Consider the following 125,637-nt stretch of genomic DNA (forward strand, 5'->3'; position numbering starts at 1 on the left):
TTCTTACAATTTGTAACACCATTGTCCTCCGAATGCTTGGAAAAAAACTATGCAAAGTAAAAAAAAAGTGATGTCATATCTCGTAAAAGTGGATTACTTACGCCTTGATCACACAGACAGCGCCATTGCGTTCTGGTACACCAGAAGTACATTTATTTCCAATGGAATGCTTGGTTTGTGTTGAAGCATTGCGTTGCAGAGGCAGTTGCAGTGCGTTCTGTGTTAAGGTTCCTAAAAGAAAATCAATAAAAAAAGATAAAAAGTCACCCATTCACCCGAAATGAGAAGCAGCCACTGCTGTCGGATGTCGTCATTCTTCTGAAAATAGTGTAACGTTAAATTTACAATATGGCATCCAGTCACAACATGCTGGTAAGAAGCTCACTAGCTAACAGTAACAGTCACACCACAAATGAAAGGTTACCAGTATCTTTGGTAGGACTTTCTGCTTGAGCTAGTTACTAGTAGCTAGCTTAAGATTTGCAAACAAAGCCAAAGCAAGGCGTAGGCACACATGCGATGCGGAATACATTGAAATAAATACACATGATAAGACGCTACCATTGGTGTATAACATTTCCGGCTTTATGTGACGTTGCATAAGGCCGCAAGTAAATCCTTGGTAATGCCTGCCTCCTGAACCCAAGTGTTTAACACAGAGGAGGCGACCAGTAACTTTATGATCACAATCAATTTAGCAGCTACAGTCATTTTCATTATTGAGTCACCCTACTTTGAACTGGTTTCGTCTAAATATCATCCAATTTCATGAAAAACATGATTTTCACTGTTCTGGACCTTTAAGCGTGTATGTGTGTGTGCACGTGTGTACCTGCGTTTGCATGTGTGTGTGTGTGTGTGTGTGTGTGCGTGCCTGCATTGGTGCCTCCCTAGGCAGAGGGGTTGGCTCCCACAATGTTAACAATATAGGTCAGGGATTTCTGAGATTATTGATGCATGTGTGTGTGTGTGTGTGTGTGTGTGTGTGTGAGAGAGAGAGATGTTTAGTATTCCATTGATGTATGGCGCCTATCTAGTAAACATTATGTTATGAGGGTGATTGACCCCAGACAGTGCAGTGCACATGTCAGTGAGATGGAGAGCCTGTGAACTGACAGTATGTCTCAAAATATCTCCCAACAGAAATAGAGGGAGGTTGTATCCAAAAAGCCAACCTATTCCCTTTATAGTGCACTACTTTTGACCAGAGCCCGTAGTGCCCTGGTCAAAACTAGTGCACTAAATAGTGAACAGGGTGCCGATTAGGATGTAGCCTGAGTGTGTCATGTGTCAACCAGGGTAATGTTGATTATGGTATTAGTTATCTTATTTATATTCTTCAGACAGACGCCATAGGTGAATCAACGTGTGGCAGGCTGGTTCATTTCCTAGTTCAGCCTCAGTAATCAACTGTTAGCTGCAGTCAGTGATCAGGATACAGGCTAGGGCTCTACTCTACCCTCACAGTCACAGAGAAAGGGTAGGACTCTACTCTACCCTCACAGTCACAGAGAAAGGGTAGGGCTCTACTCTACCCTCACAGTCACAGAGAAAGGGTAGGGCTCTACTCTACCCTCACAGTCACAGAGAAAGGGTAGGACTCTACTCTACCCTCACAGTCACAGAGAAAGGGTAGGGCTCTACTCTACCCTCACAGTCACAGAGAAAGGGTAGGACTCTACTTTACCCTCACAGTCACAGAGAAAGGGTAGGACTACTTTACCCTCACAGTCACAGAGAAAGGGAAGGACTCTACTCTATACTCACAATCACAGAGAAAGGGAAGAACTCTACCCTCACAGTCACAGAAAAAGGGTAGAGCTCTACTCAACTCTCTGTCACAGAGAAAGGATAGAGCTCTACTCTACTCTCACAGTCACAGAGAAAGGGTAGAGCTCTACTCTACTCTCACAGTCACAGAGAAAGGGTAGAGCTCTACTCTTACAGTCACAGATAAAGGGAAGGACTCTACCCTCACACTCACAGAAAAAGGGTAGAGCTCTACTCTTACAGTCACAGAGAAAGGGAAGGACTCTACCCTCACACTCACAGAAAAAAGGTAGAGCTCTACTCAACTCTCTCAGTCACAGAGAAAGGGTAGAGCTCTACTCTACTCTCACAGTCACAGAGAAAGGGTAGAGCTCTACTCTTACAGTCACAGAGAAAGGGAAGGACTCTACCCTCACAGTCACAGAAAAGGGTTGAGCTCTACTCTACTCTCACAGTCACAGAGAAAAGGTAGAGCTTTACTCTTACAGTCACAGAGAAAGGGAAGGACTCTACCCTCACAGTCACAGAAAAAGGGTAGAGCTCTACTCTCACAGTCACAGAGAAAGGGTAGAGCTCTACTCAACTCTCTCAGTCACAGAGAAAGGGTAGGCCGTTATCCATATTTTCATACCTTCATACCGTCCCTGTACCATACTGGGGGATACGGTATTAGCGGCAGTGCACACATAAGGCGGCATTTCTTTCAACAACAACAAAAAACAGAATGACTTGACACACAAAACTAATGAAAGCAGCAGGGATCTTTATCCAGGAGGGGATTGATTGTCTCTACAATAATGGGTGATTGTATTTTCTAGTGTATTCATGTCCTCTGCCCGTTTTCCAATTCAATGTGCCTGTTTTATAGACTCTAGTTTTCCTGTCTTACAATCATCTCTCATCTCCCTCTCATCTCCACTCCCCTTAGTAAAGGTTAAAGAACAGGATGGGATGGACCTCTCTATATTACACCCAGGACTGTGCACACAGGAGCTCTTTTATGGTTTTACCATCATTGACATAACCTTATTAAAAGCACACAGTTCAACCTTGATGAATCTCATTTTACTAGTACTTACATTTACAACACAGCCAGGCAGCTGTATATTGTTTTGCCCTTCACTGCTGATAGCATACAGTATGCATAGGCTTCAGTATTTTGGAAAGGTTTCAACAACAAATCATTACTCCAGTCATGACATTTGAAATCAGCTATGTAACTAAGTAGAAATACAGTTTAGAACAAATTGCTATTTACAATGACGGTCTACCCTGGACCAATTGTGCACCGCCCTATGGGACTTCCAATCACAGCCGGATGTGACACATCATGGATTTGAACCAGGTACTGCACTGAGATGCAGTGTCTTAGACCACTGCGCCACTATAGCCAGTCATGTAGTTGAGGTTGTTGTTGGGTGGATCGACTCGTGTTGCGTTCCAAACCTATGATGAACCACAAATGTTGCACGTTACTGGCCATTAGTTACATCATCATGGCTGTGACAAAGCAGTGCTGCACTTTGATGGCTTTGAAACCTTGAGTGTGGTGACAGTAAGGCCACATCGTGTACAGTGTTTGTGGTTTTGTTATACTATACAATAACCAAACCCTTTGGTGGACCTCCAGAGAACCCTATCAAAAGGGTTTCCAAGGCAACCCCAGAACCTGCACCAATTAGAACTCACAAAGGCTCTCCCCAACACTAAACTGCCTGGAGATTAGAGAGGGAAGAAGATCAACCGAAAGAACACAGCATTAAACAAACAGAAAAATGGACTGACTGTGTGTGTGTGTGATGTGTGTTTGGGGAGTAGATTTGATTAAACATGTCCCGAAGGCTTTGTTCCGCTCACTGTGTGACACACGCACGCACACACACACACACTACCTTATCAGGGTTCATGCTCTGTTATTACCAGAGAGCTCTTACAACGCCACAGGGAAAACCAATAGCAAATAGTTTAGAGTAGCTGATATGTGTGAACTCTGTTTAGAGTATTGATGGGACACTGCTGTGGCTGGTCTGCTCTTTGGGCATACATGTACTGAGGCAGGCAGCAGGCAACTTTGTTGAAATAGCTGATTTCATGGGTCCCCTGTTTCTGTATGTGTGTGTCTGTGTACGTGCTTGCACGTGTATGTGGAAGGGTGTGGATGTAAGAGTTTGTGTATTTTTTTGGTGTCGCTGATTTCAATGCTGTCCCCCCCCCCTTCTTTGTGCAGTCTCATTTGGCTGTGTGGAGTGTGCGTGCGTGCGTGCCTGGGGGGGGGGGGTGAGTGTCTGTGCACTGACCTGTGACTAAGGTGAAGGTACTAAAGACCTCAACCAGTGTCACACTATTGGCTTTAACCCTTCCTTTCATTTCTCCTCTCCTCGAGGTCATCACCCAACCAGGGAAGAGCTTAGGCGTATCCCTCACCATGGCAACAACATCTTCCCACGCATCCTGCATTCTGACACACACTCTCCTCTTGTGTGTCTCTCTCTATCTCACTCTCTCGCTCTTCTCTCTCTCTCTCACTCATACTCGCTCTCTCTTGCTCTCTCTCTTCTCTCTCACACTCTCTCTCTCTCTCTCTCTCTCTCTCACTCACTCACGCACTCAGTCAATCTCCCCTGTCCTCTCATGCTCTGCCATTCTATCCGCTGATGTTGGACCAGCCACTGGCTAAGACATGTTCTCTACAGCATGCAAGGGATCCGTGGGCGAGTCAAGGTAAGCTTTCACATGAACCTTGAGGAGGACAGTAGTATAGAAGTCGTGTCATGTACACTATATTCCTGTTTTGTTTTCTCTGACTGCTGTGACAAGAAGACAGTGGTAGGTGGCATGAGTGCGTATGAGAGACCGTGTTAAACTGTTGCTGTGTGTTCGTCAGTGTGAGAGCACCGCCAGCTGCTGAGAGAGAGAGAGAGAGAGAGAACGTGCGTCTGCTTAGCTGCCAGTCATATCAAAGGCGCTGGCTGTGCAGAAGTATTTACTTCTGTGTGTCAAGGCATTTTGCAGGTGTTAACATTATGCAGATGTGTGTGTATGTTCATCTGTGTGTATGATTGTGCGTGTGATTCCATGCACACGATTGTGTGTGTGCCTTGATGAGCACACTCCCTCAAAAGCTTCCATTGACACAGAGGGAATAAAGTGTTCTTAGCTTTTGAAAGCCAGCCCATATAAATAAAGTGCCTGATTGATGGTTCAATTCACACAGATTCATCTCTGGAAATGGAAATGAACAGCATTAGCCACGTTCTGGTACATCAAGTGCAGATTAAGCGTCCTCTGTCTAATATATACACCCAGTCATTCATCTAAAGAGAGAACGTGTGTGAGTGTGTCACGTGCATGTGTGTGTGCCACTCTGCGTGTGTGTGTGTCACTGTGCGTGTGTGTCACTGTGCATGTGTGTCACTGTGCGTGTGTGTGTGTGTCACTCTGCGTGTGTGTGTGTCACTGTGCGTGTGTGTCACTGTGCATGTGTGTCACTGTGCATGTGTGTCACTGTGCGTGTGTGTCACTGTGCGTGTGTGTCACTGTGCGTGTGTGTCACTGTGCGTGTGTGTCACGTGCGTGTGTGTCACGTGCGTGTGTGTCACGTGCGTGTGTGTGTCACTGTGCGTGTGTGTGTCACTCTGCGTGTGTGTCACTCTGCGTGTGTGTCACTGTGCGTGTGTGTGTGTCACTGTGCGTGTGTGTCACTGTGCGTCTGTGTCACTGTGTCACTGTGTCACTGTGCGTGTGTGTCACTGCGTGTGTGTCACGTGTGTGTGTGTGTGTCACTGCGTGTGTCACTGTGCGTGCGCGTGTGTCACTGTATATGTGTTTGTGTGTCACTGTGCGTATGTGTCTGTCACTGTGCGTGTGTCTGTCACTGTGCGTGTGTGTCTGTCACTGTGCGTGTGTGTCTGTCACTGTGCGTGTGTGTATCACTCTGCATGTCTGTGTGTGTGTGTGTGTGTGTGTGTGTGTGGGTCACTGTGTGTGTGATACTGTAGATGCAAATCTCCCATTGTAATGTGCTGCAACGTCTTGGTTTCTTTCTCGCCACCCTCTTGGTGACAGCTGGAAATAGACCAAAAATGGGATCTTCTCAGGTGTACTGCTGCCTCTCAGATCTCTGCCAGCCCGCCAGCCAGGCTCCAGCTATGGGAGGTGATACGTAGATCAGTGGAGGCTGGTGGAAGGAGCTATAGGAGGACAGGCTCATTGTAATGGAATACATGGAAAGGAGTCTAACGTGTTATCCATATGTTTTTGATGTGTTTGATATCATTCCATTTATTCCATTCCAGCCATTACAATGAGCTTGTCCTCCGATCGCTCATCCCACCAGCCTCCACTGGCATAGATAAGGAATATGCTCCACAGATGAATTTAGTGTTGGCTGTTCCTAAGCAGGCATCATGTTTCTATAAATGACAGCAGATGAGACGTTGATACTTGATGTAGGCCTGTACAGAGCCTGGTCCCAGGTCTGTTTGTGCTGCCTTGCCACCTCCTATGGTCTTTCAGTTGACAAGGTAGCACAAACAGATCTGGGACAAGGCTATATATAAAGCCCCTCTCCCCCTTTCATTTGTACAGTGCATTTGGAAAGTATTCAGACCCCTTTACATTTCCCACATTTTGTTATGTTACAGCCTTAATCAGAAATTGATAATATAAAAAAATGTCTCTCATCAATCTACACACAATACTCCATAATGACAAAGCAAATAAATAAAAAAAACACATTTACATAAGTATTCAGACCCTTTACTCAGTACTTTGTTGAAGCACCTTTGGCGGAGATTATAGCCTTGAGTCTTCTTGGGTATGACGCTACAAGCTTGGTACACCTGTATTTGGGGAATTTCTCCCATTCTTCTCTGCAGATCCTCTCAAGCTCTGTCAGGGAGGATGGGGAGCGTTCCTGCACAGCTATTTTCAGGTTTCTCCATAGATGTTCGATCGGGTTCAAGTCCGGGCTCTGGTTGGGCCACTCAAGGACATTCAGAGACTTGTCCAGAAGCCACTCCTGCATTATCTTGGCTGTGTGCTTAGAGTCGTTGTCCTGTTGGAAGGTGAACCTTCACCCCAGTCTGAGGTCCTTAGCGCTCTGGAGCAGGTTTTCATCAAGGATCTCTCTGTACTTTACTCCGTTCATCTTTCCGTCAATCCTAGTCTCCCAGTCCCTGCCGCTGAAATACATCCCCACATCATGATCCTGCCACCACCATGCTTCACTGTAGGGATGGTGCCAAGTTTCCTCCAAATGTGACGCTTGGCATTCAGGCCAAAGAGTTCAATCTTGGTTTCATCAGACTTGAGAATCTTGTTTCTCTACGGACAATTCCTTGGACCTCTTGGCTTGGTTTTTGCGCTGACATGCACTGTCAAATGTGGGCCCTTATATAGACAGGTGTGTGCCTTTCCAAATCATGTCCAATCTATTGAATTTACCACAGGTGGACTCCAAGTTGTTAAAACATCTCAAGGATGATCAATGGAAACAGGATGCACCTGAGCACAATTTCGATTGTCATAACAAAGTTTTTTTTTATACATTTGCAAACATTTCTAAAAACCTGTTTTCACTTTGTCATTATGGGTTATTGCGTGTAGATTGATGAGGATTTTATTTTATTGAATCAATTTTAGAATAAGGCTGTAACGTAACGAAATGTGGAAAAAGTGAAGAGGTCTGAATACTTTCCCAATGCACTGTACCTGGATGTCTAAAGGTCAATTTGGAGTGCACTCGTTCTCTTCTATGTGTGATCCTCTCTTCTTTTCATTAATTCCATCTGTCATCCTCATCTCTTTCTCTCTCTCATCATTCTCTCTCTCTCCCTCTCTCTCACTTCCTCTCTCTCTAACCCCTCTTCATCTGCTAGCTCCATTTTCCACCTCACCGCCCTGCTTGTCATTCCCTCCCCTAATTGATTGGCCTCCATTCAATCTCAGGATCTCTCATTTCCTTTTTCCCTCGTTCAAGTCTCTCTCTGACTCTCCCTCTGTCGCTCTGTCTCTCTTTCGCTGTATCTCTCTCCTTTCACCTCTCCCTGTCCTTTATCGTAGTTTCACCCTGAATGGCTCCTTATTTTCTACTCTTCTCCCTCCTTCACATTCCATCCCCTGCTCCCCCCCTCTCTTGCTCCCTCACTTTCACTCCTGGGGGATAAGCGCAAATTTTGATAAGCTGTCAGATGAGTCACAGGGCAGTTGTCTCTCCAAATCTCAAGTTCATCGTTCACATAATATGTGGCTATCCAGCACATAGTGTGTGCGTGCTGTGTGTGTGTGTGTGTGTGTGTGTGTTTGGGGCGGGGGGGGGGGGGGGGGGGGGGCACTGCGTTCCCACCCAGCATGCTATAATGACGAAAAACAGCAAAACTGCTTGTTGAATGGATTAAAGGTACGTTTTTTTCTCCTCTCATCAGTGCGTTCTGTCAGGAAGACTGAATTCCAGATGAGCATGGCAGAAGGCTCAGTAGAAAGTGACGTGGTGGTGGTGTGTGGTTGGTACAGAGGCAGTTTGTGTGGGCGTATGGTTGGGCCTTATGAAAGATCAGCGGAGAAAATCACTGGGCTCTATGCGCATACGGGTAACGAGAGGATCAACACGGGTAACGAGAGGATCAACACGGGTAACGAGAGGATCAACACGGGTAACGAGAGGATCAACACGGGTAATGAGAGGATCAACACGGGTAATGAGAGGATCAACACGGGTAACGAGAGGATCAACACGGGTAACGAGAGGATCAACACGGGTAACGAGAGGATCAACACGGGTAACGAGAGGATCAACACGGGTAACGAGAGGATCAACACGGGTAACGAGAGGATCAACACGGGTAACGAGAGGATCAACACGGGTAACGAGAGGATCAACACGGGTAACGAGAGGATCAACACGGGTAACGAGAGGATCAACACGGGTCACGAGAGGATCAACACGGGTAACGAGAGGATCAACACGGGTAACGAGAGGATCAACACGGGTAACGAGAGGATCAACACGGGTAACGAGAGGATCAACACGGGTAACGAGAGGATCAACACGGGTAACGAGAGGATCAACACGGGTAACGAGAGGATCAACACGGGTAACGAGAGGATCAACACGGGTAACGAGAGGATCAACACGGGTAACGAGAGGATCAACACGGGTAACGAGAGGATCAACACGGGTCACGAGAGGATCAACACGGGTCACGAGAGGATCAACACGGGTAACGAGAGGATCAACACGGGTAACGAGAGGATCAACACGGGTAACGAGAGGATCAACACGGGTAACGAGAGGATCAACACGGGTAACGAGAGGATCAACACGGGTAACGAGAGGATCAACACGGGTAACGAGAGGATCAACACGGGTCACGAGAGGATCAACACGGGTCACGAGAGGATCAACACGGGTCACGAGAGGATCAACACGGGTCACGAGAGGATCAACACATGAACGGAGGGAAAAGGGGAGTGGAAAGAGTAAGGGTGAAATGGGAAGTAAGGTCGGCGTGAGGGAGAAAAGAGGAGAGTTGTCAGACAACATTCTTAGGAAAAATAGGTGCTACCTTGAACCAAAAAGGTTCCATGTAAGACCATATACCCTCCACAAAGAAGTCTTTACGAACCCTTTTTTGTAAGGGTTCAGTATTGGGTTGGAGGGGATGGAGGGCGATATAAGATAAAGAGATGTAGATTAGCATGAAATAAAGGAAAAAGAGCGATGAGAATGAAAGGGTGAGGATGGTGAAAAGGGGGATGAGGTGGCAGGAAAGAAAAGAGGTGGGATGGGGGTCCAGTATGGGGGGTCCAGTATTGAGGGTCCGGTATTTGGGGTCCGGTATTGGGGGGACCAGTATGGGGGGGTGGTCCAGTATTGGGGGAGGGAGTGTGTGTGTGAGAGGAGTGTGTGAAAGAGGAGTGTGTGTGTGAGAGAGAGATCGGGGAGGGAGGAGGATAACAGAGATAAAGAGGGAGGGAGGGATGGTGTGTGTCTGTGTGTGAGAGAGAGAAACAAGAGCGAAGGGAGGGAGTGAGAGAGAGAAAAGGCAAGGCCATCAATCTGCCAGACATCAACACAACACCCTATTCAGCACTGCAAGACCGTAGTCCATTTAGCTCCAAGCTTATTGGCATAACCATACATACTGCCTCCAGTATATATTCAGGTGTAACGTCATTATGAACATGTTAAAGTTGGTTTCATTAAAGTCCAACTGTGTATTTAACGGTTTGGCCCATGTGTGTCAATGAGGGTTTCACTGCTCTCTCATGTAACATACTGTATCTGCCTGATTTAAAGTCTAATCTCCCGCACTCCTCCGTCTGTCCCCCTCTCCCTCTCTTCCTCCCTTCCCCCACTTCCTTTCTACTTTAGGATTCACTTTGAGTGCATTGCAACAGTGCCTCCTGGCCCTTGCCCAAATCTCTTCTTCTGTCTCTCTCTCTCTCTATCTATTGGTTTTCTCTCTGTTTCTCTCTCTCCCTCAGCCCCCCCCCCCCCTTGACTCTTAAATCTCTAGTGGCAGGAGGTGGGGTAAAACTCTGGTTGAGAGACTGATAGAAAGAGCCTTGATAAAGCTGCTTACCTAAGCTAGACAAAAAGACACCATGACAATAGACAGTCCGAAACATCGGTACTGAGCATTGTCACTGTCACTCACTCCTACAGAGCAGGCAGGCATCAGGCTGAGTGTCTGGTGGTGTTGACATTACAACGTCGGGTGTCGGGGAATTCTGACATTGGCTATTTGGCATTGTGAAGCTTATTTGTGATGTTGTTTCTGGTCAGAAACATAATGAGACACAAGAATGGAGTGGGAAAAGCACTTTCATATTGCCTTGAACAATGTATCCCGTCTTGCACGTGCTGCCATGTGCATAGAAATACGATTCTATTAGACCACGTGTCACATGTCTTTATATTCTTTAGTAATGTGCGAGGACACACACCACTGGGGAGATATTACAAACTCAAATGTTAATCCATTACTGCAACTAATTGATTCAGGACTTCAAGGTATTTCTGGCACTTTGTACCCTCTGTGGGATGATTACATGGACGTGGTGTAACGTACTCGCTTTATACTGTGTGTGTTCCTGTAAAGTACACGCCGGGACTCAGAAAGCGCGTGCAGAAGGTGAGTTTTAATACTGAACAGATACAAAAGAACAAACATGAGCCGCGTACTGAACTTGCCGCGTACTGAACTCTACAAACCAATAGCACCTAAGGATTCATGACAACAGACGGCTAAATAAAGGGGAAGTAACCAGGGATGTGATGAAGTCCAGGTGTGCCTAATGAAGGGTTGCCAGGACTGGTGGTTAGTATAGAGGGGGAGGGGGCATAGACGTGACAGTTCCAAATGGCACCCTGTTCTCTTCATAGTCCACTAATTCTGACCAGCACAATAAAGGGAATAGGATGCCAGTTAGGACAAGAGGAACTGAATGACAGTGGCTGAGTCCCGTTCTTTCACATCAAAGAAGGTATTTCTACCTAGGAAAAAGAAAGCACCAAATACTTCTTCATTTCCATTGGGACAGAAGGCCACATTGAGCACAAAATCTACAGTTAGAAAACGTACATTTGGGATAAAACATTGGGTCAGTTTGGTGAACGGGCTGATGGTGTTGCTGGTTACACTGTAACCTCCAGGGTGTTTCTGATCATATATCTGAAGCATGTGTGTCAAGGAACTGAAAAGGCCATTCTTCTGTAAATATGCTGAAGTGTGTGGGGCTGCTGTACTGTAAAAGTAGCTTGTGATAAGGAGCTGCTTCCTGCCAGTATTGTAAGTACATTGTGCCTGTGTTGAAGTGTACACACTAGTATGTGTCATCAGGTCAGAGCTTGCCTGGTCTCCTGCATGTGAAGGTTTACTGGGGTGGGATTCAATGCAAGGCATGTTATACTGTACAACCGATAATGCGCCTTAAGCAACGTTCCATCAGCTGCGGATATGGCATTCATGGTAAACACTGCATAATATGTTGGCTCAAGCGGAAATGACATTACGGATGGAAAGTGGGCCTCGGGTTGTACAACTGACACACAACACATTTGATGAGTTTATCTGCCTCGTTTATGTTTGACACAGCTCATGGCCATCCACTAGACAATAACAATCTACTTGAGCATTGTATTGGGTTTCAATGAGAGCTGTTCCATGATGGAGATGGTGATTCATGTCATAATGTGAATAGGCACTGGGCACCCAATCCGGCTCATCTAAAACACAGAAAGACAGACAGACAGAGTCCTGTTTCACTGGGAGCGCTGCAGATTGGAGTTCAAGTGATGTTCATCTCATTTAATTGATCTTCCTCTGACACCGCCTGGTATAGAGGTCCTGGATGGCAGGGAGCTCAGCCCCAGTGATGTACTGGGCTGTACGCACTACCCCTTTAGGACCTTGTGGTTGGATGCCAAGCAGTTGCCATACCAAGCGGTGAAGCAGCCAGTCAAGATGCTCTCAATGGTGCAGCTGTAGAACTTTATGAGGAGCTGAGGGCCCATGCCAAATCTTTTCAGCCTCCTAAGGGGTTAGAAATAGTTAGAAATACTTAATAGGTTCATGCTCAATAGACAATAAAACATGTTTTGTGTTTAAACAGTTTAAACTTTCAAATCAAGTTGTTTGAACTTGCTGTGACAAAGTTGTACCAATTTAAAAAGTTAATTTGCATCCTAACATTTTAAAAAACTTCTAATTTAGTTTTGAGGTAGTACCACATACATATTTAAAGTAATACAGATTTTTCATTGACTTTGAGTTAAACAAAAAATTACTTTGGGTTTACAGTGATACCAGATACTAGACAGTGTGGATAAGGCTACTGGCTGCAGTGTTTCTTGTGTTGAATATTGGGAAAAAAACTTTATTTCAACACAAAGAAAACAAGTAATAATCATAGTTGTTTATTTTAGTCCTAAGAATGTGGCAGAGCTGGAGCAGGAAGGACCCTCCTTTTGTTCACAGTCACATTGGAGCTGTGTTCCAAATGGCAACCTATTCCCTATATACAGTAGTGCAATATATAGAGAGTAGGGTGCCATTTTTTACGCATCCTGGCTGTCTCACGGGTCCTGGTTCATTCAGAGCGGCAACTTTGCAGCTCCTACAGTATGTACTGTATGTAGATGGTTTTATATATATATATATATATATATATATATACAGTGCATTCGGACCCTTGATTTTTCCACATTTTGTTACGTTACAGCCTTATTATAAAATGTATTACATCGTTTTTTCCCCTCATCAATCTACACACAATACCCCATAATGAAAAAGAAAAAACAGGATTTTATAAATGTTTGCTAATTTATAATTAACATTTACATAAGTATTCAGACCCTTTACTCAGTACTCAGCACCTTTGGCAGCAATTACAGCCCCGAGTCTTCTTGGGTATGACGCTACAAGCTGGGCACACCTGTATTTGGGGAATTTCTCCCATTCTTCTCTGCAGATCCTCTCAAGCTCTGTCAGGTTGGATGGGGAGCGTCGCTCACAGCTATTTTCAGGTCTCTCCAGAGATGTTCGATCGGGTTTAAGTCCAGGCTCTGGCTGGGCCACTCAAGGACATTCAGAGACTTGTCCCGAAGCCACTCCTGCATTGTCTTGGCTGTGTGCTTAGCGCTGTTGTCCTGTTGGAAGTTGAACCTTCACCCCAGTCTGAGGTCCTTAGCGCTCTAGAGCAGGTTTTCATCAAGGATCTCTCTGTACTTTGCTCCGTTCATCTTTCCCTCGATCCTGACTAGTCTCCCAGTCCCTGCCACTGAAAAACATCCCCACAGCATAATGCTGCCACCACCATGCTTCACCGTAGGGATGGTGCCAGGTTTCCTCCAGACGTGACGCTTGGTATTCAGGCCAAAGAGTTCTACCTTGTCTTCATCAGACCAGAGAATCTTGTTTCTCATGTTCTGAGAGTCCTTTAGGGTCTGAATACATTCAGAAGGTACTGTATAACAGCACATGAGGCTTTTTCCTGGCAGGAGTGGCTTCCTTTCAAAATGCAAATTCGACAAGTACATCCATTATTCAGATAGGTCTAAAGCAATGAATAAACAGTACATTTGAATGTATGGTACATGTACTGTACGCTACCTATTCACGGTGTGTATCGTTGTATGTGACTGTATTGGCAAGGACCACATTGATAGAAATACATAATGTAGTTCCCTGAAGAAGACAGCTCTGGTAAGTCCATAACAGAGGAAGTGACACCGGCTGTGGCAACACTTCCTTCCTTCTTGTGGGCAGGTTGGGTGGCTCCGAGAGGAGGGAATAAGAGAGAGAGAGAGAGAGAGAGCAGATGAGAAAGTCTTACCCTTCGTCTGGCCCCTCCCAGGCTCTCTCCTCCCCTCTGTGTGGAGCTGAGTTGTGTGCTGAGAAGCTGAAGTGCCAAACTGTGTGCAGCGGCAGGACAGGTGAGGGAGGAGGGAACAGCGCAGGACTGCCTACACTTCTTCAAAGACCGAGAGAGTGAAAGAGAGAGGAGTGAGACAAAAGACAGTGAGAGTGACAATCCCAGTGCCCCTGTCAGAATGCTGAGAAGGAAGAGGAGTGTATCCTTTGGAGGATTCGGCTGGTACGTTACCTTAACTCTCGTAGGGCTGGTGGCTGGCGGTGTGTGTGTGAACGTGGGTGTGTGAATTCAGCAGGCTGCCGCTGTTCATACTAGAGCTGAATGTGTTTTGAAAGGAAGGATGGGTGGAGGGCTTTGTCTGTTCCACTGTGTGTGTGTGTGTGTGTGTGTGTGTGTGTGTGTGCAACACTTCTGCAGCAGTTTGACTGGCTGCTGTTCTGTCTCTGTGCTGTCTCTACCAGGGGGAATGATCACAGACAGTTGTCAATGAGTTGCTTTGTGTTATTGTCCTCTCATCTGTAGAACTCTGTATGTGTTCCTCTCGTGGCGTTTTCTCTCTCTCGATATTTACGTCTGGAATGCAGAAAATGTGATCGCTTTTTGTCTAATGACACCTCTGTGTATGTAGAATTACTGTTAGGAATGGCTGAAAGATACGTTTGTGTGTTCAGTCCAGACAGTGACTTTGACTCCTCCACCTCCATGGTTACTAAAGGGGAAATCTGGAATTCAAACAACTACAAAGCAGACACCCTGCCGCTTTTTTTGGTAAACAGCTGGGGAATGGGACCATCCGCGAGATCCAAATGATCAAATGTTTTTAAGCTAAACAGTTTTGGTTTATAATTATATTGTTTGTAAAACAAACTCATATTTTGGGGAAGACAGTTGAACTAAGCTCATGAGGCATTTCTAAGTAATATTCATTTAAAAGTAAATACCAGATTGCCACTTTTAAGTGAATCTCTTACACTAGTTGTGTCAACTCATGAATGCATGTATGATCTCAGTTTGCAAGGCCTACATGAGATTTTCATGTGTGAGAGTTAGTTTTTCCTCTGGATATTTCTCTGTGAGAACTGAAAAGGCAATCGCCTCAGAAGAGAGAAACGCTGACAACGTGTGGTGAATGGAGCTTGGCTTCACGCCTTCACACACTTCACTTCAGGTACACACGAACTCGAACGCACACACACACACGCATGCATTTTGTGTGTTACTGTTGCTGTGAAGCAGTGTTTCTTCCCAACACCGGTACTCCGGTTCACCCAACACCGGTACTCCGGTTCACCCAACACCGGTACTCCGGTTCACCCAACAGAACACATTTTTATTGTACCTCTGGATAAGCACACCTGATTCAGCTAATCATCAAGCCCCCAATGAGTTGAATGAGGTGCTTATCCAGGGCTACAAAGGAAATGTGTTCTGTTGGGTGAGCCGGAGGACCAGGGTTGGGAAACCGCTGTAGAGACCATGAGACAGTGTAGAAAGACAGCTGGTGAACTACCCTCTCTCAGCTCACCTCAATGTTTACTGCATTGATGCTGTCAACCCACCATGTAGTCAATCATTTAATACACTCAAACCACTTCCTCACGCTGAAACTGGCTGGCTGCTGCCAAGCAGGCACAGTGTTGACTACAGTAAACCCAGCAGAGGTTCAAAGGTGCTGAAATGAATTACTGCATCCACTCTCAAGTAATGGCTGTTCGGATTTTTGCTAAGCTACAGCTTTCTACTGTTGCTCTAGAGCTGGGAACACAGGAATCTGTGGCCTGCCAGGTCTATGCCAGTCTGCTGTTGTGGTGTCATTTCTGAAGATCAGGCTGGACATTCGAGAGAGACTGAGGGAGGGAGGGAGGTGTCAGTACCATCAGATGGTGAAGGATAGAGAGAAAGTAATGAGGGAGGAGGAGAAGAAGAGGTAGCATAAGGAGAGTTAGTGGAGGAGAGACAAATATCATAGGCATTAATCATCCATGCCATCTGTGGTGCTGAGACACAATGTTGTTTTTGATGGAGGAGTACCTCCTCTCCACTGCATCTCTGTGTATTTATAGTAAGACACACGCCCACACACACACACACACACACACACACACACACACACACACACACACACACACACACACACACACACACACGCCCACACATACTCACTCACTCACACACACACACACACGCCCACACTCACACACACACACACACACACACACACACACCATATGGAGAGATGTAGTCACAGGGTGTGTGCAGGCTTCTTATCAGACAATGTTCTTGAGTTGGTGTATGTATTAGCTTTGTGTTCAGGGCAGGGCCACTTCCCCTCACTATACATCCAGAGATACAGCCCAATAAAGCCTGCATCATTGTCCCTCAGCCTCATGGTACACAGCCAGTGAATAAAGAATAGAATGACCACACTGTGATGCCTCTTACTGGGGGTTTATGGTTGTTGTTGACCAGTGATGATGATGATCACAGAGGCCATTCATAGAAGCATCCAGAAAGATTGTGATGATATTCAAAGCACTGGACAACATTCAACTCATATTTGTTCATGTCTGAGATGACAAGGAAGCTGGAATAGACATCAAATGGCATCCGATTACCTACAGAGTGCATGTAGGGAATAGGGTACCATTTGGGATGCATAGATACTACTAGGCTAAGTGACATAGGGCTTGTAGTTAGGGAGCATAGGTGTACTGTACTAGGAGTCTTGACAGTTTCAGGTCAGTTGTCATGAAGGTCATTCATGGTTGTGAGAGGTGTCCACTCATGTCTATGATGGCATTATGCAGGGTTCACCACACACAGACAAAACACAATGCCCACCAACATCACTACCAAATATATATGTTTTATCTTATTTGTTTTTACAATGTAAAACCAAAGTGATTTTCAGCCTTTAGAATGATCAAAGTAACAGGCAGTGGTTTTAAATCGTTAACCATCATTAAAATCAGTCAATCGTTTGTTTTTTCGGTGTTTCCTTATAGAACATTTTGAAACTCCTATTTTCTTTGTCGATTTCTATTTTAATCAGCGGAGTCTGGGACTGAAGTGAACAGAGTACGATAACAACTGCTCTTTAAAAGGTCCAACAACTAGAGCCAGCCATAGTCATTGTGTGAGCAGTAGGGGGTGAATGGCTGTTTTTAAAGCTTTCTAAAATAGATGTAAATGTTGTGGATGGTTTATGTATGTCTGTTATTGGAATCCGCTCAGAGTTCATTCTTGTTGACTGGCCCGTAAATGTGTTCGCGTTTGAACTCCATGCATCTAAAATGCATATTTTTACAACACTAGTTATTTAATCTATTACATTGGAAGGAAGCCTGTTAGCGCCACATAATTAAGTGATAACATATACAACATCATATTTTGTTTCATGACCTGTAACCTCCCTCTCTCTCCCCCCTCTCCCCTAACCCCCCTCTCTCTTTCTCTCTTTCTTTCTTTTTCTTTTTTCTCTCTCTTTCTCCCTCTCTAGGATTGACAAGTCCACAATCGCAGCTCTGAAAGGCCGGTAAGTGTTCCATTGACACTGAGCTTAGAGGAGCCGAAGGCCCCGTGGCCCTCTGTGATTTCATCTCCACTGATCTATACACTATTTATTTATCCACAGTCATGTACTGTATCTATTCTACCTTCCCTTTATGCTACTGTTTCCCCCTTCGCTGACTGCCCTGTGGGAGTTGATAAACTGTGATGCAGAGGCTGTCGCAGAACATCTGCATTCACAGAGAGCGTTAAAAGGAGGGGGAGAGCGAGAAAAGCAGAGGGGGAGAAAGAGAAGAAGGTCCCGTGTGGCTTAGTTGGTAGAGCATGGCGCTTGCAATGCCAGGGTTATGGGTTTGATTCCCACGGGGGAACAGTATGAAAAAAGTATGAACATTTATGAACTCACTGGATAAGAGCATCTGTTAAATGATGTAAATGTAAGAAGAGAGAGAGAGAGAGAGAGAGCTTGGGCACCAATAGCACATGCTTGCCTAAAAATGCGTGGGTTGGTGGAGAAATGCTGGCACACTCCAAGTATGATTAGTGACAGCCATGCTTTCCCAGCATTAGAGTTCAGGACTGTGTGAAGCTCCTCTCTTAGTCCTTCCAACCTCCTCCATGGTTGGCTCCACATATTGGAATAAGGGCTTGACCCAACAGAGCTGAGGGAAAGGGTTAGGAAGCGATTTCAGACTTGCTGACTGACTTCCCCATTTACCTAGCCGTCTCTCCCGTTATGATGAGCATAGCAGGCAGCCAGGCACACACAGACTGAGCCACTGTGTGTGTATGTGTCTACCTGAGTGGAGGAGGACTGGTTTGGGGAGTCTTGCTAATAGGGCATGGGTGGCCCATTCAATCCGGACTGCAGGAGGTTTGAGTAAAAAAATGTGTGTGTGTATATATATATATATATATATGTGTGTATATATATATATATATATATATATATATATATACACACATATATATATACATATGTATACACACATATATATATATACATATGTATACACACATACACATTTTTTTATATATATATATGTATATGTGTATATATATATGTATATATATGTGTATGTATATATATATATATATATATATATACACACACACACATTTTTTTATATGTATATGTGTATATATATATGTATATATATGTGTATGTGTATATATATATATATATATATATATATATACACACACATTTTTTTATATATATATGTATATGTGTATATATATGTATATATATGTGTGTATATATATATATATATATATATATATATATACACACACACAATTTTTTTTGTATATATATATATATCTATATGTGTATATATATATCTATATGTATATATATATATGTATATATATGTGTATATATATGTGTATGTATATATATGTATATATATATGTATATGTATATATATGTGTATGTGTGTATATATATATATATATATATATATATATATATATATATATATATATGTATATATATATAAACTCAGCAAAAAAAGAATCGTCCTCTCACTGTCAACTGCGTATATTTTCAGCAAACTTAACATATCTAAATATTTGTATGAATACAACAAGATTCAACAACTGAGACAAACTGAACAAGTTCCACAGACATGTGACTAACAGAAATTGAGTAATGTGTCCCTGAACACAGGGGGGGTCAAAATCAAGAGTAACAGTCAGTATCTGGTGTGGCCACCAGCTGCATTAAGTACTGCAGTGCATCTCCTCCTCATGGACTGCACCAGATTTGCTGGTTCTTGCTGTGAGATATTACCCCACCAAGGCACCTGCAAGTTCCTGGACATTTCTGGGGGGAATGGCCCAAGCCCTCACCCTTCGATCCAACAGGTCCCAGACGTGCTCAATGGGATTGAGATCCGGGCTCTTCGCTGGCCATGGCAGAACACTGACATTCCTGTCTTGCAGGAAATCACGCACAGAACGAGCAGTATGGCTGGTGGCATTGTCATGCTGGAGGGTCATGTCAGGATGAGCCTGCAGGAAGGGTACCACATGAGGGAGGAGGATGTCTTCCCTGTAATGCACAGCGTTGAGATTACCTGCAATGACAACAAGCTCAGTCCGATGATGCTGTGACACCACCCCAGACCATGACTGACCCTCCACCTCCAAATCGATTCCCCTCCAGAGTACAGGCCTCAGTGTAACGTTCATTCCTTCAACGATAAACGCGAATCCGACCATCATCCCTGGTGAGACAAAACCGCGACTCGTCAATGAAGGGCACGTTTTGCCAGTCCTGTCTGGTCCAGCGACGGTGGGTTTGTGCCCATAGGCGACGTTGTTGCCGGTGATTTCTGGTGAGGACCTGCCTTACAACAGGCCTACAAGCCCTCAGTCCAGCCTCTCTCAGCCTATTGAGGACAGTCTGAGCACTGATGGAGGGATTGTGCGTTCCTGGTGTAACTCGGGCAGTTGTTGTTGACATCCTGTACCTGTCCCGTAGGTGTGATGTTCGGATGTACCGATCCTGTGCAGGTGTTGATATACGTGGTCTGCCACTGCGAGGACGATCAGCTGTCTGTCCTGTCTTCCTGTAGCGCTGTCTTAGGCGTCTCACAGTACGGACATTGCAATTTATTGCCCTGGCCACATCTGCAGTCCTCGTGCCTCCTTGCAGCCTGCCTAAGGCACATTCACACAGATGAGCAGGGACCCTGGGTATCTTTCTTTTGGTGTTTTTCAGAGTCAGTAGAAAGGCCTCTTTAGTGTCCTAAGTTTTCATAACTGTGACCTTAATTGCCTACCATCTGTAAGCTGTTAGTGTCTTATCGACTGTAACACAGGTGCATGTTCATTAATTGTCCATGGTTCATTGAACATGCACGGGAAACAGTGTTTAAACCCTTTACAATGAAGATCTGTGAAGTTATTTGGATTTTTATTAATTATCTTTGAAAGACAGGGTCCTGAAAAAGGGACGTTTCTTTTTTTGCTGAGGTTATATACAGTGTATCTTGTATTTTATGAAATTGTATATTCAGGGCTCCCTTGTAAAAGACACGCTGGTCTCAATGGTGACTTATTAAAGAAAGGTCAATAATGTACTGTATATTCCTTTTTTGTGTGGGAATGATTATTATGGGTTAAAAAAACACTCGAGGTCACTTCAACATCTGAAACTAGATAGAAAGGACCTAACAGTATATTTATATAAATTATAATGGACCTATATATTTATATTAATTGTAATGGACCTATATGTTTATATAAATTATAATGGACCTATATATTTATATTACTTATAATGGACCTATATATTTATATTACTTATAATGGACCTATATATTTATATAAATTATAATGGACCTATATATTTATGGAAATTATAATGGACCTATTTATTTATAGAAATTGTAATGGACCTATATATTTATAGAAATTGTAATGGACCTATATATTTTCAAATAACTGCCCTCTTTCTGGACCGCAATTCATTTTGACAGACAAATCGGTTCCAGAATATCTGTGAATTTGGAAATCCCTATGTGGCCATCGAGCCAAAAAGTTTGCCCACCCCTGTAATAGAGGTTGCCGTAGCAATCAGAGGAGGATTTTGCGGTAGAGATGTGCTAGAGATGTGTTAGTCTGGGTTAGTCTCCTGTTGGACAAGAACATGTATTCTGATTCTGCCTCACAACCCTCATAGCTATTCATAGCCACCCATGGGATGACCGAGTTCACTGCCATGCACAAATAAACACTCTCATCAATTATTTGTTTCTCTCTTCTTCTCTTTCTCTTCCTTATCCTCTCATTTATACATCTACCCTTTCCACTGTCTCTGTCACCTTGATGTTGAGTAGCAACAGGAGGTGGAGTTAAAAAGGAGTGTACCCTGCTCTGTGATCCATTAGAGACCTCCAAATCAAGGGCTACCTTCCAAATGGAACCCTATTTCCCTACATAGTGCACTACTTTTGACCAGAGGGCTGTGGTAGTGCACTATAAGTAGTGCACTGTGTAGGGAATAGGGCACAATTTGGGACGCGACCAAGGTGTATTTTAACATGCCGCCCCACGCAGGATATGCTAAATAAGGTTGGCCTGTTGCCTATCTGTTTAGTCTGTGGTGGTCCGAGTGTATTATGCTGTTTGGAGTGGGCCTGAATATGAATGAGGTAGTCGTGACTGTGGCCCATGCTCCTGCTGTAACAGTACTGACTAGTGCTGGCCAACTGGCTGGCTGGGTTGTTGGGCTGCTGGGTTGCGAGTCTGTGTGTGTCTGTCTGTCGAAGGCCCCTCCAAGCGAGGTCATGTTGGTGAGAGAACAGGGGGCCGTGGTGGAGGGAGTGGGAGGGAGAGGGGGAACTTCAAAGCAGCTGGCTGCAGGTGTCTGTTGTTCACAGGCTGCTGTAGTGCTGTACCTCTCCCCCTCTCTCCCCCTCTCTCACAGCCCTCATTAGAGCCCTGTGTATGTGTGTTTTTGTGTGGAATTATTATTTTTTTTGTGCGCTTGCCCATTTCTCTGAAATCATTAAACAAATTCTGGACAGTCAAAGCCTATTTGTTAGTGTGTGTGTGTGTGTGTGTGTGTGTGTGTGTGTGTGTGTGTGTGTGTGTGTGTGTGTTGGCTTACTTGCATGTCAGAGCAGGTCAGTGTGGATTTGCTGATGGACCAAGTGGGCGATGCTCCTGGGGATATGAGAGGCTGGCAACAACTCCCTCCCCCCTCTCTCCCTCCTTTCGCTCACCCTCGCTCCCCTGCCACTACAAAGTGAGCTCTCTGCATTCAATTTGCACCAAAAGCACACCACCTCATTAATAACGCCATAGTCAGGACTGAGTGTGTGTGTGTTTATGGGGGGATAGGGAGGACAGAGGGTTGAGAGGAGGAGTGAAGGTCGGGTAACGCACCGAGCAAAGATGCCTCGCAAAATGTGGTGAGTCCTCTCTCCTTTCTCTGTCTGTAAATGTGGTGAGTCCTCTCTCTCCTTTCTCTGTCTGTAAATGTGGTGAGTCCTCTCTCCTTTCTCTGTCTGTAAATGTGGTGAGTCCCTCTCCTTCTCTGCCTGTAAATGTGGTGAGTCCTCTCTCTCCTTTCTCTGCCTGTAAATGTGGTGAGTCCTCTCTCTCCTTTCTCTGCCTGTAAATGTGGTGAGTCCTCTCTCTCCTTTCTCTGCCTGTAAATGTGGTGAGTCCTCTCTCCTTTCTCTGTCTGTAAATGTGGTGAGTCCTCTCCTTTCTCTGCCTGTAAATGTGGTGAGTCCTCTCTCTCCTTTCTCTGCCTGTAAATGTGGTGAGTCCTCTCTCTCCTTTCTCTGCCTGTAAATGTGGTGAGTCCTCTCTCTCCTTTCTCTGCCTGTAAATGTGGTGAGTCCTCTCTCCTTTCTCTGTCTGTAAATGTGGTGAGTCCTCTCTCTCCTTTCTCTGCCTGTAAATGTGGTGAGTCCTCTCTCTCCTTTCTCTGTCTGTAAATGTGGTGAGTCCTCTCTCCTTTCTCTGCCTGTAAATGTGGTGAGTCCTCTCTCTCCTTTCTCTGCCTGTAAATGTGGTGAGTCCTCTCTCCTTTCTCTGCCTGTAAATGTGGTGAGTCCTCTCTCTGTCTGTAAATGTGGTGAGTCCTCTCTCCTTTCTCTGTCTGTAAATGTGGTGAGTCCTCTCTCTCCTTTCTCTGTCTGTAAATGTGGTGAGTCCTCTCTCCTTTCTCTGCCTGTAAATGTGGTGAGTCCTCTCTCTCCTTTCTCTGTCTGTAAATGTGGTGAGTCCTCTCTCCTTTCTCTGCCTGTAAATGTGGTGAGTCCTCTCTCCTTTCTCTGCCTGTAAATGTGGTGAGTCCTCTCTCCTTTCTCTGTCTGTAAATGTGGTGAGTCCTCTCCTTTCTCTGCCTGTAAATGTGGTGAGTCCTCTCTCTCCTTTCTCTGCCTGTAAATGTGGTGAGTCCTCTCTCTCCTTTTTCTGCCTGAAAATGTGGTGAGTCCTCTCTCTCCTTTCTCTGCCTGTAAATGTGGTGAGTCCTCTCTCCTTTCTCTGCCTGAAAATGTGGTGAGTCCTCTCTCCTTTCTCTGCCTGTAAATGTGGTGAGTCCTCTCTCTCCTTTCTCTGCCTATAAAATGTGGTGAGTCCTCTCTCTCCTTTCTCTGTCTGTAAATGTGGTGAGTCCTCTCTCTCTCCTTTCTCTGCCTGTAAATGTGGGGAGTCCTCTCTCTCTCCTTTCTCTGCCTGTAAATGTGGTGAGTCCTCTCTCTCTCCTTTCTTTGTCTGTAAATGTGGTGAGTCCTCTCTCTCTCCTTTCTCTGCCTGTAAATGTGGTGAGTCCTCTCTCTCTCCTTTCTCTGCCTGTAAATGTGGTGAGTCCTCTCTCCTTTCTCTGTCTGTAAATGTGGTGAGTCCTCTCTCCTTTCTCTGTCTGTAAATGTGGTGAGTCCTCTCTCCTTTCTCTGCCTGTAAATGTGGTGAGTCCTCTCTCTCCTTTCTCTGCCTGTAAATGTGGTGAGTCCTCTCTCTCCTTTCTCTGCCTGTAAATGTGGTGAGTCCTCTCTCTCTCCTTTCTCTGTCTGTAAATGTGGTGAGTCCTCTCTCTCTCCTTTCTCTGTCTGTAAATGTGGTGAGTCCTCTCTCTCCTTTCTCTGCCTGTAAATGTGGTGAGTCCTCTCTCCTTTCTCTGTCTGTAAATGTGGTGAGTCCTCTCTCTCCTTTCTCTGCCTGTAAATGTGGTGAGTCCTCTCTCTCCTTTCTCTGCCTGTAAATGTGGTGAGTCCTCTCTCTCTCCTTTCTCTGTCTGTAAATGTGGTGAGTCCTCTCTCTCTCCTTTCTCTGTCTGTAAATGTGGTGAGTCCTCTCTCTCCTTTCTCTGCCTGTAAATGTGGTGAGTCCTCTCTCTCCTTTCTCTGCCTGTAAATGTGGTGAGTCCTCTCTCTCCTTTCTCTGCCTGTAAATGTGGTGAGTCCTCTCTCTCTCCTTTCTCTGCCTGTAAATGTGGTGAGTCCTCTCTCTCCTTTCTCTGCCTGTAAATGTGGTGAGTCCTCTCTCTCTCCTTTCTCTGCCTGTAAATGTGGTGAGTCCTCTCTCTCTCCTTTCTCTGCCTGTAAATGTGGTGAGTCCTCTCTCTCTCCTTTCTCTGCCTGTAAATGTGGTGAGTCCTCTCTCTCTCCTTTCTTTGTCTGCGTTTTCCTTTTCTTTTGTCTGTTCGTGTCTTTTTTTCTGGGGACGGTGTTTGACCTGAGTCGTTTTTTCTTGTGGAACACGGAGAAAAGGCCTGTAGTACGTACCACTCCCCAGTCCTTATATAAACGTGCTTCTCTGGTTATCTGAGCACATGTCTGTCTGTCGACAGGTGAAAGTTCCCAGTGGCTTTTTCTTGTCTCCAGGTGTCATTAAAGAGCATTTTTATAATCATTAGTTTTTTGTCAATAGTTTTCATAGGTTCATGTTTTTTTATGTGGTAACAGTTGTCTGTTCTCTTTTCTCACGTGTCTGGTTCTCACGTTTCTCAGAAAGTCATTTTGGGTTGAAATGTTTACACTATAGTTACGGTATTGAGACTAACAAGGACTTCCATGTCTGATGTGTGGACATAAGCTGCGTCTCAATGGCACCATATTCCCTTTATAGTGCACTACTTATAGTGCACTACCAGAGCCCTCTGGTCAAAAGTAGTGCATTATATACGGAATAGGGTGCCATTTGGGATGCGTCACACTGTCGGAGCAGGAAGGTGGTGGACAGACACACTGTCATGGTAGATGAGTGTTGTTGTGCTCTTCTTCTTTGTCTCTGTCTCTGCCCCACCCTTCCCCTGACCCCCCCTTTCCATCTCCCCGTCTCTCTCCATCTCCTCTCACCCCTCCATCTCCCCTCCCTTTTTCTCCACCTCTGTCCCCTTTCTCTCCTGTCTCTCTCTCTCCTCCCCCCTCTATCCCCCTTTCCATCTCCCCGTCTCTCTCCATCTCCTCTCCCCCTCCATTTCTCCCTTTCACCCTCCCTCGCCCCTCCCTTTTTCTCCACCTCTGTCCCCTCTCTCTCCCGTCTCTCTCTCTCTCCTCCCCCTCTCTCTCCCCTCTGTCCCCCTCGCCATCTCCCTGTCTCTCTCCATCTCTCTCCTCTCCATCTCCCTCTCTCACCCTCTCACTCCCTCTTCCCCTCCCTTTCTCCCCACCTCTCTCTCTCTCTCTCTCTCTCTCTGTGACTGACTGTGCAGATGTGGATCCTATAGGGAGATGTGATGTGTGCCTCTGCATGTGAGCTAGTTTTCTTGGAGCAGGGGTAACATGTCTGGCTCTGGGCCTTTGGATGCCTGGTTCACAATTCACCATGTTACCTTCACTTCATTACCCATTTTATTATCTGAGAGGAGATGTTTTTTGCTAATTAACCCATTTGCGCTGGTAGAAATGTTAACCATCTTTAAGAATCAGAGACAGATTATAAAAAATGACTCACACAATGGAACCGACACCGTGCTCCTCCAACAGCCAACAACGCAGCAACAGTGGATCTATTATCTATCTGAGAGGAAGTCATGTATGTTTCATCACTTTTTGCCCAGGTGGAAATGTTAACTGTCTACAAGCTTCAGTGGAAGCTATTTTTGGAGCGTGGCATTTACGCTCTGCTGTTTTTTTTTGGAAAGCCTTAATTTTCAGGAGGGCTGGGTAAACGAGCGTAGGTCTACCTGTGCTTGTTTAGTCTCCTCTCGTGCAAGGGAGGGTCTCCTTATTCCTGTAAACGTCTTTTGGCTGTGTTGTACGGTATGTTGTGAAAGTAACTCGCCGTCCTATTTAAGGAAGTGTTATTACGGGTCATGCGGAGGCTGAGTGAGAAATAGGTTGAGAACTGATTCTGAGAGTTGATGGGTTTTTCGTGAAGGAAGTGATTGTACCACACCCATCCTTTATAGGAAGTGATAGTGCCGCGCCCGTCCTTTAACCTCAGGATGGACGTTCTCTCGCTCCTCCACCCCGCTTCCCACAGCAAGACTGAGAACACGCTGAACGCAAGGCCTTTCTGCTCAGATAGCTAATGTTACAGCACGCACTGCAGAAACCTACGGTGTGTAATCACGTTGGCTCCCGTCTGTGAACTACTGTTCTGATGTCAAATGTAAGACTGTTGTTTATTAAGGGCTAAGTCCCGTTTTGAGATCAGTATCAGTGCAGTAATACAGTATCAGTGCAGTAATGCGTTGATGTAAACAGAAGGTTTGCACATTAGATAGGGTTATATCTCAAGTTAGGCTACTGCTGTTATATCTCAAGTTAGGCTACTGCTCTGTCTACAGCTGTTTCACCCCTTGCTGCTGTTTCCCTCGGCTTCCTTCAAGAGGGTGTTACTATACAAGCCGTAACCAGTCCAATGCTATTTTAATTGAACTGAACACATGTTTTCACATGAATTCTCTGTTAACCAAGCTCACCCTCTGAATCGCATTTGCCTTTTAGCCCTCTTTTCGTTTAGTGACCTACAGTATTAGTCTGACGCTGCCCTCAACGTGTCATATATGTTTTGCCCACTGGGGAGAACCAGAGGAGAGTGAGTCAATGTATTTCCAGTCTTGTATTGAGGAGAAACAACGCATTTCCCCCTGTTCTTTCTCTTCTCACCACTAGAGGGAGGTGTGTCCTTGGTTCTCAACTCCTGGGCATTATTCTTTATTTATGTATTTTATTGAACCTTTATTTAACTTGGCAAGTCAGTTAAGAACAAATTCCTATTTACAATGGGGGCCTTCCAAAAGGCCTCCTGCGGGGACGGGGGCTGAAATTAAAAATGAAAAATTAAATACAAATATAGGACAAAACATACATCACGACAGGAGAGACACCACAACACTACATAAAGAGAGACCTAAGATAACAACATAGCATGGCAGCAACACATGACAACACAACATAACAACATATATGTATATACTGTACTCTATACCATCTACTGCATCTTGCCATCTTGATGTAATGTATCACTAGCCACTTTAAACAATGCCACTTTTATATGTTTACATATCCTACATTACTCATCTCATATGTATATACTGTACTCTATACCATCTACTGCATCTTGCCTAAGCCGTTCTATACCATCACTCATTCATATATTTTTTTAGGTACATATTCTTATTCATTCCTTTACACTTGTGTGTATAAGGTAATTGTTGTGAAATTGTTAGGTTAGATTACTCGTTGGTTATTACTGCATTGTCGGAACTAGAAGCACAAGCATTTTGCTACACTCGCATTAACATCTGCTAACCATGTGTATGTGACAATAACATTTGATTTGATTTGACATGGTAGCAACACAACATGGCAGCAGCCCAACATGGTAGCAGCACAAAACAGGGTACAAACATTATTGGGCACAGACAACAGCAGAAATGGCAAGAAGGTAGAGACAACAATACATCACGCAAAGCAGCCACAACTGTGTCAGTAAGACTGTCCATGATGGAGTCTTTGAAGCGATTGACATAAAACTGAGATAAAACTGTCCAGTTTGAGTGTTTTTTGCAGCTTGTTCCAGTCGCTAGCTGCAGCAAACTGAAAAGAGGAGCGACCCAGGGATGGGTGTGCTTTGGGGACCTTTAACAGAATGTGTCTGGCAGAATGGGTGTTGTATGTGGAGGATGAGGGCTGCAGTAGGTATCTCAGAGAGGGGGGAGTGAGGCCTAAGAGGGTTTTATAAATAAGCATCAACCAGTGGGTCTTGCGGGTATACAGAGATGACCAGTTTACAGAGGAGTATAGAGTGCAGTGATGTGTCCTATAAGGAGCATTGGTGGAAAATCTGATGGCCGACTGGTAAAGAACATCTAGCCACTCGAGAGCACCCTTACCTGCCGATCTATAAATTATGACTCCGTAATCTAGCATGGGTAGGAAGGTAATCTGAATCAGGGTTAGTTTGGCAGCTGGAGTGAAAGAGGAGCGATTACGATAGAGGAAACCAAGTCTAGATTTAACCTTAGCCTGCAGCTTTGATATGTGCTGAGAGAAGGACAGTGCACTTTCTAGCCATACTCCCAAGTACTTGTATGAGGTGACTACCTCAAGCTCTAAACCCTCAGAGGTAGTAATCACACCTGTGGGAAGAGGGGCCTTCTTCTTTCCAAATCACATAACCTTGTTCTAAACACTTCTAAAACAAAGGTTAAGGGTAGAGAAAGCTTGTTGGACAATAAGAAAGCTTGGTTGTAGAGCGTTTAACACAAAATCCGGGGAGGGGCCAGCTGAGTATAAGACTGTATTATCTGCATAAAGGCGCTGCATGGTCAATCCGACGTCTTCATTGGTCATGCAGCATTTACGATGATTCAGCCACTGCAGAAGTCCGGTGCATTCATACTTTTTGTGCTTTGCCGATGCGCTGCAGAGCTGTTGTGAAAGAAGTGAGTTTGTGTTTATACAGGATCTCCCGCCCTCACCTACCATCAAGCAATTATGTCAATGCGGAGCTATGTGGAGAGGCGCGGTACAGAGCTCAATTTGTCCTCTGCATGCTTCCGGAGGCTCCGCAATTGGGTCACACCATCCATACAGAGTCTCCGACGCATTTTCGGATCAAGCATAAATTGTCTCTGAGGCCTATACCTGTTATACCAGGCAGCAGTGTTGGTTGGTGCTGATTTGTTTGTGGAACAGGAAGTGCTTGATCGCGCCTACGGTACATGTAATCAATTCCAAATATCTGAGATTTATCCAAGGTGTTAAGAAATGTTGTCCTCACAACCACGGAATTGAACAAAGACGTTTTCCATTTGGTCAAAAGTTCAGTTTGTTTCCGTGAAGTTTAGCCTGCGTGACACATAGCAAAGATGACTGAAAAAGGATACACCATCCTCGATCTTCTAATTGCTCTGTGCGAAAGATCCTTTCTCTTGGTGATCCTCTCCGATGCTCTGACTGACTTCGTTTTGAGACGTAATAATATCTCTGGAGCAACGCGTCTTAAACCAAGGGGGGGGGGGGGGGGCTGAGCCTGTTGCCACGGTAACAGGACAGACTAAAAACCCTTATCGTCACAGGTTCATCACCTGAGGGATCTTCCTCTGCCCCCCATAACCATGGAGATGGGATCTGGGGTTCCATGGCGACTACAGAACGTTGTAATCTGTGTTCCGGAGAGCATTAGTTACCATGGGGAGAGGTTGCTGAAGGGTCATGGACGGAGCAGCAGATTGTGCTACAGGGAGTTTTCTAATGTGCTTACGTAATCTGTTTGACGTTTAAAAGTATTGACCCCTTTTGAGGTAACAACAGGATAACCTATTCACTATGTCTGTCTGTGTATGCCATCCGTTCACTCAGTGACGGATTGGTCTCGTACTGGAGCTGAAGAGAGAAGAGTGGCTAGGCTGATTTGTATATTACTATATCTGTTGTAAGGCACAGGGTTTGTATTTGCCGGATCTTCTAGGTAGAGAGCTGCAGTCTCTGATGACATGAACATCTCCCTGAAGGTTAGGCTCACTGCCTGGTGGTAGAATCACAAGCATACAACACACTCACTCACTCACTCCCACACACACACACACACACACACACACACACACACACACACACACACACACACACACACACCGGATCACCTGTTACGGTGAACTCCGTCTCCTCAGCCTAAAACCTTCAGTGGGCCAGCTGCCTCTTTTGAACAAATATTTACTCCTTCACTTCCCCACTTGCTGGGTGCTGACGCTCTGATAAGGGCACCAGCTGGCCCCTTGGTTTTAATGGGGCTTTTAAAGGGCCCATAAAGTGGCCCCTGGCCCATTGAGAGCCAGCCTCTCCTCTGTGTCCAATGGCTGAGACGTCAGGGTAAATACACACATGCATGGGCTAAATGGAAGATGAAACACCACCCTACTCACACACACACACACACACACACACACACACACACACACACACACACACACACACACACACACACACACACACACAAATAGGTGGTGTGGGTGGGAGAAAGAGAGGGAGAGATGAGACGTAGGGAGGAGTGTTTTTCTTTTCTCTTTTCCCCCTCTCTTTCATGTGTCCTCTTCATTGTGTACATTAGAGATCACAGCGGAGGCTCTTGAGCCGGGCGACATACCAGACAAGCACATCAAAACGCTTCATACAGGACAGTTGACACATGTATTTCACCATGTGTTATAAGTTCTGTATTATAGCTTTGTGAAGATGGCAAGAAATCAGGGAATAGTTATACCAAATGGCTAAATAAACAATGCTCTTTTATTAGTTGAAAGCATATACAGCTGTACTGTGGGCCTAGATATTTTGATATCCTGTTAGATTCAATCTCCTATAAAACAGAAATCAGACCCTTCGCTTTTGATTTCGATACTGAGTATCTGTTGTCTGTCTGTCTGTGCACTGTATCCTCCTCACAGTGTTTTTAAATGGCTCGTTCCTTTCAACAAAGTCAGTCACTGTTGCTGTTGGAAACGAGCATCGAGGAAGCGGGGAGCTGTGTGGTAACAAATGCACGTCCAAGCAGCATGTTAAGCCTCAACCAGAGATAAAAGAGAGAAGAGCTCAGAGAACGAGAGATAGTGAGGCCACGATAACAGCAAAGAGACAAAGTTACTTCACAGTGATTGAGCGTCCAGACAAAAAGAGGAAAGAAAGCCTTCCTTCTCTCAGCCCTACGGCTGCCCTTTCTTCTGCTCCCCTTGAGACGGGCTTTAGCATCTGAAAAGGAGTGAAAAGACTTAAAGAGAGATGGAGACACAGGGGAAGAGACGTGGTGATGGAGTACCTTTTACAGAATAGGACAGATGGGGACAAAGAAGATAGATAGTGAGAGCATGAGAGAGAGAGAGAGAATGATGAGAGATAGAGACAGACAGAGAGACAGACAGAGACAGACAGAGAGAGAGAGAGGCTCTTGTATGTTGGGGATGGGAAGTGCTCGGCTGTGCTGGGCTGTGCTGGGCTGTGCTGGGCTGGGCTGGCATCGGCTGAGCTCACACAGCTGTGACACTGAGACATATAGAGAGCTGTGAAGTCTGACTGGGCCTTGGCCCCGTGCCAGGAGACCCACATGATCAACAGATCTTCTATCAAGTGTATGTCTGGTGATGTGTAGATATCATGTTGAATGTCCTTTTATTGTCAGTGTGTATCATGTATGAAGACAGTAGTTTAGAACTGAATACATGGTACAGTATGTGCACGTAAGACAAACACTTGCACAAATACACAGCAATTTTTCTTTCTCTCAATACCTTTATCTCTTATTTTTATCACACATACACACACAGCAATATCTTTCTCTCAATACCTTTATCTCTCTCTCTCTCTCTCTCTCTCTCTCTCTCTCTCTCTCTCTCTCTCACACACACACACACACACACACACACACACACTCCCGCAGAATTCACACTGACTCCAAGAGAGATGGGACACACAGCTCTGTTTCTTATCTGAATTCATAAATTACTTGTCGAAAATCTATTAAAACGGTGCCCATTCCATTTTGTGCATCAGAGACGGCGGAGAAAGTCTGCCTAGCTAAGCTCCAAAAAAGTCACTCTAAAAGGAGGAATAATTTCTCCCCCATATTAATATCCACACCTGGGGATGTTTCCCCCTTACTGTTGTCACTGCTGTTCTTACTCTGCTGTAACAGTGGATGTTTAGATTTGTTGACACACTGCTATGGATGGAACACTAGGGGTTTGGTTTTGTATACTGTTGTATAGAGCTTTTCAGTAGGGTTTCAGAAGCGAGGTAGGCTAATAGCAGTGGTGTGGGAAATCAAATAGTCGTGTTGACTGTGTGTTTTGTCCCCCCTCTGTACATTTTGTCCCTCTCTCTATCTCGTTCCTCTCTCTCTCGTTCCTCTCTCTCTTTCGTTCCTCTCTCTCTCATTCCTCTCTCTCTCTCTCTCTCTCTCTCTCTCTCTCTCTCTCGTTCCTCTCTTTCTCTCTGTCCCTCGCCCCCTTGCTCTCTTCCTCCCTTCCTCCCGCTCTCCTCCTTCTCTCCTCCTTCTCTCCTCCCATCCTAGTGTCTGGCTCCCAGAACCAGGGTGAGTGAACGGTTAACCCCCGCTGTCAGCTCTGGCTCGGCCATCCCTCTCAGCAAATAGAATGAGAACCAGGAAATTGATTTATGACACAAATGTAATAAATGACATTTTGGCCCAGAGGGAGGAAGAAAGAGAAGGGGAGACAGACTGACTGGGCTCACTGTCGCAGAACAAAACAGCTCTTAAGCTATTCAATTCAGACATCGAGGAAAGGAAGAAGAGGTGTGTGTGTGTGTGTGTGCGTCACAGGAGGCTGCTGAGAGGAGGACGGCTCATAATAACGGTCAACATGGATGAAATAGAATGGCGTCAAACACATAGAAACCACGTGTTTGATGTATTTGATACCATACCAATCATTCCGCTCCAGCCATTATATCACTGGCTCGTCCTCCCCAATGAACGTGACAGCAGCCTCCTGCATTTGTATTTGTGTGTGTGTGTGTGTGTGTGTTTGGAGGTAGAAGCTGACTCCTCTTCCCTGTAGAGGAGTGAGAGCATCAGTTAGAAAGCCTCAGAGCTAGACAGCAGCAAGGCAAGCGATGGGGATGAGCTAAATACATTCTGATTAGATGACATGGCAACCACTGCGCCTCATAGAAACGGTGTTTGTTATTCCTCATAGATTTGTATTGTAGTGGCTTCACTGACATTTTCAACCAGTCTGTAGTATCTATATGTTTCAAGCAGACCACCATAGTCAATGTGCTTAAGAACGCCAAGGCAACCAGTCTAAATGCACTCACATCTGTAGCATGAAATGCTGGACATGGCTCACATCAACACCGTACGGCCCAGTACATCACTGGGGCCCAGCTCCCTGCCATCCAGGACCTCTATACCAGACGGTGTCAGAGGAAGGCCTTAAAAATGATCAAAGACTCCAGCCACCCAAGTCACAGAATGTTCTCGCTGCTACCACACAGCAAGCGTTACCGATGCACCAAGTCTGGAACCAACAGGACCCTGAACAGATTCTACCCCCAAGCCATAAGACTGCTAAATATTGTAGTTAACCAAATAGCTACCTGGACTATCTGCATTGACCCTCTTCGCACTAACCATTTTGACTCATAACATACGCTGCTGCTAGTGTTTATTATCTATCCTGTTGTCTAGTCACTTTATCCCTGCCTATATGTACATATCTACCTCAATTACCTCTTACCACTGCGCATCGACTCGGTACTGGTACCCTGGGTATACAGCCAAGCTATCATTGTTTATTTATTCCAAGTTATTCTTTTTTCTATATTTTTCTCTCTGCACTGTTGGGAAAGGCCCGTAACTAAGCATTTCACCTGTTGTTTAGGAAGCATGTGACGAATATCATTTGATTCGATTTTGTTTGCTTGTGTAGATTAATCAACTGGTGCCTTGGAAGGTTGTATGAAGGGGATTGGTGAACCTTTGCCTCATATTCCTGTGCAGAAATTGAGACCTTGTGAGGTCACAGATCCATGCTTTGGCCCTGATGACACAGAGGCTGCTCTCTAAGGACGACCCGTTTCCCCATAAAGTAGTCTGGTCCAAAGTAGTCCACTACTATGTCTGGGAATAGGGCATCATTTGAGATTTGTGTCTCCACAGGTTTCCGTCCCATTGCCTGGCTACAGAGGGCACCGATTGACCCATGATGGATGGGGTGTCAGACAGGCAGTGCTGTTAGCACTCCGCAGCAGAGCAGGGGTCCTAATGGTTGTCTGGGTTGAGGTGAGGCGATTAGGTGAGGCACTGTGAGAGTGATGAAGTGGTTCCAGCCAGCCAGCAAACGGCCCTTTACGATTCAGAGCAGAACTGAAAGAGGGAGATATCGGCGAGTGGGGAAGGTGCGAACGGAGAGGGAGAGAGAAAGAGAGAATGGAGAGAGAACAGAGATTGCTCTTATATCCCTTGGCTTGGGCCCAGGAGGATGTCGTGTGTGTGTGTGTGTGTGTGTGTGTGTGTGTGTGTGTGTGTGTGTGTGTGTGTGTGTGTGTGTGTGTGTGTGTGTGTGTGTGTGTGTGTGTGTGTGTGTGTGTGTGTGTGGCCTCTGTCCCGGGCATTGTAGCTCTAGAAAATATCCTGAGGGCACCCCCTGGCTTAGCAGAGCCAGTGTTACTCACAGCAGGCAGCTGTTCAGAGCCCCAGGTGACACTGGGGCAAGAACACAGTCCTCCCATCTAGTAAATCACCTTCAAATAATTACAACATTCTGAGTTTGTGGCACTCATATACACTGGAAAGGCATTGGGTGATGGGGAAACAAGTCACCTTATCCTTCCCTGGGACTGAAACTGACTCTTGCTCCCCCAATGGAAAGTTCCAGAGCTACTACATCTAGGACTTATTTGTCAAGCCTAAACTTTCTCCTCTCCTCCCTCTCACCTCCCTTGCCATCTGTCGCTTCTTGACAAACACATGGTGTCTTGTTTGGCGGACTCAGCAGCCCCTGGCTCTCTGGGCCTCTTCCCTCTCTATGAGGAACGATCGCGGGAGGGAGGGGGCAGGGAGAAATAAACAGAAAAAGATGCCGAGTGAGAGATGGAAAGATGGAGGCAGAGCGAGAGATAGAAAGAGAGATGGGGAGGGATGGATGGAAAGATGGAGGCAGAGAGATGGGAAAAGAGATGGAGAGAGTCACATGGATGGAGAGAGAGAGGGAGAGGGGGGGGGAGGAAGAGGAGGAGAGAGGGCTGAAGTCATAGTAATGACACATGGTCACAGGGCAGGTCGTTACCACAGTGTGTCCCACTCACTAAAGCGGAATTAATGAGCAGCTCAGCTTGAGGACAAAATCTCTAGGAATTGGATTGTCGAGACTCTATATGTCTTGAGTCACTGTATTTTATAATGTGTGTTTCAATTGATGTTCCATTTGACACAACAATATGCCCTTATACCCTTACATACTAGATTTAATGTTATTACAGTCATAACATCATGTTATTACATTTGCATGTAGTATTGTTGATATGATTTGAAGATATACTGTATCTGTGTGATAAAGCAACAATGCCCAAGGAGGTGTGGTAAATGGCCAATATACCACGGCTAAGGTCATATATCACGAACCCCTGAGGTGACTTGTTGCTATTATAAACTGGTTACCAACGTAATTAAAACAATAAATAGTCTTTTTTTTGTCATACCCATGGTACACGGTCTGATATACCATGGCTTTCAGCCAATCAGCATTCAGGGCATTCAGCATTCGAACCACCCAGTTTATAATGCTTCTTATAATATTGCATGCACCCTGTTGCATTCCCTTTCATGTTAACTTAGTGTTTACATTATGAGATACTATATGACAGTGGGCCACACAGCCTAGGTCTATTTCTACAGTGCATTCGGAAGTGTTCAGACCCCTTGACTTTTTCCACATTTTGTTATGTTACAGCCTTATTCTAAAATTGATTAAATACATTTTTTTCCTCATCAATCTACACACAATGCCCCATAATGACAAAGCAAAAAACAGAAATACCTTATTTACATAAGTATTCAGACCTTTGTTATGAGACTTTGGGGCGGCAGGTAGCCTAGTGGTTGGGCCAGTAACCGAAAGGTTGCTGGATCGAATCCCCAAGCTGACAAGGAAAAAATCTGTCGTTCTGCCTCTGAACAAGGCACTGTTCCCCGGTAGGCTGTCATAGTCAATATGAATGTGTTCTTAACTGACTTGCCTAGTTAAATGAAGGTTAAATTAAAAAATAAAACAAATTGAGCTCAGGTGCATCCTGTTTTCATTGATCATCCTTGAGATATTTCTACAACTTGATTGGAGTCCACCTGTGGTAAATTGGACATGATTTGAAAAGGCACACACCTGTCTATATAAGGTCCCACAGTTGACAGTGCATGTCAGAGTAAAAGCCAAGCCGTGAGGTTGAAGGTATTGTCCGTAGAGCTCCGAGACAGGATTGTGTCGAGGGACAGATCTGGGGAAGGGTACCAAAAAATGTCTGCAGCACTGAAGGTCGCCAAGAACACAGTGGCCTCCATCATTCTTAAATGGAAGAAGTTTGGAACCACCAAGACTCTTTCTAGAGCTGGCCACCCGGCCAAACTGAGCAATCAGGGGAGAAGGGAGGTGACCAAGAACCCGATGGTCACTCTGACAGAGCTCCAGAGTTCCTCTGCGGAGATAGGAGAACCTTCCAGAAGGACAACCATCTCTGCAGCACTCCACCAATCAGGCCTTTATAGTAGAGAGGCCAGACGGAAACCACTCCTCAGTAAAAGGCACATGACAGCACGCTTGGAGTTTGCCAAAAGGCACCTAAAGGACTCTCAGAGAAACAAGATTTTCTGGTCTGATGAAACCAAGATTGAACTATTTGGCCTGAATGCCAAGCGTCACCTCTGGAGGAAACCTGGCACCATCCCTACGTTGAAGCATGGTGGTAGCAGCATCATGATGTGTTTTTCAGCGTCAGGGACTGGGAGACTAGGATTGACGGAAAGATGAACAGAGTGAAGTACAGAGTGATCCTTGATGAAAACTTGCTCCAGAGCGCTCAGGACCTCAGACTGGGGCAAAGGTTCACCTTCCAACAGGACAACACAAGAGTGGCTTCAGGACAAGTCTGTGAATGTTCTTGAGTGGCCCAGCCAGAGCCCGGACTTGAACCCGATCGAACATCTCTGGAGAGACCTGAAAATAGCTGTGCAGTGAAGCTCCCCATCCAACCTGACAGCGCTTGAGAGGATCTACATACCCAAGAAGACTCGAGGCTGTAATCGCTGCCAAAGGTGCTTCAACAAAGTACTGAGTAAAGGGTCTGAATACTTACGTAAATGTAATATTTCCTTTTTAAAATTTTAATACATTTGCAAAAATGTCTAAAAACAGTTGTTGATTGTCATTATGGGGCATTGTCTGAATACTTTCTGATTGCACTGTATACCCTACATGAAGCGGACATGGTGACACAGTGTGCTTCACACACACACACACACACACACACACACACACACACACACACTAACATTCACACTTCCACACACACCCAAGTGTGATGAAGATAAAAGCTGGCACACCTATCCACAAGTGTGTTAGCCCCAGGGAGGGTTTAAGGTCTGTCGTTGTCCACTTGCCTCTTGAAAAGAGGCTACTTCATCAGACAGGCTGTCAAGAGAAAATGTAGAGAAAACCTTTGAAATAAGAGAGGAACATTTTACAACAAAGACTAGGCAGTTCCTGAAACAGACACATACTGTATGTAATGTCTATGATGTTCTTCCATCCTCTTGCATGTCAATGATATGTTATGTCATAAATGAATGTGTTTCTGTGTATACAGTCTGTATCGAGTCTGTATCTCTGAATTCTTAGCGCTTGTTAGTCACCGTGGCTCATGGCTCTCTCTCTCTACCTTCCATATTGCTTCTCTTAGCTTATCATACACGATTGATTTGGCTATTTTTCAGTAACACAAAGGCTAGCATTGATGTTTGGCTCAATAACATCGTGGCTGGAATGCACTTTTGACCAATCAGATTACGTGGTTGTAACTATACTGTAACCGTTTCATAATACAGTATATTGACTCCCCAGGTTGTGATGTATTGACTATTTACAGGATGTAATTTATCATGCTGTGGTGTGATGTATACATGTAAGTCTTATGTAAGAGCTCTGTCAACCCTAGATAGAGTGTCACAACCATACAACTGCTTTCACACATTAGGAGAGGAGCGGGCAGGGTGGGGCACTAGGCTAGGGCTAACTTCTCAATAAGCTAGCTCGCCACATCTCAGTGAGCAAGCTAGCCACATCTCAATGAGCTAACTAGCCACATCTCAATGAGCTAGCCAGCCACATCTCAATGAGCCAGCTAGCCACATCTCAATGAGCTAGTTGGCCACATCTCAATGACCTAGCTAGCCACATCTCAATGAGCTAGCTAGCCACATCTCAATGAGCTAGTTGGCCATATCTCAATGAGCAAGCTAGCCACATCTCGATGAGCTAGCTAGCCACATCTCAATGAGCTAGTTGGCCATATCTCAATGAGCAAGCTAGCCACATCTCAATGAGCTAGCTATCCACATCTCAATGAGCTAGTTGGCCATATCTCAATGAGCAAGCTAGCCACATCTCGATGAGCTAGCTAGCCACATCTCAATGAGCTAGTTGGCCATATCTCAATGAGCAAGCTAGCCACATCTCAATGAGCTAGCTAGCCACATCTCAATGAGCTAGTTTGCCATATCTCAATGAGCAAGCTAGCCACATCTCAATGAGCTATCTATCCACATCTCAATGAGCTAACTAGCCACATCTCAATGAGCTAGCCAGCCACATCTCAATGAACCAGCTAGCCACATCTCAATGAGCTAGTTGGCCACATCTCAATGACCTAGCTAGCCACATCTCAATGAGCTAGCTAGCCACATCTCAATGAGCTAGTTGGCCATATCTCAATGAGCAAGCTAGCCACATCTCGATGAGCTAGCTAGCCACATCTCAATGAGCTAGTTGGCCACATCTCAATGAGCAAGCTAGCCACATCTCAATGAGCTAGCTATCCACATCTCAATGAGCTAGTTGGCCATATCTCAATGAGCAAGCTAGCCACATCTCGATGAGCTAGCTAGCCACATCTCAATGAGCTAGTTGGCCATATCTCAATGAGCAAGCTAACCACATCTCAATGAGCTAGCTAGCCACATCTCAATGAGCTAGCTAGCCACATCTCAATGAGCTAGTTTGCCATATCTCAATGAGCAAGCTAGCCACATCTCAATGAGCTAGCTATCCACATCTCAATGAGCTAGCTAGCCACATCTCAATGAGCTAGTTGGCCATATCTCAATGAGCAAGCTAGCCACATCTCAATGAGCTAGCTATCCACATCTCAATGAGCTAGTTGGCCATATCTCAATGAGCAAGCTAGCCACATCTCAATGAGCTAGCTAGCCACATCTCAATGAGCTAGTTGATCACATCTCGATGAGAGCTGTAAAGATCCTGGCACCAGTGCTGATAGGGCTGGAGTGAAAACAGAACTCCTTGAATGGGCTGGGCTCCAGAGCCACATGTTTGACCTGTGCGGTCCGCCGCTATTTTGGGCCTGTTAGTTTAGTTTGGCACCGACCGTTGGTCATTAAATCCTACAGTCCCATGGCCGCAGTCACCTTGTTCGAGAGGGTGTGTGTGTGTGTGTGTGTGTTTGTGTGTGTGTGTGTGTGTGTGTGTGTGTGTGTGTGTGTGTGTGTTTGTGTGTGTGTGTGTGAGAGAGAGAGGGAGTGTCTTTTTTTATCATTTGGTTTGCTCCCGTTCTTGAGAGGCTGCGGCTGTCTCGTGAGGAGTTGTCACACTAGAAGTGTGAGATGAAGAGAGAGAGGGGGGAGCGAGGAATGGAGGTGGGGCGAGGAGAGCGGGAAAGTGCTGAGTTAAGTGTGTAAGCGAACTACTCGTTTGTAGTCTACAGAGACGGTTGCTCCTCTGCACCAGCTGTGAAGGTCATCTCTCCCCTATGCCAAGTTATTGGTGTGGAATCAGTGGTGTGGGTACGCGTGTGTGTTACTACGCTGGGTGGCGTGGACAATGAGATGGCGTAGTGATAGTGGCATCTCTTTGTTTTATGAGACACAGTTGGTGGTAAATTAAGCATTTCACTGTTAGTTCGAGTACAATTTGATTTGATTTGCCGTTTGATTTGCCGTTTGTGTGACTATGACGTGGCGTAGTGAGGTGGTAGGATGGCTGGAGTGGCTGGTTGGCATTGCAGTCTCGCCCTGCTGTTTGTGTGTGACATCAGCAAAATGTGCCAGGGTGGCAGTGGTATATTTTGCTGTGTGTGTGTGTGTGTGTGTGTGTGTGTGTGTGAGTGCACCCTTGGGATGAGTGCTTAGTATGCGTGTGTGTCAGTCTCTATGTGTGTGTATCAGACAGGAACGGTGGCTGTCACAGTCGCTTCTGGTTGTGTGTCAGTCTGGGATACAGGCGTCACATTTCCCACCTGCTGACGTACAAGCACACAAGCACCGAGTGATCCAACACGATGGAGGAGGCACATGAAATGATCTACCCCACAGGAGAGCAGCATTTGTGGGGGAGAGGAGGAGAGGACTCAGGGTGGGACTGGGAGAGGAGGAGGCATCATGTGAGGAGGGAATGGGAGGGCTGAGGTCTGTGAAGTCTGTGTATTCATGTGCTTACAGAAGCCCCTGTGGAACCTGGCTCTCCAGTCGGGTGGGAGGAGTGGGAGCTTGTTTGTCTCTCTCTCTCTGTCACCCCAAAGCCTCACTGACACACACACATCTGCACGCGGACACACATGCATGCACACACACACACGCCCGCACACACACACACACACACACACACACGCACACACACACACGCACGCACACACACGCACACACACAGGGGAGGTTTGGAGAATCCTCAGCTGGAATACAGATCCCTGATAAGCTCTACAGACAGATGAGTCTCTAACATGTAATAAAGCATATGAAAGTCAATAAACATGGATAGTTAATTAGGTATTATTGGGTACAATCTAGAACAGTACCTTGACATGACTCATATACTGTTATGACTATGTGCTACTCAACCACACATCTCAACAATCTTCTCATAATCACTAAAAAGTGGTCATTAACTTAATTGAGCAGCAACAACAAAACAGCAAAATGATTTCCCTCATCTCCTCCGGTCTCCTAAGTCTCACTGGGGTTGCCAAGGGGACAGGTGTCGGTAGGCAAATTAGGGCTTGGCGCAGCGTTACCATGACATAGACAGAACACTGGAGATGCTATGCAGATGGATCTAGTACCTCTACCTTTATTGTTGTTACCTTTGTTGTCTTTTTGGGGGCTGATTTGACTGATTTGCTGTCTAAAATGACTTTCTGTGGAAAGAGAGTTGACGTTTTTCTATTGGGTTCACACTTGAAAGCCCCTCAATAAACATGGATAGTTAATTAGGTATTAGGTATTATTGAGGCTTAACCAGGGTGAATACCTGATGAGGCCCTGATTTCCAAGGGAGATTGTAGAGGCAGGGCAAACATCAGAGCTATTATAAATCAATGATTAATTAATAATATGAATAAGTCATTTTGCGTGGAGGTGGTCCTGGGAATCGAACCCACTCCCATGGTGTTGCAAACTCCATTCTCTAACAGAAGATCACTTGTATTTAAAATATATATATATATATAATTGTAGGGATCCAAAAGTTGTTATATTCATTAACAATACAGGATATCATCACTTGTTATAAGAGCTATTCCACCTATAGTAACAAACATCCATTCTCTCTAACAGAATACATACGGCATACCAAGCCCATAGACAGGCATTATCATTCCATACCGTCCCACACACTATTATCCATTTACTGTATCACATCGGTGGGCTCTCATGCTGTGTTGAACACATACAGTTGAAGTCAGATGTTTACATACATCTTAGCCAAATACATTTAAACTCGGTTTTTCATAATTCCTGACATTTAATCCTAGTAAAAATTCCCTGTCTTAGGTCAGTTAGGATCACCACTTTATTTTAAGAATGTGAAATGTCAGAATAATAGTAGAGAGAATGATTTATTTCAGCTTTTATTTCATTCATCACATTCCCAGTGGGTCAGAAGTTTACATACACTCAATTAGTATTTGGTAGCATTGCCTTTAAATTGTTTAACTTGGGTCACACATTTCGGGTAGCCTTCCACAAGCTTCCCACAATAAGTTGAGTGAATTTTGTCCCATTCCTCCTGACAGAGCTGGTGTAACTGAGTCAGGTTTGTAGGCCTCCTTTCTCGCACACGCTTTTTCAGTTCTGCCCATAAATGTTCTATGGGATTGAGGTCAGGGCTTTGTGATGGCCACTCCAATACCTTGACTTTGTTGTCCTTAAGCCATTTTCCACAACTTTGGAAGTATGCTTGGGGTCATTGTCCTTTTGGAAGACCCATTTGCGACCAAGCTTTAACTTCCTGACTGATGTCTTGAGATGTTGCTTCAATATATCCACATAATTTTTCTTTCTCATGATGCCGTCTATTTTGTGAAGTGCAATAGTCCCTCCTGCAGCAAAGCACCCCCACAACATGATGCTGCCACCCCCGTGCTTCACGGTTGGGATGGTGTTCTTCGGCTTGCAAGCCTCCCCCTTTTTCCTCCAAGCATAACAATGGTCATTATGGCCAAACAGTTCAATTTTTGTTTCATCAGACCAGAGGACATTTCTCCAAAAAGTACGGTCTTTGTCCCCATGTGCAGTTGCAAACCGTAGTCTGGCTTTTTTATGGTGGTTTTTGAGCAGTGGTGTCAAGCACTGCTCAAGCAAAGAGGCACTGAGTTTGAAGGTAGGCCTTGAAATACATCCACAGGTACACCTCCAATTGACTCAAATGATGTCAATTAGCCTATAAGAAGCTTCTAAAGCATGACATCATTTTCTGGAATTTTCCAAGCTGTTTAAAGGCACAGTCAACTTAGTGTATGTACATTTCTGACCCACTGGAATTGTGATACAGTGAATTATAAGTGAAATAATCTCTCTGTAAACAATTGTTGTAAAAATGACTTGTGTCATGCACAAAGTAGATGTCCTAACCGACTTGCCAAAACTAGAGTTTGTTAACAAGAAATTTGTGGAGTGGTTGAAAAACGAGTTTTAATGACTCCAACCTAAGTGTATGTAAACTTCTGACCGCAACTGTACATGTGTCTATGGACCCTCCACTGTTGAGCCTGTGAAGACACCTGCAGCTTCACAGACAGTCAGACAGACACAGAGAGCCTTTCCAGTAGGGCCTATGAGAGTGCAGGGCGAGAGTGGACACTGTACTGTACTGTACTGTACTGTACTGTACTGTACTGTACAGGAGAGATGGCAGACAATAGGAGGAGAGGGAGAGAGGGAGGAGAGTTGGTGAGAAACACCACCATTCATGCAAGTAATTGAGCTGTCAAAAAGAAAGCAGATGGAAGGCAAACAGGTGGCCAAAGGAGGAGAGGGAAGGACAGACAGAGATGGAGGGAGGGAGAACAGAAAATAATGTCTCGCTGGCTGCAGTGGGTTCTGGGTAAGAAGGATGGTGACTTGTGTTTGCCAAGCTTTGGGGCGGAGCTAGAGAGATAGAGGGAAGAAAGAGGAAGAGAGATGGAGGGAGGGAGAGAAATTGATGGAGGGAAAGAGGGTTGCATGGAAGAAAGAGAGAGAGATGGAGAGAGTGAAAGAGGTGGAGGGAGAGGAAAGTTGAGGGAGATGAGGAGAGAGAAATGGAGATAGACAGAGATCGAGGGAGAGATGGAGAGAGAGTTACGAGCGTTTGGTTTGTCATTTCTCTAAGCCTATCTTCTATTTGTTCTGTGCAGTTATGCTTCAATTCCAATGTTCTTGGCAACCGCAGAAGGCTTCTGATATGCTGTTTAAATTGAGATTTCACAAAGAGAGAGAGAGAGAGAGAGTGTGAAAAAACAGAGGTGAAATCGAACAAGGTCACAGAGGAGATTAGATAGGAAACAAGGACGACAAAATGACAAGCCATTAGCCATACGTTATATACAATATGGCAAATAGCACATATAGCAGTAATCTCAAAAAGCACAGCAGTAACCTCAAATAGCAGTAATCTCAAATAGCACATAGCAGTAATCTCAAATAGCAGTAATCTCAAATAGCACATAGCAGTAATCTCAAATAGCAGTAATCTCAAATAGCACATAGCAGTAATCTCAAAAAGCACAGCAGTAACGTCAAATAGCAGTAATCTCAAATAGCACATAGCAGTAATCTCAAATAGCAGTAATCTCAAATAGCACATAGCAGTAATCTCAAATAGCAGTAATCTCAAATAGCACATATAGCAGTAATCTCAAAAAGCACAGCAGTAACCTCAAATAGCAGTAATCTCAAATAGCACATAGCAGTAATCTCAAATAGCAGTAATCTCAAATAGCAGTAATCTCAAATGGCACATAGCAGTAACCTCATATAGCAGTAATCTCAAATGGCACATAGCAGTAATCTCATATAGCAGTAATCTCAAATAGAACATTGCAGTAATCTCAAATAGCACATAGCAGTAATCTCAAATAGCAGTAATCTCAAATGGCACATAGCAGTAATCTCATATAGCAGTAATCTCAAATAGAACATTGCAGTAATCTCAAATAGCACATAGCAGTAATCACACCTAGCAGTAATCTCAAATAGGACATAGCAGTAATCTCAAATAGCACATAGCAGTAATGTGCAAGCGAATGCAGTCAAGACTGTAAAAGCACACAGAGTGTGAGGGAGGAGGAGGAGAAAGGGGCAGCCTATCAGGCGGAGGTGGGCAGGGATAGAGAGCCGGGAAGGAGGGAGCGAGTGAGGGAGAGGGAGAGGGCATGAGAAAGAAAGAGGTAGACAGAGATGCAGAAATACAGTCCGTCTGCCTGTGCCGGTGAGGTTGTGTGTGGCAGTGCTGCTGTACAGTGTGGTCCGTTAGGACCACCAACCCATCAGGGACTACAGCACAACACAGTCTGGATCCAGAACCACAACCAGACACCATGTCAGGCTCCACTCCTGAGCCCGCTCCTCCAAGGGTCCACTCTAAAAAGGCTGGGATCCGGGCTGCGGTGATTCTAATCGGACTCCTGCAAAAGTCGCGACGAGCGAAGGAGAGAGAGAGGGAGAAGGAGAGAGAGAGGGAGAAGGAGAGAGAGCGGTGGGTGAACTTTATCTGCTGTTTGGTCTCCTGGCTGGTCTGGCTGGCTGCCTGCCTGTCTCAGAGGCTCACACTCTGCACTGCGGTGTTAAGTCAAGCTTTCAGAGCAACTTTTATTGCCTGACTATAAGTGCTGTTTGTATACACAGGTCGATGCTTGTCTGTGCCTTGTGTTTGTCTGTGTCCTTGTCTTTTGTGTGTGTGTGTGTGTGTGTGTGTGTGTGTGTGTGTGTGTGTGTGTGTGTGTGTGTGTGTGTGTTCTTGACACCACTGGTGTCTGTATGTGCATATCTGGGTCAGTAAAATGAACGGAGAGCGAGAGCGAAGTTAAAGGTTAGGAGGTGTCATTTGAGAGCTTGCAAAAGAGAGGCAGAGAGAGGAGCAAGAGAGAGTCCCTCTTCAACCTATTGTACCCTCAGCTATAGCTGGAGCCTCTCCACTCAGGATCGAACATACTGTGTTGTTTAATGCTACAGTATATGTCTCTATGTAGGTATGGCTTCCATTCGCCCTCTCTCTCTCTGTGCTGTCTCGAGAACACAATGGAATGGTTGCTGAAGAGTCAAACTGGTCTGAGAGTTTGAAAGGAAGGGATAGGCTGTCCTCACTGTCAACAGACCAAACAGACCAAAGCAGATGAGTGTTAGTGACTCAAAGGGAGAGGTCTCAGTGATGTCAGTTTAATGTGTGTGTGTGTGTGTGTGTGTGTGTGTGTGTGTGTGTGTGTGTGTGTGTGTGTGTGTGTGTGTGTGTGTGTGTGTGTGTGTGTGTGTGTGTGTGTGTGTGTGTGTGTGTGTGTGTGTGCACGTGTGTGTGTGTGTGTGCGTGTCTATATATTACAAGTAACTTATTGTATGTTGTTAACAATGGGACTGCCAATGATGCAAATGTCAGGTGACGACAGTAAATAGTAGTTCAGAGAGAGAGACTGACGAGTACGGGTACGTTCTGTTGTTTTTGCCCGTCAATCACGGCTTTCCTTTGGAAAGCAGAAATAGCATGGCTGTGAGAGGAGGTTTATTTTACAACACCAAGGCAATCTGATAGTGCGGACACAGTGAGAGAAGGCAACAGGGGAAACGGTGCCCTGAGGTTCTTTATGTTAAAACCTGTGCTGCTGTACAAAAAGACATCACTAACACAAAAACGTACTGTGCAGTTACGGCACAACAGACATCACTAATAATGTAAACACTCACAATAACACACACTAGACCTAGATGGTAGTGATGGGGATTTATTGGTTGTGTGAGTTAGTTTGATGCTGAGTTTCTGCATGTGGTCAGACGTACACACATAGGCTATGAGAAGGAGCAGTGGTGGTGGGTCGTAGATTGTGTCCACGGGGGCTGTCCTCCTCATTGGACGAGCACAGCTGGCCCGAAGACTCTTTAAAATCACTTCATGATGGATTTACAATGTATGCTGTGCCCCATTCATTTGAACAGTGTGGTGCTCCCAGGTAGTGTGTGTGTGTGTGTGTGTGTGTGTGTGTGTGTGTGTGTGTGTGTGTGTGTACACAGTGTACGAAACATTACGAACACCTGCTATTTCCATGACATTGACTGACTAGGTGAAAGCTATGATCCCTTATTGATGTCACTTGTTAAATCCACTTCAATCAGTGTCGGTGAAGGGGAGGAGACAGGATAAAGAAGGATTTTTAAGTCTTGCGATTTTTAAGTCAGAGGGTGAATGGGCAAGCCAAAATATTGAAGTGCCTTTGAACGGGTTATGGTAGTAGGTGCCAGGCGCACCAGTTTGAGTGTGTCAAGAACTGCTACGCTGCAATGTTTTTCACGCTTAACAGTTTCCTGTGTGTATCAAGAATGGTCCACCACCCAAAGGACATCCAGCCAACTTCACACAACTGTGGGAAGCATTGGAGTCAACATGGGCCAGCAGTGTATTGGGTGTGTGTGTGTGTGTGTGTGTGTGTGTGTGTGTGTGTGTGTGTGTGTGTGTGTGTGTGTGTGTGTGTGTGTGTGTGTGTGTGTGTGTGTGTGTGTGTGTGTGTACTAGCTTAGTGATTTAGAATAGGAACCCAATCAGTCCAGAGCGTTGTTGTGGTTGAGAAGGGTTGAGGGTTCTGGTTCCTGTCTCCTAACCTTCCTTGTTCCTCCTGGTTGATTGGTAGCCCTCCTCTCGTCCCCTGTAGGGGGGTTAATACCTGTCTAACTGGAGTTAAGCACATTCATTCCTTACTTACACCATGATTAGAATCACTGCTGCCTGATTATGATACACTAGTCATTACTGTTCAACAGTTCCCACACTGTGTCCCAGATGACACATTATTCACTATAGTGCACGACTTTTGACCAAGGCCAGAGGGCTATTTGGGGCACAGCCATGGATGAGAGTGTGCAGGCTTTTTGCTACAGGCTGTTATGTTGAAATCCAAGATCATAATGTGGAATATTTTGGGGTTTTTCTTCTCTGTGATACATGGCATGACCTTTGCTGAGCATCTTACAACATTTTCAGATTTTTTATCAGTTCCCTCTCTACAACCTCTTTTTATATTCTGACTCACTCTTTCCCTCCTCCCTTTGCTCATTCTTCCTCTCCCTCTCGTTCTCTCCTTCTTTCTCCCCTTCCCCCACTCTGCCAGTCTATGAAAACAGTTGTGATTAGCAGCTGTTGGGGATCACAAGGAGACTGGACTGCTAGCCCTCCAGGCATAAACGAAACACACACATGCTACTCATGCACGCACACACACACACACACACACACACACACACACACACACACACACACACACACACACACACACACACACACACACACACACATACACACACACATTCTACTCAAGAGCATGCATGCACACACACACACGCACTCACGCATGCATGCATACACCTATACACACACACAAACAAACACACAATCAGCAAATATCTACTGTGAAGCCTGTGTGTGGGCAGTTTGTCAATTAATACCTTCATACCACAGAACATACACACTCAGGTCTTTATGTGTGAGTGTGTGTCTGAAAATTCCACACTTATGGCGTTCTCCTCTACATCTCACACTGCATGGAGACTGTGTGAGTTTGCTGATGTTGTTGGTGTTTATGTCTGTATTTCTGTTCTCCTTTCCTGCGTGTGTTTGTGTGTGTGTGTGTGCGTGCGTGCGTGCGCGCATGCGCACGTGCGTGTGTGCCAGGGTGTGCATGTGGCAGTGCCAGGGAAGGAGCCAGTGAGCTGTGGCTCGTGTAATGGATGAGGTGGTATTGTCTCCCTAAGAAGTGCCCAGAGATGGGCACACTGACAGATTGCATGGAGCCCTATTTACAGAGCACAGCTATGTGAAGGGATTGGGGAAGATATTTTTAGCCCGGGCACTCATCTCCCCTCTCTCGCTATCTTTCTCTTTCTTCACCTGTGTCTCTGTCCAGCTGTCTCTCTTCAAACTCTCACATGTACCGTGGGGGTTGTCTGACAGATTGTGATTTTTTTTAGGAGATGCATGATGGGTTATTTGAAATATCCCATAGTTCAGTACAGGTCCATTGACAGAGGCTAGGTTAGGTATATCGTCTGAAAGCACATTAGAATATTTCAGTGGTTCATTCTAATACAGGTTTTCTGGTAAGATCCTACTTAGATTAGATCACTTCCTTTATTTAACTTCACGTCATAATAATAACTAGGAACTGGGAGTTGACACCAGGAACCAACCAACCACACACACACACACACACACACACACACACACACACAGAGTTTCCTCTGAGGTCTCCTATTATAACAGTATGGGGTTGGACCAGAGCCCAGAGATGGGGAGACCTTTACTGGTGTTGACTTATAGAAACACCTGGCCTGTTTACCCTCACAGTGGGTGGTAGGGAGCGAGGGAGCGAGGAAAATAAGGGGAGGAGTGGGGGAACGAGACGGAGGAGGAGTGAGGCAGAGGAGGGGTAGCACAGAAAGAAGGGAGAATCCAATTAAACCTCAACAGGTTTCCCTCTTTATGTTAGCTGCTCTGGAGAATTAAAAAAATATGTGAAGGCTTGCCAAGTCATTTCTACCCTTGTTTTCTTGGCACAGCGTAATCCAGAACGTTAGTGGAAGGCTTTTATAGTAAAGTGCTCGAGGTTCTGAAATGTTAGTCGACATGAAAATCTACTTTTATGGCAATAATTATCAGTTACAGAGTACTTTTATGGCGCTTTAATAGACCTCTATATAAATACAGTTGTTAAACTGGAAGCCTTTATGAAGATGACAGGGAAAACCACCGTTTTTCTGTACAACATTTTCATGTCAGTTAAGGAATGTTTTCATGACAGTAGATCTCAATATACATAAAGTTGTTACAGTATATTTACAGTATTAATGTAAAGCTTTATGATGTCAGCAATGACACTCATAGCTCCTCTGTGAGTTCTGGAAGGGCCTGGCACCCCAACACCCCTTGGTCCCCTCTAACTTCCTGACCTTGAAGGGTCTGGCAATAACAGGCTAACAGAGCGTGCTCTGTTCCCTTCATTCAGAAGGCTGTGCCTCTCAGTTCAGGACTGGTCGTACTGTTGCTCTCAAGGGGCTCTTACCTTGTCACATAGAATAGGCGTGAGGGTAGTAATGATTTAGTTGTTTGAGTCTGTGCTGTGATTATGGTGTTTCTCTGTGCAGTAGAGAGTTCTGACCATTATTTTGTGTTTATTTTGTGTGTGTGTGTGCGTACTTGCTTGCGTGCGTACGTTTGTGTGACTGTGTGTGTGTGTGTGTGTGTGTGTGTGTTTGTGCTCATGCCAAAGTGTGTATTTGTGTGTGACAGCAAGAGAGTGCGTTTTCGTGTCTGTTCTGTCCTAATTTCCCTGTCACACATCCCTAACTCTAATGCACACAATACATCAATACTCAAAGCCAATTCTTATTTTCCTCTGCTGGTCATAGATTCAGACAGATCTCAGCCTCTGTCTCTGTTAGGAGCTCATGCTGCTGCTAACCTGAGAGCAGGTGTACAAGGACAAGTGGAAATCATCACCCCATCTGACAGTATGACAACAGGAAAACGTGGGACTGGGGAGATGCATAAGGCGGAATGAGATTTCACTCTTAAGTTCCAAAGCAGTCGTTTTTATCTCAATATCAAATCATTTCTTGGTAACAATAAAGTACCTTACTGTGATTGTTTTCAATTAAAATGTTTTTTTTTATCAAAGAGACATTTCTCAAACCAGAATTTAGCTAGGACTGTCTGGAAGTAGTCTGAGTGGGGAGGGGAAAACTGAAAACTAGCTGTTATTGGTAGAGAGGTTTGGAACTCTCTTTTCTATTGGTCTATTAACTAATTTACTGCCTGGTGATGTCAATAGGCAGGAGGCAGGCCAAAACGCTATCCCACCAAAACAGGGAGACATTTCAGGTGGTCTTTTCAAACAGCTCTTACATTAAAAAGTCATTAACATAATTTTCAACATTTCACAGTATTATTCCAACTAGGGCTGTGGCAGTCATGAAATTCCGTCAGGTAATCGACCGTTATTTAACATAAACACATGTAGCATCTCCTGGCTTCCACGCATAGCTTACAAGCCACTGATGCAGACCTTTGGAACATCTACATTTGAAAAAGTCTAATAAATCCATGTAATATAGCCTGCACCTTCACAATAAATCCATGATTTATTTTAGACAGGTCTAAAGAAACATGATATGAATAAAATGTAGTCTATTTAAGAAGAACAGAATAGCATACTCTGAGTTGTCCTTATGTTAGGTCCTGATCTGGCTAGGCTATATGGCTGTGGACTACACTAGTTCATTTAGCAGACAAGATTTGCTTAGAATTCCGTGGCATTATTTTATAGTATGATGAATACAGTTGAACAGAGCTGAATAAAATAGAAAGGATATTTTCTCCAAATGATTTGAGGGAGTGCGTTCATGTGGCTATTCTAAATTGAGCAGTTAACAAAGAAACAGGTACTCCTACATACTTAATTTAGAGTTATTTCTGTAACTTTAGTTGTGATATAAACATTAGGGTATATGTTTTGATGTTTAATACATTGTAAAGCTGCATGATGCGACTCTAATGAGGATTTGAAAAAAGTCGTATGAAAAGCATGAGCTCTGATTTGTTTTTTTTAATGCAGGTTGTGCACACTTCATCAAGCACGTGACAATGCCTCGAATTTCCCGGCGGCATCCCCTTTGTGTGGCGGTAATGCCCCCAGAAACATCCATGCCTTTGGCGGCCAGTGGCTGTTGTGCCCTTGGGCTGAAAATAATGATTCTAATTCCCTGCTCCCGGTACTCGCATGGCTCTCCGTCACGTGACGGGGTCTTTCTCACAGGATACAAATGAAAGACAGACACATCAGGGACGCAACTGCGTGGGTCCTTATCCATTTCCGAGGCGCATATTGAAGATATTGGAAGAACTGTCCACATTTACTTTTCGTCCGCCAACGAGATGAGTAAGCTTAACAAACAGCAAAAGCACTGGGCTATGCCAGTCTACTATCCCCCATAGTACTGAAGTTAACCTATTCTATTCTGTGCGAGAAATAAATATTCCAAACATAGTCTGGGACTGTTGTGGGTTGCGATAGGCCCCAAACCACTAGCATCAAAAAACATTTTATATGCAATAAGGCTGACACAACAGATCAGAACGTTTAGCTTAAAGTGTTGATAAACTATTAGGTTATTTCTTCACATTATAAGCGCAACAATGCGCACACGGCAGTAGGATAAACGCGCGAGTGTTCCATTAGCGGGAAAACACCATTCTGAAAAGTGACCAGGAATGTGATTATGCATGTAATGCTTTTATTATAAAAGTGCATTTTTATGGTGAAAATTATCTTCCCCAAACTTGAAACTCACGCGCTGCTTATGTATGCCAGTTTGGCTCTACACCTCTTGTAAAGCGGATAAATGTGCTTCATTTTAAGAAGTTATTTGGCCACTTTAGTTGTGATACAAACCTTGTCAAAACATATAGGCCTCTGGGGTATACTACATGAGGTGTGCGACTATGATTGGAAAAAGTCGCAAAAAAGGCATACAGTATATCTTGCCTTACCGCACCCAAGATGGGCATCATTCATCATTCAGTGATAGGCTAATACTGTCACCCATCAGACTATTCTTGATTTAATCCTGCCTTTACATATACTAAATAATATATGTGTGAAATTTGTTTGAGTTTAGGATGGACCATTATCATGCACCTGTCTCGGAACAGGGTCAGGAGGAACAAAATACATGTCATCTAAATAGTGAATGGAGGATGCTTTTCCCGTGGTTCATTTTCATGCCAGACAGGTGGGCTATACTCCTGTTGAAAAGAGAAGCAATGTGCTTCATATTAGGGAAATTGAGAAGTAAATATAGTAGGCCTAGCCTATAGAAAGCTGATGGGATCCTCCTCTTTTTAATAGAGCCCATCACTCTGTTTTCTCACGCCACTGCATAGCCTATAGAAATGTTGCGCAACATGAGTAGTTTTTCGACTACATTTGCATTGATGTCAGAGTGATTATAGGGACAGTGCTGATACCAGGCAGTTAGCAAGTTTGGTAGGCTACTAATGACCATCAGCAGCATCAGAGCTGGGAGAAGCCTAATTACCGTGACTAAACGGCGGTAATACGGTCACCTTAACAGCCCTAATTCCAACCTCATAGTGTGGAAATATATATATAAAACACAGGAAAAATCTTCTTTTTTTTACTGCACTGTGCCTTTAAAAACGGTCTCATTTTCAATACACAGCACATGGTTTCCTCTTAGACAGGACTGCCCAACCCTGGTTCTGGAGCACTACCGTCCTGTAGGTTTTTGCTCCAACACTAATCTAGCACACCTGATTCTAATAATTAGCAGGTTGATAAGATAAATCAGGTTAGTAACACCTGGGGTTGAAGTGAAAACCTACAGGAGGGTAGCGCTCCAGGAACAGGGTTGAAGTGAAAACCTACAGGAGGGTTGCTCTCCAGGAACAGGGTTGAAGTGAAAACCTACAGGAGGGTAGCGCTCCAGGAACAGGGTTGAAGTGAAAACCTACAGGAGGGTTGCGCTCCAGGAACAGGATCCGGTCACCCTGTTCCAACACCGATGGTTGTATTCACTAGACTGGAGGAGTGCGTGTACTGGTCTGGAGTCAGTGAAAGATGATTTTGACATGAATCATCTGTATCGGCTCTGGCATTAATGCAGTTATCCCGTGATTGTGTGGTTCAATGTCCGATGTCTATTCTCCTCCCAGCAGTTTCCTGTGCTGTACGTAATCACTCTGGTAATACAACCGGATCCAAGGCTTCATATACACAGTGTATCTCCGCTTAGATGAGGCAAGGGGATATTATGTTATCGTCAGGCGGTTTTCATTTCATTTGTGTGTGTGTGTGTGTATGCTATATAGAAATGCTGACTGTTAGACTACCCATTACAAAATGCCATCGGTGATGGCAGCTGTCTGCTTCTTTCCTTTGAGATCTGGGCCCACATTCATTAAGCATCTCAGAGTAGGATTGCTGATCTCGGATCAGTTTTGCCTTTTTTAATCTGAGTGAATAATATTACATGGATGGGGGGGGGACCTGATCCTAGATCATCCTTATCTGAGACGCTTTATGAATACAAGCCCTGGAGTCCACAGCACTGCTCTTCTTATTGAGTTTGGGATTCCGTACTGAGAGAAGGTGTCTTTCTAAGAGGTCATTATCTCAGCAAGGTTTGGTCAATCAAAGTGTTTACACAGTGTTCTACGATTGATTTTTTTCCCTTTTTCGATTTTGTTGCCGCGGCAGTAATTCTTTTCCCAACTTCATTCAGGTTTCATTTGGGAGAACAAATCAATCCCTCGCAGTGTACCCTCCACTCTCTAGAACTCTGCCAGCAAGGTGTGTGTGCTCATGTGTTCCTCAGCCATTCGGTTGACTGGCTGGGCTCCTCTCTTCTTTGACCCCTTTATCTGTAAATAGCCTTTATATCCATCGGACCGGGGCAAAAAAATGGTTCAATCAACGTTGTTTCCATTTCATTTCAACCTCAAAATTAGATGTGATGATGTTGAATCAACGTTGAAAACCAATTGGATTTGCAAAAAGTCATCAACGTAAGGGAATTTAGTATTTTTTTTCACCAAACTTTTAACCTAAATCCAATGAAGGTGACATTTTTGGTTGATTTCACATTGAATTCACGTTAGTTGACAACTCAACCAAATGTAAATCAAAACTAGACATTGAACTGACTGTGTGCAGTTGGGAGTCAGTCCCAGCAGGAAACAGGAAGTAGCCCTCTTGACCTCTTCAGTTACCTGGGTGCCTATGGGATTCCTTATGGCTTATGAGCAACTGGCCCCCTTGTAGCCTATGTGGAGATGAGAGGTCCTTGTCTGGCTACTGGTCCCCCCAGGCTACTACTGTATATGCTAACATTATAGGGTTCCTTGCAGGCTACTGGCCCCACAGTGCCCAGTGAATAGGTAAGGGGCCTTCAATGTGCCACTGGGCTTATTGGCTCCCCTTAACCCTTTGTGGAGGCCACGAATCCTTGTTAAACCACTGCTCCCATATACCTGAAAAATTAAAGGGTCCTGATTGGCTACTGCCACAATAGTGTGCTAACATTTTAGAGGTATATGATTAGCTACTGTCTCCCCTGTGGCCAGTGCTGAGGTAAGGGTTCCTTCAAAGGGCCACTTCACTTGTATTAGCCACATACTGGGAGCCATGAGCCATCATCCCAGCCTGCAGAATGCAGCCCTTTCAACACCTCACACACTGACGTTCATTACATTACACCATTGGTCTGTGTCTGACTGTCCGTGGCACTGGACGGCCTATCTGATCTGCTAGGATAGATGGGAGGAACAAGCACATCCATCCTCACTGCTATTTTTACACCGGGCAGATCTCCTATTGATACAGGGCTATGTCAGTGCATAATTTATACATACTGTAGAGTACTCTGCCATGGTCCTGATTAATGCAGCTATGTATGCCAGCTATGTCTGCCATGGTGTATGATAATGATGATGATGATGATGATCGTTAAATTTATGGCTCAGTCTATAGGCTGATGCTGCTGATGTCCAGCATACGGACAGTTAAAAGGTTGGGCAGTACGCTAGACTCTCCTCTGTCCTCCGCAGACGTTAGTGAACTAATCCTCAAGCCTTTGACTAATTGAATTAGGTGTGCCAGTTTAGGGTTTAAACAAAAATGTGAAATGTCCGGGAGGAGAGGAGAGGGTTGGGAAACCCTGCGCTAATGGACGGGTTGCACTTGATTCCTCTCAGCCATGATGTCCTGCTGGCAGATTAATGTATTCCCTCATTTTTGTTTTTTGTTAAATTCATTAGAGGAATGATTGGGCTTCTGTAATTGTAATTCTGCGGCATCATCAACTTCATTATTGAGTTTCATAACAAATATCTTTATCTGGCTGGAAATAGAACATCACAATTAGGGGCCATTGTCCTCCCTCCCTCCCTCCCTCCCTCCCTCCCTCCCTCCCTCCCTCCCTCCCTCTCCATCTTCTGTCTCTTTCCCCTGTATGCCCTCTCTCTCTCTCTCTCTCTCTCTCTCTCTCTCACTCTCTCTATTCCCCTCTCAATTTCAATTCAGCTTAAGGAAACATGTTTACATTGTCAATGCAAGAAATAGATAATAAACAAAAGTGAAAAACAATAAAAATGAACTATCTCTCTCCCTCCCCCTCTCTCACTCTCTCCTCCTCCCTCACTCTCTCCCCCTCCCTCTCCCCTGTTTATGTGTTGATACTAGCTGAGGCAGGTACAGTACACTATGTGCAGTGCCTGTCATCTCTCCAGGGTGTAATCAATAGGTGAAACATGGAGGCATGTTGTTGGAACGTTAGGTGAACAGATGTAATTAGAATTGAATCAGGTCCAATTAAAATCAATAAAGGAGTTGGGTGGTGATTGTGAAAGAGTTAGGCTAGATAATGAAGGGTGTTTATTGGGCGATACAAGATAGGAGACAAATCCTAGGTCATATCATTATCTCCATTCACTTGTTTTTGTCCCCCCCTTTTTGTCCCCAATTGGTAGTTACTGTCTTGTCCCATTGCTGCAACTCCTGTATGGACTCGGGAGAGGCGAAGGTCGAGAGCCATGCGTCCTCCGAAACATGACCCTGCCAAGCCACACTGCTTCTTGACACACTGCTCGTTTAACCCTTGAAGCCAGCCGCACCAATGTGTCGGACGAAACGCCGTACACCTGGCGACCGTGTCAGCGTGCACTGCACCCGGCCCGCCACAGGAGTCGCTAGAGCGCGATGGGACAAGAACATCCCTGCCGGCCAAACCCTCCCTAACCCGGACAACGCTGGGCCAATTGTGTGTCGGCTCATGGGTCTCCCGGTCACGGCCGGCTGCAACACAGCCCGGTATCAATCCATGGTTTGTAGTAACGCAGCTAGCGCTGCGATGCAGTGCCTTAGACCGCTGCGCCACTCGGGAGGCCTGAGTCCACACACTTTTATTAATTGTCTGGTTTGTGTGTGTCTGCATTCGTTCGTGTGTATGTGTGTGTGTGTGTGTGTGGTTGTCAAAGTGTTAGAGCTCAAAAGAATCTCTAGCTTTAACCTTCCCATTCACTATCAGGCCATTCACTATCAGGCCTCTCTCTCTCTCTCTCTCTCTCTCTCTCTCTCTCTCTCTCTCTCTCCCTCCCTTCTGTTTTCCTTTGTCATGCTGCGTCTCCCTCCTTCTCTCCACCCCTCCCGGAGAGAGAGCCATTCACGGTGACGCAGGAGCTGTTTCATTAGTACCACCGAGACAGGCAGCAAGGAAAGACTACGCCACCACTGTCTCTCACACACTGTCTCACACACACACACACTGTCTCACACACACACACACTGTTTCTGTCTGGGAGCTGTGTGTGTGTATGTTGAGACTTGGCTGTTAATCACTAGCGGTTCTGGGGGGGGGGTGACAACAATTTTGGACCCCCTTGTGGCCCCCCTAAATGTGGAGTATGAAATAATTTTTACATAACTAATTTTTTCTATGTTCTTTTTTTACATCCGTTATTAGACAGTGGCAAGGATGATGATTATGAACATGGTCTTTTGCCTGCTAATGCCTGCAATGCAGTGAAGAAAACGATATGACAACAATAACGTCTAATGTAACTGGCCCCTCTAACAGTACAACTGGCCCCAGCTTGGCCCCCCCAGTTGAAATGGTCTAGAACCGCCACTGCTGTTATTAAAGCTAGGCCCAGACGACAGTGACCAGGCCCAGGGGCAAGGGTCTGAACAAAGTTTTCCACTCAGGTCAGCTCTGAGCTACAAAAGTTTGGAGTCTGGAAATTGACATTTTCTAATAATATGTTTCTCTGGAGCTGTAGCAGTTGCTATGTACACTCTGTGTATCTCAGTCAACTGCGTAAATGGGGGAAGGAAGCCAACTTCTCCTGCTTGTACTTGTACTCTGTTTAGTTTGTGTCCACCATTGGCTCAGTGTTAACTGCTAGCGACAGCTAGAGACAGTGCTACATTGTGTTGGTACTTAGGGCTGACCCTATGGAAAGCATTGGAGAAGCCTGGGAGAAGCCTGGGGTGGCTGGGCCAATGGAAGGCAAAGTCTGGGGCATGACCACTTGTTTCCAGCACTCAGCACACCGGGCCCTGTGCTCATACTAACAGCTCAAAGAACAAAGGGGAGAGAGGAGGAGAGGGAGTGAGAGAAAGAGGAAGAGAAGAAGTAAGAGAAAGACGAGAAAGAGAGGGATTCAGAGGAAGAAAGAAAAAGAGAGAGGGACTGAGAGAAAGAGAGAAGGAGCCAGAGCTGGCTATTCTTTGCAGCATGTTTCTCTTTCAGAATGGGAAGATCAGCAGTCGAATGCAGTCAAGTGTTCTCTTGTTTCCTTTGAACACTGTGGCGTGAGCATGCTACTTTCACACATTGAAGCTATTACATTATCCAATGGCGAGACGGCTGAATTACTTCCCAAATACCAGAGAAATAAGTTGCACGTTGGCCTCCTTGTTCCACTTACTGTGAAGCAGATGGAGTTAAAGTACTGCATGTTATGTATCTCTCTGATATTGATATCCACTATTGATCTCAGGTAGAATTTCCTCCTGCAATACATTATCCTTTTGATGATGTTGTCATTGTGCTTTTGAGGTTTTTCTTCCCATCAAGTTTCTTCTGGTATTGATATTGAGTACTGATATTAGTGAAGAATGTCCTACAAACCTTTTGCATGTGTTGTTATCTTAATTCTATATTATTTTTTACCATTTATTTTAGCTGCTAGCTAAGGAATGGCGCCATAGGGGATGGCTGCTGATTTACTCCTAACCTATTTTGCTATTTTGTGTGTTTTCTTGCGTTGTTTGTCACTTATTTTGTACTTAATGTTTCTGCCAACGTCTCTTATGACTTAAAATAACTTCTGGATATCAGAACAGCGATTACTCACCTCGAACTGGACAAATATTTTTTTATTTAATGAGTCAGACGCGAAGGATTTACTGCTGATGCCGGACCAGGCTCAAATCCCTGTCATTTACATGAAGAGACGCCAATACAGGGTGCCTTGTGAGAATTTGTCGGTAAGCGGGTAACCCGCCTCTACCATCCGTCCTATTGGCCAATGTGCAATCATCGGAGAATAAACAGGAAGAGCTCCGTTCGAGACTATCCTACCAACGGGACATTAACAACTGTATTATCTTATGTTTCACTGAGTTGTGGCTGAACGACGACATGGATAATACAGTTTGCTGGGTTTTCTGTGCATCGGCAAGGCAGAACACAAACCTACCAGACGAGCTAAATTACTTCTATGTGCGCTTCGGGGGAAGCAATACTGAAGCATGCATGAGAGCACCAGCTGTTCCGGACGACTGTGTGATCACACTCGCCGTAGCCGATGTGAGTAAGACCTTTATACCAGTCAACATTCACAAAGCCGCAGGGCCATATGGATTACCAGGACGTGTACTCGGAGCATGCGCTGACCAACTGGCAAGTGTCTTCACTGACATTTTCAACCTGTACCTGACCGAGTCTGTAATACCTACATGTTTCAAGCAGACCAGCATAGTCCCTGTGCCCAAGAACACCAATGCAACCTGCCTAAATGACTACCGACAAGTAGCACTCACGTCTGTAGCCATGAAGTGCTTTGAACGGCTGGTCACATCAACACCATCATCCAGGAAACCCTAGACCCACTCCAATTTCAAACACCGCCCCAACAGATCCACAGATGAGGGAATCTCTATTGCACTACACACTGCCCTTTCCCACCTGGACAAAAGGAACACCTACATGAGAATGCTGTTCATTGACTACAGCTCAGCGTTCAACACCATAGTGCCCTCAAAGCTCATCACTAAGCTAAGGACCCTGGGACTAAACACCTCCCTCAGCAACTGGATCCTGGACTTCCTGACGGGCCACCCTCAGGTGGTAAGGATAGGTAACAATACATCCACCACGCTGATCCTCAACACAGGGGCCCCTCAGGGGTGTGTTCTTATTCCCCTCCTGTACTTCCTGTTCACCCACGACTGCGTGAACAAGCACAACACCAACACCATCATTAAGTTTGCAGACGACACAACAGTGGTCAGCCTGATCACCGACAATGATGAGACAGCCTAGAGGGAGGAGGTTAGAGACCTGGCAGTGTGGTGCCAGGACAACAACCTGTCCCTCAACTTGATCAAGACTAAGGAGATGATCGTGGACTACAAGAAAAGAAGGGCTGAGCACGCCCCCATTCTCATTGACGGGGCTGTAGTGGAGCAGGTTGAGAGCTTCAAGTTCCTTGGTGTCCACATCACCAACAAACTATCATGGTTGAAACACACCAAGACAGTCGTAGAGAGGACACAACAATGCCTATTCCCCCTCAGGAGACTGAAAATACTTATCATGGGTCCTCAGATCCTCAAAAAGTTATACAGCTGCATCATCGAGAGCATCCTGACTGGTTGCATCACCACCTGGTATGGCAACTGCTCGGCATTCGACTGCAAGGCACTACAGAGGGTAGTGCGTACAGCCCAGTACATCACTGGGGCCAAGCTTCCTGCCATCCAGGACCTCTATACCAGGCGGTATCAGAGGAAGGCCCAAGAAAATGCCAAAGACTCCAGCCACCCTAGTCATAGACTGCTACCGCATGGCAAGCGGTACCGGAGCGCCAAGTCTAGGTCCAAAAAGCTCCTTATTAACAGATTCTACCCCCAAGCCATAAGATTTCTGAGCAGCTAATCAAATGGCTACCCGGACTATTTGCATTGACCAAAATCCTCCCTTTTTATTTACGCTCCTGCTACTCTCTGTTTATTATCTATGCATACTCACTTTACCCCTACCTACATGTACATATTACCTCAATTACCTCGACAAACCTGTACCCCCACACATTGACTCGGTACCGGTACCCCTGTATATATAGCCTTGTTATTGATATTTTATTGTGTTACTTTTTTCTCCGTTAGTTTATTTAGTAAATATTTTCTTAACTCAAATGTTTCTATTTATCTATTTTAAAAAAAATATATAAAATAATTCACCTTTATTTAACCAGGTAAGCTAGTAGAAAACAAGTTCTCATTTACAACTGCGACCTGGACAAGATAAAGCAAAGCAGTGCGACACAAACAACAACACAGAGTTACACATGGAATAAACAAGCGTACAGTCAATAACACAATAGGAAAAAAAAGTCTATATACAGTGTGTGCAAATGGCGTGAGGAGGTAAGGTAATAAATAGGCCATAGTAGCGAAGTAATTACAATTTAGCAAATTAACACTGGAGTGATAGATGAGCAGATGGTGATGTGCAAGTACAAATACTGGTGGGCCAAAGAGCAGAAAAGTAAATAAAAACAATATGGGGATGAGGTAGGTAGATTGGGTGGGCTATTTACAGATGGGCTATGTACAGCTGCAGCGGTCGGTTAGCTGCTCTGACAGCTGATGTTTAAAGTTAGTGAGGGAAATATAAGTATAAACAGTTGGAGTATAACCTACTGCAATAAACTAAATGAGTGTGGTCTCTCCAGTCCACATTAAGGCTTGGACCACACTGACTTGACACACGAGAGGGCAAAACAGAGGCTGGGAATGAAATCCGGTGTTCGATAACCGTCTTAATAACTCTGTCAAGAGAATGTTACTAATTACAAACCTGTGTCTCGCCTCTCACATCAACCTCTGAATCCCCACTCTGTCTCCTCTTGATAAGTGAACACCTCTTAATGTGTGATCATTCTCAGCCCCCGGACTCCCCTGGGGGCCTCTCAACAACCACCTCAGCTGGTCACTGAGCATCTGATTGTGAGTCATTATTGGGCCTCTCGGCTACTACATTCACTCTCCACAGACCTCTTCTCCCAGAGAGATGGGGAGAGAGAGAGAGAGATGGGGAGAGAGATGGAGAGAGAGAGAGAGTGTGTTTATTGCAGTCGGTTATACTACAACTGTTTCAAGATAAATCAAATCAGACTTTATTTGTCGAGAGAGAGAGAGAGAGAGAGAGAGAGTGTGTTTATTGCAGTCTGTTATACTCCAACTGTTTAAAAATAAATCAAGCCAAACTTTATTTGTCGAGAGAGATAGAGAGAGAGATAGAGAGAGAGAGAGATACAAGCCCCACAAACTCACTGGACACCCACTACTTCAGTTGGCTGGATATGTTGGAGATCTAGTCTTTAGTCTAAGAGCCAGACAGCCTTTCTCTCCTTCTAGGAGTATGAGTAGGGTTTGGGGGTTTTCCTGACCACATGACTGGAGTAGTAACTCTGAGCCAACGTTATATACATGGACTATAAATAGGCCTGGCCCAACCAGCTGCTGCACAGTCTAGGGGAATGACATTTCTCCCATCTACCTCCCACCCTAGCATCTCAGTGAAGTAGGGTGAGATGTGATGCAGCATCTGTCCTGTGTACTTTCATTGTGCCTCTGCATCCTCTGTATGTGACATGATGCCTTATTATAATATTCTTTGTTGTGTTTGATGTGTTCCAGGAAGCAGGAACTGCTGACCATCTCCAACGTGCCCTTGGGAGATTGCCCCCCCTCGCCCCCCCGCACCGCCCCGCCCACCATGAAGGTAGGACACGTAGCACCTTGTGTCCGTCTCACTCATCGTACTATTTTCACACTACCGAGCCAAGCTGGCTTGGTTACCCATCCACCATAGTTGCTGGAACCGTGCTGGATAGGACAGTGTGGAAGTAAATACCCAAGTGAGCATGGTATTGTTTGGCTTTGTGCAACAGTGGGAAAAACTGAAAATGATGTCAGTGCACTGAACCTGTCTGAACCTGGCCAATCAGAACACCCCTGAGAGGAACCACGGTAGCATTTACATGTATTCTATTAGTGTTGTAATCGTCACAGGAACAAGGTAGCTTAGTCAGTGGCAGACAGAACGTCCCACTGACTGGGCCTGGGAGCAGACTCCTCTGTGTCCCAAATGGCATCATATTCCCTAAATAGTGCACTACTTTTGATCAGAGCCTTGCCAAAAGTTGTGCACTATAAAAGGAATAGTGTGTATGACGCAGTGAGTCAGCTCTGTGTGGCCTGGATGGGCTTCATTCACTGTTCATAGAGGGTAACTCTTTAGAGGTCATTCTGGAGTGTAGAGAGAGGCAGAGAGAGCTGCCAGGTTCAATAAGATCCAACACTTGTCTTTCTGTGGACTATTTTAATGTAGGGCCTTTATTTCTATATTTATTTCTATACAGTATATATATATCTGGTTAGACTGTAAACTCTCCTTCCAGACTCACATTGAGCATCTCCAATCCAAAATTACATCTAGAATCGGCTTCCTATTTCGCAACAAAGCATCCTTCACTCATCCTTCACTCACTAAAACTGACTATCCTACCGATCCTTGACTTCGGCGATGTCATTTACAAAATAGCCTCCAACACTCTACTCAGCAAATTGGATGTAGTCTATCACAGTGCCATCCGTTTTGTCACCTAATCCCCATATACCACCCACCACTGCGACCATTGGCTGGCCCTCGCTTCATATTTGTCGCCAAACCCACTGGCTCCAGGTCATCTATAAGTCTTTGCTAGGTAAAGCCCCGCCTTATCTCAGCTCACTGGTCACCATAGCAGCACCCACCCGTAGCACACGCTCCAACAGGTATATTTCACTGGTCATCCCCAAAGCCAACTCCTCTTTGGCCGCCTTTCCTTCCAGTTGTCTGTTTCAAATGACTGGAACGAATTGCAAAAATCACTGAAGCTGGAGTCTTATATCTCCCTCACTAACTTTAAGCATCAGCTGTCAGAGCAGCTTACCGATCGCTGCAGCTGTACACAGCCCATCTGTAAATAGCCCACCCAACTACCTCATCCCCGTATTGTTATTTATTTTTTGCTCCTTTGCACCCCAGTATCTCTACTTGCACATTCATCTTCTGCTCATCCATCACTCCAGGGTTAATGCTAAATTGTAATTATTTTGCCACTATGGCCTATTTATTGCTTTACCTCCCTAATCTTACTACATTTGCACACACTGTATATAGATTTTTCTATTGTTATTGACTGTACATTTGTTTATCCCATGTGTAACTCTGTGCTGTTTGTGTCGCACTGCTTTACTTTATCTTGGCCAGGACGCAGTTGTAAATGAGAACTTGTTTTCAACTGGCCTACCTGGTTAAATAAAGGTGAAATAAAAATAATTTAAAAAATATACAATGCATTCGGTAAGTATTCAGACCCCTTCCCTTTTTCCACATTTTGTTACGTTACAGCCTTATTAAAAAATTGATTAAATCGTTTTTTTTTACCTCATTAATCAACACACAATACCCCATAATGACAAACCAAAAACCTTTTTTCCCCAAAAAAACAGAAATACCTTATTTACATAAGTATTCAGACCCTTTGCTATGAGACTCGAAATTGAGCTCAGGTGCATCCTGTTTCCATTGATCATCCTTGAGATGTTTCTACAAGTTAATTGGAGTCCACCTGGGGTACATTTTATTGATTGGACATGATTTGGAAAGGCACACACCTGTCTATATAAGGTCCCAAAGTTGACAGTGCATGTCAGAGCAAAAACCAAGCCATGAGGTCGAAGGAATTGTCCGTAGAGCTCCGAGATAGGATTGTGTCGAGGAACAGATCTGGGGAAGGGTGCCAAATCATTTCTGCAGCATTGAAGGTCCCCAAGAACAAAGTGGCCTCCATCATTCTTAAATGGAAAAGTTTGGAACCACTAAGATTCTTCTTAGAGCTAGCCGCCCGTCGAAACTGAGCAATCGGGGGAGAAGGGCCTTTCCAAACGCACTGTCTATATATATATATATATAGGGAGAGAGTGTATACTGTTTGACAACAAGTGTCTGAAGTGAAAAAGCATAAGAATCTGTGCACTCTCTGATTATAATAAGTCTCTTGAAATGTATTCTGCCCCAAAATGAGAAATAGACTGCTCTTAAAGGTTGATTCAATAAACGATAAAAGAGAAATAGATGGTTTTCTGTGAAGGATGCTGTGTAGTATCACCTCGAAACAGGCTGGCTCCCCTTTTCTAGTCTGCAAGGAGGAGGGCGAGAGATAAACAAGGAAGTGGGAGAGAAGAGGAAAGAGAGAGTTAAGGATTAGAAAGTGTAGCATACAGAGAAATAGAAAGAGAGAAATAAAGAAAGAGTGAAGCAGGGGAGGGGGAATCCGTATGGCACAGAGATGGGGAGCTCAACAATGTTCTTTTCTGTATTTTTGATTTAATTAGGCAAGTCAGTTAAGAACAAATTCTTATTTACAATGACGGCCTACCTGTCACGGTTGTCGTAAGGAGAAGCGGACCAAAGTGCAGCATGAGACTGTTACTATGCATACTACCTCTTCTATTACTTGTAATTGTTTCTTTATTATTGATTATTGTACTGCACTATTGAGGGAGCTAGCATACTAGCATTTAGCTGCACATTTTATACCTGCTGTAAACTGTGCACTGTACGTAACAAATAAAATAGGATTTGATTTGGGATGATTCATAATCAATCAATTGACCAGTCATTTACACAGGGTGATGATATTGACTGAGTATTTAAAGCGCAACTAAAAGGAAAGAAACTACTTCTCTGATAGAAAACAGCCTATGTGGAACATTTCATCTAGTTTCAAAATTGACTACAAAGTGTAAATGGGCTAATTTTGTTCAGAAAAAGTTTTGCAAGTGAGTTGTCATGACTTATTTGAGGGTTGGGTTTTGATTTTGACAATGGTGACTTGCCCATTGTCGTGTCTTTGGGCACCATTAAACTGAAGACATGTTTATCAAAATAACTCCCTGTAATTATTATTACACGATTAAACTGATTAATCGTTTAACTGTAATTAACTAGGAGATCGGGGCACCAAGGAAAATATTCAGATTACAAAGTTATAATTTTCCTAATATAACTTTCCTATATTATAACATTATATATTATATTATAGTATAGGCCGATTATCTTCTGGTTCAAATGGTGTATTTTACCTCGCGTCCAGTCTCATTCCAAACGTCGTAAATTGTTGTATCTGCACGAACCCAGTCTTTACTAAAAGTCATCCATGCATAAATTATCTTAAAATCATTTATTTACTAAACTAAGTAATTCACAGAAAGCATACAAACAGTAATTATCGTCACAAAGAATTGGTAGAGAAATGTGCCCTAGTGGGCTAAACCGGCATGGCTGGTGTCTTGTTAAAACAAAGGGTCATAAAGGGAAGCTGAAAAGACCCTACAGAGTTGATAAATATTAACAATTGATATGCTAACCCTTTGCACATGAACGCTCACTCATTCGGGAACAATTGCAATCAATATATATATTTATGCTCAGTGTGTCGTCGGGATCCTTGTTGTTTTTGTCCTGTTGGAGAGTTTTTGTCCGCGTTCTCTCTCTCTCTCGGTTAGAATGGATCTTTCAAAGCGACATTCATTAACATTGTTATAGAATGGATGTTTCGTGGGTTTTCGCATTCAATGATACCGAATTCTAGCTGCAGACTATCAAAGACTTGTTCTTATTCTGTATCGATAGTTTAACCACGTGGTATGGTTAAAGTTCAGTAGAAGAATGTATGGTCAAACCTATTGGCCAACTCGTAATGGAGTGGAGGCCTGGTCTGAAGAAAGTAACCCTGGGTGGGGGTTTTATTCGGAATGACAGAAAAAGGCTTGTCTGTGTCCCTGGGGGCATGCCGATGACTGAGTTAAGCTTTGAACAGAAATACAATTCTATCACATTAACATCAGTACATAGCCTCTCAACATATTCCAAATAGCTTTAATCTTATTAAATCATTGTATACAACCATTTAGATGCAAGTCCCATAGCTGAGGCTATTATATAAACCTTAGTATGGTAATATGGTACTATTGTTTCCAATGGGTATCACAAAATTGTACCAAGCGGACCAGTTCGTAGCTGGATTCTTCACCGATCTTTTATACCTTCTCCAGAACATAAATGTCGTTCGGTTCCCCAATTCTGTGAGTTGGAAGAATTTCCTTTGTCTCTCTATGAAACCCCTCTCTGTCTCAACTGGGCCATGCGGCGGGACATTCTCCTTTAGAATTTTACGACCGCCTTCACAGGGTCTGGGTAGGGAGAGGTAGGTAGGGGGATGGTGCAAGGGGGAGGGGGTCAACTGTGCTCCCTGTTCCCAGAGAGAGGGCAACGTCATGACACCATTAACACGAGATACACATCTGAGGTGATTGCGCTCTATTCAATCCCATCGCAGAACACACATACAGGACAGTGAGACAGACCTGCCCATCAGAGCAGCGGATATGACTTTGTTCACACAAGACAGCACCTTGTGCAACATTTTTAAATCTTACATAGATTCCTTCAGACTATGTTGAGGAAGTAATATGGTCTTTGTTCCTATGATGTCTCATGGGGGACAAACATCAGTAACTGCCACATCGAACCACACCCCCAAGACTAAAGTCTAGTTTTTCTTAATGAGCAACAGAGAAACACGTCGCTGCGTTCAGACGCTCTTTAAAAGTCCAGTACATGTAGCTTCTGTGGGCCGACCCGACAAATTCACATTCAAATGTGAGTTATAGATCTGTCATTCTCATTGAAAGCCAATTTGATAAGCAGTGGATCTATTCTATGTGCTCCATTTCTATGCTTGCAGATTCAATGACCTCATCTGGTTGTAATGACATCATCTGCACCCAATTCAGCCCGCTGGGGTTGTGCTACTCACTGGTAGTAGCTGGTGTGGCATAGCATGTTTGCTGTTGTTCCAGACCTACCTACAATCCTGCCAGGCTGACACCTCTCTGATAGAACCCTTTGCGTGTGTGTGTGTGTGTGTGTGTGTGTTCGCGCGCGCATGTTGCTATATAATGAATCATTTTGATAAGGAACCACTCCCAAGTCTCAAGCCTTACTCATTCTAAGACAAAACTAAAGTGTGTAAATAGTTTATTAAAAATGTTTCCGTAGTTCCTTGTCCTGAACCAGAGGCAGAGGTTCAAATTAGAAGAGTGAATAAGGATGAAAGTAAATGTGGGTAGACACACAGGCAGGACCTGTTCCACTTAGTCAGTGAACAGCAGTACTTGACATTCCTGTTTGGGGCTTTGAATGAAATAAGAGAAAGCTGAACGTAGCAGAGAGCACTAAGTTCTCCCATTCTCCAAGGACAAAGTGAAGGACGAGGGAGGTTTTTTTGGTTGTTGAAGAAAGGGTTGTTTAAGGCAGATATAAAGGAAATGAAGGAGGTGAAGACCAGGTCATGAAAGAAGAGGAAGAGAGAGCGAGGAAACCGTTTATGCTGTTTATGCCGTTTTTTCTAGTCCGACTGAGGAGCCAGAATGTGTATTGCGGTGTTGTGCTACAGGAGGACTGACAGCGCATTCCAATACCGTGTGACTGCTTCATTTGTAAATACCTGACAACTGGTACATTTGCTTTGAGAGAAACATCTGCACAGGCAAAAACAGTGTGAATGAAAGAAGGTTTGTAATGAGAAAAAGTGTTTATGCATATGTCTATGCTGTTGACAGTATGAGACTAGGGACACACTGCACTGTTGGAGCTAGAAACACAAGCATTTCGCTGCACCTGTGATAACATCTGCAGAAAGTAAGACCTAGTATGACAGGTTTTACATTTAAGTGTATTCAATTGTACATCAATGGATTTACGCCAGTGTTTTACCCAAAAGGCTCAGACTTTTCTGTTTCCATCTTCTGTTTCCGTGTCTCAATGCGCCGTGGCCCCTGTGGACCTGCTCTCACTTGGGGCCAAAGCCAGGCCACTGATACTTTTCAGCTGCATTTACATAACAAAGGCTAACTTGGGAACTTTAACACCTTCTCATTAAGCACGTGTTTTGTTTATGCAGAGGTTGTTGATTCTGCTCTTCACAAGTCCTCACTGTCAGCCCTAGCTATGGAAACATCATTTCCCTAGCATTACATCAGGGTGGGTATTACACACTAGTGGAATGCTGGTGTTACACTCGAAAAGCAGCACTAGTGCTGTGAGTGAATATGGGTTACGGGCTGTGTGCCCGGAGACCGTGGTGCTTGAATCCTCCCAGTGCCAGTCCTTCCCTCTAATCTTGGTGTGGACAGCGGGGGTGCAGCAGGTTGCCCCGGGAGATAAGAGAGAGAGCTAGAGAGAGAGAGAGAGAGAGAGAGAGCGAGCAGCACAGACAGACCGATAGATTGGTATTTTACATCTAGACTCTGTGGTGGGCCAGCCTTGGAGGCAGAGGAGGACAAACAGACCGATCTTTTGCACCTTGGTTCTCAGCCTGTCCACGCTCCGCTCACGTCACGGTTCCTCTCTGATTGGCGTCCGGTTGATAGATCTCCGTCTGGCCCCTAGGAGGCCCACCACAGCCCCCAGTGGCCCTCAGCAGTTCTCTCACCTCAGACGGGGGACGACGATGAATCACCAAGGTTACAGTGCCCATCTGTAGGGCTACGTGAGCCTGCCTCTCTGTGTTGACTCTGTGGGACTAGCTATGTGGGTTTGGGACACTGTGGCAGGTTAATGAATAACTAAACGAAAACTCCCGCTGCACTGACAGCTGTGGGATTAGCATGTTCACCTGAGCGGGGGTGGATTGGATATCCCGGGAAACTAACGAGATGTTTTGAAATGGATCCTTTTCCTGGTTTACAGAGTACCAGGTTGTATATCTAAAGGTAAGACATGGTTTTTCTAGGTCTTGGTGTGTTTAGTGGTATTGCCGGTGGTGTTCGACTATGATATAACATGTTGCTGTAATGCCGTGGGTTTAATGGCTGCGTTGATAAGGGGTTATCAGTACCTGGGTAGATAGGCCAGCACTAATGTCAGAGGGACTCATTGAAGCTCACACCTTTCAAAGCATTTGTGTTTAGCTTTGTCATTAGTGTCTGCATAAAATATGACATAAAAAGTACATTTAAATGCCATTAGGCTCACTGTATGAAAAGATGCATTTTACCGGTGCCTCGTGTATTTCTGGTTAGGTAGTGCTTTGGCTGCCTTAGTCTGCGTGCTCTACTTGCCAACTTTGAAACCTGAAACCTGTGATTCAAACAATGTAGTTGATTGTGTTCCTCATCAAATCAAATTGTATTTGTCACATGTGGCGAATACAACAGTGAAATGCTTACTTACAAGCCCTTAACCAACAATGCAGTTTTAAGAAAGAAAAAAAAGAAAGAAATATAACAAATAATTAAGGAGCAACAATAAAATAACAGTAGCGAGGCAATATACAGGCGGTACCGGTACATAGTCAAGGTAATTGAGGTAATATGTACATGTAGGTAGAGTTAAAGTGACTATGCATGGATAATAAACAGAGAGTAGCAGCAGCGTATAAATGGGAGGTGGGGTGGGGACAATGCAAATAGTCTGGGTATCCATTTGATTAACTGTTCAGGAGTCTTATGGTTTGGGGGTAGAAACTGTTAAGAAGCCTTTATGACCTAGACTTGGCGCTCCGGTACCGCTTGCCGTGCGGTAGCAGAGAGAACAGTCTATGACTAGGGTGGCTGGAGTTCTTGACAATTTTTAGGGCCGCCTGGTATAGAAGTCCTGGATGGCAGGAAGCTAGGCCCCAGTGATGTACTGGGCCGTACGCACTACCCTCTGTAGTGTCTTGCGGTCAGAGGCCGAGCAGTTGCCATACCAGGCGGTGATGCAACCAGTCAGGATGCTCTCGATGGTGCAGCTGTATAACGTTTTGAGGATCTGAGAACCCATGCCAAATCTTTTCAGTCTCCCTAGGGGGAACAGGCATTGTTGTGTCCTCTTCACAATTGTCTTGGTGTGTTTCAACCATGATAGTTTGTTGGTGATGTGGACACCAAGGAACTTGAAGCTCTCAACCTGCTCCACTACAGCCCAGTCAATGAGAATGGAGGCGTGCTCGGTCCTCCTTTTTCTGTAGTCCACATCCTTTTCTGTAGTCTGTAGTCCTCATTCTTTGTGTCTTTAGCATATTTCCTGAGTATGACATTTGACTGTCACATAGAGAACTATGTGTTTGTTGATTGACTGGCATTCATTATAAAGACACAAAAAGGCCAGGACAACACTGTATAAAACAACGTTTTAATGCAAGATGGATCTTCATCAGGTCAAAAACTGTCAAGGCCTTGTTTCTTTGTAGAGTTTTTCGTCCATCACCTATTAAAGTGAAAATCAATGACATTTTTAAAGCTCATATTCTGTACTCTCATATTCAAATAATGTTGTTGACTCATCCTTTACTTATTTATAATATTTATAACGACTGGTATTTTCCCACACCCTTGTGTTGTTTGTGAATAGGGAAAGCAGGATCACACAGAAAAGCTGCTTATTTTTTATTTAACCTTTATTTAATTAGGCAAGTCAGTTAAGAACAAATTCTTATTTACAATGACGGCCGACCCCGGCCAAACCCGTACGACGCAAGTCCCTATGGGACGCCCAATCACGGCCGGATGTGATACAGCCTGGATTTGAACCAGGGACTGTAGTGACACCTCTTGTACTGAGATGCAGAGCCTTAGGCTGCTGCACCACTCAGGAGTCCCTGCAATCCCTGTTAATCTTCTATTAACATAGGGCCTAATTAAAAAAATGTTTGAAAGGAAATGTATTGTAATTAATAGTAGGTCATCATATTTTTGTCGAAATCTTGGACAGCTACTCATAATGGGATCATGTGTTAATGACAAGCTTACTTCCTGATCCCCATTCTCATTCAGCTAAGAGTGGTTCCCGTATTGACATTAGTTATTTGAATTGTTTGATGATTATTACAATAATGACAATGCACTACATGTACTACCAATATTTAGTTGTTTGTACTTCTTTTCCCATCATCCTGTCAGTAATATTTTGACCCGGAACTTTTATAGGAGCACAACAACAGCCCGTTCATTTTTCTGGAGTGACTGTTTTGAGGAAGTGGAGTGGGCTTGGTTATCTGTGTTTGGATAATATTCTGCACATATGGGTGTGAGAGGGTGTAGGACTCTCCTTCCTTATCTGCTCTGTTTCAGCTCATTGAGCTTTTATTGGGAACCAGTGTGGAAATGCTGCTAGCTGGGAGATGATCATGGTGTGACAATTGTAGTTACTACTGGGTTTGAGAGGTTTCAGGTCATGTTCAAGGCTACATTGCAGACTGAATACTGCCCTACACTGCTACTGTTAACACTGCAATGTCTGCCCAGTCAGGCATCAGATTGCTATATCACATGATGTGGTTAGCTCTTGTACTGTACATCTCAATGTAGTCAGCCTGGAACGCAGCCTCAGTGACCAGATCTCCCTCCATTTCCATAGAAAATACCCAGAAACCCCTTGGTCACACCTAAACCATCTCACACTGTGGACATCACAAAGCCACACCTCAACCTATAGCAAATTTAACCCTAAGTGAAAATATCCACCATGAATTAATTTTGTTCTTATTTAGGAAATACAGTTCACTCTACTTATAGCGATCAGATTGGTCCAGGACTATTTGATACATTATCACTGCATTCACTATAATTGTATGCCATTGTAGTAAAATAATCACCTCTGTTTGTCTGTATGTTTCAGTCTGCCGAGTTCTTCGACATGCTGGAAAGGATGCAGGTGAGACTCCTCCTTCTCCTCTCTCCTTCCTCTTTCTCTTCCTTCTCTCCTTCCTTCTCTTCTCTCTAAGTTCCCACTGCTGCTGGCATGGACGTGGTGATGAAAGCGCGACACGTTCATCACTTCCTGAGATTTTATTCAAGGGTCCTCTCCAACGAGCAGAAGGGTCCCGTTATTTATTGATTTATTTTACCTTTATTTAACCAGGTAGGCCAGTTGAGAACAAGTTCTCATTTACAACTGCAACCTGGCCAAGATAAAGCAAAGCAGTGTGACAAAAACAACACAGAGTTACACATGGGATAAACAAACGTACAGTCAATAACCCAATAGAAAAATCTATGTACAGTGTGTGCAAATATAGAAGAGTAGAGAGTAGGGAGGTAAGGCAATAAATAGGCCATGGAGGCGAAAAATTACAATTTAGCATTAAATTTAGTTAAATTATTAAGCCACGGAAGATAGGAGGGGAAGCGCGGCCCGCCCTTATTTTGAGGAGCCGGGACGACCGGGTCCAATCTCTGGTCCTGATTGAGTAATGAGCCAAACCGGACCAAGTTAACGAGCTCCCTCTAAAACCCATTGACTTCTCTGTCCTGTTCTGCTGCACTGTGCCTGTGGGGTTCTGGGATCTTCTGTGTGAATGGGGTTTTAGGCAGGATGGGGGCAGGAAGAGGGTGGTGGTGGTGGCAGCTCTGCAATGCCCATTTGGGGACAGTGGGAGAGCTTTTGAAAGAGGGGGAGTGAGCGAAGGAGGAAAGGAGATCGATAGCGCTTGATGACAAGTGCGCCAGGAGGAGTGAGGACAGAGGCCACACTGGCCTGCTGCCACCTCTGAGCCGGTCCTTACCAGACCCCTCTCTGTCCCAACAGTCCCTTACAGAGCACAGCGCCACATCAACCCGCACTACTAACTAGACTAGAGAAATCGATGGTGGAGCAGTTGAAAAGCCTCTATCTGGAATGGTTGATCACAGAGCCCGTCTCAGAGGGATCAAAGATGGATGCATTAAGACTGACCCCTAGCTTTGATCTAACCCAGCGGTGTTGACAAGTAGTCCCCCACTGAGCTACAGCTGTTCCCCCATCCCCTCCACTGTCTGTCATGTCTGAGCTACCCTGGTCCCTGATCTGATGCTGCTGTATTGCCAACTCCTATGGTCATTGTCAATACAGCACAAACAGATCTGGGACCAGGTTATGTCAGAGCCACTGTGTTGAACCGGAGACAAGCATCACTGGAGGATGGGGACCATTCAAACGCATGCAGAGTGCATAGATAGATAGCTAGACCAGTCTGTGCGTTGACCACTGAAATCAATAATGGAAAGTAGGGATAAGGATGTGGTTTAAGTCTGGAGAATGACTTCCCACGTTGGGATAAGGATGATTGAGATATGATTAAGTCTGGTAAAAGACTTGAGAGAATCTGTGTGTTTGGTAAGGATTCAGGCTTCAGAGCCTTCCCAAATGCACAGAAGTCTCTCTCCACAGGTCTTTCCAGTAGATTGGTAATTGTGTGATTCAGGATGTGTCAACTTCAGTCATGTATCCTCTGCATATTTGCAAACACTTCTCATACCCAAGCAGATATTTGACCTGGGTTCCACCTATCAGATGTTTACCCAAAGAATGTACAATACACTCTTGGAAAAAAACCTAGAATGGTTCCCACCCCTTAGGAGAACCCTTTGAGTAACCTTTTTTGGATCCAGGTAAAATCCTTTTGGTTCCAGGTATAACCCTTTTGGGTTCCATGAAGAATCTTTTCCACGGAAGGTTCTACATGGAACCCTAAAAGGGTTATACCAGGAACCAAAAAGGTTCTCCAATGGGGACGGCCGAAGAACCCTTTTGGAACCCTTTTTTCTAACAGTGATTTGGGTGTTGCGTAAGTCAGGAATGATCGTTTTTGTACCCTTGTGACCCTCCGTCCGCATGCGTGACCCTAACCAGGTCCCTAAATCTGAGGAGACGAAGCCCCACTCGCAGAGAAGCAAGGTCTGAGAAACACACACACACACGTCAGTGTCTTGCCTCTGTGTCCATCCTTTCATTTATTTATTCATGTATTCCTTTATTAGTATTTTCCATCCCTTCTTTGTTTGATTGTGGTGGTGGTCATCCTCCATGTTAACCCTGTCAGCCCCTGGAGTAGTTTCACCACTCTCTACCACGCTCTTGTAACACTCTCTTAAGGTCCCCCTTAACCAGGTCCCCTTAACCAGGTCCCCTAAACCAGGTCCCCTCAACCAGGTCCCCTCAACCAGGTCCCCTCCACTAGGTCCCCTCAACCAGGTCCCCTAAACCAGGTCCCCTCAACCAGGTCCCCTAACCAGGTCCCCTCAACCAGGTCCCCTCAACCAGGTCCCCTCAACCAGGTCCCCTAACTAGGTCCCCTCAACCAGGTCCCCTAAACCAGGTCCCCTCAACCAGGTCCCCTCAACTAGGTCCCCTCAAACAGGTCCCCTAAACCAGGTCCCCTCAACCAGGTCCCCTCAACCAGGTCCCCTAACCAGGTCCCCTAACTAGGTCCCCTCAACCAGGTCCCCTAACCAGGTCCCCTAACCAGGTCCCCTCAACCAGGCTAACTTAAAATAACAAACAGCTGTTCGTAATGAGTGCTATTCCCCTCAATCTCCTGGGACTATATACAGTGTAAAACAAAGGCATGGAGATTGATTGGAAACATCCAAGGATGGACTGGCAATAGTGCAATTCTGGCAAGTACCAGATGGGCTGGTCCATCTTTAGTCCATCTGACTACATTTTTGTTGTTGTTGTTGTACACAATTATAATACTAATAATAGGTGTCTCAAGTTTTTATAAAATGGTCTGGTGTGGGGGGCCTCGAGAGAAACAAAAGGTCCGCTGTGTTAGAAATGGCCCGGCCTATTTCTGGTCCCAGTCCGTCCCTGTGAAGATCACATCACAGCATGTTTAGACGTCATACACCAGCCACAGTGACGCAATGATGAACCCAGGGGCTCACAGAGTCAATCCTGAGACTATCCCGTATCCCTGAGAGTGTCAGAAGGTGGAGACTCCTCCATCAATGTTTGCCTGTTTGATATCTGTGCTGTTTCATTGTGTTGCGTCACTCACTGGACCGTCAGTTGCTTCTGTAGAATAAGTCACCGTATACATGTTCACCCTGTGTTTCTGTGTTCAAGCTTTCTATGGTGACTGACTGCCCCAGTTGTAACGTAGTTCAAGGCCCTGTTTGAATATCTGGTAAACACCACCTGCCTTCCTCCCTTTCTTGAAGCAATCACTGATCTTACACAAATTGATAGGTGTAAGCTATGGTTCTATGCCACATAGCTTTCACCTACCCAGCCTTTTCAGATCGGGGATTTCTTTCAGGAAGGGAGGAAGAAAAAAGGCGTTCTCTAAAGTATTTCAACAGGGCTCTAGTTATACCAGCCTGTAAGGTTAATGATCTGTGTGTCTCTCCTCTCTCTGTCTGACAGGATGACTACATCCCATACCCGCGGATAGAGGACGTGAGTCAGCGCTCTGATACCATCATATCAGCTGGATCAAAACACTATGCACACACAAGCATGAATACCACAAAACCCACGTATGCATACATACACACACACACACACACACACCCACACACGTGTAGTAATGCAAATACTGGTAGTCAGTGTAAAACAAGGCTCAAAGGACATTTATAGACACATTTATGATCAAAATCTCAAGCTCTTATTTATTTCTATGGCCCTATTCTTGTGGATGGTGTTTTGGTACATAAACCCCTTGTCCCTTGTTTCTGTGGCTCAGATTCTGGAGAAGGGTAGCCCATACCCGCAGGTGATCCTGCCCCAGTTTGGGGGTTACTGGATTGAGGATGCCGAGGCGCCTGCGGGCACCCCCACCTCCTCGGAGAGCAGCTTCTGTGAGGAGGATGACGGAGGGGGCATGAGCCCTGGGGGAGGGTTCGGCTTCAGGCTGGAGTGTAACAGCTCGGCCAGGGCCTACCGCAAACACTTCCTGGGCAGGGTGAGTCAAGGCCTATTTGGCTAGTAGCAGTAATGTGGGTGTGTGAGTAGTGGGGGAAGGGGGGTAAGCGCCTGCATGTGTGTGTTCTGTGTGTGTTTATGTGTGTACGTGCGTGTGTGTGTTCTCTGTAAGGGTGTTTCCCTCTTTTAGTCCTTCTCCATCCAGTGATTTTTCCTATTTTTGACTTAATTCTGCTCTGGGGTTATGACTAAGAGTTAGGAATCAGTCATTTGGAAAATGAACGTATAATTGACTCCAATTATACGGAGATTTGTGAAATATTGACTGTAAAACCTTATTACAAGGTGTGTAACTTTTTTAAACTGTCTCATCATACTATGTAATGATTCACTGTCTGTCTGACCCTCCCTCCCTTCCTCCATCCCTTTCTCCCCCTCTTTCTTTCTATCTCTCTGCCTCTCTCTCTCTCCCTCGCTCTCTCTCTTTCTCTCTCTCTTCTTCAGGAGCATATGAACTACTACTGCACAGGCAGCAGTCTGGGGAACCTCATTATGTCACTGAAGCACGAGGAGGCAGAGGGCCAGGAGTTCCTCCGCATCTTGCTCAGGTAACTACACTAGGGCCAGGAGTTCCTCCTTCATGCTCAGGTAACTACACTAGGGCCAGGAGTTCCTCCTTCATGCTCAGGTAACTACACTAGGGCCAGGAGTTCCTCCTTCATGCTCAGGTAACTACACTAGGGCAAGGAGTTCCTCCGCATCTTGCTCAGGTAACTACACTAGGGCCAGGAGTTCCTCCTTCATGCTCAGGTAACTACACTAGGGCCAGGAGTTCCTCCGCATCTTGCTCAGGTAACTACACTAGGGCCAGGAGTTCCTCCGCATCTTGCTCAGGTAACTACACTAGGGCCAGGAGTTCCTCCGCATCTTGCTCAGGTAACTACACTAGGGCCAGGAGTTCCTCCTTCATTCCCAGGTAACTACACTAAGGCCAGGACTTCCTCCATCATTCTCAGGTAACTAATCAAATCAAATCAAAGTTTATTTGTCACGTGCGCCCGAATACAACAGGTGTAGACCTTACAGTGAAATGCTTACTTACAGGCTCTAACCAATAGTGCAAAAAAGGTAAAGAAATAAAATAAATAAAAACAACTGTAAAAAGACAGTGAAAAACAGTAGTGCGGTTATATACAGTAGCGAGGCTATGAAAGTATCGAGGCTACATACAGACACCGGTTAGTCAGGCTGATTGCGGTAGTATGTACATGTAGATATGGTTAAAGTGACTATGCATATATGACGAACAGAGAGTAGCAGTAGCGTAAAGAAGGGTTGGCGGGTGGTGGGATACAATGCAGATAGCCCGGTTAGCCAATGTGAGGGAGCACTGGTTGGTCGGCCCAATTGAGGTAGTATGTACATATGTACATGAATGTATAGTTAAAGTGACTGTGAATATATGATAAACAGAGAGTAGCAACAGCGTAAAAGAGGGGTTGGGGGGGGGCACGCAATGCAAATAGTCCGGGTAGCCATTTGATTACCTGTTCAGGAGTCTTATGGCTTGGGGGTAAAAACTGTTGAGAAGCCTTTTTGTCCTAGACCTTCATTCCGGTACCGCTTGCCATGCGGTAGTAGAGAGAACATTCTATGAGTGGGGTGGCTGGGGTCTTCGACAATTTTTAGGGCCTTCCTCTGACACCGCCTGGTGTAGAGGTCCTGGATGGCAGGCAGCTTAGCCCCTGCCATCTGGGCCGTACTGGGCCGTACGCACCACCCTCCGTAGTGCCTTGTGGTCGGAGGCCGAGCAACTACACTAAGGCCAGGAGTTCCTCAATCATTCTCAGGTAACTACACTAAGGCCAGGAGTTCCTCCATCATTCTCAGGTAACTACAGTCATATAATAACATACAGTAGGGCCAGGAGTTCCTCCTTCATGCTCAGGTAACTACAGTCATATAATAACATACAGTAGGGCCAGGAGTTCCTCCATCATTCTCAGGTAACTACAGTCATATAATAACATACAGTAGGGCCAGGAGTTCCTCCTTCATGCTCAGGTAACTACAGTCATATAATAACATACAGTAGGGCCAGGAGTTCCTCCTTCATGCTCAGGTAACTACAGTCATATAATAACATACAGTAGGGCCAGGAGTTCCTCCTTCATGCTCAGGTAACTACAGTCATATAATAACATACAGTAGGGCCAGGAGTTCCTCCTTCATGCTCAGGTAACTACAGTCATATAATAACATACAGTAGGGCCAGGAGTTCCTCCTTCATGCTCAGGTAACTACAGTCATATAATAACATACAGTAGGGCCAGGAGTTCCTCCTTCATGCTCAGGTAACTACAGTCATATAATAACATACAGTAGGGCCAGGAGTTCCTCCTTCATGCTCAGGTAACTACAGTCATATAATAACATACAGTAGGGCCAGGAGTTCCTCCTTCATGCTCAGGTAACTACAGTCATATAATAACATACAGTAGGGCCAGGAGTTCCTCCTTCATGCTCAGGTAACTACAGTCATATAATAACATACAGTAGGGCCAGGAGTTCCTCCTTCATGCTCAGGTAACTACAGTCATATAATAACATACAGTAGGGCCAGGAGTTCCAGTAGGGATGCAGAATCTGCCCTGGCCTGGACCCATAAATACAGCCACAGCAGACTGTGTCCAGTGGGCCTATGTTGGGTCTGGAGCCATGTTCTAGTCACACTACTCCTACCTTATGAATGTGGATTTACACCCTTTACACACTTATCATGTAACCGGTAGCCAGAACTTTCACTGTAGATATAGGAAGTATGTATGTGTGATGTGCACACAGCCTACCTTCTTTAAGATGCGGTTATTGACACTGGTTTTCCACAATCATCACCCAGGTCGAGGACAAAGACACATCATGACAGGATCTCTCTGGCAGGCCTCAACCAGCTTCCCAGCGTGCCCCAGATAGCCAAGGTAAGGAGGACTGACCTAAGCACCAGCAAGTACCACATGTTCCCTCAATGCAACATGTGCTCCATGTAAAGTGGCGATCTGGATTTCAAATATCAACAATGCTGACAGCCCGCCACTGTTTTGGTAAACAGCTGAGGCTGGGGCTGAAGAAATGTAACCACTTTCAAATACATAGACTGACCATGAGATGAAAATGATCGTTTTAAACATGTGTTGAAACTATACAGTGTTTGTTAACAATTACATTGTTTACAAACAATGAAGTAAAACAAGCTTTTGGCTTCTGATGCGGTAAGACAGTTGAAATAAGCTCATGATTCATTTATACATATATTGTAATTAATTTAACAGTCCAATAAGGGATGTTCCAATAACAGATTGCCCCTTTAACCTTAAATGGATTTCTTTCTGCACTGTGGTTTCAAATGGATCCGTATCTGTCTGTCTGCCTGTGTTTCAGCTCCTCTGTGACGACGTGACTGGCCTGAAGTTCAACCCGGTCCTGTACCCCAGAGTGAGTCTGCTCCACAGTTTCCTTTCAGCCAGGCGCTTCCACCTCTACCACAGTGGCCATAGAACCAGGGACATTCATGAGGTCATGCTCTAGAAGTATACATCATTTTCTAGCCATTCTATTTCTATTGGGCATGCAGCATTTTCAAAACGTTTTGCAATGTAACCCAAGTGTACCTTATTGGACAAGCCCAGGTAGTCTCTCCCTTTTTCAGTCCCTTTTCTTCCGTTTGCTGCCTAATGAACATGATCCAACTTCCACCTGGTCCACTAGGCAGAGCTAAATCTGATCCAGGACCTGTTCATCACATCAGAGGTCATTTGGATGATGGAGCTGCTTGTTGTGCCTCTGCTTCGGGTCCTGTAGAACTCATCTGTTATTATGACAGTCTGCTCAGACTGCCCATTCCACACTGGTCGCAGCTGACTGCCTTTCAAAATGGCCACAATCAACCCACTGTGGTCCTGGGTCATATTCATTAGGGCATGCAACGGAAAACATTTTGCAGACTTATTGGACAAGTCCAAGTAGTCCCTTCCTGTTTTAGTCAGTTTCTTTCCGTTTGGTGCCAACCCTGACCTCCCTAGACGTGATAGACATATACTACCTGACCAAAAGTATGTGGACATATGCTTGTCGAACATCTCATTCCAAAATCATGGGCATTATTATGGAGTTGGTTCCCCACTTTGCTGCTTTCACAATGTCCTCTCTTCCGGGAAGGCTTTCCCCTAGATGTTGGAACATTGCTGCAGGGACTTGCTTCCATTCAGCCAAAAGAGCATTAATCAGGTCGGGCAATGATGTTGTACGATTAGGCCTGGCTCGCAGTCAGCGTTCCAATTCATCCCAAAGGCGTTCGATTAGGTTGAGATCAGAGCTCTGTGCAGGCCAGTCAAGTTCTTCCACACTGATCTTGACAAACCATTGGACCTCGCTTTGTTCACAGGGGAATTGTCATGCTGAAACAGGAAATGGCCTTCCCCAAACTGTTGCCACAAAGTTGGAAGCACAGAATCGTCTAGAATGTCATTGTACGCTGTAGCGTTAATATTTCCCTTCACTCGATCCCGTTCTGTGAGCTTGTGTGGCCTACCACTTCGCGGCTGAGCCGTTATTGCTCCTAGACGTTTCTACTTCACAATAACAGCATTTACAGTTGACCGGGGCAGCTCTAGCAGGGAAGAAATCTGACAAAATGACTTGTTGAAAAGGTGGCATCGTAAGACGGTGCCATTTTGAAAGTCACTGAGCTCTCCAGTAAGGCCATTCTATTGCAAATGTTTGTCTATGGAGATTGCATGGCTGTGTGCTCGATTTTATAGCCCTGTCAGCAATGGGTGTGGCTAAAATAGCCAAATCAACTCATTTGAATGGGTGTCCACATACTTTTGTATATATAGTGTAAATGTCTGCCCGAGTTATGGAGGGACTTTATCACATAACTGGATATTATACAGTTGAAGTCGTACACCTTAGCTAAATACATTTAAACTAAATTTTTCACAATACCCTGTCTTAGGTCAGTTAGGATCACCAATTTATTTTAAGAATGTGAGATGTCAGAATAATAGTAGAGATAATGATAATTTCAGCTTTTATTTATTTCATCACATTCCCAGTGGGTCAGAAGTTTACATACACTCAATTAGTATTTAGCAGCATTGCCTTCAAATTGTTCAACTTGGGTCAAACGTTTTGGGTAGCATTCCACAAGTTTCCCACAATAAGTTGAGTGAATTTTGGCCCATTCCTCCTGACAGAGCTGGTGTAACTGAGTCAGGTTTGTAGGCCTCCTTGCTCGCACACACTTTTTCAGTTCTGCCCACACATTTTCTTAGGATTGAGGTCAGGGCTTTGTGATGGCCACTCCAATACCTTGACTTTGTTGTCCTTAAGCCATTTTGCCACAACTTTGGAAGTATGCTTGGGGTCGTTGTCCATTTGGAAGACCCATTTGCGTCCAAGCTTTAACTTCCTGACTGATGTCTTGAGATGTTGCTTCAATATATCTACATCATTTATCTTCCTTATGACGCAATTTATTTTGTGAAGTGCACCAGTCCGTCCTGCAGAAAAGCACCCCCACAACATGATGCTGCCACCCCCGTGCTTCACGGTTGGGATGGTGTTCTTCGGCTTGCAAGCCTCCCCCTTTTTCCTCCAAACATAACGATGGTCATTATGGCCAAACAGTTCAATTTTTGTTTCATCAGACCAGAGGACATTTCTCCAAAAAGTACAATCTTTGTCCCCTTGTGCAGTTGCAAACCATAGTCTGGCTTTTTTTATGGTGGTTTTGGAGCAGTGGCTTCTTCCTTGCTGAGCGGCATTTCACGTTATGTCGATATAGGACTCGTTTTACTGTGGATATAAATACTTTTGTACGTGTTTCCTCCAGCATCTTCACAAGGTCCTTTGCTGTTATTCTGGGATTGATTTCACACCAAAGTACATTCATCGCTACGAGACAGAACACGTCTCCTTCCTGAGCGGTATGACGGCTGCGTGGTCCCATGGTGTTTATACTTGCGTACTATTGTTTGTACAGATGAACATGGTACCTTCAGGTGTTTGGAAATTGCTCCCAAGGATGAGCCAGACTTGTGGAGGTCTACAATTTTTTTTCTGAGGTCTTGGCTGATTTCTTTTGATTTCCCCATGATGTCAAGCAAAGAGGCACTGAGTTTGAAGGTAGGCCTTGAAATACATCCACAGGTACACCTCCAATTGACTCAAATTATGTCAATTAGCCTATCAGAAGCTTCTAAAGCCATGACATCAGCTTTAACTTCCTGACTGATGTCTTGAGATGTTGCTTCAATATATCCACATAATTTGTCTTTCTCATGATGCCGTCTATTTTGTGAAGTGCAATAGTCCCTCCTGCAGCAAAGCACCCCCACAACATGATGCTGCCACCCCCGTGCTTCACGGTTGGGATGGTGTTCTTCGGCTTGCAAGCCTCCCCCTTTTTCCTCCAAACATAACAATGGTCATTATGGCCAAACAGTTCAATTTTTGTTTCATCAGACCAGAGGACATTTCTCCAAAAAGTACGGTCTTTGTCCCCATGTGCAGTTGCAAACCGTAGTCTGGCTTTTTTATGGTGGTTTTTGAGCAGTGGTGTCAAGCACTGCTCAAGCAAAGAGGCACTGAGTTTGAAGGTAGGCCTTGAAATACATCCACAGGTACACCTCCAGTTGACTCAAATGATGTCAATTAGCCTATAAGAAGTTTCTAAAGCATGACATCATTTTCTGGAATTTTCCAAGCTGTTTAAAGGCACAGTCAACTTAGTGTATGTACATTTCTGACCCACTGGAATTGTGATACAGTGAATTATAAGTGAAATAATCTCTCTGTAAACAATTGTTGTAAAAATGACTTGTGTCATGCACAAAGTAGATTGTCCTAACCGACTTGCCAAAACTATAGTTTGTTAACAAGAAATTTGTGGAATAATTGAAAAACGAGTTTTAATGACTCCAACCTAAGTGTATGTAAACTTCCGACTTCAACTGTATGTATATACACATCCTTATAATGTTGTTGTTTTGGTTTCAGGGCTCTCAATTGATAGTAGGTTATGACGAACATGAAGTGAACAACACCTTTAAGTTTGGTGTCATCTACCAGAAGTTTGGTCAGGTGAGTGTGATATGCAGGTCTCTATTGCCAAATGGGGTTTCAGTTTATTCCTTATCAATCCCATGCTATTTATTTTTGCCCTGTAACCTGCATTAACATCTCTCCCTTTTAATCTTCTCCCTTCATCCCTCTCTCCTTTCATCGCTCCATCCCAGACGTCAGAGGAGGAGTTGTTTGGGAACAATGAGGAGACGCCAGCCTTCCGGGAGTTCCTCAGTGTTCTGGGAGACAACATAGAGCTGAACGACTTTAAGGGGTGAGAGACACTGATACAACTTTACTACGAGAGAGAGAGGGAGGGAGGGAGGGAGGGAGGGAGGGAGGGAGGGACAGAGACAACTCTACTACTGCGAGGGAGGGAGAGACAGGCTATGTGCACACTGCCCACAAAATGAAGTGGAACTGAGCTGCACTTCCTAACCTTCTGCCAAATGTATGACCATTTTAGAGACACATATTTTCCTCAGATTACGCAGATCCACAAAGAATTCTAAAACAAACCCAATTTTGATAAATTCCCATATCTTCTGGGTGAAATACCACAGTGTGCCATCACAGCAACAGGATGTGTGACCTGTTGCCACAAGAAAAGGGCAACTAGCGAAGAACAAAGACCATCGTAAATACTACCCATATTTATGTGAAATTATTTTCCCTTTTGTATTTTAACTATTTGCACATTGTTAACACACTGTATATATACATAATATGACATTTGAAATATCTTTATTCTTTTGGAACTTTTGTGAGTGTAATGTTTACTGTTAATTCTTATTGTTTATTTCACTTTTGTTTATTATCTACTTCACTTGCTTTGGCAATATTAACATATGTTCCCCATGCCAATAAAGCCCTTAAATTGAATCGAAATTGAATTGAGAGAGAGATGGGGAGAGCGAAAGCGAGAGAGACAGAGACAACTCTACTACTGCTCTGATACTGAGAGAGAGAGAGGTAGAGAGGGGGGGATAGAGGGAGTGAAAGAGAGAAATGCAGGACTTTGACTATATATACTGCTACTCTGCTACCATTCATCATGAGTAGGGCCAGGAGTTTCCCTGTCACGTGATCAGGAAATGCTCCTTGCCCTACCCAATAATTGAATGTCATGTAATGCTAATCATATTGTGTTGTCACTGTGCTCCTAGGTTCCGTGGTGGTCTGGATGTATCTCACGGTCAGACAGGCTCTGAGTCCGTCTACACCGTCTTCAGACAGAGAGAGATGATGTTCCACGTCTCCACTAAACTACCCTTCACTGAGGGAGACATACAACAGGTCCTGAACACGCTACACAACATACAGCATTGTAATAGTGGTCACAGTAGGTGTTTTGTGAGTGTGTACGTGTGTGTGTCACTCATAAACACCCTCTGTTTCCTCATCCCTCACACCATTCCTGTACATTTTGCCTCTAATAATTGTGACTAATTATACTGTAGAACATAGAGTCTTAAGGTGTTTACAAAACGCTATGCTCTTATTCCCTCAGCTCCAGAGGAAGAGGCACATAGGAAATGACATCGTGGCGGCGGTCTTCCAGGAAGATGCCACACCCTTTGTGCCTGACATGATCGCCTCCAACTTCCTCCATGCGTATGTGCTGGTGCAGGTGGAGAATCCTGGTACTGAACACACTACATACAAGGTCTGTGCTACAGCCTACTACGAACCTAACAGGCTCACTATGTGATATTTGCAAAGCCGTTTTTCATTTTTTATTACGGAGTGGGACTTTAAGGCATGGATATTATGTAACCGGTGTGAAATGGCTAGCTAGTTAGCGGTGCGCGCTAGTTGCGTTTCAATCGGTGACGTCACTCACTCAGAGACCTTGAAGTAGTTGCTTGCCTTGCTCTGCAAGGACCACGGCTTTTGTGGTGCAATAGGGAACGATGCTTCGAGGGTGACTGTTGTCAATGTGTGCAGAGGAACGGAAGCAATACTGTTAGAATTACATAAGCCAGACTCTCCACACAGTAAATGGGTGACATCAATTGCTTTCTGTCGGCAGGTGTCTGTTACAGCGAGGGAGGATGTACCTCCGTTTGGCCCACCTCTCCCCAATCCAGCGGTCTTCAAGAAGGTAAGTAAGAGAGAGAGAATTACAGAAAAAGATGCAGAAAGAAAGAGATGGAAGGAGAGGGATAAAATACACAGGGAGAGCGAGAGATGGAGGGAGAGTTCAAGTTTCCCGCTGTTATTTACAGTGAGAGTTTGATGATAAACTTGCCGTTATACAATGTATTCATAAAGTATTCATAATGCTTGCTTTACGCCACATGCTGTGTTACAGCTTGAATTAGAAATGGATACAATTATGTTTTTTCACACCCATCTATCTACACACAATACCCCATGACAAAGTGAAAACATGTTTAGAAAGTTTTGCCAAATGTATTGAAAATGAAATACAGAAATATCTAATTTACATAAGTATTCACACCCCTGAGTGAAGACATGTTAGAATCACCTTTGGCAGCAATTACAGCTGAGTCTTTCTGGACAAGTCTCTAAGGGCTTTGCACACCTGGGTTGTACAATATTTACATATTTGCCATTTTCAAGTCATGCCATAGATTTTCACGCCGATTTAAGTCAAAACTGTAACTAGGCCACTCAGGAACATTCAATGTCGTCTTGGTAAGCACCTCCAGTGTATATTTTGCCTTGTGTTTTAGGTCAGTGTCCTGCTAAAAGGAGAATTTGTTTCCCAGTGTCTGTTGGAAAGCAGGTTTTCCTTTAGGATTTTGCCTGTGCTTCGCACTATTCCAATGTATTATTATTTTATCCTCCCTAGTCCTTGCCGATGACAATCATACCCATAACATGATGCAGCCACCACCGTGCTTGAAAATATGAAGAGTAGTACTCGGGGATGTGTTGTGTTGGATTTGCTCTAAACATGACATTTTGTATTCAGGACAAGAAGTGAATTGCTTTGTTGCAGTATTACTTTATTGCCTTGTTGCAAACAGGATGCATGTTTTGGAATATTTTTATTCTGTACAGGCTTCCTTCTTTTCACTCTTTCATTTAGGTTAGTATTGTAGAGTAACTACAATGTTGTTGATCCATCCTCAATTTTCTCCTATTACTGCCATTAAACTCTGTAACTGTTTTAAAGTCACCATTGGCCTCATGGTGAAATCCTTGAGAGGTTTTCATCCTCTCCGGCAACTGAGTTGGGAAGGTGTAAGGGAGTGCGTAACTGGCGGCAGGGAAGTCAGGCGCAGGAGTGCAAAACTTGGTAATCAACGGAGGAGTTTAATTCCTAAAACCACCAGTAACCAGAACCACAAACAAATGGGTACAAAACCCGTCGCGCACCAGAGAAAACGTGCACATGCACTTACAATAAACAATTCCGCACAAAGACATGGGGGGAACAGAGGGTTAAATACACAACATGTAATGAGGGAACTTGAGACCAGGTGTGTGAGAAGACAAGACAAAACAAATGGAAAATGAAAAGTGGATCGATGATGGCTAGAAGACCGGCGATGGCGAGCGCCGCCCGAACAAGGAGAGGAACCGACTTCGGCGGAAGTTGTGACAGAAGGACACTTTTATCTTTGTAGTGACTGGGTGTATTGATACACCATTCAAAGTGTAATTAATAACTTCACCATCCTCAAAGGGATATTCAATGTCTGCTTTGTTTTTACCCATCTACCAATGTGCCCATCTATGCGAGGAATTGGTAAACCTCCCTGGTCTTTGTGGTTGAATCTGTGTTTAAAATTCACTGCTCGACTGAGGGACCTTACAGATAATTGTATGTGTGGTGTACAGAGATGAGGTAGTCATTCAAAAATCATGTTAAACACTATTATTGTACACAGAGTCCTTGCAACTTATTATGTGACTTGTAAAAAGCAAGCATAAAAAGCTAAATGCCTTCTATGCTCGCTTCGAGGCAAGCAACGCTGAAGCATACATGAGAGCACCAGCTGTTTCGGATGACTGTGTGATCATGCTCTCCGTAGCCGATGTGAGCAAGACCTTTAAACAGGTCAACATTGATAAGGTCGCAGGGCCAGATGGATTACCAGGACGTGTACTCAGAGCATGCGCGGATCTACATGTTTCAAGCAGACCACCATAGTCCCTGTGCCCAAGAAAGCGAAGGTAACCTACCTAAATGACTACCGCCCTGTAGCAGTCACGTTGGTAGCCATGAAGTGCTTTGAACGGCTGGTCTTGGCTCACATCAGCACCATCATCCCGGAAACTCTAGACCCGCTCCAATTAGCATATTGCCTCAACAGATCCACAGATGACGCAATCTCAATCGCACTCCACACTGCCCTTTCCCACCTGGACAAAAGGAACACCTATGTGAGAATGCTGTTTATTGACTACAGCTCAGCTTGACTACAACACTATAGTGCCCACAAAGCTCATCACTAAGCTAAGGACCCTGGGACTAAACACCTCCCTCTGCAACTGGATCCTGGACTTCCTGACTGGTCGCCCCCAGGTGGTAAGGGTAGGCAACAACATGTCTGCCACGCTGATCCTCAACATGGGGGCCCCACAGGGGTGCATTCTTAGTCCTCTCCTGTACTCCCTGACATCACAACAGTGGTCGGCCTGATCACCGACAACGATGAGACAGCCTATAGGGAGGAGGTCAGAGACCTGGCCGTGTGGTGCCAGGACAATAACCTCTCCCTCAACGTGAGCAAGACAAAGGAGCTGATCGAGGACTACAGGAAAAGGAGGGCCGAACACGTCCCCATTCACATCAACTGGGCTGTAGTGGAGCGGGTCGAGAGTTTCAAGTTCCTTGGTTCCAACAAACTATCATGGTCCACTATCACACACCAAGACAGTCGTGAAGAGGGCATGAAACCCCCCCCCCCCCCATTTTGAAATTAAATATAGAAACATAATTCCATATTATCGGGGATTTTGTGTATAGGCCAGTGACACAAAATCTAAATTGAATCCATTTTAAATTCAGGCTGTAACACAACAAAATGTGGAAAAAGGTAAGGGATGTGAACACTTTCTGAGGGCACTGTATCAGTCCTTTCCGTCCCATCGACTCCAGACGACCAGGTGATGACGAGTATGGTGCTGATGAAAGTCACCTCTCCCCCTCCCCTCCCCCTCTCGTCTCTCCCCAGGGTCCTGAGTTCCGCGGCTTCCTCCTGACAAAGCTGATCAATGCAGAGAACGCCTGCTACAAGTCTGACAAATTTGCCAAGCTAGAGGTGAGAGCGGCAGATGACTTGACACCCTGGATGTGCTGTTTAATCTCTTTCATCTATCGCAATCCCCTCTACTACTGCATCTTAAATGATACATTGTGGTGTTGTTTTTTTTGCATGTGTGTGTGTGTTTGCTTCTGTGCATCTGTGTGTGTCTCAATGGATTTGTGTGTGCGTGTGTTGTAGGGGCGGACGCGAGCTGCATTGCTGGATAACCTTCACGATGAGCTGCACAGACAGACCCAAGTTACTCTGGGGCAAGGCCAGGCTGGGGAGGAGGACAAGCTGGAGAATGGGGGCCATGGGGGACTGCTGGAGTCCTTCAAGGTGACTCTTTTACACCATTTTTTTTACCTCATCATCTGACGCCATGTTTGAACCTCTCTCTCTCTCTCTCTCTCTCTCTCTCTCTCTCTCTGTCTTTCTCTCTCTCTCCCCCTCTCTCTTTCTCTCTGTCTGTCTTTCTCTCTCTCTCTCTCTCTCTCTCTCTCTCTCTCTCTCTCTCCCCCTCTCTCTCTTTCTCTGTCTTTTTCTCTCTCTCTGTCTTTCTCTGTGTCTTTCTCTCTCTATCTCTCTCTCTCTATCTCTCTCGCTCTCTCTCTTTCTCCCCCCTCTCTCTCTCTTTCTCCCCCTCTCTCTTTCTCTCTCGCTCTCTCGTGCTCTCTCTTCTCTCTCTCTACTTCCTCTCTCTCTCCCTCTCCCTCTCTATCTCTCTTTCTCCCCCTCTCTCTTCCTCTCTTCTCTCTCTACCTCCTCTCTCTCTACCTCCTCTCTCTGTCTCTGTCTCTCTCTCTTTCTCTCTCTCTCTCGCTCTTTCTCTGTCTTTCCCTCCCTCCAACCACGCTGCTGTTGATTGAGATTAAGGGGTATTAATCATCGTACCCCCTTACCCGTCTCTCTCCATCTCTCTCTCCCTCCCCTACCCTCCCTCTCTGACCATATGGTGTCTCACTGTCTGTTCACAGGCAGTGTGGAGGTGTGTGTTGCATACCACTCATTCAACCACTGGGGGTGCTGTGATCATCGCTACAACACCAGTCACTGTTTATTACCTGTCATCGCAGATACTGTGTTATACTAATTGAGAGACAGAACAAAGCATATCCCATATTGAATACTTCTCCAAACATTGAAACACTCAGTAAACACTGTTCAGGTGGTTTTGCTTGTTGTGTTTTATGCCATTGAGACTAACGTTGAAACACACTGTCCCTATCTCCCTTAGTCTGACCTACTGGTGATGACACGTTATCATAAGGCAGGCAAAAGGGGGCAGGCAAAAGGCAGGTCAAGGGCAGGCAGAGATCAGTAATCCAGATAGGTGGGGCAAAGGTACAGGACGGCAGGCAGGCTCAGGGTCAGGACAGGCAGAAAGGTCAAAGCCGGGAAAAACTAGAAAACAGGAACTTAGATAAAACAGGAGCAAGGGGAAAACCGCTGGTGGGTTCTACGAACAAAACAAACTGGCAACAGACAAACAGAGAACACAGGTATAAATACACGGGGGATAATGGGGAAGATGGGTGACACCCGGAGGGGGGTGGAGACAAGCACAAAGACAGGTGAAATAGATCAGGGCGTGACATGTAGTTCCACAAGTAAAACACTACTGAAAACACTACCTAGATCAGAACTTAGTTCAACTAACACCAAGCTACTGCAAAATGTAGTTCAATTACTAGTTGAGCTACATATACTGTAGTTCACTACTCCCCAACACTGATAATACTACAGTCATATCTCTCACTATCCATGCACTGCACTCCTTATTCCTCTGTGTAGGAGAAGTGCACTGTGGAAAAAATAGGGTGAATTAATCTGGCAACTGGAGGGCTGCTGGGTTCACATCCTTAAGATGTTCCCTCTAGTGTTGGGCCCTTAAGCAAGGCACCTTTACCACACAACATGCTCTGCATCCAGGGGCGCTGTGCTTGTCTCAGCTGTGTGCAGAGACAACGACTCCATCACCGCTCCCTTCTAACGCGCTCCCTCCTCTGTCCCCTCCTCTGTCCCCGTCTCTGTCCCCGTCCCTTAGCGTGCGATGCGCGTCCGGAGTCACTCCATGGAGACCATGGTGGGGTCCCACCGTCACCGGAGTCCAGGGGTGGGAGGGGGGGTCCCGGCCAGCTTGAGTGGAGGGGGGCTGCCGCAGAGCACCGAGTGCACAAAGAGTACCTTCACGGTGAGCCGGGGGGGGGGGGGGGAGGAGCGCCAGAGGTCATAAAGTCATATTTACACATAAATGAAACAGGACATGCACATACTCTTGGTAAATTGCACGTTTTGCAGAAATGTCCTCTAATGAGTCATGATATCAACATGTACTTTTTCAAATAGTCACATCCATGTAATATCCCCATATTATCAGTGTGCTGATGTAATTTCAACTGTTTTATATGAGAAGGGTATTGGTCGATCACAATGTAGCCAGAATCTGCCTTAATGACGCTCTATCAGCCTCCTAATGCTGTATATTGCCTGCTTGTTAATGCTATTAACCCGGTGTCTCTCTCCAGCCACCAGTGCTGTCAGCCAAGTCTCCCCTAAAGAGTCCAGTGAAGCGTCGTTCAGGCCTCTTCCCCCGCCTCCACTCCAGCACAGAGAGCCCCTCGGAGAGACACACACGGAGGTCAGCAGGCTTTCCTGAGCCTGTTCCCAAGTCTGTTTGTGCCGTTTTGTCAATGACCACAGGAGTTGGCAAGACATCACAAACAGATCTGGGACCGGGCTGTGCATTCAGGTCATAATACTGACGCTTTAGTTTTGTCAATGTCTATTTGTTCTATCGGCTAACTTGGTCCGTATGTTGTTGCAGTGACCAAAAGACCCCAGACATCTGCCCGCTCGGACAGGAAGGGAGGTCAGAGACGTGGTCCAACCCCAGCTCGCCGGAGAGGTGAGATGAACCACAAACAAAACACTGAACATGAACACAAGGTGTGCATGATGTGTGCATGTGCTCTGTAAACCTCTCCTCTCCTTCCCTCTCGTCTCCTCTCCTCCCATCCTCTCCTCTCCTCCCCGCGTCTCTCCTCTCATCTCTTCTCCTCTCTTCTAATGCTGTTCCTCTACCTCCTGTCACCAGGCCGTTCCTCAAGCTGAAGGACTGCAGCAGACCCAACATCTCCCGCTCCTCCTCCAGCACCAGCAGCTTCAGCAGCACCACCGGGGAGGGAGAGGCCCTGGAGGAGCTTGACACTGTGAGGGCCCGCAGCCACTGGGGAGGCCCTGAAGGCATTGTGCTGGTGGCGTATGTAGGATGGACAGAGGGTTAGGGAGTAGGGAGGCAGGGGGGACAGTGAGGCAGTCGGCTGGGAGACAGGGGGGCAGGGTGGGCTTGGGTGGGCCATAGCATTTGGATCAGGACTGGCAGGGTGCTTCTGGCACATAATTGGGCAGATCATAGGCCTGTGGTGCTCAGAAGTTGTGGGACCCAAAATGATGAGCTGTATCAGGACCATGTTTGTTTTATCATTAGCTGCACGAAGGCATCAACAAATGACACAGTTGGAGTGATTTGAGATGATTTGGCAGTACTGAGAGAATAAATTGAGATGATGCAATGACAGCTGGTGATTAAGTCAATTATGGTTTCTGTCACTCTCTTTGGATCATATTGCGTTGGATGTCAATCACGAACACTTGGCAAAGGATGAGAATGATTGTATCCTACACACATTACACATTACACACACACAGATCAGTGTTTACACACAAAGAAAACTGTTGTTCAACAGTTAACAGCTCAGTTTACAGTTTTGCTGTTGAACAGAACTCAGTTAACCGAAGGCTGGAATTTGTGTGCCCCTCTGGAGCAGTTTGGGGGTTAAGTTCCTTGCTCAAGAGCACAACGGCAGCACAGTGCTGAAAACCAACCATCTGTAATAATTCCAGCTGAAGTCTGTTGGCCTTGAGTTAGTAGCCCTAGTCTGTAGTGTGTAGTCTGTAGTGTGTAGTCTGTGGTGTGTAGTCTGTAGTGTGTGGTGTGTAGTCTGTAGTGGGTAGTCTGTAGTGTGTGGTGTGTAGTCTGTAGTGTGCAGTCTGTAGTGTGTAGTGTGTAGTCTGTGGTGTGTAGTCTGTAGTGTGTAGTCTGTAGTGTGTAGTCTGTAGTGTGTGGTGTGTAGTCTGTAGTGTGTGGTGTGTAGTCTAGTGTGTAGTGTGTGATGTGTAGTCTGTAGTGTGTAGTCTGTAGTGTGTGGTGTGTAGTCTGTAGTGTGTAGTCTGTAGTGTGTAGTGTGTAGTCTGTAGTGTGTAGTCTGTAGTGTGTAGTGTGTAGTCTGTAGTGTGTGGTGTGTAGTCTGTAGTGTGTAGTCTGTAGTGTGTGGTCTGTAGTGTGTAGTCTGTAGTGTGTGGTGTGTAGTCTGTAGTGTGTAGTCTGTAGTGTGTAGTCTGTAGTGTGTAGTCTGTAGTGTGTGGTGTGTAGTCTGTAGTGTGTAGTCTGTAGTGTGTGGTGTGTAGTCTGTAGTCTGTGGTGTGTAGTGTGTGGTGTGTAGTCTGTAGTGTGTGGTGTGTAGTCTGTAGTGTGTAGTCTGTAGTGTGTGGTGTGTAGTCTGTAGTGTGTAGTCTGTAGTGTGTGGTGTGTAGTCTGTAGTGTGTAGTCTGTAGTGTGTGGTGTGTAGTCTGTAGTCTGTAATCTGTAGTGTGTAGTCTGTAGTGTGTGGTGTGTAGTCTGTAGTGTGTGGTGACCGTAGAATGATACAGACGGATGACTACCCTCGCCCTGACAGCTCTTCTTCCTCTTCCTCGTCTCCCTCTTCATCCTTCCCTCTTCCTCTTCTCCCTCCTCATCTTCCTCTCCCAGGGAACCCACCCATCCATAGCCTCCTCGTCCGTGTTCAGCCCCTACCCTTCCCTCAGCGTGGAGAGCCAAGGCTCTGCCACCCCCCTCATCATGTGTCGCAGTCCCACAGGTAAACACCCTGGTAAACACCCACAGACTGATACACTACACAACACCTAGGTGTGACTGACTGGGATCCAAACCCGGGTCTCCTGCACACCACAAGACCATGTTAGCCCTTTGGGCTGAAGTCTCGGCATTCTGCAAGTCATCAGGGTTACTCTACACTCGAGCATCTCTGTTATATAGGTCTCTATGCCCCTCCGTATCCATCTCTTACACTGTAGATTCCAATGGTGGGTTTGTTGACATTCTTTACTTGAACTATCAGGAAGCACACGTGTTACTTACTTTATTGTCCGCGAGTATGTTTTCTCATCCTCAGTGTGTGATTGACACTCAATCATAGAGTATGTATTCCTCTGTTAACGGAGGCTTTGTCTTATTCTCCCTCCAGATGTAAAGAGTAAGATGTCTCCCAGGTCAAACTTAAAGTTCCGCTTTGACAAGATGAGTCACGCCACAACTGTAAGTGATGTCTCACTGTACTATGCTGTACGGTACTATACTGTACCGAACTGTACTGTACTGTACTATACTATACTGCACTGTACTATATACTATACTTTACTATACACTGTACTGTACTCTATTCTTCTCTACCCTGGTCTACTGTGCTGCCTGTGTGATAAACACACTGCTCAGTGAATGCAGTCTTGAAGTGACCCACTGCTCTTCTCTAGAGACATTAGGATTTGATAGGTGTATATAGCATCAGGGACAGTAGCTGGGTCCTGTATCACAGTCCCTTCACTGCTGGTTCTGCTCTGAGCTGGGTCCTGTATCACAGTCCCTTCACTGCTGGTTCTGCTCTGAGCTGGGTCCTATATCACAGTCCCTTCACTGCTGGTTCTGCTCTGAGCTGGGTCATGTATCACAGTCCCTTCACTGCTGGTTCTGCTCTGAGCTGGGTCCTGTATCACAGTCCCTTCACTGCTGGTTCTGCTCTGAGCTGGGTCCTGTATCACAGTCCCATCACTGCTGGTTCTGCTCTGAGCTGGGTCCTGTATCACAGTCCCTTCACTGCTGGTTCTGCTCTGAGCTGGGTCCTGTATCACAGTCCCTTCACTGCTGGTTCTCCTCTGAGCTGGGTCCTGTATCACAGTCCCATCACTGCTGGTTCTGCTCTGAGCTGGGTCCTGTATCACAGTCCCTTCACTGCTGGTTCTGCTCTGAGCTGGGTCCTGTATCACAGTCCCATCACTGCTGGTTCTGCTCTGAGCTGGGTCCTGTATCACAGTCCCTTCACTGCTGGTTCTGCTCTGAGCTGGGTCCTGTATCACAGTCCCTTCACTGCTGGTTCTGCTCTGAGCTGGGTCCTGTATCACAGTCCCTTCACTGCTGGTTCTGCTCTGAGCTGGGTCCTGTATCACAGTCCCTTCACTGCTGGTTCTGCTCTGAGCTGGGTCCTGTATCACAGTCCCTTCACTGCTGGTTCTGCTCTGAGCTGGGTCCTGTATCACAGTCCCTTCACTGCTGGTTCTGCTCTGAGCTGGGTCCTGTATCACAGTCCCTTCACTGCTGGTTCTGCTCTGAGCTGGGTCCTGTATCACAGTCCCTTCACTGCTGGTTCTGCTCTGAGCTGGGTCCTGTATCACAGTCCCTTCACTGCTGGTTCTGCTCTGAGCTGGGTCCTGTATCACAGTCCCTTCACTGCTGGTTCTGCTCTGAGCTGGGTCCTGTATCACAGTCCCTTCACTGCTGGTTCTGCTCTGCATCCCTCATCTCTTGTCTGTAGTACACTATCTATCAGCTTGATCCCTCATTAGAATAGAGATGACGATGATGATGATGACGATGATGATGATGATGATGTTGTTGTAATGGGACATTTATGTTATTTTCTATTGCAGTCCGAATAGAAATCTGGATTTTCCAAAAAGGGACAACACTGTTGGAGCAAAAAACATCCACAACATCACCAACGCATCACAATGGAATCACAAAATGTACTTAACTTCATGACTAAAGGGAATTAAGTGGATTAGCTAGTGCATAAGAGCACACATGCAGACAGATACTGAGCTGGAAAGGAGGGAGAATCCTGTGAGTCCTCTCAGTGTCTCTCTCTCTCTCTCTCTCTCTCTCTCTCTCGATGTGTCTGGTACAGAAATAGCTCACAGTGAGAGGCTAGGCGCCATGTGTTGCTGAAATACTCATCTGTAACATTAACCTCATACAACAAGTAGACAAGGCAAGGTTTAAAGGTCCAATGCAGGCATTTTATCTCAATATAATATAATTTCTGGGTAACAATAAAGTACCTTACTGAGATTGTTAACAAATGGTAAAAAAGAAACAAAAGTAGCTCTTTAGCAAAGGGCAATTTCTCAAGCAAGAATTTTGCTAGGACTATCTGGGAGTGGGGAGGGGAAAACTGAAAACTAGCTGTTATTGGCAGAGAGGTTTGGAACTCTCTTTCTTATTGGTCTATTAACCAATGTACTGCATGGTAATGTCACCATGGAAGGCCAAAACTCCGTCCCACCAGAACAGGCAGAAATTTCAGGGCTTTTCAAACAGCTATTACACTTAAAGGGCATTATCATCATTTTCACAATTTCACAGTATTATTCCAACCTCATAGTGTGGAAATATATATAGAACACAGGAAAAGCTAGTAGAAAGAGGAGGAAGGGAAGCGCTACTAAGGTACACAATAGTAAATGTTGGTAGACAGAAGGTGCTCTTTGGTAAAAGGGGTGAGTTGGTCATCAAAAAGAAAGGAGGACCACTCTTCATATAATGAAGAGTTCCTTGGTCCTCCTTTCTTTTTACAGGAAAAGCTAGTGTTTGATTGCACAGGGCCTTTAACCTCACAACATTCATCGTCATTGATTTATGAAACTGTGGTTATAGGTCACTTTTTCGCTGCACTCATCTCTCAGATTACAGCAATTGTTCATTGTGGTCCTCTTCTGTTACAATCTCCATATATGGGTCCAGGATGGTGTAAGTTGTGGTACTGGCCTTCAGAAACGGATGTTGTTAACCATGGGAAATGTCTCTCTTGTCTTTGCCCCAGTTTGTCTGTCTGGGGATAGTTAGTCTATTGCCTAACAAGGAGTTCTTCCTGCAGTAGTTTCGCTTCTTTTTGAGTCACCTGTTGTAATGCTGGTCGTCTTCCCCTCTGGCCTCACACAGTACAGTCAATGCAGGTCAATAGAGTGGATCAATCCACAATAGAGATAGATACAGTATTTAGATACTGCATAGATTCTAGGGTTGCTAGGGTTGGGGTCAGTTCCATTTCAATTAAACTACTTATTTTTTTTAATCTCAGAGGAATACATTGAGGACAATAAGGAATTGGAATTTTTGTTGACTTCCTGAATTGACACGGAATTGATAGATACGGTATTTATCTATATGGCTCAATCCTCATCAAACAGTATTGTAGTGATCAAGTTTGTCTTAAGCCGCAGAAGGAAGGGACTTGACCCTCATAAACCAAGTGCTCTATTTGTGGAGATTTGCTCACATGAAAAGAAAAATGCCATTGCGCTCTGTCACAAGCTTAATTTAGCCAAAGTCGCACATTACAATCTATCTGAAACCCTTTCACTTTCCATGTGCTTCTCACTATGTGAGAGTTTGAGCAGAGAGTTTGGATTTGGTTTATGTTTAGCTGTGGGTGTCTGATGAATCCAGACCTGGGTTCAAATACTATTTGAAATCTTTCAAATGCTTTGAGTGTATGGTCTAGCCTGCCTGGTTTGCAGTTTTGGGACTATTGTATTGGTCCATTAAGCCAGGCAAGCTTAATCAAGCACAAATAACGTATTTGAAAAGGTTTCATGTAGCATTTGAACCGAGGTCTGCTTCTCACATGTCCTTATATAAACAGCCAGTTGTATTTCACCCAATGAATCAATGTTAATTGAAAACATGTATGCTTATAAAGGGTGCATAGCTGAGAAACACAGACTGCTCCATGGAAATCATTTTCAGTAGTTAAAGTCATTTCACAATGTTTTTTCTCTCACTAACATTTCTCTAAAAATAAATAATTGGCAAGATAATATTTTAAAGGGATCTTACATATTTTGGAACTGTGATTGAATGCCTTGTGATTTTGATGGTTCATTGTTCAGTCTTAAGTAGAAGCAAATAGCAAAAACATTTGATCTTACAAACCTCAAAACAATGTTAGTGCATTGTAGTTCCAAAATATATGATCGCTTTACTTTGTTGCAAGCTATATGATTATAAACAAATTATGTGTGAATGTATTCACCCAGGAATGCATCGAAATGGTAAGGTCTCCATTGATGTGACCAAATCAGTCAACTATATTTGAGTTTGGGAGAATATCCATGCACTATAGCTGTATAGAGGTTCATTCCTATTGCTGGAATATTTCTGACTGGAGTTCTGTTATTGGTACACAAAAACTCAGAAAGTTGAACAGGGCAGAAAGTTATATAGGAACTAGTCTTTCAGTTTGTAGAGGGCATCCACAAGTGCCCCTCAGCCTACTCTCTGTTAATAAGGCCATAATTTATTGATTTTATCTTTTGCTATTGATGTTATGTAAAAATGTAATTGCAGATTAAATTAATGAAAGAGGACAAATGAAAGGAAATGTTAATTTAAAAAGCCTAAACATGTATATGTATATTTCGTTATGTAATGTGCCATTAAGAATTTATTGTAAAATAAAATGTTGTATTTTGTGTCAATTTGTGTTGTGTTGCTTAATTCAGTGACCCCACAGGAAGGAACAGAGGCATATCTGATTGTTTTTGTCTGTTTATTATAAAAGGGAGATAGCATGCTTTAGACATGGGTTCAAATACTATTTGAAATAATCTTAAATAATGTATATGTGCTTGATTGAGCTTGCCTGGCATAATGGACCAATAGAATAGTCCAAAAACGGCAAATCTCACCCCTCAGGCCCCCCAGGCAGGCTAGAGTAAACACTCAAAGTATTTGAAATATTTCAAATAGTGTCTGAACCCAGGTCTGCTTTACATGGAACATTGTTTTGAGGGGTCAACATTTAATACAATTTGCTCAACTTTTCTTAAAAGTGGCAATATTTTGGTATGGAACATCAGTTCTACTGGACTCGAACCTCGGTCCAGCGACTATCAACTCAACACATTAGCCTTTACGACAAGAGATCCGAACCATTTGACGAGGTCACTACCTACTGGGCACAGATGTCGATTCAACGTTTATTCCACGTTGGTTCAACGTACTTTCATGGAAATGACGTGGAAACAATGTTGATTCAACTAGTGTGTGCCCAGTGGGTAGGAGCTGGGTTGAGGTCTCTACAATATAAAAGTCTGACTGGCCATACATTGTCCATCCCACACTAAACAGTGAGTCAGGAGAAGCGGGGAGAGGAGTAGACTGTGAGCTGTGAAGGTTTTCGTTGAGGATTAGGAATCCGCTGTTCAAGGCAGTCCTTTGAAAGAGCTGCATAGACCAACTGCAAAAAAAACAGACACTCAGGTTAGCCTGAGGAAGCATTCTAGAAAAAGGTTAAGGAAAAGGGCATTCAGAAGCCATTATTCAAATAATACTCACCTCTATATTTGGTTTAGGCCTGGGTGTGACTGGAAGGAAAATATCAGGGTCAGAACTAGAATTAATACATACCTAATTGGGCACTTCACAAATTAGCATTAGACTTGGCCTTTAAATAAGCTGTATACACGATCAACTGTACAAATTGATCGCATGTTCATGTACAATGCTGTAGTAGAAATATGCATGTCAAGACACTGCAGCAAGATGTTTTGAAATTGTATCGATAAAGAAAAAGATGTCTTACGGGGCGTGTCCTTGTGTGCATTTTGGGAGCGTGGTGGGGGCTTGGGCGGTGTTATTTGTGGCGGCTGAGATGGGACCTTTGACCTTATATGGTAAGCCAGACCCAAAACCAGGGTGATTACCAAACAGGTACTTACATACACCGCCACCCTGGAATAGACCTTCCTCACGGATGTGGGTGGTATGGCTGCAGAGAAAAGGTACAGCACATCAATGAAGTCAGAGCACATGCATACCAGTCTACCTGTCATCTGGGAATGTCGAGTGGGAATTTTCTGTGATTGATTCTCATTTTGAGGGGAAATCTTACAAAGCAATACATACTGTACATTCATTGCATGAAACTGATTAACAAGGAGGTAATGTTGACTAGAAGGACCATATGTACCTGCAGTGATGTTCACATATGTCATATGTCCAACACTGGTGGATCCCTCAACCCAGGTGATCTGGCATTGGTACAGTCCGTGATCTGATTGGTTGACGTTGAGGATGTCCATGAGCAGACGGGTACTATTGGTTGTCAGTGTGACTTTGGAGAGATGATGCCTTGGAGTGGGACTAAAGAGAAGGAACTGTCCCTCTGTTGACAGCCCCCATCCCCCTGTCCAGCCATCATCTCCACAATGCTGAACAACACAGGATAAGGAAAGAGTGCCCCCCTTTGGTACGTCAACAGAACTTCTCTTTGCAAAGACAGAAGTCACACATTCCTCTGAATCATAACCTGACGGAACAAAAGTTGACAAAAGTGAACATATAAATATGATATAAAAAATTCACTAGACAACAGAGGAGCAGCATCTACATCAATTCATATCCCAATGGCAATGAGAGAGTTCATTGAGAGTAGATATTTCTCATGATACCTCTTTTGTAGGAAAGTAGATGATACATACATTTATATAAGATTGTTTGATTATTTGTCCTTCCTTTTCTGATCTTGAGTGACATCCTAGATAGCTGTTTCAGTTATTTATTGGTCATCCTAGATATGGTTAAAAAACCAAGGTTATGACCACAACTGTCAGGAATCCTAAACAAGAGTCGTTGGACTTACCCGGGAGAATGCATAGACAGGTCAATGAGAGAAACAGACAGTTGTACATTTCTTTCTTCCCCATAGAATAGTAGGACGGGTTCCATAGAGCAGCCCCAACACAATGTCCTGGTGCCTCAGGAAGCTGGACCCAACATTATTAGCGCAGTAACTATTGTGTTTTACTAGGCGTATACAAATTGTTCTTCTTAGTTTTTCAATTGTTCTCTCACTTTCTCATTACATTTTTCCCCCTCATTGGGAGTGTACTCTCCACAATTGTGAAATGGTTTCCAGTAGCTGCCTCAGTCGAGTTGGAAATAAGGAAGGAAGTACACACACACACACACACACACACACACACACACACACACACACACACACACACACACACACACACACACACACACACACACACACACACACACACACACACACACACACTCTCTCTCTCTCTCACTCTCTCTCTCTCTCACTCACTCACTCTCTAATTCTCTCTAACTCGAAAAGACAAATCACATCCTTCCTCAGGCTGAACACCAAACTCTGTGGGCTGGGCACAATTATTAAGTCCATAGATAGAAAATAACAGTTAGCATTACATTTACTAAAGAATACATTTCCATGGAAACCAAGAAAAAAGTGTGTTGAATGTGTATGTTTTTGATTGTGTTTGTACATTGAATCTCATTTAATCCTCTTTCAAATAAAGTAATGGCATGGCCCAAATTGTATAGTAAATCTACTTGTTGCTTCTATCCACCAATTCAGGCCAGCCGCAAGGTAGTTCAAAATGTAAAATGAGAGCAGCAAAATGTGTTATTATGTAATAATAAGAATGGTATACACACATTGCACAATTATTGTCACATTTCATCTGAATAACTTGGAATAGAGCTTCAACTATACCGACTCTGATATGAGGTCTAATGTCCTCACCAGTCTCGGGCATACTCTTAAATGCCAAGGGGCATGTTAAAGGAAACTGTTATGCCAAGTGTGTTTGTGATACTCAACATCCCAAAGTCTATTGTTACATTGTAACAATTATGTTTCCTGTTTCCGGTCGGAACTCTGCTCGCACTGACTGACTTTCGGCGAATGAGATAAACAAAGAGCCGGTGACTGTTAAAGATATTTAGAAACACTTGCTAACCCTCTTCGAAAACATGGAGACTGGTATGTCATGTGTTACTTTGTCTTATTTCATTCATTGTCACTTGTATAGCCAGCATGTGAGCTCAATTTGCGTTCCCGGCTAATGCTAGTAAGCTAGCTAACGTTAGCCGGCTAGCTACCTTTATGTCACTTTTCAGATAGACCATTAGCTAGCCGGTTAGCTAAGTTAGATAAAGTAGCTTAGCAAACATAGCATAGCTAACCAGCCAGCTTCCTTATGTATATTTTCACTTTGATAATGACATGACAGATCATGTTAGCTAGCTTGATAACGGTAACCGACCAACTTCAGCACAGCCATCCAACGTCTTCCCAGCTATCAGTGCCAGAAAAGTTGATGGCATTGTTACTACTAGTAACTAACGTTAGTTACTACTAGTAACTAACGTTAGCTAACTATGTCATGTTAGTCAAGTATCGGCAGCTAACTGTGTTAGTTATCCAGTCAGTCAGTTAACATAGGAGGCAGCTCAACTTGCTGGCTATTTAACCAACTTTTTAGGTGAGTATTAACCAGTGCTATTCCATTAAGGGGATTTAACCCAACCCCTCTGAATGAGATGCGGGTGACTGCCTTAATCGACGTCCACGTTATCTGCGCCCGGGGAGCAGTTGTTGTTAAGGCTTAAACGGCCTTGCTTAAGGGCAAAACGGCAGTTTATTTTTTTTTACTTTGCAGGCTCGGGATTGAGACAAAGTGCGATTCAGTGTTTGTCAACAAGCAGGCAGTGCACGACGAACCCAATACTTTGATTTGTTCAAGTAGCTAGCTAACGTTAAGCTGTCAGGATATGCCCTCCCCTGGCACAATAAAACATTAGGCTACCAGACAGGGAAGGATGTTTGACAATATGACAGCGGGTTTTAAGTGATAGACTTTGAATTTATGGTGTGATGTGATTTGGTACATTGTTGACCTCGGAAAGACTTGCACCCAAAGACGCTAAGTCAGTCATAAAAGCTATATAACAACGAATATGTAAAGTCACTCTAGACACCAGTTTGGCACCTTTCCATACAAAATGAAAGTGACACAGACAGTCATTCCCATTCTGTGGAGGCTGCATTGGAATGGGCTCTCCGCATATCCCTGCGTTTGTATACATTTACATTTCAGTCAGTTAGCAGACGCTCTTATCCAGAGTGACTTACAGTAATGAATGTGTAACAGTGTAGGTTCCGTCTCAACCCGGGCTCGAACACATCAACAACTGACACCCACGAAGCATCGTTACCCATCGCGCCACAAAGGCCGCGGAAGTCTCAGAGCTAGTGACGTCACTGATTGAAACGCTATTAGCGCGCACCACCGCCGCTAACTAACTAGCCATTTCACATCGGTTACAAATGCATACATTTCATACATTTTTTTTTTTTTCTTCGTACTGGTTCCCCGTGGGAAACGAACCCACAACCCTGGCGTTGCAAACACTATGCTCTACCAACTGAGCCACACGGGACCACACACGGTGACACACCCCTCTTGGTTTTGTACACTGATTAAATCAGCATAATAGGTTCTCTATCATCCATTTACTGTAGCAAGCTGACAGTAGGAAATAATGTATGATTTCTCCAACTTATGTGGTATTGATGGAGTATTGAGGCATGTGGGTTTGTCTATCCCTGTAGATCTGGGGTGTATTCACTTTGAACCAAATGGAAGCAAACAGCTGAAAGAGGGCGGGACCTACCTCAATTTGTCCTATAATGAACACTTATTTTTGTTGCAAAATGTTTTCTGTTGCAAAATGTTTGCTACGCTTTACTACAGTGTGGACTAATGAATACACCCCAGGAATGGCCAGTGTATTTGAACCTTTCGGTCATGGAAAATAGCCTGACGGTCCAGAACCAATAGGGCTTGAGTCAGGCAGTATGCATGATTAAGCAATGTTCTTCTCAGTGTTTAATTGCTGTCCAGTATTTGATGGAATGACACCGCAGTATTATTTTATCAGTGTACTACTACGACTACAGATAGTTCTAGTTTCACATATACAGTGCCTTCAAAAAGTATTCACACCCCTTGACTTTTTCCACATTTTATTGTGTTACAACCTTAATTTAAAATTGATTAAATATAAGAAAGAAATGTGTCACTGGCCTTCACTAATGTTCCCTACATTTTGGTCTGCTAAGCACAAACTTGAACATTGTGAAAATTCTGTGCAACTTCTGGCACGTGTTTACTGTGAACACAGACTGTATCCGCTTTAAGTTACAGTTTTAACAGTGGTCATGCAGGCTACTGTGGCTATTTGATCATAATGTAGGCCTACCAGAGTGGGAAGCAATGACACAACAACTATCCATATTTTCAAGCATAGTAGTGGATGCATCATGTTATGGGTATGCTTGTAATCATTAAAAGTGGTGAGATTTTCAGGATAAAAAAATAAACTGAATAGCACAGACACATTTCTAAAGGAAAACCTGGTTCAGTCTGCTTTCCACCAGACACTGGGAGATTAATTTAACTTTTAGCAGTACAATAACCTAAAACACAAGGGCAATATCTACACTGGAGTTGCTTACCAAGAACACAGTAGGGCTGTCTCTGACTTTAAAAAAATCTTGGTCAACCAAGAGTCATCTGTTCTTTCAACCAATCAATTGGTCGAAATTTTAAAACATGTATTTTTCCATATACTGTATGTATGGTTAATTTATAAAGCCAGGCACATTTAACAGTTAGGCTATTGATTTTATACCTAATTAAGTTGGCTTCCTCTCTCCTCACTTTTCTTAGAAAATTAAGGCAAGGGCTGTTTTCTCGTCTCCTAACTCCGCTGCTGCCTCCGCCCATTGTTCGCAACACCAATATGCTAATTAACTTTGCTATTATGCACATAGCAACATGGTCCAGAAAAAGGAGGCAATTCAACAGCCCACTGATGTTTCAGAACCATGGACAGCGACCGCTATCCAACGCGGTAGAAAGCACATTTGTTATAAAATAATAATACAAAAAATATTCGTGTTGCCCCATTGTTCTTACGTAATGTAACCATATACAATTTCAGTAGCATGTCTTAGAGTGATAGACTGTGCCACCCCCATGATCTCAACAATGGATTAGTCAACTCAGACAGGCGCCAATCAGACAGGTGTCTTGTACACCATGATTTTAAAAAGTTTTTTTTTGCTACTGCTCGACTAAAGAAATCTCGGTCGATCAACAGCCTATCGTTCAGTCGACTAAATCGGTTCAGCCCTAGAAGACATTGAATGTTCCTGAGTGGCCGAGTTACAGTTTTCACTTAAATCTACTTGAAGTGTTATGACAAGACCTGAAGATGATTGTCTAGCAATGATCAACAACTAATTTGACAGAGCTTGAAGTATTTTGAAAACAATAATGGGCAAATGTTGCACAATCCAGGTCTGGAAAGCTCTTAGAGACTTACCCAGAAAGACTCACAGCTGTAATTGCTGTCAAAGTAATTGCTTCTGCAAAGTATTGACTCAGGGGTGTGAGTAAACATTTCTAAAAACATGTTTTCACTTTGTCATTATGAGGTATTGTGTGTAGATGGGTGAGGAAAAACATTTCTGCAATCCATTTTCAATTCAGACTTTAACACAACATTGTGGAATAAGTCAAGGGGTATGAATACTGTATATGGATTGTTCCTGTCAAAATAGGATGAGAACACTTTAGTGAACTCAGGCATATTTGAATTTGATACCGAACTTGATGTCCTGCTGTTTTGTACCACATTGTCCGGTGGGGAGTGGACGATGGCGGGGCAAGGCATTATTTGAATACTCCCTTTGCCACTTTGTTGACAATTCAATACAGTACAACTTTATTAGTCCCGCTGCAATTCGGAACCCATTGCCACTTTGCCAGAGCAAACACCAATAACATCCTCCTTATATTACAGCTCTTTACCACTTTGTTTCATCCAGACTGTTTCCATTTCTAATAAACCCTGGCCTCAGATCTGTTTCTGCGCTTATTCCAACTCCTTCTCACGCCAAACTATGTTTGGCAGGCTAATTCTATTACGAAGTTGGCAAGAGAGCATAAACAGACCAGTTACCAGGCTAACACTTTCCCTGTTTCCTTAAAAATGACGACCTCTCTATTGTCCTCCTCAGGTTTGAGTCAGGAGAAGATCGCCTCCTTTGTGAAGCGTTTGCGGGCGGAGCCCAGGTACCTGTTGGCCCAGAACGTGTCCACGTGCATCGACCCGCTGGAGGTGTGTCTGCACAGGCAGACGGTCCAGGACACCGTGCACATATTCCAGCACTCCATCCCCACAGAGGGCAAGCCTATCACCAACCAGAAAAACTCAGGTACACTTACCTACAGATACGGTCAAATATATTGGCACCCTTGCACTTTACAATGGATTGCAATGGAGCAGAATGTTCTGTTTTTTCTTTTATAAAACTGGTTGTATGACAATTTTTTTTACCCTGTAGCCACCGGGGCCTGGTAGCCTAGTGGTTAGAGTGTTGGGCCAGTAACCGAAAGGTTGCTGGATCAAATCCCCGAGCTCACAAGGTAAAAATCTGTTGTTCTGCCCCTGAATAAGGCAGTTAAGCCACTGTTCTCTGGTAAGCCGTCATTGTAAATAAGAATTTGTTCTTAACTGACTTGCCTACTTAAATAAAGGTTAAATAGTCTAGGCCATTGAAGTGAAAAGTTGCAATTTCAGCTGTAAATCAAACAAATGTTTTTCAATTTCAACCATTTTTTTTTAAGCATTTGTGTTCCGCGCCTGGGTGCCAATATATTTGACACCCAGCATCTGTAACTACTCCAGAGTCTTGGCCATGTACAAAGACTGCATGTGAACGAAATAGACCTACGTACCTGATGCAGAGATGTGGTGGGGTTGCGTGCCAAATGGCAGTCTAATTCCTACATGGTGCACTCCGTTTGACCAGAGCCCTATAGGCGCTAGTCAACATTTTTTATTTGATTTATTGGGATCCCCATTAACTGACGCCAATGGCGACAGATAATCTTACTGGTGCACTATATACAGTAGGGTAGTGCACTATATAGGGAATAGGGTGCCATTTTGGGACACAACCGTGGAGTGGGGAGAAAGGAGGTCTAACTATGTGTCTATGAATAGGGGATAGAGTGTTATTTGGGAAGCTGCCATTGAAGCACAGCTCCATATACACAGTTCCATAGTCATCTGTGCTGATTGTGGGTTCCAGGGAGATGTTGGATCTTCTCGTGCCTCAACGTCATGCGCCTTCCCTTCATGAAAAAGTTCAACATCGAAGAGTTTGAGTTCAGTCAGTCCTACCTCTTCTTCTGGGACAAGGTAAGACCACGTTTGTTCATCTTATTAAAATCACATGTATTCATTTGAGCAACTTTTAGCAACCGCCACTAGAATATACAATGCGTTTGTTGTTACATTTCAGCGGTGGGGTGTGAACAGTGTTGGTGTGTTTGGCGGTGTGTTTGGCAGTGTGCATCTTTAGTACTATTAGACTCATTGTCTGCCTAAAACCCCCTTTGTGTGTGGCGCTCTGTACACTGGACAATGTTGTACCGTCTCCTCTCCATCATGTCCCTTTTCTGCACTCTCTCCATCCTCCCTTCAGGTGGAGCGGTGCTACTACTTCCTGCAGGCCTGTGTGGAGACAGCCCAGAGGAAGGAGCCTGTAGACGGCAGACTGGTCCAGTTCCTGCTCTCCAATCCCACCAACGACGGCGGCCAGTGGGATATGCTGGTCAACCTCATTGGTCAGTTCATACCTGTTATTACCCGATCAAGGGAGTGTTGCTGCTTCGTTTGCATTATGCTATGTCATTATGTCGTGGCTGAGTCACGAATCGCACCTTATTCCCTATATCAGGTACTACCTTGGCCCAGGGGTCATATGTAGGGAATAGGGTGCCATTTAGGACTCACAGTGTAACTACCTTGGTAACTAGACTGTAACTACTCACCGATGGCCGTTTACTGCAGAAAATAAGCAAAATTATACTGGAACTGTCTAGATTCTGTTTCAGGTGAGTTACTAATGTAGTAGTTACTGTGTAATTCCTTGTAATTAGACAATTCTATGTAACTACCCTTCCACTGTTTTAAGTCAGGTTTGTGTGCGTCCCAAATAGCATCCTATTCCCTACGTAGTGCATTACTTTTGACCACAGGCCACGGGCAAAGCCTTAAAGTTATGGTCCTCTGTGGCTCAGTTGGTGGATCATGGCACTTGCAACACCAGGGTCGTGGGTTTGATTCCCACTGGGGCCTCCCATAGGAAAAATGTAGGCAGGCATAACTGTAAGTTGCTTTTGGATAAAAGTGTCTGCTAAATGGCATATGTTATTACCTTTCCCCGATCATCAGAAAAGTACGGAGTTATCCCAAAGAAATGCTTCCCAGAGTCTCACAGCTCCGAGGCCTCGCGGAGAATGAATGACATCCTCAATCACAAGGTAGGTCAACTCACTTACATCTTTGCGACATTTCCGATTCATAATGATGTCTTGTGTAGAAGTACAACACCAAAAACCTAGTCCTCCTGTTTCATACCAAGACAAGGCAGTACAAGCATATACACTCTACTTAGCGCAGTGGAACACCACGGACAGATCATAGAAGCCACCCTTTTTTATTTTGGTGTCGTCTGTTTTCTTATAGAAGACCCAGATAACTAGCCCTTACCCGACATGCTCCACAATGTCACGAGGTAATAAAGTTTGCTGTGTAGTATGTCATGCCAATGTTCCCTGTCTTCCAGCTGAGAGAATACTGTCTAAGACTGCGGAACATGGTGGCCAGTGACTCCACTGAAGCCGAGCTGTCTGACGCCATGGACACCATGATTGAGGAGGTAAGCGCATGTTAGGGAAAGACGCACACGACTCGCACACCACACACAGCGTACGACCCACACACCACCACCACATCACACACACCGCCACCACATCACACCACACACAGCGCACGACCCACACGCCACCACCACATCACACCACACACAGCGTACGACCCACACGCCACCACCACATCACACACACCGCCATCACATCACACAGCGCACGACCCACACACCGCCACCACATCACACTACACACAGCGCACGACCCACACGCCACCACCACATCACACTACACACAGCGCACGACCCACACACCGCCACCACATCACACTACACACAGCGTACGACCCACACGCCACCACCACATCACACTACACACAGCACACGACCCACACACCGCCACCACATCACACTACACACAGCGCACGACCCACACACCGCCACCACATCACACTACACACAGCGCACGACCCACACGCCACCACCACATCACACTACACACAGCGCACGACCCACACGCCACCACCACATCACACACACCGCCATCACATCACACAGCGCACGACCCACACACCGCCACCACATCACACTACACACAGCGCACGACCCACACGCCACCACCACATCACACTACACACAGCGCACGACCCACACACCGCCACCACATCACACTACACACAGCGTACGACCCACACGCCACCATCACACCACACACAGCGTACGACCCACACGCCACCACCACATCACACCACACACAGCGTACGACCCACACGCCACCACCACATCACACACACCGCCACCACATCACACCACACACAGCGTACGACCCACACGCCACCACCACATCACACACACCGCCACCACATCACACCACACACAGCGTACGACCCACACGCCACCACCACATCACACCACCGCCACCACATCACACCACACACAGCGTACGACCCACACGCCACCACCACATCACACACACCGCCATCACATCACACAGCGCACGACCCACACGCCACCACCACATCACACTACACACAGCGCATGACCCACACACCGCCACCACATCACACTACACACAGCGTACGACCCACACGCCACCACCACATCACACTACACACAGCGCACGACCCACACACCGCCACCACATCACACTACACACAGCGCACGACCCACACGCCACCACCACATCACACTACACACAGCGTACGACCCACACGCCATCACATCACACAGCGCACGACCCACACACCGCCATCACACCACACAATGTTTTCCTCCTCAATAATGTTGTAGCACTGCGTCAGTTTGTCCAGAGGAGGGGGCTGTATAACAGACCATAGATCTGTGCTCTGTAGATCTGTGCTCTGAGAAGGACACGTGCTGTAACACGCCTGTATGTATTTAACACAGCAGGTACTCGGTAGGCAAGGACGATAACCATTACGGCTCCAGTAGTTATTAGGCAATATTAGTTTTCAGATTAATTATTGGCCATTCAATTCAAATGTATCTGTTGTAGCAGCACACAGAAAGCTACAGGTTAATAACAAAGGTTTGTGTGTGTGTGTGTGTGTATGTGTGTGTGCGTGCGTGTGTGTGTGTGTGAATAGTACACTATCCCATCTAATACCATTGACTTTCACCATACCACTGATTCCTCTATCAAATCTCAAAAGTAACTGTCAGCCAGTGGATAGACCTCCTCGGTTCAGATAGATATCTAATAGATAGAAACCACCGCTGTTGGAATTTGTTGGAGCTATGTTCCCCCTTAAATAATGCCGCAAATTAGTTTTCTACCTTAAGTCAGCATGTTTGACATAAGTAGGCTTAGAAAAGGTACTGCTAGAAATGGCCAAATAGAGATGACTGTTTATTTTGTTAAACAGTGCTTTATCAGTCGTAATGAATCAGGACCTAATCACAAGACCCTCCCAGCACTGCAGAACATTGTGGAGCCCAACTCTTCCACATTTAGCAACAATGGCTGTAGTGATATATGGCCCTTACTGTTTATAATCGACTGGTGACAGCTTCTATAATTCTGGCAGCAAAGAGAGAGAGAGTGTGTGTCCACATGCGTGTGTGTGTGTGTGTCCACGTGCACTCACACACGCCTCACGGACCTGATGACAGAATGTTCCATAAACAAGATCTTTATCGCAACGCTCCTCACATTGAATGGCGTAAGGCAATTTCACTGTGAGAGGAAAAAGCCTTAATGTCCCAACATTCCCAGTACCACTTAAGACAGAGGTGTGTGTGTGTGTGGTCAGTCAGTCAATATCACACAGCAAGAGAGAGAACATTACATAAAGGATGTAGCTTTTGTGTGGAGCAGTTCTGTTGTATATGCCCCTGACTGCTTGTTTAAACAGACTCTGTGTCTACTACCCTTACCGCTCTGGAAACACTATGCTAGCTACAGCATATTCTGATTGTGCAACACTTCCAGTTCTCCCTCGTTGCACTTCTTCTATGAACAAGAGAGTTTTTTATTTTTTTTGTCAATGTGTTTGTTTGTCCACCTGGTAGTAGTTTGTTTTGTGTAACACAGCTCTGGCAGCCAGGGGGAGTGTGAAGAGAGAGAAAGGTGGGGGATGTTGGCCCGGGAGGGTGAAGGGTGTAACCAGCGCCTCTCCTCCCGTCTCCTGGGCGTCCGTACGGAGAAGGGTGCGTTGACTGCGCCTCCGGGCTTCTATTTATGCTTGGCATCTGTTGCGACGAGTGAAACGTCACTGTTGTGACGTGATTTAGATTAGCTTCTAGCTAGCGAGCCAACAAATTAGCCATAATTAATTAAGCTAGAATACACTCTGTCGGATGTGATCAGTTAGTCGGGTCCTTTTTCATTAATTAACTTTTCTGTGTCCTCGTCACTCAGCATGTTGTGTTGACACAGTAGGGCTGCGTCCCAAATGCCACACTATTCCCTTTATAGTGCACTATATTTAGGGAATAGGGGGACATTTGGGACACTTACCAGGCCATTTGAAACGTGTCATGTTCAATTACAGAGTATTGTAGTCCTTTTCCGAGTGCTGCGTGTGACTTCAGTGTGCGGGCTGTGCCACCTTGTACTGGGTTCAGACTGCACACATAAACCATGTAAACACCAAGTATGAGAGGTTGTGGGTTTGTGCGTATCTGAGCGTTTAGAAGTGGTGTGTGTTTCTATGTGTGCTTAGAAGTGGCGTATGTTTATATTCAGAAGTGGTGTCTGTGGTTACATTTTAGAGTTGCCGTGGGTGTCTGTGGTTACATTTTAGAGTTGGCGGGTGTGTCTGTGGTTACATTTTAGAGTTGGCGGGTGTGTCTGTGGTTACATTTTAGAGTTGCCATGTGTGTCTGTGGTTACATTTTAGAGTTGCCATGTGTGTCTGTGGTTACATTTTAGAGTTGGCGGGTGTGTCTGTGGTTACATTTTAGAGTTGCCATGTGTGTCTGTGGTTACATTTTAGAGTTGGCGTGTGTGTCTGTGGTTACATTTTAGAGTTGGCGTGTGTGTCTCTGGTTACATTTTAGAGTTGGCGTGTGTGTCTGTGGTTACATTTTAGAGTTGGCGTGTGTGTCTGTGGTTACATTTTAGAGTTGGCGTGTGTGTCTGTGGTTACATTTTAGAGTTGGCGTGTGTGTCTGTGGTTACATTTTAGAGTTGGCGTGTGTGTCTGTGGTTACATTTTAGAGTTGGCGTGTGTGTCTGTGGTTACATTTTAGAGTTGGCGTGTGTGTCTGTGGTTACATTTTAGAGTTGACGTGTGTGTCTGTGGTTACATTTTAGAGTTGACGTGTGTGTCTGTGGTTACGTTTTAGAGTTGACGTGTGTGTCTGTGGTTACATTTTAGAGTTGACGTTTGTGTCTGTGGTTACATTTTAGAGTTGGTGTGTGAGTCATAGCTGATCAAAGCCCCCAGACCCGGGCCTCGTTAAGCCAGGGGATGTCAGGCCTACTTTAGGTGGGGAGGGTCTGGCGTTGTGCCCGCTCCCTGGGTGAGGAGTGTGACGGGGTGCTGGAGAGCATCACTCTGTTCTCGTCCAGGCTCCACATGACAGGCCTGAGAGCCAGAGAGGACAGGCTGCACCACGTACCACCATGCTAAGACCCGGGGCCTCCCTTTTAATGTCCTGGTCCCTGCAGAAGCACACACAGACATGTACACTGTAACAGGCATGCAGGAGTGTGTGCAGGAGCGCACAAACACAGGGAGACGTTTCCAAGCACACACACACACACACAGATTTTGTATAGGCACACACACACCACCTCACATGTAGGTAGTCCGACTGGTAGCACGCAACCACACATAATGCACACACATCACACACACACACACACGTTCCTCACATCCTCTCTGCAGCACTCCTTCAGTCCTGTTCCTGTTCCCCTCATAACCAGTCCTATGCTGTTTCTGCTGTAGAGAACGTGCCCATTTGGGCGCCGGACATTCTGAATAGAAATTCTCCTTCAGGCACATATGACTGTGTTCAATATGAGTGCTGTGTTTGTAGATTGTAAGGAGTAATTGATTGGACAGTGAGTTGACTGACATGCTGCGTGTGCCTTTTAGAGTGGCTACATCTCAATGGACCCTCTTCCCTATATAGTGCACTACTTTGACCAGGGCCCATTGGGTAGTGCACTATAAAGGTAATAAGGTGCGGTTTGGGACGTAGTCAGGGTGTTGGCTCGGCGCTGGCTGTAGCAGCAGGTCGCCGTGGGTGGGTATGTGTTATTGTGTGGGCTCGTTTGCCAGCGCTGAAAAGCGGCCCGCCACACTTCATCAGCTGATATTTCTTAATTTGACAACGCTGTTACAATCTGTAATGACCCCATGTGTTTTCTGGTTACAAGGCCAGAAAGTCTCAGTCAAGCCCAGTCCATTTCTTCTACCCCAGCTGCTCTCTCAAATGGGTAATTTGCTTACAGTTTCATCTAGGCTCTGTGTCCCAGGGCTTTGACTCGAAAGCAGCAAGGCCCGTAGTCACAAAGCGTCTTGGACTTGGAGGGCTGATCTAGGATCAGGTCCTCCCTTTTTATTCATTGTGATTCAAAAGAAAAGCTGATCCTAGATCAGCACTCCTACTCTGAGACGCTTTGTGTGGATACGGGCCGTGGCAGGTTCCACCCTTCACAGTTACCAGCACAAGGTGTTTTAGTGTGCTGTTGTGTTGTTTGTTTGTTTATTTCTCTCCTAACAAGAGGTGATTTCCCTCTGTTTGGGCGACGGGAGGTAAATCAACAAACAAACAGGCATGCGTGAGCCGACGAAGAAAGGAGGGAGCGCGTGTGTTGCTGTAGCATTGACGCTAACTGGCTATCGTGCTGCAGGCGCTCCAGTGTTTACTGCCAAGCATGCAAAACACATGCTACGTAGGTACGCTCAAAGTACGCTGATCCGCTGAGACACGCAGCCTCTCCGGATGCCCCGGCATCGGCCAATTACAGCCCTTATTACCCACACCTGGGCTTCATCCATGTCACACGACACAAGAATACAGTCTGCGTTGTCCCACTGGTGGGTGGGTGGGGGTGGGCATGCTGTGGATCTAGAGGAGCTTCCTTAATCTATTCATTGCTGGGCCTGTTCAGATGAAATGGGGTTACGGAGCGTTTCTGTAAATGTATGAGTACAGGGCCTTGTTCATTAGGCACCAAACGGAAGAGAACGGGCAGGAAGGGAATGTCTTGTACCTTAAACTTGTCCAATAAGAAACACTCATTTTCGCTTTCCGTTGCAAAACCTTTGAAGACAAGAGCCAAGTCTTAGACTACTGTTAATCAGTCCCGTGTTGCCGTCTGGGTCGGTCTTTATGAAGACGGACACTTTCTTATTACAACATGTGTTTTAATGTTTATCCCAGGCTATTGTAGGACTGTCCTCTGGTGCAGGCGGTGCAATTTCCCCAAACAAACACGGGTCACTCCGGCTTCCTGCTTTTGTCAATAACAGTGGATCCCAGCCGCCATCTCAGATAAGGCCCTAATTCAAACCTGGCCAAGCAGAAAATCAGGAGCTGGGTGGCCTTGAAGAAGCCTGCCTGCGCTCAGAAACCACACAAAGCCTTACTAACCTTTCCCAAACGGCTTACAAACCCACAACAGCCAGCCCCCGACAGACGGCAGCCATGAGATTCTTGCTGTTGCGTTTTGCATTCTTTCACCAGCTCCACCCACCCGCTGAAGCAGTGTTTTGGAGTGGGAGGGAGAGGAGCTATGTGGTGTACGTCAGAAGATATACAGACATTAAAAAGAAAGCAAGCGGTCTCTAAAGACACTGGTCAAACACGATGTCCAGCATGGTCCAGCAGTCGTAAATCTCCCCTCTCCCTCTTCCATCCTCAACGCAGTGTGTCTGTCCTCAGTGGAAGGGCCAGGGTAGGATGGCAGGCAGGCAGGAAGGGAGGGTGGGCCGCATTCTCCCCACACATGACCCTGTCAGCCTCTGCTTGTCCACGCTGACGGATGGCTGTCTATGTCCTGAGAGGGAGAGACCCAACAGGATTGGTTGGATATCTGTAAGAGATTTGGTAGCCTAGTACTGAGGAGGACTGTACTAGTGCTGAGAAATGAACTGGGGGTAAACACAGTGAAGCAATACAATGGAACAAGGCTACTTATAATCAACATTTTAGCAAGTACAGGACAGAAGAGACAGTACCAGGAATCTTGGCGGTAGTGCTATATACATGATTCTAATGGAGACGTGCCCAGCCCACCCAGTATCTCGTGCTCATCTTCGTCTGTCCGTTTTGGAGGCAGGTGATTCAATATTGACTCACTGAGGGCTGTGCTGCTGAGGCCTGCTGACGTCAGTGGGGCTCTGGCTCATTGTTTTGTGAAGAGCATAGCCTCGTTTCACCAGGTCTACATGGGTGCTCTGTTGTGTTTGGACGGGCAGGGGCGTTTATTTAACCTGCCAAGGAAGAGACAGGGATGTGAGGTGGGACAGGGGCACGGGGGCAAAGGGGGCTGTTTGTGTGTTCGGGGCATCTGGGGCCCGTGCTGGTTAAATACAGGGCAGGGCCCCGTTGGCATTTAGTCTGCGCCGCGGGGCAACGGCACTGAGAAAACAAACCCAGAGTCTTCAAGGCGCCGTCTTGTCTGGGTGTGGGAAAAGGTGAGGGTTACTGTGAGGGTCTGGGTAGGTGGAAATGTGACTGGGTGTGCTGTCTTTTTGAAAATAATTGTATTTTATTTAACCTTAACCAGTTGAGTCAGCAAAAACATCAAATTCTTAATTTACAACAAGGGCCTGTGTGGGAATAGTTGACTACGATCAACCTGAACACAGGCATGCCATTAGTAGTTCATGTCGTTGACACAGTGGAAAAGTGCAGCAGCAACGGCCCCTGAGTGTCTCTGCTTTGGTGAAGAGCTCCGGGGCCAAACGTAATTCCCCAGTTCTATTTTCACCCTACGAGGAGTTTAATTTGTCTGGACTTTTTTGCCGAAAGTAAATGAAAATAGTGGGAGTCAATGGGAAGTCCTCGTAAATATAGACGTGCATGTATGCGTCTGTGTGTATTGCGTATGTGTGCTCGCGTACTAACGGTCGGACTACCTACGTGTACATGCCAGATTGGAAGTCGGTGATTGACAGCCCGACATAGCGTTATCAGAGACCGACAATGCTGGGTGTTCTCAAACCACCAAAACATCCGCTTAAATAATAGGCTTTGATAGGACTGCTATACACGACGTCTTTTCAGAAGGAAATTCCTGAGATTGACGTATCAGTTGAAGGGAAGGCTTATTCTGAGAACCCTGTCAAAACAGTAGAGGCCAGAGGAACACCATGGGAACACAGTCAGAAACCACAACGAAAGGAAGAGCGAGCGATACAGCCAGGCACAGAGAGCAAGAGGGATTTGGCAGGGCGGATATCCTCCTCACACTACTGTTAATCTCTTTTTGGTCCCGAGTTTGAGTTTTACAATGGCGCTTTTACATAGAGACTATCTGGGAGATATCAATGTGCTCTGTCTGTGTCTTACAGTGGTAATGCATGATTAACGTAAGGGATTTTTTCCTGTCTGTTTTTTCACGTGCGCTGCGTACAGGTCTTCCGGGTGGCCACTGTGTGTCTGGGCAGCCCTGCTGACTCCATTTATTGGGAGTACAGAGACAAGGACAAGAACTTCCACCGCATGGGCCCCCTGTCCCCTCAGCAGTTCTACAAGGAACTGGTCAAGCCCCTCTACAACATTCAGGACAAGGTCAACATTTTACCCAGCTTTTATTGAATTATTTGAATAAAATATCAATATAGGCTTTAAGTTGATCGTAATGAATTTTTACAAGAGCTAATCATTATTAGGGCCATGAGTTTTTCCCCTGGGACGAAAAATGTTGACGTTTTCTGAATTTTGCGACCCAGGAAAAGCACCGGGGCCCAGTTAGTCTATATTAGACCAAGGGTTGGAGTCAGGAATAATGCCCTCTCTTCCTGTGCTTGTTGATGAGCTGAGTCTAACCTCTGTTCTCCCTCCCCCGCCCCCACAGATCTGTCTGGTGAATGACCCGCGGCCTCAGAACCCCTATGAGAAGTTGTATAGCGTTGAGTTCCTGGGCAACATGGTGGGCGGACACAACACCCTGTACAACAACCAGCCCATCCAGCTACTCAAAAAGGCCGCCGCGGACTCCATCAAAGAGGGAGAGGTACTGTGTGGGGGTGTGTGAGCGTGTCCGGGAAGGTAGCTCATGGCTACGTCTGACAACTGAGCGAGTGTGCAAGGAGACTACCTGTAACGCATGTTTCTCTCTCTCTCTCTCTCTCTCTCTCTCTCTCTCTCTCTCTCTCTCTCTCTCTCTCTCTCTCTCTCTCGTAGGCTGTGTGGTTCGGTTGTGACGTGGGCAAGCATTTCCATGGCAAACTGGGCATCAACGACATGAATGTGTGAGTTTTACGAGAGAGAGGTGCACATGCGTCAACATCGCATGTATAACTCACTATCAGTCAGGTGTGTGTGTGTGTGTGTGTGTGTGTGTGTGAGCTCTCATCCTGTCCCTCCCTGTGTTCCCCCATCTCTCAGGTTCAACCATGAGTTGGTGTTCGGGGTGTCCGTAAAGAACCTGTCCAAGGCAGAGAGACTTATCTTCGGAGACTCCCTCATGACACACGCCATGATCCTCACCGCTGTCACCGACAAGGTAGCACACAGTACACACATACGTACACACACGCCACATTTGAGTGTTCCCCAGTGACTCAGCACCAAAGCCGTCTAGTGTGGTGTTTACAGTTTTTTGAATCGACTGCATGTTTTAAAATGGCTGTCGATTTCCTCTCCCTGTATGTGAACCCCAGCGGTCTCCTCCTTCCACCCAGAACAGCTTGACAGGGCCCTAGGCTACACAACATAGGAGTTACCAGTCCTGCCCTGCACCCCACTAGGAATCCTGCACTCCTCTCTTACTAATAGACATGCTGTATCATTTGTTGAATATTCTTCCACCATGTATAGTGTACTCCATGTATGACAGGCATAAAGCAGAAACACAGACTTTTTGGACTTAATCATAATCATACACATTTGGATTGAGCTCTGTCTCTCTCTGTCGTTCTCCCTTTCGCTCACGCTAGCAGGATGAAAAGGATGGAGGTTATGAGAAGTGGAGGGTGGAGAACTCCTGGGGCGACGACCGTGGGAATAAAGGTGAGAGTGCTGAGTCGGTCAGAGGAGGAGAGGGCCCGTTCTCACGCAGCCTTGTGACGTCTGCCTGCCTCTCGCAACACGAGAGCCCCTCTAGGTCCGCCTGAGCCGAGCGCAGACCCCTCGTCTCTCTTCCCTCGCTCACACCACAGGGCGTCAGTGTACAATCATAGGGACAGTTGGATTTCCTGTCGGGTTGATTGAATTTGAAGTTGGATTAGCTCCCTCCCCACCCGCCTGGCTTTGTTATGAATGTATAATTGACTTCTCTGGTGTGGAGGGCTGGTTTTGGTTTGGGGTTAGTTTTGCAGCATCCTCTCATGCCTGGCCCACTACCGTAGCTTTGTCTGTTATGGCTATGAACCCCGGAGGGAGAGAAAGCACAACAACGGGGCTGTTTCCCAGACAACGGCCCTTTGTCCCTCTCACAACGCAACAGTACGCCATTTTGTTTCAGCCTCCAGACTTTCTCTGTGTGGAAGAGTCCGGCTCAGACACTGTCAGACTACAGGCCTGGGTTCAAATAGTATTTTTCTTCTTCCGTCAAGCGCCACTAAAACATTTGAAAAGAAACAAACACTGAACCTTCCTCTGTTGGGACTGTGGCTTTTTAATTAAAATACGTAATTTTCCACCACTCTCTCTTTCTCTCTCCCCCTCTGTCTTTCTCTCCCTCTTTCACCCCTCTCTCTCCTCTCTCCCTCTCTCTCTCTCCATCCCTACGCACCCTGTGCTCTGCATTCCAGTGCAGATTATTTGGGTTTTGTTATGTAGTTCCACTTCCTGGTCAATGACTTCATGTCATCTGCATATTGAGAATATATAAAAAGGCCTAACACCAAAGCCTCCTCAAATCAACTGTATTTCACGCATATTCCATAAACATCCATGCAGATGGGAGAAAGCCTTCATATCCGCTCTCTTTCCCCTCGGATGTATTAATAAAGTTATTGAAAACAAACGGTTTGGAGGACCCGCGGCGGTGAGCGCCGCTTGTTGGACAGCTGGGGACGGGGAGGGAGGACTTGTCAACGCCACGGCGGATGGAGAAAATGTATGTTTGTAAGGTTTAGAGAGGTTAGCATCTATCCAATTGCCTGTAATATTTAGTTTCCCCCAAGAGGGTCCCACCTAATTAGGTTAACACCGTGGTGCCTGGTGCAAACTGCCCAAACCCTTCAAACACCAGGGCTTTTCTCAAGATTGATTATTATGGCCTCAGAGTGCACTATTTGTACCTTTCCGTGATTATTATACAAATATGGGAAATGCGGGCCAATCTGACATGTGATTTTTCATTGTGACAGGCTGTTTATAGGCTAGAGATGCCCTTCTCAACACACCTCTCGGATTCTACACCACTCCTTTTACAGCTACTTCGGTATAGTGAGCAACAATATTTGTACTGGCTATTGCGATTCCCTTGTTAACATATCACGTTACCGGGCAGACTATGGACACACTCTTATATCTGCTATTACATTTAGGTTGGTGACGTCGTCGCAGATAGGTTTGGGAAATAATGTTGTCGTTATGGCGAACTAAGGAGATGATGGAAACAGGATGTGCTGCAGACAGTGCTCGCTTTAGCGGTCTGTGACCCGTATTGCTCAGAACTTTTCAGCTGTACTATTTGATCTAAATAAACTCCCTCCACAGCTCTCCCTGTAAGACGAGGTAGGACACATCTGCAGTCCCGTTAAGACAAATAATGCCGCTATACGAAACCACCACCCGACACGCACACATCTTTCCTGGAAACTGGAAAGGCAGAACACGCAGAGTGAACACACAGGACGAATAACACACAGGACGAATAACACACAGGACGAATAACACACAGGACGAATAACACACAGGACGAATAACACACAGGACGAATAACACACAGGACGAATAACACACAGGACGAATAACACACAGGACGAATAACACACAGGACGAATAACACACAGGACGAATAACACACAGGACGAATAACACCCAGAACAAATAACACACAGAAGCGGGGGAATTGTTTTGAGCTGAGGTACGTTTTTCCGAGGTCCCTGTGACGTCATCGATAATGCAACTTTTCAGCGGGGGAGGCATGCGCTCTAAACACTGCCCGGGTCCAGAGATGAGAGGAAAACCAAACAGCGGTCACAATCTGGTCTAGTCCCCAGCTCTGACCGTGACACAATCCCGTATAACCACAGGATCGCGTTCATTAGGCACCAAACGGAAAAAAACTGTCTGAAACACAGAGGGACTACCTGGACTTGTCCAATAACAAACATTAGTTGGAAAATGTTTTAAAACGTTTTCTGCTGCGGGCCCAAACGAACCAGCCCGTGCCTGCTCAAATCCCAAATCTATCGCCACGTGGACAGATTGGAGCTGTTCCTCTTCCTGTCTGTCTGTAATCTGGGTTGTCAGTTTATTCAGACAGGCCCATTGCCCTTGTAGATAAATAAGAACACTGTATGAGGAATGCCCCTATTGTCATTAAACATCCTGCTCTCGCCGGTTTAATCTCTTCATTCCAAGTGTTTTATATGCTGTTCTTTATGATTTGATGTACTCTCGGTCACCCTGTCTGTGAGTGTGAGGCTGTGGCCTGTGTGTGTACGTGTTCTCAGGGCCAAGGTCTCGGAGAGGGATCATGTACACTGAAAGTTGTGTTTTTGGGCTTGTTCGGAAAATGGATTAGAGCAGGTTGAAGTGGCATTCGAGATATTCTTTCATCTTTTTTGGGTGGGAAGGATAAAGTGGATGCTGTGTTAATGAATAAAATGATGTGTGTTGGTCAGAACCATCTGGGCTCACACTTTAGAACACTCACACCTATTGCTTTCAGTATAGGTCAGTCCACTGAAGTACAGGGTGAGTCACTGGTACTGCTGTTAGCTAATGGATTTCAGACTGCCTGGTCTGAGAGACGGGTGTTAATCAAGACTGATGATTCATGAAAAGAAACTCCAGCGGCACGTCGGTGATCTTGACGCTCCACAGATTGAATGGATCTTATACCAACAATCTCAATTACACCTTCATCAGGTCTTTTTTAACCTTTTAACTGTATGAATTAACCCAATGTATCTCCGTGTGTGTGCAGGTTACCTAATCATGACCGACGAGTGGTTCTCTGAATACGTGTACGAGGTGGTCGTGGACAAGAAGTACCTGGCCCCCGAGGTGCTGGAAGTAATGCAGAAGGAGCCCATCGTCCTTCCTGCCTGGGACCCAATGGGAGCCTTGGCCTTGTAACTATGGAAACAGACGGTGCCATCCCACCCGCCTGGTCTCAGCCCTGGTCTGTTTGACTCCGCCCCATCTCTCTGGTTTTACTCCTCCATAGACTTCCACCCACCACAGCCTGTTCTCTAGACAAATAATAAAATTAGTTTTTTTTACTGGAAAAACACACGTCTTCTTTCGGCCATTTTGTTTTGTCCATGTCCTCTTGTGCTTCTCTCCGCCAACCAGGCACCAGCAGAGTTTATTGCAATTCAGTTTTTGTTGTTGTGTGTCCTCTGGCTTCATAAACATTCTGTGGTATGTAGAAAGATGTGGGGTTGTTAAAAGGTCTGTATGTACCATCTCTTTGTTAGGGCTGGTTCAGGGTCACGTCCTACGTAAGTAGTCCATCCCAGTCTTTCACCAGGAGACACACACATCCACCCCACCAGTCCTAGCTGTATGATTGAGGCCCAGCGTAATGCCATCCCTTCCTCTCTGCTAGCTTCCCTAGGTCAGAGTTCAACCCAGAGCAGCCAGACTAGAGTGAGGTGTGTGAGAGAGAGTTAGGCAGGGGTGTCAGGAAGCAGCGTACCAGTCGCCTGCCCTCTGACCCCCAGCCATGCTCCAATCCGGTGAGTTATCGTCTACTGACAGCCCCTTTGAGAAGGGGAAGTGCCAGTTCAGCACATCAGCATCCAGGGGAGCATAATAGCACAACTATGACGGGTTCAGTCAGAGTGTAGCGGTGGTGGTCAGACTAGTATGTTTTGGTGAATAAGCACTAGGGGGAACTCAACTTCCAACACATTCAGTTCAGCTCATGTGGATAGAGACATCAGTGTTTACGCACAAGCTTCCCCCTGTGAACTTGACCCTGCTGCTCCTCGCCATATGCCCTGCTTTACTGTGAGCTCTGTCTGGAATGAGGGGTGACAGAAGGGCCGGCAGGCTGGAGCTCGGAGGGTGGGGGTCAGGAGCAGTCAGCTCAGTCCCCTGGAATCCAGCCGTGTGAAGCGTACCACAACCACCCGCCACTCCTCTCACCCCACTATTAAATCATGACAACTCCCAGAGATCCCCCGAACCGACAAACGCAGGAACGGCCGGCAATTGAGCCTGACCCCTGAATTCCAACCCTCCTGAGTGGCCGAACACAGGGGCAGTACATTTCCCATGGGGTCAGACGGAAGAGAGGGAGAGTGTGTGTGTCCCTTACCGTTGAGCTACACGCAAACATGAACCCAGAGCGTGTGTAAAAGTCCACCTTCCTTTCCCTCTGTGGTCCACTGGCTTTCTCTCTTGGCTCCTTCATTTGCATCACAACCCCTGTCTCACTTTGCACCAGGTCTCCCTTGTTGGCACATAAGAGACTTGTTATTGTCGTAGCTATGAATGTCCCAGAGCAGATTTCTCTTGTATGTAGGGAGCACTGTATAAGTGGAACACGTGGAGGTGAGAACCATTCAGGTCCATACTGACAGCCCTCTCACCTTAGGTTCATGTTTATGGATCATCTCAAGTCTTAGAGGAGGAGTGATGATCTCGGATCAGTTTTGCCTTTTAGATCGTAATGGGAAAATACATATTCGAGGGGGGGGCTGATCCTAGATCAGCACACCTACTTAGAGGCTTGTATGACTAAACGCAATAGAGGAGCAAGACAGTAAAGCTGTCAGATCTCTTGTTTCACTATTTCCTCGGGGAGGTTGATGTTAATCTCCCCGTTGAGTTTGTTTGGTATGTTTAGCGGTGTTAAGAGTTTGGAGGTCATGCAATGTTTTTTTCACGTAGGCTGCTGGAGCCCCTGGCTTTAAGAGATGAGAGTTACACACACACACACACACACACACACACTCCATCATGAACACTCACACAGGGTTAGTTTCCATGTGAGGGGCTTTGGGGCCAGCTGGGCCCAGGATTGAGATGTATTAGAGAGGCTGTTAAGGGGCTTTTAGGTGCTGTACCTTTTCCTTGGCAGCACTGAGCAGCAAATATGTAGCTTTGTAGTTTAGCCCCTCTACGTTCCCAGAGAGAGATTTCCAAGAAATTCCACTTAATCTTTTCAGGGCTTTGTCTGACTGACCTGATCGTGATGGGAGTCTGGATGGTGACTCATTCAACACTTAATACACACACAGCCCAATTATTCAAGACTCATATTATACCGTTCAATTCTCCTACTTTCCCTGGCTCTGATGGACTGGTAGATGGACTGGTAGATGTCCTGACGTCACTACTACCGAGACTTGACGCCACTACCGAGGATTTATCTGGGTTCAAAGTCCTAATGCCTTTGTTTCACACCAACTTAAAACCCTCTGCAGAGGATGGATTGTTCTGCTTTATTTATTTCTCTTCTCGTGTGTGTGTGTGTGTGTGTGTGTGTGTGTGTGTGAGAGAGAGAGAGTGATGGGAATTAACCTACTGCAGCTTGGTAACAAATTGGAGTGACTTACAATGTTGTCATGATTACAATGACTGTGTTGGCTTCTGTGTGTGACTCTCTCTCTCTGTGGTCCTCTAGTGACTGGACTTGGAAGTCCCTACCCTAGAGACTTAATCCTGACAAAGGGGGTCTTCGTTACACACACACACACACACACATGGTGCATGATAGTCTAATGCAGGTGGCTGTAAGAGGAGTCAGGGATAGCCCCACTGCCACTCAGCCAGGCTTTTTTTTTTCCCTTTCAGAAATATGCATCTTGGATTAAGAGCAAGGGATCCCTGCACTGGCAAAAGCTGTGTGTGTGTGTGTGTGTGTGTGTGTGTGTGTGTGTGTGTGTGTGTGTGTGTGTGTGTGTGTGTCTAATCAAGGCAGTAGAATGTGGCCTTGGGGAAGTCCAGCTCTGTCCAGTGTGTATCCGTGCCCTGCCTCTCCGGGATACTGAGTCGGGACTGGGAGTGAGCTGGACGTCTATGGACAGCAGAGCTGGTCGCTGGTCCCAGCAGCACCCCACTTCACCCCAGGTAGGACACCCCTCTCTTTCTCCCTCTCAGCCACCATTCTAAACTATCCACAGCTTGGACCTGACCTATTGCTAACAGTAGAATTGCTTTTGTTCCAATTCCACCTCATTTCTTCCACGGTTCCAGACCAAGACTAACACACATTCATATGGGTCTGTGTACAGGGAATAGAATGAAATACTGAATGAAAATGTTAACTAGGATATAATACATACTGTATGAGTACACAACAACATTATATGTTTTTTTCCCAGCCTCTCAAACAGCCATAAAGTAATGGGTCCGTATCTATAAATCATCTGCTCTGAAACTTGGATGGTCTTGCTTTTTAGTGTTGGGAAACTCACCAGGGAGATTTAATGGAGATTACTGTAGGCCTGTGTGATAGGGTCCAGGTAGTGCCTTCATATCTGCTGGGGATTATTGCCGATTGGTTATTCTATTATTCAACCTCCAAATCATATACTATGGTTGTGTATGACAGTTGTTGGCTTTTCGATGAGTCTTGCTATTATGACCCCAATACGTTCTATATGTTTGTCTCTAATTGAACATCACCTTTAACCCCAGCCCTGTGTTGTTGTAATGGTGAGACCGAGTGAATGCAGTTCCTCTCAGCGGTACCAGAGGGAGCTCTTCTCTCCCTGAGCCGCGTCGGCCGGGACAATCCCAGCCTGTTGTGTTGACGAGAAGTACTCTGTCTAGACAGACCGAGGGCCTAGAGGGAGAGGAGAGACTGAAGAGGAGGGTGAGAGAGAAGAAGTAGAGGACGGACAGAGGGATAGTGGGGAGAGAAAGTGAGTGTCTCGGGGTTGGGTTATAAGCAAAAAGACACATTTCCGTTCTCTGCGAGATAGTAGGGAGGGCGGTGTGAGGGAGAGAAACGATACGTGGTAGTTTTTATCTAGCTTCGTTGAACACACTGACTTAGTCGCTCTGGATAAGAACTTCTGGTAAATTTAAATGGGGAGGGAGATGGAGGGCAGGGAGTGAGAGGAGGGGAGGTGAGAGTGGAAGAGGGCAGGGAGAGAGTGAGATGGGGAGGAGGGAACGGAGAGAGAGGAGGGGAGGAGAGAGTGAGGGTGGAAGAGGGCAGGGAGAGAGTGAGATGGGGAGGAGGGAACGGAGAGAGAGGGAGGGGAGGAGAGAGTGAGGGTGGAAGAGGGCAGGGAGAGAGTGAGATGGGGAGGAGGGAACGGAGAGAGAGGAGGGGGGAGGAGAGAGAGTGAGGGTGGAAGAGGGCAGGGAGAGAGTGAGATGGGAGGAGGGAAGGGGGCGAGAGAGATGAGGAGGAGGAG

At 45.3% G+C, this 125,637-nt stretch overlaps 3 protein-coding genes across 10 annotated transcripts; 2 read left to right on the forward strand and 1 right to left on the reverse strand.

Annotated features, from left to right (window-relative positions):
• Positions 1-4,414: 4,414 nt before the first annotated feature.
• Positions 4,415-95,973, forward strand: LOC115206058 (rap1 GTPase-activating protein 2). 7 transcript variants are annotated; one of them, XM_029772618.1, is made up of 24 exons: positions 4,415-4,491; positions 17,648-17,683; positions 62,334-62,418; positions 72,409-72,444; positions 74,401-74,445; positions 75,919-75,951; positions 76,238-76,456; positions 76,921-77,024; positions 79,316-79,394; positions 79,855-79,908; positions 83,476-83,559; positions 83,715-83,815; positions 84,708-84,837; positions 85,052-85,207; positions 85,574-85,645; positions 88,695-88,781; positions 88,965-89,105; positions 90,814-90,960; positions 91,295-91,407; positions 91,594-91,674; positions 91,864-91,978; positions 93,580-93,688; positions 94,076-94,146; positions 95,532-95,973. In XM_029772618.1, the coding sequence occupies exons 1-24, from the start codon at positions 4,451-4,453 to the stop codon at positions 95,538-95,540; spliced, it is 2,148 nt and encodes a 715-aa protein (XP_029628478.1). In that variant the 5' UTR covers positions 4,415-4,450; the 3' UTR covers positions 95,541-95,973. The 7 variants fall into 7 exon arrangements, with proteins under 7 accessions (XP_029628478.1, XP_029628477.1, XP_029628475.1 ...); XM_029772617.1 differs by lacking the exon at positions 4,415-4,491 and adding an exon at positions 14,205-14,370 and having other exon boundaries at positions 95,532-95,965; XM_029772615.1 differs by lacking the exons at positions 4,415-4,491; positions 17,648-17,683 and adding an exon at positions 45,023-45,328.
• Positions 95,974-98,414: 2,441 nt separating this feature from the next.
• Positions 98,415-100,812, reverse strand: si:dkey-52l18.4 (uncharacterized). The gene is made up of 5 exons (XM_029772623.1): positions 100,526-100,812; positions 99,854-100,192; positions 99,467-99,652; positions 99,220-99,248; positions 98,415-99,121 (listed from the first exon to the last, which is right to left on the reverse strand). The coding sequence occupies exons 1-5, from the start codon at positions 100,587-100,589 to the stop codon at positions 99,017-99,019; spliced, it is 723 nt and encodes a 240-aa protein (XP_029628483.1). The 5' UTR covers positions 100,590-100,812; the 3' UTR covers positions 98,415-99,016.
• Positions 100,813-101,540: 728 nt separating this feature from the next.
• LOC115206061 (bleomycin hydrolase) lies at positions 101,541-121,552 on the forward strand. Of its 2 annotated transcripts, none has more exons than XM_029772625.1 (12): positions 101,541-101,683; positions 105,791-105,988; positions 106,868-106,977; positions 107,264-107,405; positions 108,016-108,104; positions 108,410-108,502; positions 116,549-116,704; positions 116,991-117,149; positions 117,320-117,387; positions 117,524-117,641; positions 118,078-118,147; positions 121,242-121,552. In XM_029772625.1, exons 1-12 carry the CDS (start codon positions 101,674-101,676, stop codon positions 121,391-121,393), a joined length of 1,365 nt encoding a protein of 454 aa, XP_029628485.1. In that variant the 5' UTR covers positions 101,541-101,673; the 3' UTR covers positions 121,394-121,552. The 2 variants fall into 2 exon arrangements, with proteins under 2 accessions (XP_029628485.1, XP_029628484.1); XM_029772624.1 differs by having other exon boundaries at positions 101,542-101,683; positions 118,075-118,147.
• Positions 121,553-125,637: the final 4,085 nt, after the last annotated feature.

This window comes from Salmo trutta, chromosome 13 (assembly GCF_901001165.1).
Source record: "Salmo trutta chromosome 13, fSalTru1.1, whole genome shotgun sequence".
Lineage (NCBI taxonomy): Eukaryota > Metazoa > Chordata > Actinopteri > Salmoniformes > Salmonidae > Salmo > Salmo trutta.

What these genes read in the sequence shown, in the direction of transcription:
- LOC115206058 (XM_029772615.1), top strand. Translation starts at nt 45,171, where the DNA reads ATGTCAGGCTCCACTCCTGAGCCCGCTCCTCCAAGGGTCCACTCTAAA. An exon ending in ACCCGGTCCTGTACCCCAGA is followed by an intron (nt 79,909 to 83,475) that starts GTGAGTCTGCTC and finishes TTTTGGTTTCAG; the next exon opens with GGCTCTCAATTGATAGTAGG. An exon ending in GAGCTGAACGACTTTAAGGG is followed by an intron (nt 83,816 to 84,707) that starts GTGAGAGACACT and finishes CTGTGCTCCTAG; the next exon opens with GTTCCGTGGTGGTCTGGATG.
- si:dkey-52l18.4 (XM_029772623.1), bottom strand. Translation starts at nt 100,589, where the DNA reads ATGGGGAAGAAAGAAATGTACAACTGTCTGTTTCTCTCATTGACCTGT. An exon ending in ATATGTGAACATCACTGCAG is followed by an intron (nt 99,653 to 99,853) that starts GTACATATGGTC and finishes TTTTCTCTGCAG; the next exon opens with CCATACCACCCACATCCGTG. An exon ending in GGCCTAAACCAAATATAGAG is followed by an intron (nt 99,122 to 99,219) that starts GTGAGTATTATT and finishes TTTTTTTTGCAG; the next exon opens with TTGGTCTATGCAGCTCTTTC.
- LOC115206061 (XM_029772624.1), top strand. An exon ending in GGCATCAACGACATGAATGT is followed by an intron (nt 117,388 to 117,523) that starts GTGAGTTTTACG and finishes CCCATCTCTCAG; the next exon opens with GTTCAACCATGAGTTGGTGT. An exon ending in CGACGACCGTGGGAATAAAG is followed by an intron (nt 118,148 to 121,241) that starts GTGAGAGTGCTG and finishes GTGTGTGTGCAG; the next exon opens with GTTACCTAATCATGACCGAC.